The 144,179-nt window shown below is 37.7% G+C and overlaps 5 protein-coding genes across 10 annotated transcripts; 4 read left to right on the top strand and 1 right to left on the bottom strand.

Annotated features, from left to right (window-relative positions):
* The first annotated feature begins 12,161 nt into the window (after positions 1-12,161).
* On the top strand, positions 12,162-17,849 carry LOC124170211. Of its 2 annotated transcripts, none has more exons than XM_046548920.1 (5): positions 12,162-13,123; positions 13,209-13,398; positions 14,952-15,076; positions 15,164-17,063; positions 17,148-17,849. In XM_046548920.1, exons 1-4 carry the CDS (start codon positions 12,754-12,756, stop codon positions 17,056-17,058), a joined length of 2,580 nt encoding a protein of 859 aa, XP_046404876.1. In that variant the 5' UTR covers positions 12,162-12,753; the 3' UTR covers positions 17,059-17,063; positions 17,148-17,849. The 2 variants fall into 2 exon arrangements, with proteins under 2 accessions (XP_046404876.1, XP_046404869.1); XM_046548913.1 differs by having other exon boundaries at positions 12,163-13,123; positions 17,171-17,849.
* A 30,807-nt stretch (positions 17,850-48,656) lies between these two features.
* On the bottom strand, positions 48,657-63,075 carry LOC124170181 (guanine deaminase). Of its 5 annotated transcripts, none has more exons than XM_046548880.1 (11): positions 62,847-63,075; positions 62,323-62,436; positions 62,141-62,229; positions 59,783-59,954; positions 59,229-59,447; positions 55,597-55,704; positions 55,373-55,480; positions 54,046-54,211; positions 52,353-52,511; positions 49,946-50,168; positions 48,657-48,986 (listed from the first exon to the last, which is right to left on the bottom strand). In XM_046548880.1, the coding sequence occupies exons 1-10, from the start codon at positions 62,889-62,891 to the stop codon at positions 49,963-49,965; spliced, it is 1,386 nt and encodes a 461-aa protein (XP_046404836.1). In that variant the 5' UTR covers positions 62,892-63,075; the 3' UTR covers positions 48,657-48,986; positions 49,946-49,962. The 5 variants fall into 5 exon arrangements, with proteins under 5 accessions (XP_046404836.1, XP_046404857.1, XP_046404850.1 ...); XM_046548901.1 differs by lacking the exon at positions 48,657-48,986 and adding an exon at positions 62,522-62,614 and having other exon boundaries at positions 49,952-50,168; positions 62,781-62,865; XM_046548894.1 differs by lacking the exon at positions 48,657-48,986 and adding an exon at positions 62,522-62,614 and having other exon boundaries at positions 49,952-50,168; positions 62,847-62,865.
* A 15,546-nt stretch (positions 63,076-78,621) lies between these two features.
* On the top strand, positions 78,622-91,232 carry LOC124170170 (synaptic vesicle glycoprotein 2B-like). The gene is made up of 11 exons (XM_046548873.1): positions 78,622-78,724; positions 78,891-78,929; positions 81,939-82,100; positions 83,198-83,360; positions 83,875-83,996; positions 85,670-85,914; positions 86,361-86,533; positions 87,483-87,772; positions 87,906-88,065; positions 88,854-88,981; positions 90,891-91,232. The coding sequence occupies exons 1-11, from the start codon at positions 78,682-78,684 to the stop codon at positions 90,944-90,946; spliced, it is 1,581 nt and encodes a 526-aa protein (XP_046404829.1). The 5' UTR covers positions 78,622-78,681; the 3' UTR covers positions 90,947-91,232.
* A 2,328-nt stretch (positions 91,233-93,560) lies between these two features.
* On the top strand, positions 93,561-113,491 carry LOC124153570 (synaptic vesicle glycoprotein 2C-like). The gene is made up of 11 exons (XM_046526836.1): positions 93,561-93,630; positions 93,939-93,977; positions 94,430-94,591; positions 95,252-95,414; positions 97,092-97,213; positions 97,565-97,809; positions 98,222-98,391; positions 99,542-99,831; positions 102,509-102,668; positions 103,335-103,462; positions 113,192-113,491. Exons 1-11 carry the CDS (start codon positions 93,588-93,590, stop codon positions 113,245-113,247), a joined length of 1,578 nt encoding a protein of 525 aa, XP_046382792.1. The 5' UTR covers positions 93,561-93,587; the 3' UTR covers positions 113,248-113,491.
* An 11,221-nt stretch (positions 113,492-124,712) lies between these two features.
* On the top strand, positions 124,713-142,956 carry LOC124170134 (synaptic vesicle glycoprotein 2C-like). Its single transcript, XM_046548832.1, has 11 exons — positions 124,713-124,842; positions 125,059-125,097; positions 127,466-127,627; positions 129,526-129,688; positions 131,077-131,198; positions 131,854-132,098; positions 133,366-133,556; positions 137,790-138,085; positions 138,504-138,663; positions 139,003-139,130; positions 141,960-142,956. The coding sequence occupies exons 1-11, from the start codon at positions 124,755-124,757 to the stop codon at positions 142,013-142,015; spliced, it is 1,650 nt and encodes a 549-aa protein (XP_046404788.1). The 5' UTR covers positions 124,713-124,754; the 3' UTR covers positions 142,016-142,956.
* Positions 142,957-144,179: the final 1,223 nt, after the last annotated feature.

Here is a 144,179-nt window from a genome sequence, read left to right as displayed (position 1 = left end):
CACAGGCGGTGAAGGCATTAACAGATAACTATTTAACTATAATTAGAGGAGCTAAAGAGACCATTTGAACCAAGCCTATTATATGCGCGGCATCCCATCCTCTGCAACCGGTCATATTAAAAAAGGATACTGCAACAGGAGATTTCAATCGCTTCGCTGCCGCAGGTTTGGTTTCATAAGAGTAGATTGCCTTTTTTTAGTACCATATAGCTTAAAGTTTCATGAAGAAGGATCACCATAAACCATTTAATAAATGAGCTACCCCTACAGTAGTCTGGATATTCCACCGGGGCGAATGAAAATAAATAACTTGTTGAAACAAATGGGTAGAAAAAACAGCAACAGCAAGAGAACTTTAACCAAAAGTCATTGAGGTGCTATTAGTTGAGAAGCAACGGCGTCATCATCACGCAAAATTTCAAGATAAGGGGTGGTGGGGATTAATGTTAGAGCAAAGATAGGAGTGTGATACATTTTTTGGCTCTTAAGTAAGAGAGTTTATACCTTTTCCACGACAGAAACTAAATTTAACAGAGAACACCCTGCTTCATTCACCTTGAAATTCATTTTAACACACAAACCTACATACAATATTGATTCCTTTCGTAAAAATGGAACCCTTACAACAGGACCAATTATGTTTCGTTCACGTGCATACGGCAGAACTCCACTTTTTTGGAATATACCTATTCAGCCCACAAACTTCACTAATACTGGCCAAAAGTAAAAAGACCTTTAAATTGGACAATGTACACTAAAAAATCATATATTATACAAAACAAGGCTTTAAAAAAATGGAATGTATATGTTTACCACACACTTCAAGTGAACTCAAGAGCTTTTGCGAAACGTAGAAGTATGAACACCAAATTAGAAAATAATAGTGGGTTAGTAAAAAATAATTGATATTCAATTTAGTTGATATTTTAACTTGGAATCTCCAATAGTATTTGATAAGTCAGGTCATAGGTGTCAGAATTATTACCCAGGGATCCATTCTCACTTCATTAGAAGTTTTCAACAAGAAGCCGAAATGCCCTTGATGCAAAACTATAGATTTTATTATTTGATACATGTATGAAATATAAAAAAAATTGAATCATTCATGCAAAACCCGATAAGTAAATATTTGATTTCTACTAGGCCATTGCTAATTCTCAGAAAGATAAGACTAGCGAATCGGCTCAATGAAAGCCGACGTAACATCGCCGCAAACATATTTCTAACCTAGAAAGAAGAGATCTTTCGCTTTCGATTACCGACAAAATATACGACAACGCGCGAAACGACCGTAAACGCACGCTTTAGAAAGACAAAAGCAGGTTCGGCTTCACACGTGACGGGATATTTCGAGCGACACGAAGCAATGACGAGGAAAGAGACAACCGCAGAGGGAGAGGAGAAACGGGAAGGGAGGGGGGAAGAAGGGTAGGGAGGCAGACGGAGCGAGAGCGGAGGATAGCACTAAAGGGACGAAGTCATCGGCGAGGCCCTTCCGCCACAAACCATCCTCGGAGAGAGACGAAAGGGAGCAGCACATTGGAAAAAAACCTTTCCGGGGGAACGTTCCCCGACGATACGATGCATCCATTCACACGGTCGGAGCGTAAATCGCCCACCCGATTCCCATCCAGGCCCCGTAATACAACCTTGCCTCTCCCGCCGCCACCATCTTCCCCCTCCATACCTCTCCACCCTCTCCCTCCCTCTCTCCCCACTTCCCCCCAAACCCATTCCTAATGCGGCTCCGAATGCAACGATATGTATGGGTTCTGTTACCAATCCCTCCGCCCATCCCCCCTCCCGTGTGCACGCCGCCAGGACACCCCCCCTTTACCCCGCACCCGATCCTAGTGCCAACCGGGCCGAAACAAAAAGAATGAGAGAGAGAGAGAGAAAAGGGATTCATTGGGGAGGCCGTGGGTCGCTATCCCTTTCGAGGTAGGGCGATCAAACGACACGGGAGCGATCACTGACCAGCCCTCATCTCTCCAGCACCCCAACGGTGCAACCCCCCCGGAGGTGGTGGTACCAACCCACCCAGAAGGAGGCCCCAAACCCCCCCACGGGAGCGGCCGACCCGCACCTCGACACCGACATCATCGCCCGTGCGTTCCTCCTTATTCCTCACTCGAGCCAAAACCCACTCCTCCCCCGCCAACCTCCTCCCTCGACACCCAACGCGCCCCGTCCCGCCCCTTACCCCTCCAACCCTGATATTGATTTCCTAGCCTTGGCTGATTAAGATGGAACTTCCTTCCCCTCTCCCTCCCCGTCTTGGGCGCCTTCGGTTCCGCGCACCCACCCAACCGCCCACCCCCACACCACGCAACCCCCCTCCTCGAGGGAGACTCCAAAAACCTCCTCCCTCCGCGCTCTCATTCAAAACCGACCATTTCGTAATGCGAACTTAAATGCGCGCGGTGGAAACGTCAGTATTTTTCCGCCGTGCTTTTTCCTCGCGGAAGAGAGAAATGTAATGCGAGGAGAGGTCGGAAGGGGAGGCTCTTGAGTTGTAAGCGACGAGGGAGCGATGGGGCGAAAAATATACGAGAGAGAGGAGAGAATTGTGATCCGTAAGCCACAAGCATGGAGCCAGATTTGTCTCGCATCCATATACGTGGATATTTCGGCTCCGCCGAGTCATCCGCCGAAACCCATATTCGCGCGAGCATCTCTTCTCGCGGAGTTCCATCTCTTAGTGATAGTCAATGGATTTTTAGAAGTGAATACTTTAGGATGAGAATGGGAGATGTAATGCTTAACTCACGACACGGATGACACCATATTTTTCTCCATCGCATCGACGGATATGCGGATCTTTAAAGAGTTCCGCAGAAGAATTTATTTCCGTGAAGTTCCCCTTCTGAGCATCACTATTTATTTCAAGGAAGACAAAGAAGAAGAAATTTGAGGATCACAATAAGGATGATGGTAGCTTTGCTTCGCACGCGACGACGGATATTCGCATATTCACACATATCCGCGGGGCTTACAGCGAAGTTCTCCATCTTGGAGCACTGGTAGATATTTGTTCCGAAAGTTCACACGCACGCACACACATACATATTTCTCTCGAACTCTCTCTTCTCCCATCGCCAAGCATGTCTTTATTCGACTCCCAAGAAAAGTCCACCCCTCAAATACACAACCTGCCATTTCCTCGACTCGAACATCCTCTAGAAGATGCGGCGAACTCTCCCCCCCGCGCTCCTCGGCCGCCACTGCGCGGGGAGCCCCTCTTCTTCTCAAACGACCTCCCCCTCCCCTGTTCCACGTGGGGCCCACGAAGAGAGACAGAGAGAGAGAGAGAGGGTGTTTCTGAATAACTCCTCTCTCCTCCTTCCATCTCATTCCAACCTTTTTAGTCGCCCTCCCCGCATGCCTACTCTCCTTAATCCTCCTCCACCCACCAACCCAATCCTACGTCCAACCCCTCCTATTCACCAACACTCTCCCCACCAACCCCGCAACCCACCCCCTCTCGTGTCCCACCGTTAAGCCTACGTTCATAACACTTAACTTGGCACAACTCACTCATTCAGTTGAAAGAAATTAACAAAGTACTCTTTGCTGGGCCAAAAAGGGGAGAAAGTCAGTGGGGTGAAATACAGCAATTTAAACTGAAAACTCAATAGAACAAACACTCACGCAAGCTCACTCACTCACTCACCGAGCAGATTTGCAAAGTAACAAATTTCCGAGTTGGTCTCAATCACTCAGGTTTACAAAGTTTTCCCCAATTTTTAGCCCAGTAAAGAAAACGGCCATGGGGAATTTATTTCGTTCAACTCTGATACGGCCGTAGAACGTTCATTCACTTACGCTCACTCGGTGATTCAGTCTTCACGTTGGTTTGGTGAGGGTAGATCTCACCCCTCACTGAGCCACGGCCATGTGAGTCACAAATTCTCTCCCAAAATGTTCTCGCAATTTCGAAGATTATTGTTTGGATGTTTCAAAACCGAATTCGAAACCGATCCTTCGATCAGTAGCCCAACGCTCACCCCACTGAGCCACCACACTCTCTAAGTAAAAATTGAGCAGTTGAAAAATTGAGGGGGGCGTCTGCATGTACACAATAGCTGTAAGCAGCACAACTTCACTTGACATAGCCTTAAGTGAGGAAACCCCGAATAAATTTGGCATCAGTAACCAAGGTGGTAATACCTAGCGACAGTTATATAAATATCAGTGTTCGTCGTAATCGATATCATGACTGATAGGGGATTTCAGAGGTCGAACATTTAATCTCCATGACTTGGCCATGAACAAGTTAAATTACGCAATGTGCTATACCAGACTTAGCAAGGCTTGAGAAAATAGCCAATGAAATTTAATATGTGCCGAGAGCAATGAAGGTGGCGAAAAATATCGGCAGTATGATAAACTATTGGAGTCTTATAAAATTTATTTCAAGATTGACAGGCGATTGTTAGTAAAATATATAACTTACTGGGATGGGCCAAAATAAATAAAGTTACGCCACCTTAAGTTACACCAAGGGCTTCACTTCCACAACCCAACCCCCCCTCCGACCCCCACTTCCCGCATTTCAACCCCAGAGTGCTGCTCTCCCTCACTCACACGCTCTCATCGCCCATTCAGTCCTACTTTCCGCGCAGGAGAAGAAGGAGGCCGCCGCTGCCTTCGCCACTTCCCTCTCGCCCGCTATCCCCCCCGAGTTTTCCCCCAAAAGATCCTCCGCCTCCCCCCATCCCTCACCCGCGGACGAAGGGAACGGCGCATTCTTCAGTTTTCCTCGGGAGGAAGATACATCCGCGGCGATCCACGTCGAGGGGCAGGAGTGCTGGGGAGAGCGGGCCGCCGCTCAACCGCCTCCTCCCACCAAACGGGCAGGAGGACACTAATGGGGACGCCGATGGTGGCGGCCGAACCGCAAAAGAGGGGCCCGGCCCGAAAGGAAGGAGCGGGGAGCTGGCACTTAAATATTCGGGGTACACACATGATCCCTTCAACGTACTACTAGCTTCATTTCATGTCGTGAAAATTATGTGACAAACCACTGGGGAAATAGAAATAAAAAAGAGCCACTAAAAATGACACTAAACGACCTAAAAACAGAATCATATTATTACTTAATTACCCTTAAAAATTATAATAGAACTCCTTACGGTTTTCCTCTTCATCCATCCCAAATTAAACGATACAACCGGTCATATAAGAGGTACAAATGATCCCTGGGGTGGCCCACTAGCTTCATGTCACATAAAACAGTGTGTTTCAAAGACCAAGGCGGCAATAAGTTGAAATTGCGCATTTAAAAAAAATAATGCATATTAACAGAGGCAAAAAAAACCACGCAAACTTAGATACTAGATAAGATACCTTTCCTCCTGACCACAATGGAAGCACAAGGTACACATAACCACGAGTACTTACTACAAACTTAGTCTTACTGAAACATAGGGTGGAAAACCTGGCTGAGGTTTTAAAGTATTGCCTCTGAACCGAGGGATGGTAACTGATCCATTGAAAATGTGAATAAAATTAAATTTGATTTGATTTTACAACGCCATTAAAATTGCAGTATATACCTAATATATTAATGGGGCACATGGTCCCTTGAGCGTACTACTAGCTCTATCTAACGAATAAAATTTTGTTTCGATCAAATATAAAAATATAAATTGCCAACTGATAAAAAATAGTGACTCAACTACACGTAAACCGAAAATATATAATACCTAAATATACTTCAACGTTACATAAGATCTACTCCTTAAGGATAAAGCCTCTTCATCCAACTTCCTCAAAGTACTTCCCCGCTTCATCCAGTCAAGTTCGAGTCATTAACCATTCACCATTCGAAACCTAAGAGGTACAAATGACCCCAATAGTAAACATGTAATACAAAAAAACTGCATGAAAAACGCATGGGAAATATGAATTGAAAACGGATATGAAAAAATTAATACACTAGTTTGAAACCGAAGAAGAATAATACTTATGCGCACACGCACACAAAATTAGATCTTTCCTCTTGATATACGCCCTAATTTAAATCTTTCACCCGAGCACATTAGGAACTCACAATACAGATTATCAATGGTGCGTACTGCAAGTATAATCTCAGGAAAAATACAAGGCCAACCGCTTAGAAAATACTCGTTAAGAGGGACACAAAACCTACTGCAATTTTCTGTTTGTATTCTTATATCATCATGGCTGAAAAAATCCACCAAATTAAACTTGAATATTTTTCTTATCGAAAAAATACTGATTGGAAGCGTAAACTTTAAAAATTACTCGACTAATTTTCAACCGAAGGTGATTAATAGTATATTCCAATATTAAATGCAAATTCAATTTCATTTTTTAGCAGCCTTAATCCGCTATAACGAGTAGTGTTTTCTTCTATCTCTTTGACTGAGATATCCTGGGACTAATGACCTCTAGAGCTTACAGCTAGCTCCCCCTCCAGACAAAAATCCAGAAAACCGCTAGAAAATAGGAATTGTAAATAGATATTAAAAAGACCCTATCACCAGTCAACTGAGGTAGACTAATGCCACCGAAAACTTCAACATGAAACAAGATCTCCTCCTTCTTGATGAACCAATCACCTGGTTACAACAATAAAAATTACCTCTGAGGCATCGCAAAAGTATTGCGTGAAAAACCGCTAAGAAAATATTGAATGAAAGCGAAATTTTAACTAAATTACCATGGGAGAATACATTACAATACAAACATTAAACGCGTAAAAATTCACTCACTCTTGATCCCTCTTCAAATCTATAAGTTCCTTTTTGAGTCAAAGGTCATGTTAAATATGACCGCTAGGGCCACCTATCTCCATCTTACGACAAAATTGTACGAAAACTTTGCGCCAATTATCCATTGGATATTTCATGTTTATAATGGAATTATCCATTGAATAAACTTTAAATGGTAAGCGACGTTTAAACTAAAGAAAAAACTATATGAGAACCGAGGGAGAATAAAAATTACACATCAATTCATTTATTTATTTCACACACCACCGAAAACAGCACTGTTCGGCCTTTACATCGGGGTTGATAACATTTAACAATCACAAACATCCATGCCCTAGATAGGGGTAACTTACCCAGGCGGGACTCGAACCCGCGACATTCGGTTTGGCAGGCGAGACTTTACCCCGCCGCCACCAGGGCCGGCATTAAATACGACTCTCTTTGAACTTCTGAAAAACTCGATCCTCTTCAACAATAAGCTAGGAATTGTTATCCTGCGCTCCGCTGGGCTGAAAATAACGATCGACTGAATAGTGCAGTCCAATTGCATTATTTGATGCCTTCATATAAATTAAAGGATTTCATTGGATCTATTTCTTGCAACGCAGAAATTAAAGTTACGCTCACTTTAACGGATAACTTTAGGGGATAGCCCTTTAAACCTCAAAATAATTTTTTCTTCCGTAAATATAGCACAAGCTATTCATCAAGAAACTCTAGAATGTACTTCAAAGCTCCCTTTTACAGAGCTACAAGGCTACCTTTACACGAAAATAGCTGGAAAAAAGAACAAAAAATCGACTGAAGAGATGGATTATTTGTAACACAGGCAAAAGTAAAAAAAAACTGAAAACATGACTTTATAATTACTAAAGTGAAATATTTATACCGTTCAATGCTCTAAAACCCTAACATAAGAACGAAAAATGAATTCTAAATCCCTCGCCAAACAGTGGCTCGATTTATACGGCGCAGATTTTGGAAAAGGCACAAAAGGCCTGCTATCCCTGAGAATGCCATAATTCTAGGGTGTTCCAACGAAAACATTACTTAAAACCCCTGCATTCTTTCGGTAAATTACCTATTTCCTGAATAAAAAACCTAATGGTAACAAAATAATTTATACCTTAATTAAGCGTGGATTAAAAAGCAATTACTGGCGACCGTTCTCAGCATCAACTTGAAATATAGCGGGGAAATAACGACGTTCAATACATTCCTCTGACGTTACTTATACAATATTCGAAGGGAATTTCGTTTCGGGGACGAAGTGTAGGATAGTATCAGGTGCTCGCGCGTCTGACACTAGAATCGGACCCAGCTGGTATTGTTTACAGCCAATAATGGTAGTGTTTTTCCTGATCCTCAACTTTCTGCGACTGACAAATAATTCCATAGTGCCAACTTTATTTTGAGTTTAAATATTATTATTAATAAATTGTGTTATTAATGAATGACGAATTCAATTTTCGCGACTAACAGATAGCCAGGTAATTTAACATTGAATTATTTACAGTAATCGCAAAACGAGCATAGTCTAACCGGTTAACCATTCACGTAAGAAGGACCAAGCCTAACAAACGGAGGCTCGGTAGTTCTAGTGCAGTCAAATCTACGTGATAAGACGATGACCATTAAATCAACAAAGACCTGTTTACCAATTAATCTTCTAAGCTCAGCCAGAATCGCATCTCTTTCAGCTGTGTTCTAAAGTTTGATAGGCATGACTCAAAGGGAGTCATTTTCGGTACGCGTGGAATGTCGAATTTAAGGCCAGCATTCCACCACCCACCCTCAATCCCTCTGAGTGAGTCACAATGGCGACGATTGATCTAAGAAATACAGACATTCTTATCCGCATTTAGCTCGTGCGTTACCCATCCACGCCTTCACTGGAGGATACGATGTTCCGCATTTGAACTGAGCGAAAATTGAACACTCTTAGCCACATGTTGTGAAATTAGCTTTTACGGCTGCAAGTGGGTTACTATGGTATAATTGTGTAAATCAAAAGTCGTATTTAGGGTAGTGAGAAAGCCTGCATGGGGCAAGATTCCTTTCCCGAAATATTTCTCTAAACGCCGTGGTAATGGCACTTGTAATCAATCAGTTTCATTTACGTGACTGAATGTATCAGAGGGGTGCTTTCAGTGGAAGACAACGAACGATAGAACGAGAGTTTTTCTTATTTTTCATTTTTACGCGACTTTTATCTAAATTGTACGACCACGTAATTTTTATCTGCGTTTTAGGCGCTTATTAAACTACTGTGTGAGTCTAGCTAGCCTTTATATGCATTCTTTGCCTCGAAAATTCATGCAGTTAGCAAGTTTGTAGCTCACCATGTGGTTGCGTATTAGATGTAGCAAGTGCCGTTGGGGCACGAGTCCGTATGAGGACTCTTGCCCCACGGGCGCTGACTCCTGCCCCACTTTATGCCATTGCTTTATATATAACCCGATAGTTTCTGTAATAAATATCACGTGCATTTTGTCAACAAATGTATTTTTTTAAATATGGAACTTTAGAAGAGAAACCGATCGGAAAGAATTTGGACAACAAATTTAGGAGAAAGCCACACTGAGGAGGAACTATTGAGAATCCGTAAGTTCTATTGCAGGTGGTATAGAAATTGATGAACTGTCTCTGCGTAAATATTGCTTAATTTTAGAATTTTAGGCGCGTTTCATTCATAGATATGCATAATACAGCCACGTGTCTCTCCTGAGAACATTGGACCACATCCAAAAGCATTGCATGCGCATGAGAGGAGTATAAACTCAATGCTTAACTCTGAAATTCTTACGAGTTTCCCCTACACCCAGAAACTATACAAGAAGATATCAACAAATAAAGGTTAAGGGTTGCGATGCTAAGCGGCGGTTGGTGGACGGCAAAATGGGCATTACTTTCACCGGAAAAACTGATTATCACTGTGGGCTTTGTAGAAATTGCGCTCAGATCTACCAATTGTTGATTAGATAGTGTGTAATGAATGTAAAACATGGAGGAAAGAACCTTGCACCACATATTCTGAGAATGGAAAGTACATATGCGAAAACTGTGATTAGGACTCTTGCTCCATAAGAGGAGGACACTTGCCCCACACAAGAGGCACGTCTCCTATTTGTTTTTCTCTTACATTTTGATGAATAACGGCAGTTCTTAATTTTTTCTACAGAATTGGAAGATTAACATTGTAGTAAATTTAACTGCGAAAAAATTGTGTAAAAATAAAAACTATTGTTGAAACCTTAATGCATAATTTTTATAATTGTTTTTTAGATGCGTACTCTTGCCCCTCATTCCCCTACAAATATTAATTGACTTAAGGCTCACAGTTACCGCGAAATATATATTAAAAATTTTCACGATGATAAGTACAAGCACATATGAATACACCCGATTATTAAAAAATATTGAATTGACATGAAACGGAGGAAGCAACTAAGAGAAAAAATTTCGTATTCGCTATTCAGTGCCCAGTTTTAATTCCCTATTTTCAAATACTGCAAAAGCATAAATTAGATATGGAAAAAATAGACTTCACCGGATCTCCTAATTATGTGCCAGTTTTCGTGGCGCAAAATTCATAATATTTACCCAAGTTACAAATTAAACACGTAAATTTAGTTTTTTTTTATAATTCAACCTTTGCAGCCTTAGATTCACTTCTGTTAACTCACACTATCCAATTGCTTGGTCACCGAGATCACAATGCCAGAAAACAAATCACGGCATAAAATCCACGACACGCAAGGCATATCCATTTCTATTATCATGGCGAGCTTCTTATACTATGAGGGGTAAATTAATCGCTTATTAGTTGAATAAAAATATTTCGACGAATCAATATTGAATGCTGCCAGATATTCAATGTTCTTGAAAGGGAGGGACGGTCCACGGAGAGAAAAAAACACTAATGCAAGATTTTACACTTTCCCGGCGAACAAAATATATTTAAACTTTTCTCGGGTTTCCGCGAGGCGCTCTTCGCTTTTGACAATTTTCTTGGCGCTCTTCGAATATGTTACCTGCGCGGAAACGTAATAAAAGTTTAAATGAAGAACGCTAATATTTTCTGCGTTCTTCTTATCTGCTCTTCCCACTCGTTTCTCAAGTATTGCAATAAAGCGCACTTAGTGAGTCGAAAATGAATGAGAAACCTAAAAAGGCATATGTTGCAGCTCAATTGGCCGAAAAGAATAAAACTAAAACAAAACTGAAAAAAAAAGAATGTCCCTAACCACTAGCAGTTCCACATCACGTTAATGGGATTAAACGGCTCAAGTTATATCCGGATCAACCGCATACTGAACAGCTCGCTAAAAATAGGTTAATGATGCTTACAAAATCTGGAGTTCCTTTACTTCCGGGATAAAGGATTATTCTAAGCCGTGAGAAAATGTAATCTCAAAGCTAAGAATAGTATATAAAACGAATAATAAAATATAAATGAAACAAGAAATTACGACGAGAAGGACTGTTGGTTTCTTAAATTACATTACATTTACATATAAAATACATTATAAACTAGGCCAATTTCTCTAGTTAGTTCAGAAAAAATTAGGACAGAGGGGAAGTTTCCACGATTTTTCTAAAACTGCGCTATTAAAAAAATCCCCGAAGTTTGCTCCGAGTGCATTAAAATGAGTATAATGTTGATTTCCAAAACGGTAAGGGTTACGTGATAAATTCTTCTACATTCTCAAGTTCACAACCTTATCTCTAAAGGAATGTTGAGACACTAACGGAGTAACACACCACCAGGAAATAATAAATATGTGAGAGAAAATCTTTAAAAAGCTATTAGGTACCGAATAAATGAAATTATTACGAAAGAATTGCATGCATACAGAGAAAAATGCAACTCTCTTCCACGTGAGCCGGTAATAAATGTTATACTATCAATTCCAATATGTTCAAGTGCAATCACTATGCAGATATTAGTCTTCAATGCTTAAATAGGACCTAAAAAAGAACAATCTTTTGCCGTCCTTTTGGCCGCAGACGGTTGTTGGGGAAATGACTAAACAATGAACATGAGCAGCTCATTTAATTCTATTACGTTTGGGAAATAAAACCCGATAAAAAACAAAGCGAGCGGTGAAAGAAGGAATAAGTATTCTCAACGTGAATGCGGAAGAACTTGATACAATCTCGGTCCTATAGACTCCTAACAATCCATACCACTGATGAACATTGACGCATCAATCACGCACCAGCAACATTCGCGAACACAAATTTTAGTAAAAAGCAAAAACACCCATTAAAATAAAGGAGAGTGGGAAATATAATTTCACTTCAAATCAACACATTTTACTTAAATCGAATGAAGCTTCAGAAAAAATCGACATTTAAATAACTGCCTATCATACTCATTAATTTTAATTGACAGGAAATAACCTTAAGGTGGTTTGAGCGAGATAGTTCCGAAGTCAAAAAAGCGATTAAATTTTAATAAAATTTACAATTATAAACAGTTATTAAGGCGTTTGACACAATTTCACAATATTTTATGCGGAAAATCTTCGTTTGCGTTACTTATTTTTCTCAGTTATGAACGAACTTTACGTAATTTAAACTTAATCTTGACTTATTTTCAAAGGTACCAACGGTAAATTTAGTAATATCTTACTAAGTTTTCCTAGTATAGTTTTGCCTTAACTCCGACTTGGGGTACGGATTACTGGAATTTTAAATGTTAAAACATAAAGATGTAATGATTACTCATATTAGAAAACAATTTCGAAGCATTTTATCGAAAGAAATTACATATGCCCAAGAGACGCTCGACTTGGCAACAACGTGAAATTTCTTAGGTTGGTGACACCAGTGACACTTTCAACTAGCCTGGGAACCCGGGAATTCAGAAAAACACGTGACTAGCTGGAAGTAGCTTGAATCGTAGGAAGGGTGCAGAGATTTCGGTGTTGAAATATTTTTGAGAGTCGAGTATTTCTCTAATTTTTTAGTGAGATACGCAAGTATTTCAGCCTTCTCTGCTTTTACGATGAAGCCATCCAGGAGTAAAGACGGAAGGTTTGTGCGGAAGAAGGAGTTTGAGAAGAGGCAGAAAGCTTCTTCCCGGGCGAAGGTGAAGAGGGAATCGTCGCCCAAAATTGAAGCGAATCCACGTTTCACGTTGGAGGGTCGGCGAATCGTGGACGTAAATCTGTTGGCTAAGCAGATGAACTGCGATTCCTGCCTAAAACCTCTTTCCTTTGCAAATATTGAAGGCGAGTTGCGGCGTGGATTAGCTTCCATTTGGACGGTGCGCTGCTCTTTTTGTGAGCAATTGAAAAAAGTTGCTACATCTACGGCAGTGCATTGTGCAAAGTCCTCGTACGCTCAGTACGCAGTGAATTGTAAGGCCGCCATAGGTAAGTGCTCGAATAAATACCTTAATTCATATTTGGGAATAGAAGAAGTTGATTAGCTGAAAATATATTTTTGTTCCATTTTCAGCTTGCGTCGTGTCAGGTGTTGGGCACGAGCAAATGAATAGGGTTTTGGCAACCCTAAATATTCCGCCTGTCGCCAATTCCACTTGGAAAAGGTACGAGCGATCTGTGGGGCCTGCGGTTGAAGAGACGGCGCGAGAGTCGTGCCAGAAGGCTGTGGAGGAGGAGAAGCTTCTCACTTTGACCTCAACACCGTAAGTTTCATCGTATCAGTTTATTTATGATTATGCTGTTCATATTAGTGTTTTTAGTCCAGCGAAACCAAAATAGAATGTTCATTTTTCAAAAATGTGCCTCTTGTGGTCGCATTTGGTTCTGTCATAGTACTTGGGAATATTTCGGCGGTGTGATTTTTATTTCAATGTACATTACCTTCCAAGAACATTACCAGTAGTGGTCACGTCCAATATATGAACTACAATTGAGGAACTTCAGTGGCTTCTTTTATGATTACTATGTTCAAGTGTAATTTTACCTTTGCTTCACATTATTATTATTATCACTGTCCTTCGGTATTACTTGTTATCGGTTACTAAGGATGAGGCCATAGTTGAATAAGTGGCTGTTGACTGGAGGGGCTTTTCATCTCAAATCAGGCAGATAGTGCAAAAATCATGTCAGGTGACCATCACTGATTTTCCTAAAAGTTATGTGTGTGAAAGCAGTATCCTTATGATGAAAAATGATCACTTTCTAAGATCTGAACTGAACCATTATAAAGTTATTAACCTTTGAACAATGCAGGGTCAGGCCTCAGGGTAATAAATAAAGAAATACATACCTGCTGAATACAAAGGAACCATGGTTAATGAAATCGTGGTAAATCTTTAATTTTAAATAAAATGCATTCATGCACATTCTGGCATAACTTACAAGTGCCACTGCTTGATTGATCATGGTGATATGCTATCAGGTGATTTGGTTAGAAGTCTATATAACATACATTTTCAATTATAGTATCCATGTCTTAAGCATTTCAGCAATTAAAGACAAACTAATTTCTTCCTGCTTATTATTCCTTAGTCATTGTTCGTTAAAGAAGTCAAAGTAATCAGCACAGCCAATTTACTGGTATGGAACATTGGGTACTTTCAACTGGAAACCTAGGTTAGTTTCCTCTAATGCTCATGCTCAGTGTCTCAACTATTGTTCTATGTAATACTTATTCATTCAAGACTTTCAATGCTTTTAGCGGATCAAAAACTTTCTTGATTACTTAAAGGCATTAACTGACTCCTCCAACAGCTGGGATGGAAAACAGCAGAAAAGGAATGTTTTTCCTATTGTCAATTTTTTTAAAGTCAAGGCTGGATATCCCAAGCACAAACCCTTCTTCATTTCAAATTCCTTATTAAACATTATTGCAAGAAAATGTTCCTATTTGTCGGCATCATCTCCCTGTTGTTCTTGATGCTGCAGTCCTGATTGTGATTGCTTTCTTGAATTTATTATAATTACAACCTGTTTCACTATGGTGATTAATGCTTTTGTTAGACTAACGAGTTCCAAAGTAGCAGAATGTATTTTGGTGTTATATTAACCAATGATAGAGTATAAAAGTCTTACACATAACCAATATTCCTTTCTAATGTTGAATCAGTAACATCATAAGTGAAGTGGTAGATTACCTTCATTGTCATTATACTATTTCCATTCCTTAGTAACAATTCTACCCAGTCACAGAATTCTGAATGTAGTTCTTTGGCTAATATGTGGCATCTCATTCAGTCTACATAATTTATTTCAGTGCCACGACTCTGAGTGAAGAGTCTCCTATGCATGGCAGTGATGGGGCTGAGGTAGATATCATTGCCTCTTATGACTATGGGTGGCAGAAGAGAGGCAATGGGCGGTCATATGACAGTAAATCTGGTTGGTTTCATTATATTTTCTGAGAAATAAATTATGTATTATTTGTCCCTCTATATTAACGATTAAAATTTCTTTTTGCATTTGCAGGGCATGGATCTGTCATTGGATACCGCTCCAAAAAAGTTCTTGCATTTGACGTGTGTACCACTACCTGTGCAATGTGTAGTCAGGGGCATGACAAGAACGATCACGACTGCCGAAAAAATTGGAGTGGCAGCTCCAAAGCTATGGAGCCATATACTGCAGCAAAATTAATATCCTGCAATGAAGATTTTTTGACTGCTGGTGTTCGAGTGACAACTCTCATAGGAGATGGTGACTCCTCAACGCTGGCAGCTGTACAAAGGGAGTCGCAGCACTCTGTACAGAAATGGGCTGATATCAACCATACTAAGAAGCGTTTCTCTTCTTGGCTATATCGAGCTTCTGCAAGTCATCGGCAGCTCTTGGGCAGAAATGTTATACCATATTTGAAGAGATGTTTCTCATATGCTGTGGACCAAAACAGGGGAGATGAAGAGGGAACAAGAAGGGCAATCATTAATATTGCCAATCATGCTTTTGGGGATCACCAAGGGTGTGGAGAGTGGTGTAAAGGGGACACTGACAATTACTCTCACAAAAGTTTGCCCCGTGGGAAACCACTTGAAGGGCGTGCCCTTAAATCAGCCCTAGAAAAGATATTGGAAAGCTTTGCAGCAGAATCTAGTAAAATTGCTCCTGGTGGTTCTTCACAGGCAAATGAGTCTTTCAACCAAATGGTAGCAATAAGGGCTCCTAAGAACCGCCACTATGGTTCATCTGCTGCCTTGAATATAAGAGTGGCTGCTGCTGCCTGCCAGAAGAATTTAGGCCCCAAACATGTTATTGGCATAAACAGGAAGCTGGACCTCTCCCCTGGTAGTCTCACTAAGTCCTATTCCAGCAGAATGGAAGAGAAAATAAAGGCCAAAGTAAGGAGGCAAGTAACAGTCCCTGTGAAGCGACGTAGGTTGTTTCTGAAATCATTGCAGAAGCAAAAGATATCATCACATGAAAGTAGAGAGGGAATATGTTACCAATCTGCTATGGAAGCTGATCTAGGCTGTGCTTTATTAGAGGAGACGACAAGAGAATTGCCACCACCTCTAAATGAGGTGACATTTGTAATTGTGGACATTGAGACCACTGGATTTGCCTCCACTGCAGATATTGTGCAGCTTGCATGTAAAAGTGGGCAATGTGAATTTAATTATTACATGATGCCCAGCAAAACATTTCATCCAATTGCAGCAGAGAAGACAGGGTTAAGGGTTGTTAATGGAGAACTTTTCCTATACAACCAGAGAGTTGAAACAACCCCTCCAAGGGTTGTTGGTGAGAAATTCATCAGTTTCTTATCCAGTTTTGAGTCAAGGGTGGTGTTAGTTGGGCACAACATTGTCCGATTTGATGCTCCTCGCATTTTATCATGGCTGCAGAAGTTGGACCTGAACGACGATCTTTTGAAAAGTGTGTATGGGGTTACTGACTCATTGAAGCTCATTAGTCAGGGTAGTTGCAGAAAACTTGAAGAGCTTGCATCAGTATACCTGCAAGGGGAGGAATGGCAACGAATAAAGAGTGGAACCCATAATGCAATGATTGATTGCCAATTACTAGATGGACTCATAAGACATTTTGAGATAAGTAATGAAGTACTCCTTACTAATTCTTTATCTTTACAGGAACTGAATAACAGGAAATTGCAAGCTGTAAGGAAGGCGCAGAAGGTGGCAACATTACAAACCCTAGGGAGAGTTATTTCAAGCTCAATGATTTCCAAAATGGCCACAGCTGGTATTGATTTGGAGAAGCTGGTGGAAATATTCAATATATCTGGTACTGAGGGAATTAGATTACTCTTAGGTGAGAGTATCAATGGGAAGCCACGAGTTACGACCAGAAGGAGAATAATTCAGGCTATTAGTGAACACCTAGAGGAGTTGAGAAAGCTTGAATAAAAAGGGTAAGACTGGCATTATCTTATGCTTAATGTGTAGCATAATTTAAATGTATATGGTAGAAATGGTTGTAACATAAAGTCTAATAGAGATTTTTAAAAACTTTTTTCAGATTCCCCCCACATCGTCTGGTTTGTGATGACAGATGTCTCCCCAGTGTTTAAACCAGTATCTTCAGGTTTACTGTATGGGTATTAAGGTTTGCCTGATATAACATTGGGCAATCTATCCATGTATTTCTTTTGGGTGATTCTCTTTTATTCTGGTTAATGCATCAACGCCTTTGGGTAAGATTGACTCTAGATATTTCCTCCTGAATTGTTAGTGGGATTTTGTCCATAGGTCTGATCAATGTCTTTGCACACTTTGATGGGCAAGAAAATTATGCTATTCCATTGTTACAAGGGTAGCAAGGATTTCATTGGTAATTCATGGTACCCTGACATTACCATTGCTCAATTTTGAGCATTTCTCCCGGAGTTTAGCCCACGGAGTAAGTTTTGTGAGTGATTGTGTTTGAGTGATTGTGTGGGTGAGTGATGTGTGTTGTTATTACTATGAGTGATTGTGTGTTGTTATTACAATGAGTGGTTGTGTGTTTGTTTACTCAACGGAAGCAGCCTTAGGTAGGCCCCCAAACCCTTACAAAGGTTCCTTCAGAGTTGAGCGAGTGATTGTGAAGGGTTTCCGGTGGAGAGGCTGGGGTTTGGTCACTGCTGAGAATCTTCCCATTCCAGCATACCAACACAGTATTTTGTTTGTACCTGCGATGAGGTCCCCTCCTGTGAGAGCTGTCACTCAAAAAATCTTCATCGCAGGATATTAATTTTGCTGCAGTATGTGGCTCCATAGCTTTTGAGCTGCCACTCCAATGTTTTTGACAGCCAGGATGGCCCTTTTTTGCTTCTGTCTACACATGGCATAGGTAGGGCTGAATACTAACAAAGAAATTATTCTTTGTCTTATTAACCTCTTCCCATTTCTGCAGAATGTACTGTGTCACCCTGAACAGAATTTTTGTAACTGAATTAATGGACAAAATCCCACTAGGCTGGAATTCTGAGGAAACAGTCATCACAAACTAGATTGAAACTTGGAGCACATACGTGGTGGAGGACTCCATATTAATAATGAAAGACACTTAGTTTCTTCCACAGGTTAAATTTTTTTCTATTTTATTACCAGTTTCATCTATAATATCATTATCAAATACTAATGGTGTAGTAGCTGAAACCGGTAATAAAATAGAAAAAAGATTTTTATTAGCCTGTTGAAGAAACAAAGTATCTTTCATTATTAAATATTATTTTTTTCTGTTTCTTGACCTTATTTAATATATAATATGGTTTTTCCTGGAGTATAGGTCATATATACAAAAGTTAGCAGCCAACGTTTCGATTTATTTTCTTAAATCATCTTCAGGGCTATGTTAGAAAAATTGTGAAACAGTATAAAATACAGAGAGTAAGACTAATAAGACTTATTCTCTGTATTTTATACTGTTTCACAATTTTTCTAACATAGCCCTGAAGATGATTTAAGAAAATAAATCGAAACGTTGTTGGCTGCTAACTTTTGTATAAATGACCTATACTCCAGGAAAAATCATATTTCATTATTAATCACATGCTAGCTTGAATAATAAAATTGTTGAAAAATATCTCATGGAGAGAAGCAAAGTATGTAGTAGCCAATTTAATGTATCTTGTGAGCCCTGGCTATCCTATCTTATGTTCTTGGCCAACACTTTGTGAAAATGAAATGTATATTGCTAAATTTATGTGACATTGTATGTAGAGTGGTTTTCTAAAAAATATTTTGTAATTTTTGTTATGTAATAATAATGAATATGTATACCAAGAGTGTAGTCATATTTCACTTTCTGTCTACTTCCTTCCTACGCACCCAAAATTGGTAACTAAGTGCATACATTTCCAAAATAGGGCCTTGAGATGAAAAGCAGAACGTTGAAATCGTATCCAGTTTAACTAAAGGTAAGGGGGCACTACAATAGGCATAGAGATGAATGGCAAGCTTAATTTAGAATAGTTTTATGATCATGGTGGATATTTTAGCTTTGACTTAGTATTTTTGTAATGATGTAAGCAAAAGTATATTTGGTGTGAAGTTCTTGTTCCTAAGGGATTGTTGTAAGGAAATTGCAAGATGAACATCCTTTGAGACCCCATAATACTATTAATGGTAGATTAATTTATACGTCGGTTATGCGTTATCTAAAGATTGGATTCATTGAATTGTTGGTAGTGAATTCAGCATTCATGACGTGAAAGTCTACAGTTATTGGAGCAAGAACTTCCCATCGGGGCAAGTCTTGTAATTTTGCACTACGTGGAAGGAAAGTTATTTAAAGTCGATGCCAAGCAATGCTAATATTTCGGAGGGCTGGTTATACATTAATTTTTTAGAAAGGTTCCTCAATTTCGGTTAAGGCAACAAGTTTAATAGGTTTTATGCATTGTAAGATGAATTCTGATTTCCCTGGGGGAGATGATTCAAAAACATTTTTCCGTATACGTAATGTGCTGTTGTTTAACTTGCGTGTAAACGCATGACTACATTCGTATCTCGCTAATAATTATGTCCGTTCATTTTCATGTAAGGTTCGGACTGCGTTGGCTTAAATATATGAAAATTACCTGAAGATAACAACCTGCTCACGGTGTTCAATAGGTTTCCCGCACGGCTCATACCTGTAAGATGGTTTGAACCACTCGCTTTCGTCACAGATGGCAAGTTCATTAATGCGGATGGAGAATCTTACTTTGACAATTAAATACGCAGAAAACTGAAGTGTGCGTCAAATCGGTTACATCCTTCCACCAAATCATATTTATATACACATAAGAAATCTCTTCACTCGAAGTTTACAGCAACCCAAATAGTATCAGGAATCGCGAATCTCATGATTCACTTCCAAATGTCCACCACGAAGTAGTTTTTGTACATGGAATTTACTGCGACAATATGGAAAATCAGTAAACTAAACTCGTACGCAATCAATTATCTCCATTTATGTTTATTTCTGGTATGCTGTCGTCTGCGATCATGTTTGCTTACATTTAATCTTATGCGGCGTTGCCAAACCGAATCTTTCGGCATCCGGTCGTCTGCAGGAAATGCCTGTTCGACGAAAAGTTTTTTTCAAATATTTTAATTATACTACCGGTGACCTATGAATTTAATGTGACCAAAAATTCATAAATGAAGTTAACTACACTCAGTTAGTTTTTTGTCGATTTCTATGTACGAGAAATAATTCTATTTAAATAAATTCTGCCGTCGAAGCGCATGCCTCCCATCTATGCCATGTAAATCAGCTTCTCTTTACTCACAAATATCTCTGAATTTAGCCCGGTAAGGGGTGTATATTATGATATCATTGGAAAGAGCAAGACTTTTTCTTTGCATTGAGATAGAAATCTCAGAATTCTATAATGATTGATTTTTCGCTCAAACTACCTTAAAACTATATTTTTTAGTGAATGACGAATCATACGATGGCGCAATATTTAATTATTTCCCTCCAATACCCGGCAATACTGATGGTAGAATTGATAATAGTTGTATTTATACAATGAACATTGTTTGTGAATTGAAAAAGTTTGTTATTTTTACGGGTCTGAAGGTATCGGCATAGCCAAAAGAAGTTATACGATTGATAAAGAAATAAATACTCGAATTTTGTACTCCATATTCGCAAAGTATCACCTAACCAGTATGGCTCCATGTACATCACATATGTAAAATCTTTTCTCAAATCTCAAAATGCTCAAATATTTTTGTACCTGATGATAGCGAAGTAAGGTCGCTGAAACGCGTCGTACCAAATAAAATTACTGTGGACATGCACTAAGTTTGCTCTTCATTTACCATTGTATCATTATGTTCCACAATATCTCGCCGAACACCGTTGAATACATCTTTTCTCAAATCGTTGAGCTCATGGGAGGGCCCGCAGTCAATCACAACCAAATGAATTCATGACTGAATGGTACATGAGAAATCACTTAGGTTAGCACAGATCAGGCGGTCTTTTAATTTTTTTCCCATACACATCCCAAGTGTGACCTATATTCAGAGAATTCACTAAACACGTGGATGTCGAGAGTATTTTTAAATCCATAAACCTGTGCCTTCATGTTTAGCATCCGCAGAATTAGGACAAAAACATTCATATTTTAATGACAAATACAATAATACTGTTATTTGTAGCAATTTTGAAGTATCGCAAACAAAATAGCGAAAATTGTTCTATAAATTTATTAGGAAAACATTGATGGAAATCAAACTCTACATTTCAAGCGATTTGACAAATTAACACGGAATTCGAAGTAAAAACACTGACAACTCAATCCATGGTAAATAAGAATGAATTCATTTCGAAAATTAATCTACAATAATGTACACACACGTTTCATTTAAGGAGGCTCTACCTATTGTTTCACCAAGATGTATTGATTAATTTAATTTATTAATAATATTAAAAAAAAATTTAAACTGCATAGTCTTGTTGTTTAAGATTACATCTAAGCTCCATTGGCAATTACTCAGGGTTTTAAGTTCCAAGAGAAATATCCTTAAAAGTTTACTAAATTTGGAAACATATTCCGACAAAGATACAAACGGTTCAATTAATTCACACTAAAAACAATGGCTGGATTACGAACTAATTACTGCTATAATTACGAATGTCTCATTTACTTCAAATCAAATAATATAAGGTTACAATTAATTTCAACGTTAGGATTTATATTTCAAGGTAGGATGACAGGAATGCCGGAGTTCCACATAATTTCAATGTTGAATTCAAATCGGTGCCATCACATGAAGTAAAAAATAAAAAAGGCCTAGAGCTAACATCGTAATATTTTGCTCATCTCCACTTCAACTATCACGAATGTGATGAAACTTAAGAGTCCAGTTGGAGGAGCGAAAAGGAATACCATAGTTGACAATTACTAAAAGACAAAAAATAGAAAATTACTGTGCTTCTAAGGTATTTTCCACTAAATAGAGACCCTAAGGCGGAGAATGGTTCCCTCGGCAAGACATGCCAAGATACTTCTCGCAAGAGCTGTTGGGCTGATGTGCGGAGAAAATGCGAAGATCACGGTTAGAGCAGAGATTTTCGTTAACACCTAGCCGACGACAGCTTTTATGCTGATCATCGTTAAGGGGGCGAGCAAACCTTGAAATCGATTCAAAGATGGGTCGATAAAGAGGTTTGCGTAGGGCAGGGCATGTGAGTGCAGCCCTTCCTACGTGCTTTCATCTCCTGTGCCGCATTGGGCGTGGGCGGATTTGATGAGTGGGGCCATGCAAAAGGGGTCGACGAGTGTGCGGGACGGCAAAGGAGCGAGACACGTCAGAAAAAAGTGATGGATTGATAGAAAAACATCACTTTTTTGCGACAAGTTCAAAGCTCCGCATGGCGCGTTACATCTTGCCCATAGATCAGCAGAATCTGTTGATTACCAACGTTACAGGAAAATGTTAAGCTGGTTTCACCACGAAGGAAAATGAATGTCTATTGCGTGAAAATTTATGTAAATGCAACCCCTTGTTATTCTTAACATAATGAAGATTAAAAATTGGGATTGAAATTCAATATCTTTTAAAATTAAATTTTAAAAAATCTCAAATAAATGTCAGCACCCATGGTGACCTTTATCTATAGGTGTAGAATATGTGTATCCGTAATAAGATGCGTTCTAGCACAAGAATAATGGCAAAACTACGACGTTATACAATTTTTTAAAATATTTTAAAAGGCTATGGTATCAAATAACGGGGATTTGTAAGCGAAATTTCAAACTGAAGATGAAGTATATGTGGTAAGCTGAAAAAAGACTTCAGGGTAAAAGATGCGCAAGCCCAAAAGCCGTCGCAAAATAATCCTGAAGTGCCAAACGAACTATTTTCTGAATAGGGTTACTGAACTGAAAATATGTTAGTTGAACGAAAGTGAGCTGCGCCTAACAAAAACTGTCTCTTTCAATGACAACTGACAAAACAAAAAAAAATATCCGCACAAAAGACAGCTTTACTTTGATTTATTAAACATAAATGGACGAGGAAAGTTAAAGGAGCATTTTTATAATACAGAAGAATAATTCAAATATTTATTTTGAAATTTGCGGCCATAGCGGAGAATAAGAAAAAAATTTTCTACCTTCAAGTTAAAGGACACATTGGGTGCGACACCTATTAACTCCCAGACAGGTCAAATAATGTTCACGATACATTACAGAGCACGTAATTACGCCGGCAAAGAAACGCTGTGGCGTAAATGCGTAATAGCCGATCGGTTTTGGTTTCGATCGATCGAAGCTTTGGGGGCCTCCTCACACGAAATCCGCAAAATAAAAAAACATTCCCTTCAATCGACTACAACTATATGAATGACGCTTAAATGGTGAATAAATACATGTTAGATTTAAATTGTAAGATTAACCCTATTATCCTTGCTGCACAGTACCCGCGGTGTTATTTCATTATTTCTACCGTTTTCTGCGAGACTTTTCAGTCCAGCATAGTCCCATGTGATTTTCAAAGCCTCCAAAAACATGTTTTAAAGTACGGAATAGGAAAAAATCCTTAGAAAACAGAACGCATGCTCAAAAGAGAATAATCAAGTCAACGTGATGCATCATTCAGCCATTTTTATTTAAGTTTTGAAACCGAACATGTCTGGACTCCCTACTCAAATAAAAAAAAAATAATACATACAGATTAAAAACATTTCATTTTGAACTAAAAAAAATGTTTGCATCCAAGGGCCATAAAATGTTCATCAAATTTTGCAGAAGACGGACGCAAATAAACTGTGCGAGGGTATTCGAGAAAATAGTCATCATTGCCATCAGGGAAGTTAAGCAAGAGATGTGACCTGAGGAGGCCTGGGCGTTATTCCCATAATTACGAAAGTTTTACAACGCTGTTGACGAAAATAATTAAGTGCTCGCATATTACAGATGAAGAAAATCCCGCAATATTAGTCATAACGCCAACAAAAGTCATCCCTACTCCTATGAAAGTCATTTCCAAGCTAAGCTGTAGGCAAAAAACACCTCCATTACGACATGAAAAGATTAGGACGCCAGAACTCGTTAAATTTATTGTCAGCCGATGGATATTAACAAATTCTTCGCCCCTTGATAAAGTGCATGAGTATACCAGTACGGTTGAATGAGTAGAGACCATTAATGCTCACTACTCACTAGTAAATTGACTACAAATCCTTAATTGGCAGTGCATAAAATATGAAGGGATAAGAAACCGATTTAGGCTTCCGTGACGTGCATGCTGAATGTACACCGATTAAGGGGTGTAGGCATTGAAAATTATATTTGAAATATTACAGAAAGTCATTAATAAAATCAGTTTTATTATGGATGAAGTATTGCATGTAAAATAGAGAGGGATTCCCATGTGCATACCGGATGATTACACAGGCCAACAAAAAAAAACTTTTTTTTTGGTGCCGGGAGTTTTTGAGCTGATATTAACAATATGAGTGGTGCTGAATCCGAATATGATATCCGTTTTTATGTAACAGCTCTACTTTTTTAGATACGGCGCATTTTATGATTAGATTCTTTGAAATATTTGATACATTTCAGAAAATATTTTTTAAATTTAAATCAATCTATAAATAAACTAATTCATAACCACTCTGCCGTATTTACTTTGAAAATCACCTTTATACCTTTGAGAAAGGGGTTGGGGAGGATTTGGCGTGTTTGAAGGGGGAGACAGGCGTACAGAGTGGAGGCAGTGGGAAAAGATACAACTAAGGGATGTGGGAAACCCACGGTGGAAAAGGACCCTAGTCATAACTGTAGAATAACGACACGTGGGAATAATCACAGATAAGTGGAGAAGATTAAAAAAGGGGGGATAGGGTAAAGAGAGAGTGTGTCTTTGAACATGGAGAGGCGGGAGTAAGTAAGCAGTAAGGGGATTTCCGAAAACAAATGGTCAAATTCTCAAAGTTTTTGTAAAGCAGCCTCTAAAAATGAGCTCAATTCGAAGAAGCTGTGTAAATCACTGTGATGTGTTTTGTTACATTTGTGGGGAATATACTTTAAAAGAAAATAGGAAAAAACATTACAGACTTTGTGAAACGTGCATACCTAGGATATTTTGGTGTTCAGCTTGGTGACCAAGGTAAAAAGTAGGCACCGCATGTTGTGTGTAAAACATGTACAGAACATCAGCGGTATAGAACTACAGGAAAAAGGAAAAGTTTAAAGTTTGGTGTGACAATGGTTTGGAGAGAACCTACAAACCATATTGACGACTGTTATTTTTGCATGGTAAATGTTTCGGGATTTAATCGAAACAATCGCCACAAATGGGAATATACAGATTTGCTTTCAGCTAGACACCCGGTACCCCATTCAGAAGAAATCCCAATCCTATTATTTCAGGCATTACGAGATGTGTGTGAGGATAAATATGAGCCATGTGAACACATTCCTGATTCTATTGACGATAGTGACAGTGACTACGAGGCAGTATCAACAAATCCTGAACTATTTTATCAAGATGAACTAAGTGACCTTGTTAGAGAATTGAGCTTACCGAAGGAAGCATCTGAACTACTATCTTCAAGGATGTATGAAAAGAATTTAATGGAACAAGGTACAAAAATTAATTTTTATCCCACAGTTGAAAAGGATTTGCTACCCCTCTTTACTCATGAAGACAATCTTACATTTTGTTTAGACGTTAGAGGTCTTCTGAAAGGAATGGGACTACCGCAATATGAAGCTAGTGATTAGCGTTTGTTCATTGATAGCTCCAAGCGTAGTTTAAAATGTGTTCTTCACAATGTTGATAAGTTTGGCTCAATACCAATCGCACATTCAACTGAAATGAAAGAAGAATATGATACAATAGTATTGGCCTTACAGAAGATAAAATACTAGGGACATCGCTAGGTGATTTGTGTAGATTTAAAATTGGTGAACTTTCTTCTTGGGCAGCAATTTAGCAACACAAAATATCCTTGTTTCTGGTGCCTCTGTGCTAGCAGGGACAGACAAACCACTGGATTAAGAAGGAGTGGTCAAAGAGAGAAAACTTAATTATTGGGTAAAAATATTATTGCTGAGTCTTTAGTCGATCGGAAGAAAATCACCTTTCCGCCCCTTCATGTTAAACTAGGCTTAATGAAGCAATTTGTAAAGGTTCTTGACAAGGATGAACCATGCTTCGGCTACATAAGAATAAAAATGCCGCAGATAAGTATAGAAAAAACTTAAAGCTGGTAGTTTTCATGGGCCACAAATAAGACAACTTACAAAGGATCCTGCTTTCGTCAAGCAATTGAATGAGATAAAAAAAACAGTTGGCTTTCATTTGTTTAGGTAATAAAATATTTTCTGGGAAATCACAAGCGAGATAAATTATATTGAGCTGGTAAACAATACGCTCACTAACTTTAAACCACTTGGATGTAATATTAGCATAAACGTTCAGTATACACTGTCACTTAGACTGTTTTCCTGAAAATTTAGGCGACACAAGTGAAAAACAAGGCGAATGATTTCACCAGGAAATCAAAACAATGTAAGATCGCTACCAAGGAAGATGGGATAAACATATGATGGCAGATTACTGCTGGTGCTTAAAACGAGACTGTTTTAACAAAGTGCACGCAAGAAAATCGCGCAAAAGGAGCTTCCGTAGTCTTGAGTGACGTTTTTACGTCTTTTTTTCTTTAAATTGTTTTATTTCAGTAAAAAATGTTACTATTTGTATTCAATTGTATTGTAAAACTATGGTAAATGTAGGTGATTTAACATTCCTATAAATAAATCAAGTCTTTATATTTTGTGGGTTTTATCATTTATGTAATATCATCACATTGAACATTTTTTCACGTAAGTAACAACACATCTGTATCTTGAAAACTAGAGCTGATGGGAAAAAACTAATATCATATTTGGATTCAGCACCCCAATTATACTTGGAATCAGCTTTAAAACCTCCGGCACCAAAACCACTGTTGACCTGTGTTATTCAGCGACCCTCTCGATCTGTGTATCAAGCGGAATGCTTGTTTCAATAACATAGTGGCGTAACTATGGGGGGATGAGGTGATAGATCCCCACCCTAAGCCTCAGAGAAATAAAAACATTATTAAAAACTGTTGTTCAGTTTAGACGCATAATAACTGCATCTGCTTAAAGTTAAACGTTTTGTGCCAAAATGATGTAAAATGTATTTTCAGGCATGTCATACGTCAAAATTTACCCGGACCCCTGCCTGCCATTGCCTGGGGGGAGGGGTCACCACCGTTGGCCATCCCATCCCCCCAAAGCATAATCCTAGCTATGCCACTGCAATAACACATAGGTTACTGACCACTTAAACAATGCACTAAATCTTTATTTAATCCTCGACGATATAAAATGTAACACAAGATTCTTCTCCAACCTTTAAAATATCTCAGGAAAAAATGGAGAAAAAAATGTATACACTAAATTCCAAGCCACATTGAAAATAAGAATCGTAAAAAAGTAAACATATTTTTAACATTGAATTTTAGAGGAACAGAAAAGGAAGTGAATGACCAATGCTACAACAGCATTATTTCTGTTCAAGTGGCCGATAGAACATATGACTGTTGCCGCCAATATTTCATTTGTGAAATCAAAATGACGAACTAACGCTGTAGCAAACATAATAAACAACACACGTCCAGCACTATTTATTGAAATAAAAAAAATAAAAATACCGAATAGCATGAATGCCTAATGCTGCAAACAGCACACATTCATACCATTTTGTGCACGAGGCAAGCTTTCGGAATTTTGCTACGAGCCGGGGAAACAAGACGGGTTGGTTCTTCTTCACCAACCTGTGTCGTACTAAGTCAAAAAAGTCTGTGAAAACCACCAAATAGTGATGCGTAGGAGAAAATATTCAGAAGACTTATTGAAGAATTCATAGAATCACCACATATGTTCAGTTCCATACCAATTATCGATTGGTCTGATACTAAACTTAGGGGCTCTGGCAGGACAATCCAAAGGGTAGCTTTTGAAAGACGCCCGGGAAACATAGTACTAAATGAAAGACCCAAATCCATATAGAATAAAAATAATACGTGAAAATATAAACCTACTGTAAATAAAATATGAAACGATTAATGTCCAAAGATCTATCTAATAAAGTCGCAATGAGGCGCAAGTAGAAGGCAAGAAGAGAATGGTATGCAATGGCAACATATTTATTTCACCTTGCAAGACCACTCCTTCGGCTGTCGTAAGATTGCGGCCTTGAGAATAACTCTTCTCATTTCACTAATTCAACGGAACCCACACCCGTCGTATACTCTACATGTAATGCACTTTTCTGTGTCAAGGAATGCTTTTCAACGGAATTATTTTTGAACCGGTGACATAGTATGAAACACGAACAGCAGGAAATGAAAAGTAGGTCACATTTCTAATATTAGGAAACTCATCAAACCATCGTGGAGAGAAAAACTATACACGACTTTTCAGAGGATTTTTGCCACAATTTAATCTACAAACCCATGAAAACGTGCAATAGAATACCTACGTTCTACCTCAATGCACAATGCAATTAAATAGTTTTTCGTGATGCGATAAGGAAAACCTAATGCTGCTCTGGTCATTCTCGGTGACGTAACCCATAAATAAAATCTAAGAATTCACAGTATACTTAAATTATATGACGATGTATTCCGTGGCATGAAAGACGACTAGATTTAATATATGCAGTTTTATTAAAGGACAAATACAACAAAAAGATATTTGAAACAATTGGAAAATATTTAGTTTGGCGCCGAATGCATGAATTGGTACTATTATTTGGGTGGGTATCTGGAAGAACATTTGCATTTGAAAATTACTCTTAATCAAAAAACACAGAGGAAACCTTGAAAAAAAATGTACATTGAGAATTTGAAAAGATGCTTATTCAGAAATGTTACATTCCTATTCAACTTCATTAAGAAATACGTTTCGTCAGATCGAATATTGAGGAGTTCACTTAGTGGAAATTCATCGATAGCAATAAAATACAAACAGCCATGGTAATTTTCCACACCGTTTCATTCACTCAAATCGGTTTCAAAGTTTACATGTCATTATCAAGAGCTCATGATCCGACGATGTAATGGAAATAACAAAAAGAAACTAGAGTCAGAGAATCGTCAAAGACTTCAAATATTTCGGGCAGCGTTTTAAGAGCGTAATGCGACTGCATTCAAGGAAAAATGGAAATTAAATGACCTTACTCGAATTTAGATTTTGGGATAAATTCTGGGACTCAAAAATAAGACATACGAAAATTTAGAAGGTAAGGGAAATATGAAAGAAATAATATACCTCAAACAGTAAATCGCCCATTCACGAAGTATAATAATGCTTTAATAATAGTCACTATAAGATAACGAAGAGCTGAGAATACTTGTAGACTGAAATTAAAAATTGATTTCTCAACAAAAAACATCATCGCCCGTTACATATTTCCCAAAATAGCCTTTTTCATACTGCTTTATCACTTATATCTCAGACTAATGCAACTCAATCGCATCATTACTACGTCTAAATGGAAATGACAATAAATAATTAAAAATCATTTATAGTGCATGGACCATTAACCATCCGAAACCTTACCATAGCCATTTTCACGTTAAAAATGCAAGAATTTTCATTCCGTAATGATTAAACAATAAGTCCTCCAGGAATCTCGCAAGTAATAATATTTTTTACGCAAGCATGAAAATAAACTTATGGTAAAATAAGTTACAGACTGGATTCAATGTAAAAAGGAATAATATCCACGCCTTGGGCATTAAACAGCATTTAACGGAGAAAAAAGTTTAGTACCTAAGTGCGATGTAATTTTTTTCATCATTTAGGCAAAGGGAAGCCGTTTCTTTCTACATCTACTGGCATAAATGTTTCTAAATTTTAATGAGAATGCAAATAAAATTTCCACGACTGCTACTTGTTCACAAAAAAATTGCAGGAGTTTCGTGGAAATCCCACTTAAAAGAAAGGGAGAAAAATATATAAGTGAAAATTTTCCAATAAAAAACTTAATTAAACTCACATAACGATAGAAAAACTAAGAGATCTGTGAATGAAAACAGAGTGATGTATTTCTTCGTAGGAGTTTCAAATTTGAAAATTCCAAAACTCAACAGGTGATTTAGCTGATCCTAATGTAAAGTCTTTATCCAAACAAAATGGAACACAAACAAGGAAACATGGCTTTATTTATCAGTGACGGATGTAAAAGAAAAAAATTATAAGGCATTATAAGATACTACGAGATAAATATGAATATGGAATTATAAAATAATCCTATTATCAAGCGGTGCAATAAGATAAATAAATATGGAAATTTTAAAGATGAAGAACAATATGAGAAAAATTATAAGGAAACTATTCAAAATATACCTTTTTTTATAATACCCTAAGGTATACAACTGTGGACGACTTATGAAAGCAATGTAACCCCTCTCCTTAGACACGCGATTAAATCTATTAGTAGGCCTTAATCAGTATATCACCAAGGTTGTCCACATGGCTGCCTAGTTGATAGTTAATTGATTCTGAATTGAAGAACGCTTAACGTAAGATAAAATAAGTAGACTTTAAAGAAGTTAGTAGAACATATCATAATGAATGCCACGTTTCCGTTAAGATACGACGAGAATTGTAGACAGTTTCTATTGCAATAAGGATTATCAGGTTGAGTTCTCACGCACACTACATGCTTGAGGCCGGGATATATTTGTGAACACATAACTGCAAAGCACTTCCGGCTTAACACGATGCAAAAATACGGCAAAACAAGCAAGAGATGGACTGATCCCAATTAAGCAAGCTAAAATAAATTTAAGTACAGGGAACAACAAAGACGCGAGCGTCGGTTTTCTGGCCACAAAGGAAAATGCTCATGCACTGCGGCGAATCCAGTTACTGCTTTCGAAGCAAATGACAAATATTGCATATGCATACCAATCAAAAGGTCCAAAGTCGGCCAACTAATGGCTTGGCTGGATGGAATACCCACGCAGGACTAATTGCAAGACGGCCCTCGCACGAAATATATTCATGAATAACCAAATGCGCGCTATGTGAGATCAAGGAGAGGGGCTGGCTGCCAGGCGCGAAGCCTATTACTCTCTAGAGGGTTGGACCTTCATTACGGAGGCGGAGAGGGTGCAGTAAATCAAGCGGGGCGAGGGAAACGTCCTAGGAAAGGTGCGAAAGGGAAGCGGCCCCCAGCCAGACCCCCCTTTGTGCCCCTATTCCCCCACGCTCCCGTCCCCCCATCTTAATACTCCCGTGGTAGTGCAAAATGCCTTGGGGGAGTCAGGGAGGAGGAGGTGACTCTGGGGGACCCGACGCCTTCCGGCCTCGCTGAATTAATTTGCCAATATGAACTTCGGGAGATATCCATATTTTACATCGGGGAGATCTTGGAGGCGACGACTCAAAGCGGTGAAATGCGTGCATTTGGCAAACCAGAGGAAGAGAGGGAGATCAACAAGAGGAATGAAGAGCAAAGATGGACATAATTAAGCGAGCGCGGAGATTTGGCGAAAAGAAGATATTAAAAATCGAAATGAAATTAGCTAACGCAGTTAATAAAGGATATGTAAAAGACAAAATATGTAAATGAAACTGATTTAGTTTGATATGGGAAAATATTAATGAAAATTTTCTTGAAGAAAAAAATTAACTCGTCAAAAGGATATGAAATAAGAAATAAATTAAAACTAAATGATTTCTCGCCTCTCGGACACATAAATGCGAAACATTAACACAACGAAGAATTAAATGGCGAAATGAGAATGATTACTTGGCTAAACCTAGAAAAGAAGTCATGATGACGGGATACGAGAATAGGGTGGTTTCTATTTTATTTTATATTGCCTAAATCAAAAGATTATTACTCCTGGAGTACGTATTTCACGGATATAATTTTTAAATGACATCTATTTTTCGCGATTAAATGAAAAGTGAAAAATTTCAAGCGCGCGAAAATGCGACGGCTAAGTATGAATGCTGGGAAAAGCCCATGTGACGTCTGGCTGCTCCTGTGTGAGACCACCTGGGTGCGAGGCTATGAACGCCGCTACGATGCAGGCTGCTTGCTGCAAAGCATGGCGGTAGCGTAGAGTACCCTGCTAGTAGGTAGCGCTTGGCTTAAATAAGGATTATTAATACCCTATCAAACGAAGGAAACTTTCCGACCGTAGGCAATTTTAATAGGTGATTATGAAGACATGTTTCCCTGAGCTCTGTGCCTCATGCGTGCATTGGTAATCTCAGGCGATGTAAAACTCCTATGTACTCGTATGGAGTCTAGGTCCCTGTGACGTCAGGTGGAGTGGCATCTCGTGGGCGCCAATCTGGCCTTTTTCAAATGAGGTTAAAATTGACCATTTACATTAATCTAAACTGGGATTTCTAAAACCAAATAATTTTTATAGTATGAATACACTAATGGAAGGTAACGAATCGCAATCAATGCCTTTCGTTTTCTTTGATGGAAGAAACTACCCTATTACTAAATAAATGAACTACGAAAGAATGGATACAGCTACAACCTACGATACCTATTAGCAATCATCAAAGATATAAGTATTACATAGAGAGAGCAAAAATAAAGATTGAGAATTATCAATGAAAATGCAAACAAAACATGAGATGGCCTGACTGAGTAGATGCAAAAATCAGGTGAAGCAATATTTTTTTCGATGAAAAGTAATATTGAAATAAAAAATGTATGATTAAAATAAAAAATAGCTTATATCAAATTAGGATAACCGCTAAAATTCGAAAGGGAATAATGAACAAATACTTTTGAGAAATTATAATTACTCGCTAACGAGTAAAGATAACATCACAAATCAAATAGTTACATATGAACAGAAGTAAAACGAGGAGCATTAATTTAGTTAAATGATTGAATAACTAAGGTTAGCAATGAGAGATAAAACGTGCTTAGAAAGGCAATAATTAAGGGAAGTAGGTACTGGTAAATATAGAGACTAAGAGCCAGCGAAACCAGAAAAAAATCAAAATGTTTGGTAACATCTTAAAACTTACGAATTTACCTTAAATACTGCAGAAAGAAATACATATTAACTATTTCCAAGTAGGCTTCCGCGGAGATTATGATGAATTCTGCTGGTTTTTCCGGGTATTCTTCCGCGTTTATCCATTATGTAGGACGATATTTCGCCAACGTTCCAGTTGGCTTCCTCAGGTCCACTGAAGATTCACTTCAGTGGACCTGAGGAAGCCAACTGGAACGTTGGCGAAATATCGTCCTACATAATGGATAAACGCGGAAGAATACCCGGAAAAACCAGCAGAATTCACATATTAACTATTTTTTGATTAAATTATTCCAGTTGAAAATGCTGCAAATCCGTCAATTCAAATCCTAACATTTAATTTTATTTCAAATTATTTGAACAATCACACTCTAACTGAAGAAAAAAAATGACGTATCGTGGCTGTACTGCAATTGAAAAAGGAGAACCCAAACAATATTTCAAATTGAAAAGATAAAAAAGATAGACAGTACACGTTAGATTTTCTTTGAGACGGCATGTTCGCCGTTGGCAGATATCCATCACATGAGTGCAGACAACTACAACACGGTAATTGAAACGCTTGAAAGGGAACATGAAAACAAAGACCCGTAAATCAAAACTCAATCAGAACTAGAGGCATACTTAAGGACGGAAAGAGCAATGGGAGGAGGGGACTTCGATAAATAAAGAAAACAGAGGTATTCAATGGGCAATTGGTTTCGGTCCAAAAATCCGAGAGAGATAGCGAAGGCGAAAAAGGATAAAAATGAGACAGCAGATGTTTCCACTGGGGATCGGGGGAAAAGCATGGAGCAATCAAAGACACGGGGCAGGGTGCCAGCAGATGACGACGCTACATTAGACGTTATGATGGAATTCCAGGATGAAACGAGGAACTAGCTTTCTCACCCCAATCCCGAATGTAGGTGAAACTCGGTTTGACCCGACTCAAAGAGCAATTCCAGTTGTGGAATTGGTGTCAGCAAGATAGAGAAAAACGAATGAGACAGACCATCCACGCCAAGTATTCGAGATCGATTCGCGGACAGAATTACGGCGACAAGAAGTAAATACTCCCTCCGATTGAAAATTTTAAGGACTCTTCGGCAATTTCACTCCCATTCGAACCCGAAATAATAAGAAATACGTGACTGAAGATAAAGGCTGCAAGCAACTCCAAATACGCGACTCTGTAGCCCGAACTGGGTAAAAGGATTGACGACAGAGCTGAAATGGAGGGCTGGAATCACTAAAATTAAATATTTACAAGAAATATTTAGCTCTCACAATGCAGGACGACTTTTATACGATGGCTCAAAGCGCGAATTACAAGATTTCATTCAATAAACGTAGTCTCTTGCCTATTCCAAAGATGGAGAGAAAGCATTCAGCAAACAATTTTATTTTACTTCAGTTAAGGTGAAACGAGAATAGATGACAATACACAGAGAGATATTTTGCAGAAAAAAGGAGATATTATTTTTGGAAGACAAATTTGGCATTTAAAACAAAAGAAAAATAAGCAGGACCCAGAATCAAATGACAAGTGATTTGAAAAAATACTAAAGCGATTGTAACACAATCAATTACGACTATGATCTAAGACTAATGAGAAATTATGTAACTAAAATGGGAAAAAGCGAAAAATAAATGGTGGAACACGAAAAAGGCAAAATACCTAGAAATTCAGGTTTAGGGAGTTCTACACCTATATTGACCTTTTTATGTATTATTCTCGGGGTTTAAGTACAGTTCAATAATTTTATGTTCTGTGTTGAATACAAATATATTGAAAAATTAGCAAAAAAACCTAAACGCTTAACGCAGGCGAAAACCAACACAGCCACTAAAAAAGACATCCTAAGGTATCCGATACACGCACTACACAGTTTGATGCGTGTAGGCTATGTTTCAAGGCTCCAAGCGGCCGGGCTTCTGAGGATAACCAGGCCAACGGGGTGCATGAATAACTTTTGGCAAAAACACATTGCACTTCCACATTTTTAACAAAAAAAAAAGGTTTAAAAACGATATTACACGCAAAAAGGTAAAATCGTGATGGTGCGTTACAATAAAGAAAATAATTCAAAATTTAGGGAACAAATCATTTGAAATCCTCATTCATAAATAACGCAATAATTATCCGTCAACATCGATTAGAATAAAAATTATGGGAAATAATTAAATGAAAAAGTAAATCAGCACATTAATCTAAAGAAATTTCTTTTAAAGAACACATATTACAGTAAGAGAAAGAGTTTCGCCGACCATAAAATCGGATAATATTAAAAAAAAGAAAATATCAATTAAGGAGTTACTTCGAACTCAAGTTATAATACACGAAATGATTTTGAAAATATAACCTGACCGATACGACGAAATACATATTTTTTATACACATAAATCTTTCAGAGCATAAGGCGCCATTTCCAATACCCGATATATAATCCAAGGATGAACAGTGCTACATAATTAGCTTTTTATTTATAAACAAAAACAGTTCAGGATTAGTTAAAGAAGAAAGAAAACATAAGGTAAGATATTTCCTAACTAGGAGTTACATTAGTATTGTAAGTTCAATAGCCATAAAATTAGGCCAACTTCGTGGGAACTAAGGTGTTCTATTCAAGATCATAAAAAAGAGGGTAGCAGAAATATTGAGTGCGTAAGATTTCACGTTACGGCCATACCACTATGGTGAGGATTTGGATACATAAAATGTATTTAATGTTTTCGCTAGAATCACTTGCGCAACGTAACTTCAATGACAAATCTTCAGTATTATGACAAAGATAACATAGGTCAGAGGTATAATAAATTCACCGCCCATAAAACCGTGATTGAAATCGAAATTTTATGCGTAGAAAGATACATACCAAGAAGTGCACATTAACCGTCATCATAGCTGTATCGATCACAGAGGGAAATATATCTACGCACAATCAATTTAAGACACAAAATATCATCAGTAAATTACAAGATGTAAGGCGAAAGGATACTTGGATCGCAGAGCACAAATTCACGTCGAAGTGCGGGATGGTATTCGCATACGGCGCATGAAATGAACTCAAAGAGAAACAAGAGATTCCGAAAATGCTAACAAAAATTACAAACGCACTACGACCGAAAGGAAAAAAGCAACATTTTCGGCTCTCCATCAAAAAGAGGAGAAGTACACTCTAGTGGATCGGCTGGTGGTTTCACCAGCGAGAACACGCGAAACATTCGGGCTATTAATTCGTCCTTAGGCTCGCACGGCCCTCTCACGGAGGTTGGGGGAACGGATGAACAATCGGACAACATTTAATCTAGACCATTAAAACACCGAGCGCTGTTGTTGCGACTTGTGCAAGTACTCGGGAGGAGAGAATTTCAGCTTGCTCGGGCAGAACAGGCAACAAATAAAATCCACTCGCTCATAAGTAGGTCACCGGCTGCGGGGAGAGAAAGAGAGGGACGAGGGAAGGGGGAAAGAGAGGGAGGCGGCGTTGGGGCAAGAGACGGAGGGGGTTGGGGGCGCGGGAGTCGGTGGCGGAGAGAGAGGACGGAAAGCCACGACTCTGCTTTTAAAGCGATAAATGAAACGTCCTCGATTGGTGAAAGAGAGGGAGAGAAAGAAAGACAATATCGAGGAGAGGAGACACTTTTCGGGAAACAGCGCGATAATCAGCCAATCAATCCGACTCTTTTTTTACCGCACGGGAGAGGGAAGGCAGGGCGCACTCTTCGCTTCCGCACAACATGGGCGAAAGTCCCGCCGCCGTCTGCAGAGCAACAATCCCCTTGCATTCCACCTTTTTTCTGCACTGCTCTCCCACTTCCCACCAGACAGACAAAAAGGAGGCCTCTCCGCTCCCTTCAACGGCCGTGCCACCACACAAGACCACCTCAAGGGACGACAAGAGGGCCGTTTAGTGCAGAGATTTCGGGGTTGAGTGTCCTTTCACGGCTGCGCTCGGAATAAGTACTCAAAAAGGCTCTCCTTGGGCGGCCTTCCACACGGGCGGCGACTGCCACACCTTCCCCAATCAGCCAGCCGCCGCCGCCGAGGTAGCACTCCACGGCACACACATACGGCGGGGCCAACATCCCATGGGGACCCTTAACCCCTTGAGGAAGCTTCCCTCGACCTTCACAAGAACCTTCTTACATTTGGATTGCTTCTTTTTCTGCCCTATGCCCGTTTCCTGGGTCCCGTTTGGTGGGAGAGAGGGAAGCAGGAGCCGTGAACCCCCAACCCTTCACCCGAGAGAGCACGGGCAGGATGGGGGAGGGAGAAAAGGACCCCCGGCCAAAATCATCCCCCGCCAGGGGGGAGAGGGTGGTGGGGTGGGTGGGTTGGTTGGATGGGAATTTGGCGCGTAGCGTCGAGGACTGGAGCACTGGGATCGAGAGAACCCTTAGCGCCCCGGCGAAAAAGAGGAGTCAAGAGATTGAAGGAGATAGAGGAGAAGAGTGTGCGGGCGGACGAAATGTGGAGAGAAGCAACGGAGAGTAAGTAACGATGAGATATAAGGGACGGTCAAAAGGTATGGCCATGAGGGAGACTCAATCGCTGCAAGTATGGCCGAAACTTAGACCCTGGAATCGGGTTGGTGCGATGGATTTAGTTTTGGCTTCACATCCAGGGAGCCCAGTTTAACCTAACGAAACAGGAGACTTTTCAAAGGAATTCAGACCCCACCTTGGATATTGAGGTAAAATCAGTACAAGTACAGCATTTCTTTTTTCCAAGGGTTCGATAACTTAGGGTCCGTCCATTAAGGGAACCTTTAGTTAAGGATCAGCCTAAAGCCAATCCCATTGACCTCTACACTTTTCCTTCCCTTAATTGCGCTTCCTTTTAGATGTTTCGTATGGAATAAACGGACATGTATCATCGCTGAAAAATCTTAAGATTGGTATGCTGGAGAGAAGGATGCTGGATTTCCGGGCTGCTACTAAGACTGAGGCGGACCTCAGGGCCGCAAGTACAGCGACTTCGCTTGCGACTTGGGAGCCAAAAGAGAATATTCCGTAAGAGAAAGGTTTAATCCTCCCACAGGAGGAGAAGCATTGTTCCGGTGGAAATTTCTACGTCAAGCCATATCTTCACACGAACCCTAGGGAGAGAAAGAGACGTAACCTATGAAGTGAGGGCAATTTATAACCCACGGCGAAAATATGTGATTCAGATAATCGAACTAGTATGCCTATGAGGCAAGGTCGTCGTCTTCGCCGCAAGCCGTTAAATATCCGACAGAAGAAAAAAAGGGATGGAAAAAACGGTCACGCGGGACCATCTATAGGACTTTGGTTGTATTAAACGCGAAAAAAGTTTACACGGAAGTAAAAGAACACGAATAATTTTCAGAAAAGGCCTCGGTCTCTAAGAAATTTTCTTCTCCACGACGGATCAATGGACTCGTTACTCTAATTACATCGAAAACATGTGGCCGATGAAGACCTTATATACATCGGTGAAAAAAGAAAACAGTATCAACAATGCCGGGCGTGAACAATAAAACTATTTAGACGATAATGTAGAGGTAAGTAACGAAGTGAGGCGTCGATGAGAACCCCATGTTTGACCAGCTGTGGACTTGAGAGAGAACGTGACCTGATGAATGGTTGATGAAAGAAGCAAGGCCATGGAGATCGTGGAGGAGGAAAAAATCTCACCTATCAGCGACCCTAAAAACACGAGAGATTTCCCCTTATTCTGCCCAATCTTAAAGATTACAAATTTATCAAATTGTTACATAAGGCACCCCCGCACACCATTATGCAACATTCACTGTGACCCTATCAAGGCTTGAAACCCCTAATCAGGCATCTATCTTCGTGATAATGGATAGTTAATTCATGAACGAGGGCACTAAACAAAAAAGAAAACTTTTAAGGCAAGGTAAAGATTTTTTTGGCGTTTCACCACACTATAAATTCCAGTAAGCGGAAGGGAAGAAGAGAGGCACCAAAATCATTTTAAGCTTCCTAATAAAAACAATATTTGATATTCGCAGTAGACAAAGCGATACCCACGAAACACAGCAAGTATTAGTTACAATAATGGTGAAACAGCAGATTGGAAAACTGAAGTGATTAATATTCATGAATAGGTGAACGCTTTTCTCCAAAGATATTAAGATAGTTATCGCGATGTTGTTTAAAACCTGACCTTTACACGGGGTAATCAAACATTAACATGCGAAATGATTTCATTTTATCGGTGGAGGAAAATCGTAGATGGTTACACTACGGATATGAAACACCTCCTAGAACCACCACAGAACCAGTGATGGAATGAATGAAAATTTTGCCAATTGCTTAATATGCATGTAAGATGAAAAGTTTGAGAGGAACAACCAACGTCGAACAACAAATTCAGAAAAAAGCACAGCAAGACGATCAAAATTTATTGAGCCGCAGGAAACCATTCTCTGATGATGAAGAATGTCAATAACCGGATGATAAAAAATGTTAATAACAAGTTGAGAAAGAATTTACCAAAAAGTAACGTAAGATACATAATATTTTCTTCGCAAAACTTCCACATATCGAGCAATGCCATAACGAGGATTTGAAAAGCACTTTAATGATCATGAACAAACCCATCCACCCCGAATTCTATCGGACAGATGTTGACGTATAAATAAAAAAACGTATGGAGAGTGAGAAACCGATATACCCACGATGAAAAAGGCATCCGTTTCCAGTCATCACAACGTATCACAAATTCTAATAGACGATCCATGACAAAGAAAACATGGGTCGCAAATGTGCTTGAAACGTATAAACATCCAGAATGCGATCAAATTTTGCGCAAATAACGCACACGTGAATCCGAACGCCCACGTGTTTTCGGAAACTACAATAAGTTCATAGAGTGCAAGCGCCCCGGACCCATATCGGAAGAATCGGTCACGCGATGGTATTGCAGGAAGAGGCAGAAGAGAAAAAGGACAGAGGGAGAGGATTGTATTAGGGTTGAGCAGTGGCTTGGGAATCAGGGCTGCACAGAGAAGGCTTAGGGGGAGAGTGAATGGTGAGCGGGAGAAAGCGGCAGGATGGCGAGGGAAGAGAAGAGGGTCGGTATTCCCCCACTCCACATGAATGGATCGATATGCGTTTTGTCCCGTCTGAGCCTTCATATGTCCTTCTCCTCCCAATCACCCTTATCGGGCTATTCTTTTCAATATTTTAATCAAGTACATGTCACGATGCGGAAATTCTGTGATGAAGGCGGGAAGAAATTAATTCATTCCGACGGTCCAATTATTGCCATATCCACAGAGTAACATACTACCTTAAAATTAGGTTAATAATTCCACAATAGTCACATGTTTAGAGCAATACGAACACAAGTTGTCGCGGATGTAAAAAGGGCTATTTGAATTCATAAAAATTATGTCATGTGAACAACATGAAAAATGGAACAGCGACCAGCAATGGATAATTTCAGAACAAAGCATTAGTAGAGATCATTTAAAATTTTCACATTGATATAGATAAGCTAAAAAGAAGAGAGGAACCAAATGCGGTGAATTACATGTTCCAGGATTACAACACCAAATCCTTCGATCGATACACATAACGCAGCAATCATACTATTCAGAAGAAGATATGAATAATCCACAGATCTATAATTAATATTGGCCAATATATATGTGAAATAAACGAAAATAAACTATGAATAATAACGATTAACAAGCTTACGAAAGTTCAGAGAATGCAAAATATCAATTCAACACCTTTAAATTTATTGTCCATTTAAAAAATAAAAAAAAAAGTTTCCAATTACAACAGAGTGATCCGCGCTGCCGTTATGTCATGAAATATAGACGAAATATTCCAGCTCAGGTTCTGCATGGGTATGCCGAAAGGATTAAAAGAAAACTGTCACATACCTAATTTCCAAATGGTCCGCAGTTCTCCCGATAAATAAATCAGATCATCTTCTGTAAATCTTCCGCTGATTTTTCTATTTATCTGGATCCACTAGAGTTATTCATAGCATACCCATAGAAACAAATCTGCAGCCGTGACATTTCAAGAATATTCCCTCAAGATCTTCACGTACTCACAGGCCATGATGAACTGCAGACTGACTTGAAAACTAGCGCCGCGAGGTGGCCAGAAACAACACCAACCGCAACTAAACGAGGTATTCATTTGTCAAAATGGCCGATAACAAAGCTAAGGTGGATCTTGGTGTTCTCGAGGAGGACGACGAATTCGAGGAATTTCCCGCTGAAGGTATTACTGATGTCTTTTTAACATCTTTATAAAACATCATTAATGTTTCTTTTGAAATTTAGTTTGCCAACATTTGCGTAAATGAGTACATTACAACTCAAGTTGGTTGGCGCGTTTGCCTTACTTTGACATATTTTCTGTTATACTTTAGATTGGACTGGAAAAGACGAAGATGAGGAAGATATTAGTGTTTGGGAAGATGATTGGGATGACGACAACGTAGAAGATGATTTCAGCGTACAGTTAAGGTATGCTGGTATATATTCTTCGCGAAATGTGCCTAGTCATTGCGACCGATGTTTACCCGGCTTTTTTCTTATTTTCCAGGGCTGAACTTGAAAAGCAAGGGATCAAGTTTGATTAATATATGTTAATTCATCACCGTGCTTGGAGAAACGAGAATCTTCAGTGGATAGAGTGGTGTTATAAGCGTGATGGACTCAAGTCTACTGTTGGCCCCTTATTTCGTGTATATTTGTATTAATAAATGAACGCTAAGTGATTAAATTATAGATGTATATTTGTTTTTAAATACTAAATATTGCAGCGGAGGATCAATATGAAGTTAATTTCATCAGGGAATCGAGTTTTAGTTCTGTCAACTTCGAATATGGAGCATAGTGTGTAAATGGCATTGAGTTCATGGCTTGTTTGAAAATTTCAATGGAGTCCTAATCATGGGTAAACAAGGTAAGTGGTGTTTAGTCAGTAACTCTCTCAAAAAATACTGTATTCCAATGGCTAGCTTATGTCAGTTTAATCTAACCTTCGTGAGAAAAGGGACTGATAAAGGGCCTTGTTCACTACGTCTTTGAAAGGCATTAATAACTTGAAATAAGTCTGATATCAGCCTCATTATCTCAGGTTCTTCATAACTTCATTATTATCATCTCTAAGGTAAATCCACTTACTATTAGTAATTCAATAAACTTGGTTATGATACTGAACGCACTGTGTAAAAAAAATCATGCATTGTGTACTACCTATGATTCTTCTTAACAGAGAGTGTAAGTTACACTGTGCATTAACCCGTACGAGTTAATGTTTGCGTGAATGATTTCTTGGATCGGAACATGTATAAATGCGTGCACCAAATTTGAACAGGTTCCATATCCTGTTTGTTCATTCGCACCAAGTTACATGGAAGGTACATTTTTTGTGTGCATAGATATAGACTTAAACTCATGAAGGATAATGCGTCGTCTAACCAGGGCTTCAGATGGACAGTTAGGAGTGAGATATTGTTTTAGATAAGGTTGTCTGTTGTACTTCATCTTTAAATTCAAACTCTTTGATTCATTTATGCAATGGACGTAAAAGAATTTACTATGCTAACCAAGTAAGAATGGAAGTTATCAATATCACTTAATATTCCATGCTTGCCAATGAAGATTTCAATAGTCATAGTGCTCCATCAATGCAATCCATATTTTTGGAGCCTTCTCCATTTAGGGAGACTAACTGCTTAGCACAGAGAAGGAGTGATAACCTCTCATCATTGCTATCACATTATTTTCGACTGGTAGTGGATTCTCGTGCCTTATTGTCATTAATGGAAGTTATTGCATTTTTTTACGTGGCACCTCTGCATGGACCTTTGTCTATAGCCAAAAGCTCTGACCACTGGGCCTCTGGTACTCCATTATCCATTCAATTAGAGGCTATGCATAGAATCTCCATAGCTGCTCCAGCTATAATTTCCAACAGTAATAATTTGCCCCACTAGTGCGAAAATTCCACAGAGAAAAAATCATTCGCCTTGACCGGGATTCGAACCCGGATCCCTCGATTTCCAGCCAGTTAAGCTACCGAGGCGTCATTCTTCCCTGTGGAAATTTTTGCACTATTGTGCATTGCGGGTGACTCCCGTAAAGTTATCACCGTGGCCAGTCCCGGTATACTTAAATTTGCCCCACTATTTTATTTGCTCAACCAGTTTCAGCATTTACTCATCACTATCAAGAGTAACTACAGCCGTTTGTATCTTATTACAATGAATTTCCTCAAAGTGACTTCTCCATGCCTACATCTCGAATGCCTCGAGGATATTCTCATTTTATTTCTACTTCCTTGTAGTCCACTTATCCACCCCACTATGCACTGAACTCCATATTACTAAATTGGCCCCTTTTTGAATCGAGTTTTCAAAAATACTGTCACCCCATTATATCATCAAAACTGTTAATTTTGAGAGGACTGTTTGATATTCTTGATGCTACATTGACCTAAACCTCATGAAATACAAATGCTTACAGTTAATAATAGGTTATAATTGAGAACAAATTTGGTAATGATTGTTTATGATCACATGTGTAATAGAAGTAGCATTGTTTTGCATGAAATGCAAAATTTTATGAACATGAAAGTAAAATCAACCCACAGTAACAGTTGAAATGAAAAACACAGTTTTCTAAAAATTGCCAACAAAAAGAGATTCCAACTAATAAGCTTAGAAGTAGGAAATATGCCCTAATACAGTAAAACCTCTATGTAGTGAACCTCTTTACATCATAAACCTCCATACTTCATACCACCCCTACGGTCCCGTCAGATTTACATGTAAATTTAAAGGCAAACCTCTTTGTAGTGAACCTCTTTATATCGTAAAACCTCTTATCATACCAAGGAGATACCCCCGAGACGGCCTAACTACCTCTTCAAATCAAACCGAGACAACTAGACACCATTAATGCAGCCGCGATTATGTACATGGAATGGCATTTTAAGTGATAAATGTTTCACCCTTATAATTTTTTTCTTGTATACCTTTAATATGCTGTAATTTTCACGTTAATCATTAGTTGTGGCCATTTTGTTCCATATGAGAGCATACCTAACAGTAAATAAGAACAAAGGTATCTAACTATCCTAATCATTTTAAATAACTGTTGAATTAAGAGAGATCTCATAATTTTCTCTCAAATCGTAGTAAAAATCATGTGATAGCACACGCTTTCTGTAATTATTATGTACATATTTAGGTAATAAATATATGTTCACTAATCCATGCTTGTTTGTTTAAACACATACATATAATGGTTTTATAGACAGTAGTGCCTTTCATTTCTGAATGATATGAAAAAATGGTGCCTATCACTAAAACCTCTCCATAGTGAACCTCCATACATCAAAATGACCAAATTTTGGCCCCCACCGTTACGATATAAAGAGGTTTTACTATAATTGGATTCCTGTGTTTCAGATTCAAATTCAGCTGTAGAAGATTTTTCTATTATGTATTCCTTTTTTAAAAACTTAAGGCAGCAGTCTTCAGGGTTGACACAGTAGCAGCATGATACATAACTAGAAAGAATAGTATTCCATGAGTAAATGGGAAGAACTTAAGGCAAACAAAATTACATATGTCTGAAGATTTTCACAGCTTCTTTTATCTATGTTGGTGGTGGTTCTCTGGTATTGCTGTGTTGAAAACATTTTCACTCAACTGAATTCCATACATCTCCGGGGTCACCGATTGAATCGCCAGAATCCTCCATAAAGGCAACATTAAGACTCGCTTCTGCACCGTGAAGAAGATTCAAAATATCCTACCTTCACCGAAGGATAGCCATCCTCCCCTTCAATCTATGGGAGTGTATGAGGTTCCCTGCTGCTGTGGCAGAAGCTACGTGGGACAAAGCAAGCGTTCAATCTCCCAAAGGCTTAAGGAGCACGAAAGGGCGTTAAAATTACGTCAGTGGGACTCATCAGCTGTCGCTGAACATTTTGCCTCCAGCCCTGGGCATAGAATAATGTTTGACACTACACGGGTATTGGCGAAGACGGAAGAATATCATCCGCATCTTTTTCGTGAATCCATCGAGATAGCGAAAAGGCCTAATAACTTTAATAGGGAGGATGGGTATAACCTCAGCCGTACATGGAGAGGGTTCCTAGCACAATATAATGACCAACGGCTATCCCCTAAAATTCAAATCCGGCACAACAATGGGTAGCGAAAAACATAAGCTCGGGACGAGAATAAATTCTTTCCATTCTCTTGATAACACTCCCAGTAGGAGGAGTGAAACGTTGAGTGAAAATGTTTTCTACACAGCAATACCCGAGAACCACCACCAACAAAAAATAACATAAGTACATATTTGGAACAGACATACATGTGTATGCATAGTACCATTGCTCTAAAAATGTAGTTGTGTACTTAAAAAGTTTGAGCCACTTTACCTTGGTGATCATAAGACAACTCTCCCATGGCAAAGCTGCAAACAGTTTATTTCTAATACGCACAAATATGATCAACGATTCAAAATTGATTTTCAAGGTGCTTGGATCTACACAATATGGTTTTCATAGTAATGTAAACAGTAACATCACCTACAACATCGATTTATTTTTCCAAAATATATTTCTACTATCAATTGTCAGCAGCAGAAATATTTATCATTCTTTTGTGCTGAAATAAGTAGTACACTATCATTTTGTATGATTGTGAGAATGAATCATTTTGTAAGATTTTGATTTGGGATAAATACCTAGCTTTAGGGGACCATGTAAATGAAAGCTCGACCTTTTGTATTGTCACATGGCCTTTTACATTTTCCGTAATTTTGTATGCAGCTTCCCAAGTTTACAGTGCTCATATCTTAGCAAGCTGATTAGGCATCCACTTTCAGGGACAAGGAGAAGAGTTTTCTAATTATGGCTAAATAGAAATGGGTTCACTTCACAGCCGCCTTCCATGATAACATACATCAGGGCATCATTTTGATGCCATTGTTAATCCTGTCATTGGGAATGTACTAGAATTTTTAAATTAAATATAACCATTCTTAAATATCGGAGGAAAAATATACATCATTTTAGATTCAGCATTTTTGGATTGATTCCTAGGAGCAGCCCTGAGTCTTTCCAATTGAGTGCCCAAAACATGTACACAACACCAAAAAAATTATTTTTGAATCACTGATGCTATTTTCACAACATAGAAATGAACAACTACCTGACACATTCCAATAATGATCATGGAAATTAATAGTAATGGATACCAAAACAGTATTTAAAATTGGAATCTTACCTTTCTTTTATGATACACTTCAGTGCCTTTCCCCATGGAAAAAATGTGTAAATAAAAATACTACTGTGATTCCTAGGTTTCTTATTTCATAAGAGCAATTTTATTTGAATGAAAACAATTCCCATAGGATAGAATTTTTGCCAATAAGTATATAAGGGTCATTCTCCCATAATCGTGCAAAATTATGTACATGGGCTGCCATAAAAAACCAAAGCTGTTAAAACAAAACTAAACTAGCTTATTATTTTATGTACCCTTTTACTACTTGTAGTGATGAATTAATAGGGAAAAAAAATTATATTCTCCAAATTTAAAGTCCACAGACTATGATTCGTCATGTATGTGGACAGTCCCACGTAGAATTTCGAAGAGGTATTTATTGTATTAATAACTTTTACTAAATAATTTATTATAAAAGCTATTATTAAACAAGTTACAACAATATAAATTTTCCAAAATAGTCTTTTTGGGTTGCATTTACTTAATAAAATTTTTTATAAAATAAAAAAAAACATTTGTCCAACCCAAAAAAGCAAATTAATTGGACACACAGGAAAAAGGGGGAATTATTCATAAATGAAGGCAGCGCTGAACAACCAGTGTGTAGAGATGGAGATTGTCAGCTATGCATATTGGGTTGCTTGAGTTTATACTTGGTTAAGTGAATGTATTAATATTGGAAGAAAAAGTTTAGTTCAGTTTGTTGGAAGAGCCAAGACCATCAGTCATGTCCGTGGACAAGTAAAAAGAAGTATCTCTGCATCTTTCACTAATTACAATTGAGATGTCTTTTACAGGTACCTATAAGATACAAGTTCAATGTTGTAAGGACAGTCTCCTAACCATGGGCATGACAGATGATAACGGACATGATGATACACTATGACTCGTTACAGAATCACCGATTGCAAATAAAACAAACTTTTTCTCATGAGTAAACAGAATATTCCTCTTCTAACCACCTCTGTGGAGATACAATTATGTATCATGTCCATAGACAACACAAAAGCAAAAATTAAAAAAAAACATTGTAAGTATTACTAACGACCTCTGCCATTTACATCATTAGCTTGTATGAATGACAAACTTATATTACACAATTTTGGTTCTTAAATAAAACAAAAGTTAAATTTTGCCTGTAGAAAGTGTACGTTTTTGGGAGAATTACCCATAACAATTGCTCATGATAAAATTAATTAATTTCCAGAATACAATATACATAATTAAAATGTTTGCCCACATATGTAGTTTACTATAGATAATAAGGCCCTTTTCACAATTTCAAAGGAAATAACAGTATGGCTATTAAGAAGTAATAAGGCAGAAATAAAAACAGGCCCAGGCAGAACATAACAGAAATCAAATACATACGTATATGTATGAAGATGTAGATCTAACACCTGGATCAAATATTCACCTCAAATGGAATGCTTAAAATGGGTTAGAAATATTTCCAATGGAATTAAGGGAATGGTGAAGTCAGATTAATGATTCTTTATGGAATTTTATGACACCATATATCAGTGATGATTAAGCACTCTTAGGTTTAAATTCTACCCTGATGATGGAATTCATGGAATTCCAAATGAAGACGATAAACGTTTTTTTTTATTAACCTACCTTTTAATACTGTTCATTTTAAGGCAATTAAAATGAATTCAAGGCCTGCTGCTGCTTTCTCCACCACGCTGCATGAGTATTGGAATATTTTCTTTGTGGGCATGCCCTCAAAATTAGCATTTTGTATCTTTGCGGTGGCAGAATTTTGAGTGCATGCTCACAAAGACAATATACAAAACTCACACAGTGTGGCAGGAAAAGGAGCAGCAGGCAGGCAGTGAATGCACAAAACTTCTGTCCTCTGCCTGCCATGCTGCCTGGGCATGGGAATATTTTCTTTGCAGAAGCATACTCAAAATTGGCATTTTGTGGCTAAACAGTGGCAGATACGTGTAAATGTAAACTTTTTTTTGCCTAAAACAACAGTAATTTGGCAAAATCTATAGGATATGAGCATGAAATGTTAAATAAGGCACAGAGGAGGTGGTAATGGTGGGAAGGGGAAGAGATAACTAGGAAATGGATTCCTCAACCCACTGACCTAACCCCCACCCCTCCCTGGCTCGCAAATCTATGTATATTCACCGTTAAAAATGATGCAGTGTACTTTCGAAACCTGGGTCAGTTATTAAAACTTCTGTGGAACATACAACAGTGTATCTTCATTATGTTTCTTGAGTTTCAAGCATCAAAGGAACAGCTAAGTAATGGAAAAAGGGACCGTAAAAATTATTGTGTGATGTAAAAAGTGATATTGCTAAATATCATTTTCATGGACACTGAGAAGCTGTTGCTGAAGCAATGCCTCAAGATAGATTAAAAGGTATTTTACAGTATTTAATCAAATCTGAGGAATAAGGAGTTTTCATTAGATAGGTGATTGTGTGTCACCATTTTGTATTGTTTGAGAATTAATGTTGACACGCCTAATAAAAGGCAATGGCTATACCGCCTTCATAGTCACAATACTTGCTGAAAAGAAAAAATTAGCCTGAATTAATATTTCGGAGAACCATGACCTTAAGCAGACTCAATTCAGTTTTTGCCATTTTTAGCTAACAAAGCAATTGACACCCAGAGAGTGTGAATAAGCATTCTTATTTCTGCTTGTAAATTTGCTGTCATTTTAATAGACATCATTGCTTCAATGTATAATGAACCTACCTAACTGAGCATTATGGCAGATTAGAAAAAAAGATTTTTTCAAGGAAACCTGGCCCAATAAAAAAAAAGTTGTGGAACAGATAAAAAATAAAGCCGAAAATGTTTGAAACCACTGGGTGAATTCTGACCCTCACTCATCAGTCATTTATGGGGGAAAGGGCACAAATAATAAGCTCGCAAATTTTTGTATACATTCACCTTTGAAAAGGACATTGTAAATTTGTATTCTCATTGTGTATTGTCAAAACCTGGGTCGGTTAAAAAAACTTCTGTGGAACATACAAGAGTGTACATATCTTTATTATATTTCCTGTCACCAAGTTCCACAATGTATCGCCATCCAGCCTTAAGTTGACTTGAAACTCAAATTACATTTAAAGCTGAGACATATTTTTTTCGTTGCTATCTTTGGGTCCTGATGGAAAAAAATGGGATTTTTGGGGCCAGAAAAAGGAATATGTATTCCATGGGAGCATTCAGAGGAGTGAGTGCTCAGAAATAACACAACAGTAATGGGATTTCTCTCACAAGCCTACTGCTACACAGCAGCTCAGTATAAGCACTCACTCATTTCTTGGCACAGCAAAGCCCACAAATTTTAAAATAATTGGTCCCATCAGATGTCTTTCAATAAAAAACTTAAGAATACATAGTTCTACATTTGGAGGGAATTATTCATGCATTAACACAATAGACATAATAAAGAATTTAACATGCTAAAAAAATTTAAAGTGACAATTTGTATAAACATTGAATATTTTACTCACCATTCTCCAAAATAAGCTTATATTTGTTTTACAATTTTTCCAGATACATAGACTTTTTTCACATTTCTATCATCGCCCAAGTATACAAATTTCTGGAGCAGTTCCAGAGTATTTAATGGTGTTAAAACATCTACTCCTCCAGGTTCTCCTCTTAAGCTGACCACCAAGGCATCAAATTCTTTCCCAATTTCAAAGTTCCCTATTTTATTATCCAAGCGGAGGGCTGAAAATATAAGTTTTCTTCACATGTATTTTATGGCTTATTTATTATATTAAAATAAATTTCTGCATGTTGTAAAAAAAATATAACTCAGAATGTACTAAATAATAAGACACATTCAAAATAGGAACACTTCATCATCCGAAAGGAAATACTAGAGAAGCTGAGATCTAATAAAATTGCAGTACGAATCACTCAATAACACAATTAATGGTTTTCCTGATATCAAGTCAAATGGAATATTTAGGTATGAGCCCACTCCAGGCTAGGTCACTTAATACATCAACTTCACTCATTTAGGATACAAGGGCTTGTTCGTTTCTCTGGACAACCTCGCACTAAAAGCGATTTTTTGGGGATTTAATAATGGGCTCAACCCTTTGGCCAACAATGAAATGCAAACCAATAAGCCACCATACACTCCTAACTTGCCAGAAAGTAATATTATTCTACTTGCTTGTTACTTAGATACCTACCTCTCCAGGAGATATTTAATTAAGTATACTGGGACTAGCCACGGTAATAACTTTTACGGAGTCACCCGCAATGCACAGATTGTGCGAAAAATCCACAGAAGAAAAATCATTCACCTGATATGAGAAGCAAAAGTAATAGCTAAAAGGTTGAAAATTTCAATAGAGAGGATGGCTGAAACCTAAGCTATGTTTTGAAAGATATCCTGACCCCTTATAATGCACAATGGCTGACATCTTCCACCGAAACTTCATATCAGTCCAACAGAACCATATGCTCCTGAGTAAGACTGAGACAAATCCAATTTACTCAGTTTCTTAATAACGCTCCCAGTAAGAGGAGTGAAATTTGAGCGTGAAAAATGAATTGGATGCAGCATTTTCAGGTAAAAATAGTTTCAAGTAAAAAAGGCTGCAAAACCTTCCAATAAAAACATTCAGTATAACTTTGACAGTCAATGCTTGCATTGAAAATTTTAAATTTAGAGCGAATAATTTTTGCACTAGAGTCACTTTAGTACAATCATAATAGAATGCTCACATATTACAGTCAAGGTATAGGTAACCAAAGAGTTACAAATGCAAAGTAAATCCTTAAAATGATGAGAGTCAAACTTGTGCCATCACCTTTCCCCGGCAATTACATGAGAAAAGACAAACAAATTTCAAACCTAAAGTTTTGAGAAGAAAGAATAAACAGAGTACAACAGAAAATATTGTATACAAATGTATGAAGGAATTTATCCAAAACCATAATCAATGTCTTGTATACCTATCGATGGGGAGTGTGGGAGCACAGTGGGCTGAGTGCTTTGGGTCTGAGGTTTAAATCCTGGAGGAAGCCTTTGGACACCCCCTAAAAATAATCTGACAAGTGTGAGGTGGCCAAGGGAAGGAACTGGCCCACCTACCCTGAATGCGTGATAGTCACATGCCTGTGTATAAGTCTGGAGTGAGCTCTACCCTCACCTATCCAATCCAACCTGTGGGTTGAATCGCAGGTAGCATGATCCCTATCAGAAGTGAAAATGGATAGTATGGGACATTTTTTTCATGGGATGGTTGGGCACCAGCACAGAACTTAATATTATTTCATAGTCCTTAGTTTGCTTTGGTGTCCTCAAGTATCATATCACGAAGTTCAGTTACATGGCTGTTCCATATTTGACCTCACTAATTTCTAATCTGATAATAAAAGGGAGGTACATAGCTGGAACTCTTTCATAAGGAATATACTGAACATCAACATATTTTATTTATGAACAACAACGATTCCTTGCTGCATCAACCCTTTCGCTGTGGTAAGCTCTACGGAAACCTTACCATCATATGTGGTGTAAGTGTTAAGCGCATGGCAGGGAAGATGAAAAGATACGTTCACAGCAGCGAAAGGGTTAAGAATGCAGTTGTCTTTTGCTTTCATTAGCGTTTTCCTTTAAAGTAGATTTTGAGACCACATGAATTAATATGTACTTATGCATCCAAAAATCATAATTATTACAGCAAAAAATTTGCTTCAAAATTTTAAATTGAACTAGAAAAAAACAATTCATTCTAAAAATTCATGCTTCCAAGTTTGCAACAGTAAATCTTACCAAAATCGGCATATCTTTCACATGTTTCATCTCCTTTTTTCGCAGAAGTTTAGATAGCTAATATTTGATTGAAGTAGAGATACCAATAACCAGTATGCTTTTAAAAGAGAGAAACTCACCTCTGGCGCCACCAAGGGTGGCTAGGTAAAACACTTCTTTCAGTTCCAAAGCACAAGTCTGTTGATTACTTTTATCTTTTTCAAAGGAAAGATCTATTGATACTGCAAGGGCTGCTTTCATCACTTCTATAATGGAGGGACTATAACCACCGGATATATCTGCAAAAATTTCATCAATAACTTTTAATCGCTTATACCATAATATGTACTTTGTACACACCTACTTAACACCTTTACAACTTTGGAAAGACATCAATTTTTCCCCTAGCACTGTCACTACCAGTGACTCAGAAATTCTCACTCAAGTGCCAGCATAGCCCATTGAGACTCTGAATATAAGGATTTAAAGCAATATATGTAGTTTCATAAATTAAATATTTTTTTCACAACCTATAGTAGACAAATGGCCAAAAATAAAAGACATTTAAAGTGAAAAGGTACCCCTAATGCATCTTCATACATTGAATATTGAATTGAAGATTCAAATGTCATTCAAATAAGGTTCAACAATTTTTCTTGAAATTCTACATAAAGAAATGACTTTGGATGGCAGGGGCGGATTCAGGATTTTTGTCTGAGGGGGCATAAGAGTCTGACAGACAAACGGTCTTCTTATACTTGATATTAAAAGCAACGTATCACAACTACTTCATGAAATATTCTATCTATTTTAATATGAAAGTTATTAATATGAAAGTAAATTATTGATGCTCCATAATGTACAAAACAAAATGAGCGTAATGATAACTGTATAAAAATTTTATCTAATTTTTAAGCATCTGGGGGGTGGGGGGGGGGCATGTGCCCCTGTGCCCCCGCCTAAATCTGCCTATGTTGGATGACAACTCAAAGAATTGCAAGGAAAAATTGCTGTATTTTTAACATGTATACTGATTTTTCCTGAGTCAATCATAAGCCTTACCCAAAAAATAACTAATCTCATGATTAAGTAAAAGGTGGTTATAATTCTTCAAAAGTTAAAACTTGATCCCTTCATTGATAGGTTGTTACCAATAGATGGCTAACATCTTAAGGTAGAAAAAGATAATTTCACAATTTGATCAGTGGTCAACTTCTGAGGGTTTGGCGTTTTCATGAACTTCCTTACAAGTTTGTGGGCATGTTATTTCTATGCATCTCACACATCAAAACTTGATTACTTGGTCTATTAAGGATCAAAAAAATCATTTTAAGCTCCAATCTTCCATGAATCCCAAATTTCTCCAAAATTCAACTTTGAGAAAAAAATTATAAGAGCATTTTTACATAATTTATCCAGCATACATTCTTGCTAGGTGGCTCATTGAAAATGAACTAGATGAATGACCAATTAAATAACTAAAAGTTAAATTATCATTTGAATTACATACATTAAAATGAAAGAGAAATGCCAGGGAAACTTCTTTCACATACTTTAAATCTTTTTATTTAAAAAATTTCAAATTATGAGAGAATGGGAGAAATAGGCAGGTTTTCTTTTGCGGCAAATTATCCTTCTCTTCCATCATCCAAATTGAGGAACTGTGATTTGGGGTCTGAGTGAGCCACTTCATTTAGCAATGAAAATATTGATTCTGGATCATTGATTTGATCTCCTTCATGTTTACATGCATTGCTTGACCTCTGGAGTAAAACTAGGATATTGAAAGCTATTATTCATTTAAAATATTAGTGAATAAAAACAAAAACGTACCAGTTCCTAGGCCAACTTGAACTCCATTTTGCAGAAGCTTCCTGACATGACAAATACCACTTCTCAAACATGAATTTGAAGTGGGGCAGTGGGAAACAGAAGATGAGCGTTTCACAATTGTTTTTATTTCATCATCTGTTAAATACACACCGTGCGCCAAAATAGTCTGTTAGAATAAAGAATTTGGCATTAAAAATTGGTAAACGAGCTAATTGCCAAAGATAACTCAAATAGAACTATTTTCACCTCAATGAGTAAATAAATTCCAAAATTAAGATGGGCAAACATTGGTTTGAAGCGGAAAGGTAAGACACAAATAGTTAATAATATTATTGGCACATATGATGTTCACTTCTGTTCCAACACAAAGCTAACACCCCAGAGACTAGAGTGGACAACACAACTGAGCCCCAATCCTGTTCCAGGCCCATTAGCGCTTGTGCACCTGCTGCCTAAAGCCCTCAGCAAGAAAGGATTCAAGAGGGCATTGAGGTTTTTGCCACAGTGGAATTATTTCCGAGTAAAGGCGACAGCATTTTTCCAGATTGGCCGCAAAAATAGGATGGCAAAACCACAAGAAACCTGAATAAAAGTTGAAGTGCTCCATCGGAAAATAAAATATCTATGTATTGTGGTGAGCATTTCTGGATGCATGGACTGTGTGGAATGGGACCGAAATATAGTAAATTATAATTTACAAGGTGTATTGTGGGCTTCAGTTGGTGGCTGGTTAGTGTCTGAACAACACAACAATGCAGGCTATGGTCAGTGATGTTTTCATGAATAGTTGAAAGAAAATCCATGAATAGAAAGACTCCCAGCAAAAAAGAAGAAGAATATGACTTAATTAAAAAATTACCAGCATTGAGGTGGAGTCTATGACGTTAGGTTAGCACATTGTTAAGTGAAAATTTATTTGGAATCCCTCAGTGGAAAAATCCTAAGAAGAAGAATGAGCAGGAGGATTACTGCCTGTAATTACAAAAAATCATATTGCAACGGATTATGACATTCTGCCTTACAAGGATGTGACACCAGAAGTGTTGTGTGAGAAACTGATGCCTGGTTACAGTTACAGCAGCAGCGATGATGAAGATGAGAGTGAAGAAATACTTTCACCAAATAAAAATTACATCCCATTAGACCACATAACAAAATTAGTCGACATAGTTGGGGCACTACTCTAGGTATGAGAATATTAAGAGCACTATCCCATTCAGTCATGTTCATCCTGAGTCCAATGACAGTCGTTCTGAGTAATATATTTTTTGAGTGCCATTGAGTTCTTGAGTTGAAAGTAAAGTCAGCAATTCTAACCACAAAATACCTTATCAGTCAGCAATCCAGCAGAATCATACACATCAGCATAGCTCTTGCATTCAGGAAAGAGTTCAGCAACATATTTCACTTCATCTCTATTTTCAGAGATGTGTGTCTGAAATTGAAAGAAGATATTACAAATAATCATTAAAACATTAAACCAGCAGTTAATATGAATGGATATGAATGTGTGCATATTTAATGCAGAAGGAAAAGGAATCAGTGTCATACCTGGATGTGAACATCATGTTTCTTTGCAATATCACTGAGCTTCTTCATGAGTTCCATGTCACAGGAGATGGCAAACCTTGGAGTAATTATGGGCTTGATTAAATCATTCTGCAAAAAAAATAGAAAATTGAATGAATAACTCATCCACCATGCTAAAGTTGATAGTAAGAACCAAACAAATTCCATAGTTATTACAAGTGATGGATCAAAACTGATATGATTATCTGCCAGTTTTATAGAAGGTCTCATGGGGTAAACTTAAAAAAAAAGTTGGGAGGATCATTGTTAGTCCGGTTGCTAGAGGTGGAAAAAGAGGTCCAACCCTTCAATAAATCAGGTAGTTATGATTTTTTTAATATGTTGTTTTGAATGGTTTGAGGTAATCTATGTAATCGATGTAGATTACTCTGCATGCATCTCAAAATGTCATTGCCAAGACCTGTCTGGCCCATTTCATCACCTCCACCTGATTTGGAGCCTAGTCACCTTCAAAATTCCATTTTGTACACTGTAATTTTGTTTCTAATTGTATAGATGAATCAATTTTTTATCAACAGTTATGTATTCATGAGAAATATCCTCATGATTGAGACAAAGAAGCATCAAAACAACCTTGGAGTTGACCACTCAATTTTGTGTATTCCCCACTGCGAACAAACACGGCAGCCATGTTACTGATGCAGACTTTGATTCGTATATCACTTAAAATACATATATTGTGGATTTTGTTGATCATTTTGGGGATAGACACTTCCACAAGGCACAGGAATGCTTCTCTGGTTTTCCACCAGTTGATGTTCTCCTTGTCTCCTGATGTTTCGAACGGCATTCAGAAGATCCTCTGAGGATGAACAGCAAGTCGCTGCCCGAAACCTCGGAGACATGGGGAACATCAACTGGTGGAAAACCCGAGAAACTATTCTGCACCTAATATGCCGGGAAAACCTAAGATCATACTTCCACAAGGCGTCCAAAACCATGTTAATTTTTTTGCATGTACGTCCACGTTTAAATTAATTTACTCAAATGTAAGTAATTACAAACGCAGCAGTAGAACTTCAATGAGCTTCATTCAAATTAGCTTTGATTTCTTTTGGCATAAACCCTCTCGAAAATAAGTGTTTGATCACCGCATAAAACTTTTATCCATTTTTAAAAACAAATGAAAATTGTTCACCGCAATCAGCCACAACAATAAAACTATGAGATAGATACAGCTGAAACTATAAGCTGACTAGTCAAGAGTGCAGCATGCTGGAAAAAATAAATTTTTGATACTAAGTGTGTAATCTCTCGGAAATTCTATCGACATATTGAACGACCCATGTATCATCATTCTTGTCAGAAAAGACTGTACAGCCCACAGGTGGTGGGGCTGAAGGGAGGATTCCACAGCAGTAACCAGCTCTATCAATCCAGGCAGGATTTTTAGAGCTGGGTACTACTGTGAAAACAGACCTTAAATTTTGCTCACCCAGGATCATGACTACAATGATGATTTTACAGTACATATGAACCAGAATGATGAAGGTAGTGTCAATGAATGCCCTCAGCTTTTTCAGCAAGAATGAACCTAAACTGTAAAATTGAGTTCCACAATTTTACAATAGTCATGACTGTTCTTTTTATTGCATCATAAAAAAAACAATTTATTTTTTATAAATAACTCAGATTGTGACTTTTTAATTCCTACATGACTTTCTCTTATTTAAATATGGTTAATGACATTATTTCTCGGATCTTTCCCAAAATATAGCGCAAGTATTTTTTCCGTTTTTCAGACAGGAGTCATAGTGAGGTAGTTGGAAAGTAATAAAAATTGATAAACAGTATGACAAAAAAATTTATAGAATGCAAAAAATATCTTAATCCTTTAATATTACCTATTATATTATTGGTGATAAAAAATTATTAATACATGAAATTGGAAGGTAATTAACATAGGTACTTAAAAATTAACTGATAGTTTTTATTATAAATTAGCTTAATATATAAAATATAAATTACTGATAGCTTTTCAAAAAAGAAAGGAAAATGACAATTTCGCCTCTTTTTTTGGTGCTCTGTGTCTCCTTCGTAATTGGTTGTAGAAAAACTACAGAATGACCATAGCAGTAAATTTTGTAATCTCCTATGGTTAAGATAACTCAAATTTGGCTAAGATTCACTGATAATGAGTTTTTATAAAAAAAGAGCAATTCCTTTCAGTTGCCAGAAAAAGCACAGGAGTGAGGATGACAATAACTTAAGCTTATTATCCTCAAACCATTCCAAACAATATACATTCATTAAATCAGAATTGTCTGGCTTTTACATAGGGTTCTAAGCAACTGCACTATGTCACCATTCCACCATATGAAGTAGATGCTCTCACACAAAATCCTATCAATACCTATTTTGTAGGCTCCTCTCTGATTAAACCTATTTCGCTCAACCCTCTAAAGAAGAGTCATAAAGAGACTTAAATATGAGTTTGTCTGGAGAAATAACATTCCTATGAGTTATATCATTCCTATTTCGCTTCCCTACCAATTTTCTTCCTCGAATCATACACTCCTAAAGAGAGCAAGATGATCATATACCAGTTCAGAAACCAGTTTTAGCATAATGAGAATGGAACAGAGATCAAATACTGTTTTTTTTATATTAAAATAGACTTTTGAGAGGAGGTAGCAAAAACTGGTTGCTGTAATATCAAGAACCTTCCACGGATTTTAGGGAGGGTGTTGGCCTTTCATACTCCCGCCGTCGTGGTTCGTCGGGGAGACGAGGCGCGGCGCTGTCGGCGGTTCGCGATGGGAGTGAGCGAGGCCTGGTGCGGACGACGAGACGAGCAGTCGTGAAGCGAGTCGTGAAAGGGAGCAGAACCGACTCACTTGTTCATTGTATTAGCAACCAAATTTGTTCTTAAATTGTAATAAACCATCTCAAGGCAAAAACGACTTCGCGGCGTCATAATTATTATCCAGCTGCAGGCGTTGAGACCTGCGTCAACATTTTGGTGACCCCGACGTAATTTGAACACGCAACCTTCTGATCAAAATGTTGACGCAGGTCTCAACGCCTGCAGCTGGATAATAATTATGACGCCGCGAAGTCGTTTTTGCCTTGAGATGGTTTATTACAATTTAAGAACAAATTTGGTTGCTAATACAATGAACAAGTGAGTCGGTTCTGCTCTCTTTCACGACTCGCTTCACGACTGCTCGTCTCGTCGTCCGCACCAGGCCTCGCTCACTCCCATCGCGAACCGCCGACAGCGCCGCGCCTCGTCTCCCCGACGAACCACGACGGCAGGAGTATGAAAGGCCAACATAGGGCGAAAATATGTATCACCACCAGTATCACTGCAGGCATAGCTTTTAAAATAAAAACTTAGTTTTAGTACCTGAATTTCCAGTACAATTCATTTCCAATACAAATAAGATAATATTCATGAAAAAAGAGATACTTAAAAAAAGGAAATCTCATTTCATGCTGTCAGTGAGGCGTGGTGCTTAATGGAGCTACTATTGCTATGAAGGAATACCATCCTTTCACATGTCAAACTACAAAAATACTTCCATACATATGAAGTATGCCTAAATTAAGAAGAAAATAGTACTATATCATGAGTAAAAATCAGAACATACCTTTTTAGAAAGAATAGCATTGACAAAGGTTTCAGTATCTTTCAATGAATTTTCCGAACTTTCACCATAGTAACTTGGATGGTTGACATTCATGTTCACCTTTCCCACAAATGCTCTCTGACCATGTTTCAGGACGATGTCAGCCAAAACAATGGCAGTTGCTACATGGATGGTGGCAAAATAGCATGCTGTTGTCGTCCCATAAGACAAGGTTCTTTTCTAAAGAAATGGCAAAGACAAAATGATAATAAAAAACTAATTCATTCTCTATAAACCTTTAGCGTTTCTAAAGATGCAATACAAAGATATATGGAGTCAGAGATCAACAAGAAGAAAAAATATAGGTACGAATAAAGATAACCAGGAGGATTTTAAAAGCTTATGATATTGCCATAATTAATACTGAAGCACAAGCTGCAGTTTCAACTCACTGGATTACTATTGCAAAATTTAATAACTCAAGTTTTTGCATTAATTTGGTTCATAAATACATAAGTATGTTTTTGCCAATCATAAGAAAATATTTATGAACATCGATAAGTAAAAATACAAACCACAACTGCATTGTATATAGTCTCAGCAAATTGCTCATCTGAATACTTGGCTTCCATTGGAAAAGTATAATGATCTAGCCATCCCAATAATGGCTTATCATAACCAAGCCCAGCATTAGGATACTGGGGTGCATGAATATGGGTGTCCACAAAACCAGGAATGAGAAATTCCCTGAAATAATAAAAACATGACTGTGCCTTAGCTTATGCATTCTGTCAAATACAACTAAATAGTAGCTATGTACATGAAATCTACTTAAGGTACAAAAACTGTCAATGGTACCAACACCTTTCAATGTGCCCATTTGAAATTTCATTTCTCATGTGTTACTATTTTTTTGGGACATAACATTTCAAAACTTTTACTCAAAAAATTAGCAACTTAAATATGAAACTCATCATCATCACTGATTGCCTTATTTAACACCTAAGTTATTACAGACATTGGATATGAGAAGGGTGGATGGGTAGCATTAACTTTGATAGGGTGTTGACACCCCCAATTATCTTTCAACTTCAACGTGATTTTAGAATACGACTTGAAAAAGTGCACATACTCGACAATTCACTTCCACCTCATCAGTTCTTGGTGGGCTTTTCAAATAATTAGAGCTTCATATGCAAGAGGAGGTAGACTGAAATTATCGCACCCCACCCCTCACACCCTCTTCCTGCTCACGACCATAAATACAGTAAAACCTCAGTAAATCCAAATGGAAGGATCTCGAAATTTGGCACTTCAACACAGAGAGGATCAAATTCAAGAGGTTACAAAAACTGCCATTTTTAAAAGAAAATTTGAATAAGTTTGGCAAATCAAAAGTCATTATACATCCTGCAATGACACCACACAATTACCAACCAAAAAAAGAAGTAATCTGAATGCTTGTATAATTAGTATGAAGACCTTATAGGGCTTTAAAGTATTGCTCGTAGCTGATTGTGTTTATTAGGCGCACATATAGGAATTAGGCTGGGAGGAGGAGGGTGCAACTAACACCGGGGTGTGTGGGGTATAATGAAATACCCACCAGGATAAGCAGTAGGTGCGAGAATAATGAATTGCAGAATTTTAAGATGAATGGTTCAAAATGGTGAGTTTTACAGCTTTCTGGGGGATACTTCATTAATCCTTACACTATTCTATAATTAATATCAATCGAATTAAGTAAAATGGATTAAACTTTAAATTTCTTTGAGGTCTGGGGGGGTTTTATCCCCCAAACCCCACCCCTCACTGTGCCACAGGTTTTTATTACATACACTTCTACTAATACTGGTCATACCTATGCAAAACCTGAAAGCATGAAAATTATATGACACAATTACTATAAATATTCAAGATATAGAACCAAACATAAATATTAACTTGGTCAAAAGGAACATGGGAACACTGTCTTCCTCCCCATTTCTCATTGTTGCAGCTAATCTAGCAAAATTTTGTGTAAGCTCACACACGCATATTTCTAACTCACGCGCAAGCTCTGCAACTATGAAACACATCACATTCTGTGTAGCAAGTTTTGAAATCGCTGCGAAAAAGATCATAATTTTGAACACACAAGGTAATGATCTGCCATGAGGTCAGGTCACCCAACCTGTATATGAAGGATTACGAAGAAAACAAGGTAGAGAAAACAATTAAGTAGAGAGGGGTCTCCTATTTAAATACATTGTGCATGGCCTGGTCAAGGCAAAAATTTCCTCCACAAGAGGCTAATTATTACTTGGATTCCTTTTAAGTCAGCAATTTGTTCACCATCATTCCATATCAAGTGGAATCATATTTTCATGGAAGCCCTTCAAACCACAAAAGAAATGGCTGCTCCATCATTGTCAGCAATATACGACCATGCAGTAGATATCTAGGGGAGAGTAACTCAAAACTAATTTCATAGGTGCAAGGTTTAACAACAGCTTTAAGGGCTAGCCATAAGTCCACCACTATCACCACAACTGGCTAATGCTTACACGGAATAATTGTTATTTAAAAATCAACACGAGCAGGAGTTTGGTGCTACACCTTATCTTCTAAAATTAAATGATAACTTCTGCATGATCTTAGACAATTTCTGTGCACACCAAAGTCCCAGATAAAAATGGGAACAAGGCATTGATAGAAGAAAATGTGTAGGTATAAACCAAATTACATCCATGCGAACTCCAGACATAACACATACCAAATATTAGCTATACTTCGCTCATAAATGGTTTAGAGGGAACTTAAATCGTACGATCTGAGTTTTGTTTCCGTGTATTTCATGAATCGACTCGGTCATATGAATATCAGGATGAAATAATGAAGATATACAATGTACATAACATTTTCAAAATAATGAAAAGCAAGAAAATAATTACCCATTATCGAGGAAATGGAAATTCTGTTCAGATATGCCAAATTTCTCAGCAACCCGATTTAAATTATCCTTGGAATCAACCGCACAAATCTGTAACAGCACAACTGGATGTTAGCAGCATTTGGATAGCTTACATACTACAGCCGTAAGCACAAGCAAATCGACACAGATGAATACACAAACCTTTCCATTTGTAACAGCTATCACTCCTTCCTCAATAACCTGAAGATCATTGAGTCCGATGGAATGCACATAGGGTCCGACATACAAAAAACCATCAGTTCCTCCTGCAGATACCTAGAGACGTAAATCATAAACTCATAACCCACAAACGAATTAGGTTATTATTATAATTTGACTATTATTATTTTTATACTTTTACCTCCATTCACAAACACGGTGCAAGGTAGGACAAGTTCAAGGGAGAGTGTTTTTGGGAAGTTCGTATAAAAACAAATCGCTAAAATATTTCACACTGCAGAAACCAGAACCAACAGAGAAATAAATACACCACACTAAAAAGTCGCATTACAAAGGACAAGAAAACTATGTTCAATGAGGTTAGAGTTTAAATTTAATATACAAGAGACGCTAGCACGGAAAACACGATTTATTTGATATCAATTAACATAGGTCAATACCTCTAATGAGTAACTTCGGCATTTATTTACAAACACGATCTAACCAACTTTCAAAACAAAACTTACGCTTCGAGCCGGTGCGATTACCTTGCTTCCCTTCACTGAAGCCATGGCATGCAACTGACAAGATTCTAAAGGGACAACTTCTTCTGCCGGTGTCTGTCGCCGAAGTGGACGGCCAGCTGATATCTACGCTAATACCCAATGTCCCGAGAAAAATCTTGATACTCAAGTTTTATTCAGTCACATAGCGTAGGCGGACCTCCCTATCTCGCTCTACCCGAAAATTACAAGGTCAACTTGATATTACTTTTGTCGTGTTGTTATACATGCTCTTTTCTTCGAGCAGAAGGGGGAGGGCCATGATTCAAATATTTTGGCGGTCATTCTCAAAACGGGGTTGGTGGATATCGGGGAAAAGGAATGTGAGAATGGTAACTAAAAGGGCCATTTTCTCTTAAATTAATTTAAAAAACAGAATGATAATAGCGGTATTAATGGGAGGGCTTCAGTAATGAGTCTCATACATGCATATTCACAAAAAAGTTTTGCTACGTACAAGTTACCAGTTTAAATTATTTCCTAAGTGAAATTCAATTATTTATTGCGCAGAAAGATATTGAATATGATATACACAAAATGGCTCACTTAAAATGTATACCAATAGAATTCTCGTTAACGGGGATGCCGAAGAGTAAAAAGACGAGTCTAGCAGACCCCCTTCAAGCCTGATGTCAGCTTAAATTATGGTACATCTACTGAAATTTGCCTGAATTGTGGTCTCAAAAATATTCATGGCACTCAATTTGGGCTGAAGTAAGCATAAGTAACCGTACTTTTCAAGTTGCAGCTGCACTTTCTTCCAAGGTAGGAGCAAGAAACATTTGTAATACTTAGGTATTTAATAGCCATTTCATTACTAAAATATTTATTCGTATTTTTACTGCTAAAATATTAATTTTTTACTATTACTCTTACTGAGGAAATTAAAAAAAGGATCATTTAAAAGTGTTCTAAATGTTCTTCCTGCGGATGCTTTTCCCAACTTTACTTTTTGCCGTTGATGTTTTTAAATAATGAAAATAGTTTACGCGCCGAATCGTACAAACTGACATTTAAAAGATACGTGCAGCCGAATGGACGAAAAATTAATTCCCCTCAAGCGGTCCGGAGAATCTTCGGAGAAATAGGTTCGTATGAGGCGATGAACGCAGGGGTCAAATCAATCTGAAATGGTCCGTAGTTGTGACGATGTAACTGCTCGGAAACTGGTTAGTGAGACAGGTCGGTAAAGGAACTTAGTGATTCGAATCAACCATGCCCAAAATGGAGAGAGCTTAGTGATTACGTAATATGGAAGTTCAAATGAGAATAGGCAACTTCCACAAATGAGGACTATACTGCAACTGGTATGATCCACGAATGGAAAAGTAGCCTTATGGTACGGTATAACACGGCAATTGCAGATCAGCTTAAATTATGCTATGAATAAAATAGCAATTCGAAAAAAACGAACGTCATTATTGGACATACAATGTTTTCACCACCAAAATACTGGTATAATTTGATGGGAGAAGGTTGAAAATGGAAGCTATATATGTTAGGTCAGAAAAAAACATAAACCCTTGGAATAGAAACCGTTTGTACACGCCACAAAACCATGTGACGCCGGTTGCAAGGAGGAAATATCTTGCCTGAGGGGAGATGCTAGGATCATGACGCGACCCGAAGATGCAATCCTCAACAAGAACGTTCGACCGCCCGAAAAAGACAGCATCGACTTTCATATTACTTAAGGAGTTGAAAAAGTACTTAGCACCAGCGATAAAGCTCAAATAGATCAAACCGCGCTGTCCGCAGCGTGCCGTATCAGAGATACGCAGAAAAGCTCTTCTGAGAAATACATAGAGAAATCCCCGCATCGCTCCGTTTGTACGAGGGTTGCTATTTATATATTCGAATTGGATACAATGGTGTTGCTAGGTGCCATCTAACATAATGTATATAATAAATTTTGACATTTTTGACAGTATACGTACTCAGAACGTCTTGAAGTGGGGCACTCGACTTTCGACGTGGATTATCTCAACTGCAGTGCATCGGTCAACTCGCTTTGGCTTTTGGCGATTTTGTACCATCTAAAACCATTGTATATCACTGGTTTAGTGACTTCAGTCGTTGTCTTTGTTACTCAAGGACGAAGTTAAAGAAGGCAGTCCAAAATCGATTGTAGTGCCGGAAAACATCGAGGCTGTGCACGAGGTGATAAAGCAAGATCTTAAGATCCACATAATTTGAAAATGACCCAAAAAAATCTCGTGCGGATTGGTGCAAAGAAATGATCAAAAATACAGTCTTGGTCCGTCAAAAGCCGTGTATGACATTAACACAGGTGGCGAATCAGCTATGCATATGAGCCCGAAAGTAAACAGCAATCGACTGTATAGGTCTTCCTAGATGAGCCAAACCCAACAAAAGTAGTTCGCGCCAAAGGTACTTCGAAGCAAATGGTCGCCTGATTTTTTTGGGATAAACGGGTACGTGACTACGGTGCCGCTAGAGAATCGTAGAACGGTCAATACTGATTGGTACACAACAATTTGTTTACCAGAAGTCTTTGAAAAAATAAGAAAAAAACAACAGCGACATAAGACCATACTTCAACATGACAAAGCTAGCTCTCACACATCGGCTTACACAACTGAATATTTAAACGGACAAAATATCGAATTCATGCGTCATCCGCCATTCAGTCCTGATTTGGCATCCAATGATTCCTTTTTATTTCCGTCCGTGAAGAATTAAAAACGTGGACAACGATTTTCGACGCTAGAAGAAGCTGTTAATGCGTTCAAAATGCATGTTTTGGAGATACCTCAATCGGAATGACGAAAATGCTATAATATTGGTTCAAAGGTATAAAAAGTGTATCAATCGTCGGGGAGAATATTTTGAAAAACAATAAAACTAGTCTCAATGACATATATTCCGGATACATAAATAGTAACCCCCGTGTGCCTATTTTTAGGCGCCGCTTCGGAGTACAAAATTTTAATAAAAGAACATAAGTTATAAATAATAGAAGTTTTGCATGTTCCACAAAATTTCATGTACTGACTCGACGCTTTCACGTCATTTTCGTGTGTGTCCATGCTCTTTTCTCTCCGTCCAAATATACCGATGGTAATTGGAGGAGGCTTTAGGATTAGACTCGGGGTTAGGGGAAGAATTGAATGGGGAACTTGCATGAATTTTTTTTATTTCACAGGCGGATAGAAAATTATTTTCTGAATACAACAAAGAAAACCGCATGTTTATCTGAGTTTTCCTTCGCGAGATATTTAATGATAAATATTACGAATTTTAAAGCGCGGGAAAAACTACCTCACCCCCAAGCCACTGCCGACGAAGCCTCGATGACGTCAAAGGTGCCTAAACACCACGCGAAGCTATTGTTGTGATTGTTTGTAATAGTTGCCAGCAGTTGTGAGAGCTTCGTTTGTTAGACGTGTTGATTATTTTATATTTAAAGATAAATATCCGACGATAGAGGCTTGGAAGCCCTCATATTTTGCATTATTTATAATATTAATATCTGAGTACGGGCATAAAATATAAAACTGGAGCAGTTAAACCAAAAATTCTATAATACCTAAATAACATCGTTGTAGGAGTCTGAGCCACGGCCATTGGAAGGGAGATACGTTAATTGTAAGTTGATGTTATCGACGGCATATAATTCATTTAAGTATGCAATTAGAAGGATTTTGATGTTTACTGATGTCCGCTTAGCTTTTATATACAATAACTTCATCCGTTTATTCGTAGGTACCGGAGAATTCGTCGTTCAGGACTGTCTGTGCTTGTATTATGGGGTGAATTCCATTCAATGCAACTTTTGCTCGCTGATTGGAGGCATCTAGAAACATTTTTGTGCCAAAATAGTGTTATTTTCAACGTGACATCTCCCGTTAAGCTACTGCTAATAATCACAGTGCCAGTGGTTGTAATGCACAAAGTTTGACAAGGCTGAAAAATATCGGCCAAGAGTTATCAGTGTTCCATCGTGATTGAATTGTAAAAAGTGCTATTACGCTATCGATAAATGTCTAACAGTAGTGTAAAAATTGTCAGTGGCGTGCTAATCTCCGTTGTTCACCGTAGATATGATATTTCACGATCACGCTATTGAAATGAAAACTGTGTGTGAAGTTTGTTATTCCATTATTTCAACGAATAGTAGTGAGAAATGTCACCTGTGTCACTTGTGTGGGTTAATTTAAGGGTTTAAATCAGTGAATAAATAGTTGTATTCATCATAACGAGTTCTGTTATTGTAAGTTGTACGTGATGAATATAAGAATGTGACAGTGACATCCAGTTTTTGATAAGAGTATTTGCCTATTTCCCGCTATATTTTTTATTGTATATGGTAGTATATTGTTTATGGATTTACCTATATTATTGAAATAGGTTGTAGTTTGTGTGTGTGTTGGCAGCGGAACCGATCGCGATCTCACATGTGGATTGTGTGCAGACTGTTTTGCTGTGAATTCGTACCGTAGGACGGATAGGAATACCTTCTCCGCTAATCCGGCGTTGCCAAATTCAACAGCACAGCTTACTCTAATGTCAACAGCACAGCTTACGATCGTTATCCTGCTGTATTACAAGTTTCTTTCACAACTCGATTTGCCGCCAACGTATAGCAATAATTTGTCTTAACAAATTCCATGAGGGTCATGGCATCAATTTTTGGTGTCCTAAAAAAAGGCTGGTGTCCTAACATCCCATGCCACACGCCTTATAGGCGGCTTGCGGGGTATTATGTAGACGTAGATGAATTTCAGGTGTACTATTCGAACGAGTGGCAACGTTATCATCCATTTTTCTGATAACTAAAACACACGAAGTGAAACGCTTGTACTTCATCATCCCGATGCCGCATTATTAATATCCCAAGTAATAATCTAGGCACAATAGCAATAGGAAAACTTGCCCAAGAATAACAGAACAAAATAAAGTGACGATTAGCGGCTAAATACTCCCTCAAAACAAATTTTACTCCAAGCGCTCAGCGTATTTCCCTACTCCCCACGGTTGTTTAGGCACCTATGACGTCACGCCTGGCCTCGGCAACGCTCGGGTGTCTTCGCGCAGTGGTCGGCTCAGAGAAATTTTTCTCGATTTTAAATGCAATTTTTTTATTTCTTTTGATGTTGAATGGAGAAACTGAAGGTATTTTTGCGAGCTAATGTATTCATTTGACTTATTCAAAATAGTTTTTAGAGCAATCTACGACCCATGCAAGTTCCTCATTATTTCTTGGCCTCACTGTAGTATATTTCTGAGTAATGAACTACAAGTTAAATTGGTAGAAAATCAAGCTTTAGCCCAAGAAATATTTCATGAGAAGCTACTGCACGAGTTCCTAGGTATTGTATTTGGAGGCATGGGCGTACCCAGCGAGGGGCAGGAGGGGGCAGCTGCCCCCCCCCCCTCAGAAGCAAAAATCGCAAATGTCTTTAAGGAAAATAATATTTTTAAAAGCAAACTATTATAAAAAACTAATAAAGAGCTGTTACAGTTTCCTTAAAATTTTGATACCTAAAACTTGAACAACCATAGCTTGCCCCCCCCCCAGTTTTTATCCTGGGTACCCCCTTGATTGGAGGTGAGGACCGACACCTGAGCAGTGGCGGATAAGTATGGGGGGCTCAGGGGGCGCCCTTGCGGAGCTGCCCGCATAGCCGAACATTGCAGAACTGCAATTGTAATTTTTTTTATCATAAGATAGGATTGCCTTATATACGTGTATAAACGGATTAAATAAAACTATCTTAAACTTCGCATTTAACTTGATTATTTTTCACTGCGGTAAAAGTATAGGTAGCTCAAAATATCTTTTGCGACCCCCACCTCCTTGAGATTTTTCTGTATCCGCTATTGCAGCTGAGGTTATTCGCGCCATATGGAAAGGGTAGAGAGAAACCCGGTGTCGGCGTTTGGCCAAGGGGGCCATGGCTTGACGTCCCATCCGGCGGACGGTCTGCTGTGCTTTTAAGTGCCCTACGCACTACATTAAAGCAGGGATTGGGCATTCTATAAAAAATCTTTGCCACCGCCAGGATTTGAACCCGGACTCACTGGGTGGGAAGCTAACACTCTATAACCACCCCACCAACCCCACCCCCGCGAAGTCCTAGTAACTGAAGCATTTACACTTAATATAACCCTGACGACGGGCTAAACTCAGCTGGCCAAGAATTCTGGTCGCAATAAATCCACAAGGCGATGAAACAAAAAGAGTGGTGGTGCTGACCCTGGAGATGGAAAGAATCTGCTAACCCCCCTTCAAGGGCAATGCGGATGGAACGGGCATCGAGGTCTTACTCTCCCCTCCCTCCTTAAAGCTAAAGCAGGAAGAGAAAGAAGCAAAAATAATATGTGAACTTTACACGCCCGTGGTTTACTCCAGGCTGAGCTTTACCCTCACTTATTGTAACCAACCATTGGGTTGAGTTACGACGTGAGTGAGGGAAAACGCGCTCCGGAGTTCACGTGCAAGCTTGGAGCATGAAGAGTCGCGCAACGCGGAAAAATCCGAAAGCCACCATCAGGAACGTGAAAAGCCATTATCCAAAAATATTTTACGCTTAACTGAAGAAACACTCAGAAAAGGATAGAGATGGTAATAATTTTAAATGAATAAGTTAGCTCTAAATCAGGTCAAATATGTCGTCGAGAGAAGACTTGCATGATGTCAAACCATCTGAACTCGTTCAATGTAAGATTATCAACGCTATAAATCATAGTATTTCCATTGAAAAATATTTTCCGAGAGAGTGATGCTTGAAGGTATTGGAACCGTGTGGGAAACTGAATTTGAAGAGATATCCTCTTAAAATTAACCTACTTCGTTACTTCATGATAACCGAACACAAATGGTTATTTCCACACTTCAATTCAAAACTCAACAACCGATCATAGTTTCAACTCATGTCATAATATGGTATGGGTATGGTATTTGGAGGAGGCGACCGACAATTGAGTTCATTTGCGCCATCTGGGAAGGGTAGGGAAGGAAGGGTGGAGAGAAACCCGGCGTCGGCATCAGCCTGCTCTTAACGAATGGCGCCAAGGGGACCACGGCTTAACGTCCCATCCGACGGACGGAGTGTTGCGCTTGAAATTTCCTCCACACAACACTCAAGCAGGGATCGGATAGTCTCTGACAATGCTCTGCCACTATCGAGATTTGAACCCGAGCCCGTCAGATGGGAAGCCAAAACTCTAGCCGCCACACCAACCCTATCCCATATCATAATATGTTGAAGCCATGGTGGTTTATTGAGTTTTGAATTGAAGTGTGAAAGTTCTGTTATCATGAACTCCCACAAAATCAAGCCTGAAACGATTTTATACTTCGTTACTATTCAGAGACACTTTTTCAAACAGGATAGTGCCTACCTGACGAATCATCCCCTTTCCTTCTGAGCTTAATTACTGCTGGAGCGAGAAGACACAAAGGTAGCGGGCAGCGCTGGGTAAGGGTGCGGGTGAACCGAGGGCTAAGGTAAGTCGGTGAAGATTATTAGAAAAAAGTGCACGTATAGATATGTGCGAAGAAAGCGCACAAGAGCCAATGCGACAGTTTGGGGTAGAGGTTACGTTACCGGGTAAAGTAAACTTGAAGCTGCTTAGAGGTTAGTCATCATTAGCAATACAATAGCTCAAGTCCATCTGTCGCAGTGGCTCTCGTGCGCTTTCTTCGCATATATCTTTAAGTGTGCCTTTTTCGCATAATCTTCACCGACTGCCCTTAGCCCTCGGTTCTGACCATCCACCACCGATCACCTCACCCTTCAGGATTGTCATCACTTAAAACAATAAATTATATACATAATAATTAGGTCAATAAGCCAATTAATAAAATAATAATAAATGGCTCAGGTATACTCCTCACGAGAATCCGCAGCATCTCACCCACCCCTTTTTTGTCATAACTGTTCTGGTGGTCCTCCAACTCGTATGTAAGTAGCCATCGTCTGTTTCAGCGTTTTACACTTACTAGTGTTAAATAAATACTTAATAGTTTACTTCGTGTTTCGAACATTTTAATTTTTTTGAGTATATTGAGTAATATTTTCACATGGTTACTGACATGGTTAACATGGTTAGTCATTACTACTAACAAAGGTAAGCCTGAAGCACATTATAACGGATACGTATATAGGGAGTTTAGGAAGAAGATGGATGGGTTAATAGTTTAGCGCTCCTTATTTATAAGAAGATTGGGGTTAGATTCCTTTTGTAACTCCAAAGGCGAAATTTTGCGCTTTTTCGCGACACCTCGTTGAAGCGGCGGGAGTGAGGCCGTGCGAAAAGAAAAAGAACAAAGGGAGAAGAACAGTGCCTGGGGGTCTAGTGGCTGAGTTTTCCCATTAATTTGGCTATTAAAATTAGACTGTAAATGTTAGGCCTAGATCAGCGGTTCCCAAACTTTTTCTTTCCGCGACCCATTTTAGCTCATTCTTTTTAGCCGCAACCCCCTAAAAATGGTCGTCCAAGTTTAAGTACGTTGTTCACCATATTATTAGTATCTCGCGACCCCTTTCCGAACGGCCTACGACCCCCTTGGGGGTCGCGACCCCCACTTTGGGAACCGCTGGCCTAGATCAACATAACCTACAGACCTACCCTACGTCAGAGTTTATGATCAGATTATCCTCTAACGGAATTTACAAGAATAAAAATGGAATGGAATAAAATAAAAATTTCAGTGAACCTTACAATTCCAAATTCAGCATGGTTTCACACTCTTAAGCCTGAAGTTATCTGTAATGCAAAGCGATAACTCCCCTGAATCTCACAATTAGCCTCTTTCGCGCTCTTATGCACAATGCTGTTTCAGCTTTATCAATGCAATGTGCTGCTTTGATAACGTTATCTAGTACTTCACCTCTGCGATTATTCTCCTGCAAAGCATTACCCAGATAGCGATATTTACCTAAATATAATGCACACAATTCTGTGCTTTACTTTTCCCATTTAAAATTGCAATATTGCAATAACCTTCGACGTTATGAATTTTGAAATGATCTTAAGGTTATGAATCTTAGAAATATGTGGAATATCAAAGGAAAAGCAACTTCAAAGATTATTATCTTTGATATATACCTCCCTATCTTTCATATCTCCCCATGTTGCGAGGAATTTCAGCATCCTCACGACCATTTTATAGTCATATACACTATTCTATTTATATCATATACACTACTCGTCTGGACACCTCTCCACGTTTCATCCATTTTAATACGTTCACTATTTAGGAAAAGTAGAATAAATGTCGTGTATTCTTTGGGGCGTACTCTAGGCTTCTTCTTAAAAACTCTAATATTTGGGCCTAGGGGGCACAGTAGTGGCCAAAATTCAATTATTTTATTGCCTTAAGTTTTTACAAACGATAAATTTGGATGAAATCGTTTGAGGCGTTACTTGTTGCAGCATATTCATGAAATATAAATTATTACTTTTCTGCGATCATTTAATTCTAGAAGAACTTTTAACAGGATATTATCGCTAATATGAGAATCATTTAGTTTGGAAATACTCCATACTAAACTTCAAGGTGAAAATGGAAAATTAAAAAGAGCAGACAATGTGCTTAACCTATAATTTTGCCTGATATAATTTATCTATTGCCGAACAATTTTCACGTACGATTAGAAAAAATATTTAAATGATTGAACATAAAGAAAAACAGTGAAAACACGTCTAAGTGATATCAGTAAAAGAAAATAAGTTTAAGTTATGATAAGGAAGAATCTTAATACACTTGAAACCTATCAGAATTTAGGCGGCTCATCACCACTGAGCATCTAAAAGTATCTACTTCAAATATGATCTTCACTCGGTACCCGCTGCATATCGTTCGGTTCATTTAAATAACCGCTCTTAACGTTATCTCATTACATTCAAAGAGTGCGATAGAGTGAGTTGTACACGATAACCTTCGGACTTACGCTGCGAAATAGTCTTAAAAAAAAAGCATTGCCAACGATAGACAATTTCATGCAATTGTTAATGTGTGCAAGAATGGATGGAGAGAGAAGAAAAACGGAAACACGAGCGCGTTCTTGTATAAAGGCATCTAGAGCAACGAAATAACTACAGTGAGATAACTTCAAATAAATACCGATGGAAATAGATGATACAAGGAACCATGCAAATAGACAATGAATAATCTTGGTGTGTCTTAGATACATAACTGATCTAATAAGCGTTTTAGGTGAAGGTTAAAATTTTCTAAATACACGATAAGATTAAATTAAGAAATGGAATCCTTTTACTCCCTCCAGACCCGCTCAATAAAATTCCACACGTTCGCTTGGTTTTAGGCACTCACTCAACAAAATTCTATTGCTATCTGATTTCGCACGTAGTTTACGATATCATCATCATCATAATCATCGTTGGTAAACAATTCTAAGATTGGTTTTTGCAGCCATCCACTCATCTCTCCTATCAGCTAATCTCTTCAATACAACGCAGTTCCACCATTTCACATTTCATCACAAATTCCAAATATTTTCCTTGAGTCTTTGCTTTGCCGGTCCCGCAGTCGCCTAGTCCGTCGACGACTTTCATCATTAGACTGTCGTATCTCATGATATACTAGATTAAGTTCTTCCCTCTTCTTCCTACGGTTTCCACGAGCCTTATCCTCTCTCCCGCTCTCCTTATAAATTCCTCATTGCTTATTCGGTGAATCAATTTGATTTTTACCACTATTACTAATGTATATTATTATATTATTATTTTGTTAAATTAAGCTCTTTCCTCTTCGTCTTATGGTTTCCATAAACCTTATCTTCTCTTCCACTCTACTTATGAATTCCTCCATGTAAACTCGATGATTTGATTCCATATTTATCATTCTTCTCGAGTAAAAAATTTAGAATGCTTTCTTTCTCGACTTACCTTCAACTTCCATCGTATATGCTTGACTGCTGCGAAGTAAATTATTTAAATGTAATTTTTGATCAATTACTTTTTCCAGTGAATGCTTATATTCCTTTTGGTCAGTAAAACCTTGTTTTTCTAGAATTCTTCTCGGCTATTCTTGTCACGATTTATACCTTGATCCGTCCATCGCTGGATATTTAGCCACCCAAATAACAGATTTATTCAACGAGATGTCGATTTGAAGCAATTCGATCGCTGACATTCGTCTCTTCTCCTTTGCCGGCCTAAAAGTAAGACACTTTCTAAGACGATATGATAACACATCAAAATAAACATTCTTGGTATTTTTCACAAGCATTAATGGTACAGTGAATATTACTCAGCATTACCAGCGTTAAGTAAGCAGATTTCTAAGTAATTCTGGTTTGAGCTCCGAAAGTCAATAAAGATCATCTCATAGTTTTACTATAGCTAGTTAAGTCACAAATCATAACCACATAAGCCGCGATGGAAATAGAAAAAAATCGTGAAACGACTATTACAACTTATAGTACAGCATTCCAACCTATACTTTAACAATGACGGCTCGCTGATGACTACATTTCGTTTGAAAGAAATACCTATCGCTGGCTACGTTCTAACAACACGAATCTCAAAATTTGGCCGGTCTGAGTTAATATTGCTAATACTGTTTGTTAATAAAAAATAAAATTCAAGCAGAAAACAACTCTTTGTTCGAAATTGTATGATTCTTTTTCAGTTTTATGTATCCTTAGTTTTTAATTTCATTTAAAATTATATACAGTTAAAAAACAAATCGTTTTTTTTTGATCTCCTGAAAAGTAGCTATTTTTGAGACACGTGTAGTTAGAACTTAGCCATCGCTATGCCTTCGAAGATGAGATTCAGTGCGAAGTTTACGGAATATGATATTTTGTGGCTGAAACCTACATAAAAGGAAATCACAATTGTGAAGATGGATCAATGATCCAAAATAGTCACCTATCTACGCACATAGAAAAGTGCCACCCCAAATTGAAAAGTTATTTTTAGCAGCCCTATCCTTAATTAAATGCCCACTGTGAGTCAAGCGTGACGAAGACACTACTGTATCACTGACGCAACACTAAGGTACTATATGGAAGATTGTTTGCCACGCGTCGTTGTCAGGGGAAATAAGCCCACACAATTAGGTAAGCTTAAAGAGATGCATGGGCCATAAAAAGAGGACGATGGAGCTCAAACAAGGGGAAAAACAGTTTCCCTTTACAACGGAACCTTGAGGCTGGAAAGGAGGGGCGGTGTATAAAAACGCCTTTATCTCTAACTTATTTTTTACCTCATGTTCATATCGTCTTTTCCTAAACTCGATAAAATATTTATCAGTAAAATTAAGATAGTAAAATTATAACTTTCACAATTCCATTTCTGATCCATTTATTCTACCTTTTGATCAAACATGGTTTTTTTTCTGCTGTGAACCTGATAATTCTATTTCTCTTAGTAAATTATTTATGTCTTATGACAAAAAAATCGGAGAATTTTTAAAACATATTCTATCATTCAATTTTTATCATATTTTGTCTTCCATTCTGTTACATTCATATAATTTTTCAACTTTTTATGTATAAATTTATTGGATATTCCATGGATATTCGATGCTCATAATGTTTTACGATTTTTCATAAATTTGCCATTTTTTTCAACTTTTAAGGTTAAATATGTTCCCTAGAGGCAATAAGTTTACTAAACAATAAAAATAGTCCAAATTTATTGTCAGGAAAGAAAAAGGCTGGGATTGTTCCACATAATTTATTCACTTGCGACCGCTGCCAATACAGTGTATCATCTTTTGGCCACCCTTGTTCTTTCCTGACAGTCATGAAAGAGTTCCATCAAGCAATGCATCAAACCATCGCATCCAAATTTATTGTTTTTATAAAAAGTTTTACCAACAAGTTGAAAACCTAAAGGTAAAAAATAATTGGATTTGGGCCACCAGTGTGGCCCGCGCGCCCACTGAAAGGGTTAACTGCACCCGTTGAAATGAAAGAGCAATCTGGCCCACAATCGAAAAGAAGCTCTCACTTTACCAATAATTTCTAACCTCTTATTCCACTTTGCTCACCATCATAGTTTGCTTGAGAAATGAGCAAGAATGCAGAGAGAGTTTACGGGCAAGCTTATCAATTATTCACGTGAAAAATAGTCGCAAAAAATTAAGCGGGAAATGTACTTCCTTGGCATTGTCATCCGCTTATCATCCACGAAGCGAAAGCTTTCATGGAAAGTGATTTTCATAATCTATGATTGGATTTGCGCTCCCATTGAGCTGCAATATATTGAGAATATTCGGAAACGCTCTGTAGTTCAAACAGTATTTGAAATTTTCGGGCTAAAACTGTCATAAAATATTTCCCATACCACACTGACTTTACTCGTCTATAAGATAGGCGATAAAAAACTGATGATAAACTGCCCAATATTTTCATGATATAGAATATGACACAATATAATTACACATGACGTCATGGCTTCATAGGCACGAGCCCCCCAAACGCTTAAAAAATAATAAAATTTTTTAATAGGATTATCATTTCGTTTGTTTTGTGTCACGGAGCCTCAATATTATCACTTTCATTTTAAAATAAAGATAATATTTTGTACAATTATTGTTCTACGCTTTTTTATATCAAATATGAGATGACCGTTTGCCTGTCAATCCCATGTGCCCCTCCGGGAAAATTTTTCTGAATCCGCCCTTGCATGGCTTGAGTGCATACAAGAATGATTTTCGAACATATTCTTTTTATCAATCTCGTGATTTATCACATGGAGCAATTTTAATTTTTTAATGCCTGATATCTTCTGATTTGTATGCTATTTAATTTTAACTTCATACAATGGAACAACAGCACTTATGGATAAACAAATGGAGGGAACTCATCCGTTGATTGTCGAAGGAGCAGACGGCCGTAAGAGGACGGTTGCGAGCCTAAAATTGACAGGACCGGATTACGAAAAGTAAGTTTAGAGATAGCTCAAATTTCACTATAATTCTTGCACCGAGAGAAAAATAGTATCAGGAATGCAAGATTAAAAGTGAACTGAATTGGGAAAGTAAGGCTTAAACAAATAAATTACTTGGCAAATATTGAAAAGTTCTTCAAGTAAACTCGTGAATTAATTGTTACTCTATCAGCATCCCATTACTCTCCGACAAAAGACATGTATCCAACACTGCCACTTTCAGGGATAGAGAATGCATTTGAAACGATACGGATACTTTTTTTTGCCACAATGAGCCAGCTTGTCAATTATTCAGGTAACAACGAAGTTAATAGTTGAAGGTTTCCAATTGTTCAGTAATTTCAGCAATTACAAGTGTTTGTACTGCATAAGTATATCCGATGGTAAGACTGGAAGATCATTATTAATATGTCATAAATACATAAATCTCATAAATACAACGGTGCCTCATATTGCATTTAATATCGCGAATTGACACATGGAGGATTCGATTGCAAGCCCCACAAAATGGCACAAACAATTTAAAAATCAATTAAAAATCCTACAAATGAAATCATTGCAATCCTTACGCATTAAATAAAAATGCAAAAAAGGAATATTTTATATTTGAGGTTAAAATCCAATGTTAAATCACAAAAATTTCCTGATTTCCTACTTTATGCTTCGAAGTCGACATCTGCTGCAATTCAGAACTAGGAAATTTTGAACGAGTTATCATAATTTAGTCTTCTTAGTTTATTTGACAAAAAAAAAGAGTAGAAGCCAATACACCAAGGAAGTTTCAATCGTGATAAAATCGCTTTAAATAAAAATAATAAGTGCAAACTGCATTAAAATCGTACATAATATTTTCCGTTATGCAGCACATCCCAAAATAATATATAGCGTTATCTGGTCCGTGGATCCGAGATCCAGAATAGTTTTCGTCCCCATCTTACCGAAGAACCGACTGAATTTTCCAAGTCTTTTATTCCATCTAAATTACCATCACCGAGTGAACGAGATCTCTACACCTCGGTATTTATTTTTCAGAAAGGATTGAGCAATGAAAACAATACACATATTCAACGTATCTCTTAGTAATATGTTCATAATTTTTAAAATGGAAGTATTCATTATTTGGCTGGATCAGTATCTGAAATCGTATGCAAATGCTATGTGAAGAGTGTAACCTTCTGGAAGTGTCACCTCCGATCCAATGTATCTTTACTGCCACGTAGCGGCGTGCCGTGCCATTTGAATATGAAAACATTTTACGACGAATCATGAGGTATTACCTGTTGGCAGTGGATATAAAAATGAAAACTCATGGTACTCAATCACCATTTCCCTTACAAATTAGCTAGTATGGCAAGCTCTCGATCATTTGGCCACCGAATATCGGGTTTGAGAATTTTTCGTACTATCTCCTTCTCTTTTCCACATTTAGGCGTTAACATTGAACAATATAAGAAGTAAGATGCATTTTAGCCAGCGCTAAGTTTTGCACAGAAAATTACATCCATAAGCTTCACTGCTTTTTAACTTTCATAACTTTTCAACGAGTTAAATATTTTCCAATCATACACGATGAATTTCTACTTCATCAATGGCTTTTCTATACTTTCTGATAATCAGTTATCTCGGATAATCCGTTCATTATCATGAATAAATTACAGCGGATAATTTAATGTAAACTTTAAGCAATGTGCTAGGAGCTGGTGCAGTGGTCCATACATCAATGACATAATCTCAACAGCAGAAGGTTTAAACTTCGGCGTTCTAAGGAGCTCCAAACGATTTCGTAAGGAACCATAATTCATATGAGATAATAGAATCGGAGGCATCAGACAATCATACACTCGGTGGCAGTCAACGTAGGTCTAGTGAAGAACTTGGTAATTCGGTCGGAACTTTTGGAAAAATGACGGCGAATACACTTCTTGGGCGTGGGAACCATGAACCAGGTGATGTAAAAAAAATCATTTTAGCTAGTGCTGTAAAACAGAAAATATATAAGCGAGTAATTAATCAGATGCTTTTCTTTCACCCAAAGGATAATTATCGGTTCCCAAGTAATTAACACATTTGGGATAGATATTTTACTAAAATTCGTTGCAAACTTTTTTCTAGTGAACATTGCCGATTATGAAACAGCCATCAACAATGCAGGTGAGTAAGAAATTTTTTTATACACCTACTTATTGTTACTGAATGATCAAGCCTGATATTAATGTAAATGCACGTAATTTTTATACTGGTTCAAGAATAGTGATCACATAAAAATTTTTTCATGCTCATAAATTATATTTTGCCGATACAAAACATGCTTTCGGGAATGCCCTTTACTGGAATTGGCTCCGCATCTCCGTCATATAGAATAGCATGATATGCTCCTAGGCTTAAATTCCATCATTTTAAAGCAACTCATTTTCGTCCATCAACTTAAAATTATGACATGCCAGCCCCCGAAATACCTACGTTTTAATCATTGGCGCCGCTGCTTAATAGGGTAGTTTCCTTCATAGATTTCCTTCATAGTTGCAGAAAACGAAAGGCATTGATTGCGATTCGTTACCCACCATTAGTGCATTCATAATATAAATATTATTTGGTTTTAGAAATACCGGTTTAGACGAACGGCAAGGGTCAATTTTATCCTCATTTGAAAAAGGCCAGATTGGCGCCCATGCAACGCCGCTCCACGTGACGTCATAGGGACCTAGTTTCTGTACGAGTAGATAGGAGTTTTACATCGTCTGAGGTTACCAATGCATGCATGAGGCACAGAGCTCAGGGAAACATGTCTTAAGAATCACCTATTAAAACTGCCTAAGGTCGGACAGTTTTCTTCGTTTGATAAGGTATTAATAATCCTTATTTAAGCCAAGCGCTACCAGCTAGCATGGTACTCTGCTACCTGCTAGCATCCTGCGTCGTATCAGCGCTCAGAGCCTCGCCCCAAGGTCACCTCAGTTGCGGCAGCGGGAACCAGAACGACGTCACACGGACTTTTTCCCGGCATTCATACTTACCCGTCGGGTTTTCGCGCGCTTGAAAGTTTTCACTTTTCATTTTATCGCGAAAAATAAATATCGTCATTTAAAAATCTATAAGCGTGAAATACATACTCCAGAAGTAATAATCTTTCAACTTAGGCAATAAAAAAATGATAGGAAACCACTCTATTCCGTTTAAAAAGTCCTGTCCCTATCGAATGCGAAAAACATAGTAATAATAAGAAGTGAAACTGGTTTTCTGCACTTCCATCGTTGAGGAATAAAATATAATACATTGTAAGAGGTGACAAGATTTAAATAGCGCGGAGATCGACTAAATTTCACCATACATTTTCCAAACCTACATTTTCACGCATAGAGTAAAATTTTGAAAATTGGTGAACTAGCGGCTGTTAGGTGTCAAGGTCTACAATAACGAGATAATAAGACTTTACCCCGGCGTGGTGGAGCAGCAAGCGTGCAATCTAGTAAACAGGAGTAATTAGACACTTACGAATGCGGAGTTGATCGACAAATTGTGTCACTTGCTTGACACATTTCCGTAATTGCGAGCGTGCGAGTCATTAATAGTCAGCTATCTTGTCTTTAAGCCAATTAAGATTGGACAAGAATCGCCGGACCATTTTGTGAATGACGGGAAATCCTTGAAAGGAAGGAAAATGAATCGCTTGCGCAATCTCTCAGACGGCGTTGCATCAATGCTGTCACTATTTTGCAGTTCAAAAACTCAGTTGCAAGAAAAAAATCGATAATGATTCAATTTATTGGACTAAACTCAAAATTTTGATAATAATTATCATCTCATAATTAACAATGGACCCCAGTATAGGGGAAGAATTCATAGCTTTTGACCCTAGATCATAAACGATTCCCTGCGGCCAAAATGTCGGATAGCAAAAAAATTCTTAAATCTTATGTCTCAGGACGGGAAAAACCCCTCTTCATGATCTTTGTTTGCATAAGAATGGGATGGGATTCATGTCCTTTGCATAAGAATAGCAGCAAATGAACCATCAAAGTTACGTTATGCCTTAAAACAGGTCACTCAGCATGAAATAGTCCATTAGGGAAAACCTCTTTTCAAATATTTGAGACTATAAAGTAGTGAACGGACCATTTACATTGAAATAACTCTGAGGAGGGATAAACTCTAGAAAACTATAAGAAAGCCTCTCTCAGGATAGCGAGTTTAGCGGCTCGCAGCATAGTGCACCGTAGTTTTCGTACGTTAAACACGGATAGACGGAGATGCATGTTGTAAGTAGACGGATCACATGTTAAAATTTACTTAGAAATTAAAAGATAATGATCGCAAATTGTACTTTGGATGAATTTGTTTCCGCGATATATTTCGAAATATTTATTTAAATGTATGTTGATACTTACTCCATTTCAGGTGAAAAGTTTACTATTCACTGACGAACTTATAAAAAATAAATCCTTAATTCGGGGGAATTAGTTATAAATCCTCTAGTTAAATAGAATGGCTGCATTCCATCTTTGAAGATAAGTAATAGAGGAGAAAATACTTTCATGCATTTCCCGTTTGAAATCGATACTTATATAAAACGTCGTATGCTATGGTAAATTCAACAGCAGCAAAAATACATAATTAGTTATTGAAAGATTTTCAATGGGTTCTTCTATAAAATTTTTTCACCAAAATTTCTAATAGTTTTTTTCATTACAAAGAAAGATTTTCGATTACACAGTGCTAAGCGAAAATGGGCGAATTAGGTACCAATTAAATAAAAACAGTGAAGATTCCTCGGCTAAAACACAAGGACAGAAAAATGTGCCTACAACGAATCATAGTTATTTATCGTGCAAAGGTGTCTGCCTTGACACTGAGTTTGATATTTTAAAACGAGAAAAGATTATTCTGTTGTAGCAGCAGCAGCAGCAGATGTACTACATCGTTGAAAATTTCTTTCCTTTTCCACTCATGGGTTTCAAATGCACCGAATATTTTCACAATGGCAAATTACACATGAAATTAAAAAATAAATGAAATTAAATGAAAAATTAGCAGCTTAATTTACATAATGAATGAATTAAATGACCACTATAATCTGGCTTCCACTTCTCTCATTTTATATATATATATCCTAGGTGTCAGTGAAATTATTGCATACCATATACAAGCATTTTCCCCTCTCAGGTCAAGGGAGATTCCAACTTCAAATCCTGTTCCTGGCTGGCCTGATTGATATAGCTACCATTTTTGAAGCATTCAGCATCACCTACTTGCTTCCATCCGCAGAATGTGACCTCCGGATGAGTTCGTATGGCAAAACTATTCTCAATGCAGCGCCTTTCATCGGTGAGTACCTTATTTAGAATGAAAATTTCTAGAATACCTGGCGACTAATAATTTATGCACGATATGCCTGAAGTGCATGATCATGGAGGGAATTGAATCAAGAAGAATTTCCGTGTTCAAGCACGAATTAAATATTTATGTTTGAATATCAACCCTTCATGTAAGCTGGCTGAGAAACCTTTGTGTCACTCGATTGCGGCTTAATTGTTCTAACCTAGGTGGAGATAACTCTGCATAGGTAAGGAATACTTCTAGTTCATTAGAAAGTTAAAAATCATTCAGATTTATCACATTAGAATAATTTATGAGAGAACTTGAAAACTAGCGATTTGAACTTTAAATTCGGGCGATTCGCTGTATTTTTTCTGAGAAGGAGAAGTTTACAAATGAAATTAACCATAAAGAAATTGTGAAAATTTATAAATACGCAAAATGAGGAAGATAATTCAAATTACTCGTCGTAAGAAGGAACTTTTCTTCTTACGACCACATTCCGTCCTCTAGATCCTATAAAAACATGGATTATATTATTGAATTAATGCTGATTTCACAGCCGTTAAAATGGCTCCAAATATTTATAAATACTCTCTGAAGATACACAAACTCATTACGGTTCTTATCGTGAGACGCTTTTTCTGAGATAACTTAAATACATTACATAATATGAACAATAAAGCTGGAATATTAGTCTATTACTCCAAGTTAGAAAAAAGAGACGCGGGTGAAAGTAGATAACAGCTTGAATCATTCCAGGCTAGTTTTATTTTAATGGCTTAGCACTTAAGAAGAAATATTTCGAGTTCATTATCTTAGTAAGTGAAATTTCTATAAAATATCTAACTTGGAACTTCTGTTCATTTATCTTAATTTATTTCAAGCCTATAGTCTGCAAATTTTAACTGCTCTTTCAATGCATATTTATTAATCAATGCTCGTAACAATAAGAGGTTGCGTTCTTGGTTGTTTTCAGGAAATGAAATCAACGCGGTCTAATCCCAAATGATGTCTAGTATGGTTGAGAGAATTGCCGTGGTTTCATGGAAATATGTGAAATAATTTATTACCATGCATTAAATTCATCGAATCCTTCATTCTAGGTACTCTTCTTGGAGCGTGTTTCTGGGGAAAAATGGCTGATTCGTGGGGCCGTAGATCGGCCATTCTTATTGCTAACTCAGTCGATGTAATAGCGGCCATTCTTTCAAGTCTGATGCAAACTTTCTGGCCATTTGTTTTCTTCCGATTTATCACTGGATTGACGTAAGCATGCCAACATAATCATAATTAATATAATATGTGTGAAAAATAAATTAAATTTCAATAACTTGGAGAGTTAGATGGAGGTTTATTTTCTAGTGCTACCTTCCTCACGCTGGCATATAGCCATATGAAACCATGCTTATAGTAACCAATATGTAAATCATAAAATGTAAAATCATAAAATTTCCACTTTCAGAATCACACTGTACACTAATGAAACTAAATCCAAATATAGTACCTTCCAAGCAAAGAAAAACTTGAACATGTGATGAATAAGTCCAGGCTATCCCGGAGGATGCCGTATATGGTTTTATGCAAAGAAGCAGGTTCCATTTGTAGTTTCCATCCTCATTTGTCTCTTGCTAGTTCAACATAATTCATAAAAAAATGTATTTCTTTCAAGAGAATCCCAATAGTTAATTTTACTGGAAACCATGTTAACCACATCCAATTAATTCGTTTCTTGTCTTCTCATTAAGCATTTGACGTCTTTTATCGGATGTTTGGCGGACAGAATCATGGCAGCGCATCCACTCTGTTTCCCGTACCTGACGGAATTCCACTCGCCGATCTATCGAAGTAGAGCAGTCCTTTGGCTGGAGATATTTGCAGCCCTCGGGGGCATATTAGTCCCTTGTGAGTACAAACCTTCATTAGAGTTAACTTAGATTTTCTTTAATTAGTCTGAGAGTTGTCCCTGAGATAGATAGATGAAAGTCTGAAGCTACTTCGCACTAATTGTACCACTCTCTAGTCACAATGAGATGATTCGAGCCCCTGTGAAAAGTTCAGCAGTTCAGGACTGGCATGAATAAGTGCGGTAGGTGACTTTATTTTTTATCCCTTAAACAGGCTAGGAAACACAAGCATTTGCAACTGAATGGCATGGACTAAAAATACAAAAGCAATGTAATTGTTCACTACTCTTAAACTAGAACATTGAAAACACTACTTTTAGTCAATTAGAAAGCGCTAAATTTGCTCAAAAGCAATATGATGCAATATGTGATGCAATATTTTGCATGATAGAGGAAACATGATTTCGTTCGTTGATATTAAGTCCAAATTCATCACAGAAAAGAAATTTCAATAAGGGGGAAAAAGTGAATGCAGCCAAAAAAGGTAAAGGCATGAGTAATAATTATAATGGGTAAAGATGTGAAAATGGTTGCCCGTTCGCTACAAACAGGGTTCTGACATTATACGCAACCACGTTTGGTGAAAATGAAATGATTATCAATTAATTAACTCATGAGTAACAAAGTATAATAAGCCATCGCCATTCCTAACCCAACCGCAGAACAAGAAAACCCTGAAGTGATTTCGTTAAAAACTTTTTTCCAAGCCACTGGGAAGCATAAAAATTTTCAGGATTTTTCTTCAAATAGACCAGTTTCACGATGCTCATTCAAGGGACCAATTTTAATTAATACCCCGATGCGAAGTGCAACTCAATCAACCAGACGAGGTAACGGTGTCATCATGGGCGTACCCAGCGAGGGGTAGGGGGGGGGGGGCAGCTGCCCCCCCTGGAGGCAAAAATTGCTAAAGTCTTTGAGAAAAATCAGCACTGAATTGAGTATTCAACAAATTTTCTTTACACCCACGAAAAATGATATGTATTAGCATAGAGTAAGTATATTCTATTATTCTGTAAGTATATTATATTATATACTTTATGGTATTAGTATAAGATATGTAACTAAAATACAATTATTTTTTCAAGGATATGATCTCATAAACTAATGTCACAACTTGGCTTGACCCCTCCCCTAGTTATGATCCTGGGTACGCCCATGGGTGCCATTACATCAACGAAATTTCATTTCTTGTTGGCAATGAAATATGAAAATTAAATGAATGCAGGCATAAAATGGAATGCAAACAAGAAATATTTTTCTATCTAAAGACTATTTAAAGTGCTTTAAATACACATATTGATATTATGTCCTCCTACAAACAAAATCAGCGAGCTTTCACTAAAATTCATGACTATCGTTAATTGAATCTTTTGAATATTTGAAGTCCTCTGCAGTTATCTACCCAGCCATGCAGTGGCTAATATAAATATAGAGTGCCTAATAAATAATAATGCAAAAATACATTAATTTTATTCTAATTATATAATAAGTTTAGTCCTTTCCCACGCTACACAGCAAATTTGCTGCATATGATTCAGAGGTTCATATAAAATAACTGCATGATAGTAATAAAATGAAGTATTATGTTGCTCAATGCCATGATATGTCGCAGGGAAACAGACAGCCTGTGGGACTAAATGGTAACGCTGATGCATGTATGATTTGCAGTGGTGGCTTGGGCGATCATCCCTCGTCCTTGGCTCCTCGGATCCGCCGAGATCGGCTTTCGCTACAACTCCTGGAGAATGTTCATGGCGGCCGCGGCAATACCTGCCTTGATATGTGCGATTGCCACCTATTTTTCCCCGGAATCTCCTGCTTACCTCATGTCCAAAGGAAAACACGATGAAGCCTTGGCGGTTTTCAGGAGTATATACAGCAGGAACACTGGAAATTCTCCTGATTCATATCCGGTGAGTCATGGTGGTTATTCAAAGAACCTATTTTCAACGCTTATTGGCATTTATCATTCTCAGTAAAACTAAACCATATAATCTAAACATCAACTTTTGCTTCAAAACGTCGCATCAAGTTGAATCTATGCTTTAAAAACTGAAAAGACAACAATTAATTAGCATTTGAAATTTTCACACACTTACAAACTAAGAGCGCTCCCACTAGAAAAGCTAGAGGTGGAGTCAGTCACACGGATATCATCGGATAATTAAAATATTCATGAACTCATTTGATACATGTTTAATGTCAGGAGTACAATGCTATCTAGTCTCGTGAGGTCAAATACGAAAGAAACGCAAATAAGCTAGCAACTTTTGAAAGGGAGCAGAGAAAGGACTATAAATAAAACATAAAAAATATATGGTTATTAGTAATGTCTCTCAACAATGCCATTTTCCCGTAGGTCAATCGGTTGGAAATGAACTTCACGCTAGAGGAGAAAGATGAAAAGGAGGAAAAAGCCTCTACGAGATCGAGTGTCATATTGATGATAAAGCAAATAAGCCATTTATTCCGGCCTCCTCTTCTGAAGAATACAATCATTGGCCTGACTAGTTTATTTTCACTTCAACTCGGGTAAGTCCAGCAAAACAGAATTATAGTTGTAAAAGCAAGCTAGGAAATATTACTCGTCAACTTAGGCTAAATAAAATTATATCAGAACATCAATATATAGAAGGCAGAGTTATTATCCATTTTTAAACTACTCTTTAGAGTATTTTAATCATTCAATCTCATCATATTCCTCTTATTAACAATTTGATAAAATAGTTTTTTCTAAGCATAATGATGTATTAAGTTGCGAACATAGAAAAACCTTCAAAAAATCAAAGACTTAGCATGGGAGTGTTTCATTAGTACCTAGATATCCATAATATTATAAAGGAATTAGTTTTAACGTAGATATTTTATCAAAATCCATTTTAGACATCTCTAGATTAGAAGCTATTAAAACATATGCAACGCGCGCTCAGGTTTACGTTCATATTCATCTGGTCACTGGTCTGGAATTTCTTTAGGAGGACATATTTCATGAAGCACACCTTAAATTACCTTTTTTCCTTCCTTTTCAAAATGTAACCTCCATCCACTGAACAGCTATCACATTAATATATAAGCTAAGTTAAGGGCAAAGTTAACCTTATCAAGCTAGGCCAGTGTTATTTAATAATCAGTCATTCTCCTGTGTTTACACAAATCCAATGAAATGTTTATTTTAATCAGTCTATGACTTGTTTATTCACTCCTTCACGGCTCGATCGCTTCAGTCTAGTCAAGACATTGATGGAAAATTTATGACCGCGAAGGAATTCGTTCGATGAGCTAACGAGATGCAGATATTAAAATTTATCAATTTGTGATCTCACTGGGCTGTTTCGCGATTCATTGGGAAACATTTCTTCCGTCATATAATTTCTTTTTTTAATTAGACCCCGATAAAATAATGGTAATAAAATATCGCACCGATATTCCAAATAGGAACTTAACAGTGTAGCTACTTGTTGAATACTCGTCTTATTCGCAGGTTTTTTGGGTTCGGTATGTGGTTTCCTGAGCTGTTCAACCGTTTCGAGGAGTTTCAGGAGAAGTATCCGAATTTGACGGCTTCCGTGTGCGAGGTTTCCAACATGATGGACGAGAAACCACAGTGGATGGTCGACTGGGAGAGTGGCACCAACGCCACCATTGACTGCTCGGAGGATACGATTCAACCGCAAGTGTTCGTCAAGACCCTTTCCATTGGAATCACGTGCATGATCGTTACCTTCATCACGGGCACATTCGTGGAGAGAATTGGGCGCAAAAGAGTTATCAGTAAGAAATCATCCTCAGTTGAACAACATTACAACTTGTTTTTCCCAACTGAATGGAGTCAATTAACAAGTTTTTTTTATTGTTACTTAGTATTCATTTATACTCATAGGTTAAATATTATCTTATTTCACAGTTATGGCGATGCTACTCACTGCTCTCTGTGGCGCAGGGAGCTTTTTCACAAAATCAGCGGCTCAAAATTTAGCACTATCCTGCTTCCTGCAGGCTTTCAATGCAGCCTCCTATGCCACTCTCATGTCCGTCATCGTTGATTTTTATCCCGCTTCGTTAAGGTAATTATTACAGGAGAAAGTATATGCTAGTAATATCATAATTTATTTTTAAAATTTACTTTAAATTCTAATTCACAGTTAGTATTCAAAACATTACGTATTTACTTTTAAAAATTTCCTAACATTTAGGTTAGATAACATAATGTTTTTGGAAAATTTCAAAGATTTACCAATTGCCTTAGATGAACTAACTGAACTAGATGAAGCAACTGCCCAAAATTTACGCAAAAGAAATAATAATTAGAATCGCGCTCCATGATTCTAAGAAAAACTCGAATCATTAGTAATCATACTATTTTGTAATCCTCCAAGCCCTTCTAATGGTACACATATATGTATAAAAGATCTAAAGCTCACTAAACAACCATTTTTCCTCCCAATTTTTAATATAAGTATTATTAAAATCGATTATCAGCATATAATCATCCCACGCCGTTTATACCATTGCAAAGCACAATATCACAGATTCCATTAGAAAATAACAATTCAAAAGAGTTTAGGTAAGGCGTGGATAAATAGAATTTTTCGGAAATGTTAATGGATTCAACGGTCCGCAAACAGGATTGCTTCGATAGCAAATGATTCATTTTTTTACGAATTTATAAGTGGTGAGATTCGTGAATAATACGTGATTATAATAAGTAGAAAAATTCTACATTTAATCCGTATACACAGAATTGTTGTCATGTCGTGCTAAGATACACCTTTGCGTCGTTCTCGGTACTGCTGTGTCCACATAATTGAAAATTTATCGGTATTTAATGAACTTGTTTCTTTTCTTGACGCAGAGGTCTCGCCTCAACACTGATACTCAGCATCAGCAACATTGGTTCTATAGTGGGGAACCTACTTTTTGGCTTGCTGCTCGACGTCGACTGTGCATACCCGGTCTTCATTTCTGCTGGAGTCATGGGAGGTAAGGTGTTTGTATATTTACTATTTTGTCCTCTACTAATACATAAAAAGGCCAGCATTAACCATTTATAAACTGAACAATGTTAAATAAAATCTTTGCTGCATACACGGAATAATAAGATATCTTCTAATTGAACTTTAGAGTGAGAGAGGTATTCAAATCAGGGAAATGTCGTGAAATTTCAGGCTCAGTCATAAAATATTTGAGCAAAATATTTGGTATATGTAATAAAAATAATGTGCAGTTTCCAAGAAGTAAAATAGTTTTTGTTGGCTTTTCTAGGATATTTCACTACACTTATACCACTACTTTTTTACATAACGCGACCCGGATTTCGATGAGTTATCTTCAGGCGTAAATAGATCGTAATTTACGCCTGAAGATGATGGTAACTCATCGAAACTCGGGCCACGTTATGTAAAAAAGTAGTGGTATAAGTATAGTGAAATATCCAAGAAACCTTATAATGGAATACCACAAAGCTAATAATGAAAAAAGTTAGTGAATTTTTTGTTGGCTACGTAAGTAATATTTCAAACATCTCCTAACTAAATTTTCCCGAAAACAAATTATTGTTGAGCCGAGAAAATTCGTTTTCATCTTAGTAGTGCGGTAGTGGACGCATTTCGAATCATTAGGTGCAATATAATTTTATTTTTTAATAAGGAAAAAAATGAGCTTAAAATATATCCGCGAAACAATGCTAGACCAAACGTAAAAAAATACTGTCTCACATGAATAAACTCCGAGACTCGACGAACCATCTTCTTACATTCACAATTGGAGGCTTTGAACGGAAAGTGTTCCACACCGCCTCCACCGAATTTTATTTTCGGGTGCTAAGGGAGGGAGGCTTAGTGGAGATTATATAAGCAGAAGGCAGTCCGGTTTTGGTCGTGTTATTTTTTTGGCCCGTAGAGGACGGACCGTTCACGCATTCCTCAAATACCCGCTATTGAGCATGATCTGTGATTTACTTTGAGATTAGAATCGGGTGACGCTGGTTGTCAGTGGGCTAAAATCGAGAAAAGTTGGCCGAAAACTATTTTAAAACTACATTTATAACCAATGAGGAATTCTTCCGAAATCGTTGCCCATTCCTACCTTCCAACGTCCACAGCCTCTAGATGATTGCCGCGGAAGCATGGTGGCTCGAATAAAATTGAGGGAACAAATCCGATCGACCTTACTGGCGACAGCGAAGCCGGAATGTGGGTGTATAGGAAGGACTTGGTGGGCATGCACTCGGTACAAAACGTTGCTCTGACTGTTGTCTGTACCGACTGTGCCTAATAATTCAACGGACTCTCCGCTCTTTCGTCGTCCCAGCCTCAGGAGTATATCAGGATCCCGATCCACTCACCGCTTAACAAAACCAAAAAAAGCACAAATGAAGGAGAGGAATTTTTACTACACCATTCCAGCAATGTGTAGCTTCCATCTGATATTTCAATTAATACCCTTTTATCTGTGACTTTTTTTGATGTGACACGTAAGGTGCAAAAATGTATACACTTCATGATGAAATGTGGCTAGAAGAAAACTGTTTCCGGAGATTAACTGTTCGATGAATCTCCTAAAAAGCATGCCTAAGTACGAGATGACTTCAATATTTGATGGGAAGGGGCAAACGCTGCAAACATTTGATGAATTTGACAGCATAGATAAAAAGAAACAAATTGATGTTATGCTATAAAAATTTTTGTAATTAAATTCGTTTTAAGTAGTAAAAATCAGGAGGAAGTGCAACATTAGCAGCTTAGCATAATGACAGAAAATAACTATCGTACAAGACTCAAGTGCATTTTCATTGTGATTTTCGCGAGCTTGCTACAGTATCTCTCATTTTTTTATCATTAGTAATTGATGTATTCTGTTTACCAAAAATTACCTCTTCTTTATTTTCTAGGATGCGCTCTTCTTTGCTTCTTCCTGCCCAACAACAAGATCGCAGCGATGTCTTGATGAGCTTGAGCCCCAAATGATGGTGCCAATGGCCTCAGAAAAGAACAAATGAGACGCACTACTCGTTCTGAATCAAATAGACACTAAAATATAGAATGAGATATTTTAAGAGTAATTTTGCATGTGTCTTTTAAAATATATTGCTTTGAAGCGTAATTTTGTGTGCTCACACACCATTCTTCGGTGGAAATTTATGTGAGATACAAATGGAAGGAAATAATGCATCTGAAATATAAATTTTATCCCTTGCTAAAATGTGCGTGGAATAAATATAAAATTTTCAATATCCGTGAGAATTTTTTGGGCTCCTAGCTATTCCTAGAAATAAATTTTAAGCCTCCAGGAAACACTAACAATGAGATATTTTTGCGGAGATCGATTACAAGAATAAGTATTTTCTGTGAAATAGGTGTGCATAATATGCTGAGTTTGAAGAATGTGTAAATATGGCGTTCATGTGCTTTGAGAAATTGTTGTATATGCCCAGCTGCATGGGGATAATCCATTAAATTAAATTTTTGTGAAAGGACATTAATATTTCAATAAAATTATGTATGTCTGTACATCTATGACGAGATATCAAAAATACATACTACTATCCCATTCCTGTCAGTAGGTTAACACCTATAGATATCCATATGGATATCCAGAAATGCATATACCTAATTCAAAATGAAATGAAAAAAATTCGAATGAAATACATAATTCTAATATACCAGAAATTTGTCCATAGACTGGAGAGATAGTATATGTTGTGAATATTACTTGCATGTCTAATTGGTACTTTGTGCTGAGTGCAAAAACTGCAGTAGAGCTGTTTGTGTCACAGAAGCAAAATATAAGATTCTATTAATTATCAGATAATCATTAACAGATATTCATTCATCGCACATGAAAATACGAGTATTATTTACGCACAGCCTATATGCAATGGAAAACTAAAAAAGTATCACAACCCAGTCTCTCAGACAGAAATGTGGTCAGCTGGCAAAGAAATGTGTAAAGACATGAAATTCAGCAAGTTAAAAATTATCGGTCAAAAATACTGACGCATATTTGGATATAGTGTTGGTATTACCTACTTCGCAGTCCCGTAAAACAATATCCATTAGTAACCTCGACACACGAAATTAACTCTATTAGAGGATAAACCATCCCCAGGTAAAGAGTAATACACCATTATGAAGAAATCCTCTAATAAAATAAATGTCATGTGTTCTCAAAGATGCGTAAATCTACGTAAGTGGGAAATCACTTGGAATTTTGGTTTAATTGTGACCGATGTAAATACTTAGGGGTGTATTTAATGAAAGATTTAGGGTGGGAGGCAAATGTCGAACAATTAACAAAAAAGGCGTTCAAAATGTTACATTGGGTGATGAGGAATCTTAAGGAAAGTGATCGAACTACAAAGGAGAAGGCGTATAAGACATTAATCCGGCCGATTTTAGAGTACGCGTCACTAGTGTGGGACCCGTATGAAAAGGGACAAACAGAATCCATAGAGAAGGTGCAAAGAAAGGCAGCAAGGTACGTCATGGGGAAACACAAAAAGACCGAAAGTGTCGGTAAAATGCTGAAAGGCCTGGGATGGGATACACTAGAACGGAGAAGAAAAATAAATAGGCTTCGCGCACTCTTCCGCACACTGAAAGGGGAAAAGGCATGGGGGGAACTTCGGAGGAAGATTGAATACCCCAGCTATATTGGTAGGCATGATCACCAATTCAAGATGAAATGCCGGCCGCAAAGGACTAACGTAAAGAAATTCTCGTACCTTAACAGGACGATTACGGAATGGAATAGACTCCCTGCAGAACTGTTTAAGCCCTACCCTAACAACGTAAGGATTTTCAAAAAGAGGTGTAGAGGATTAATATTGGAAAATTAATATCACTGAATTTTAATACTTTCTAGTTTCATTTTGGTAATGTATTTCTCATTTGCTATATTTTTGTTTTTCTTTTTATTTTGTATAACCTGTTACCACCTGGCAAATAGCCAACTTGTAACTTGTACTATATAATAATAATAATAATTGGAATAACTTGGAGTAATGAAGAAGTAACAATGAAATGAAGATTATCATAAGGATATCCATTTCCATACGAAGAATTTTATTCCTATTTTTAAATTTGTAAGACCATATGTAAGGTTTTCTGCAACTTTTTCTTTAACCGGAAACCGCTTTTCCCAAATGTAAGTATAAAAAAATGAATAAATAATTGATACATACGTTCCTGAAGTATGCTCGATTATTATGTACTTCACCAAGAATACTTCGCCTCCGCATTGCCCTGTTATTAAATTTTAGCGATAGCTTTAGCGGATAATGAGCGACATATTTCAAAGAGACGATTAAGACACCAATTACAAAAATTAGGGATTGAAGGTAATTGAGAATCATGAGTCGTTGCCCTATTAGTAAGCTACTGAACGAGCTTCCAAGAGCAGACCCATATGTCAATGACACACTGCATGCAGCACTGGGTTTAACTTCCAGCAAACTAAGGAACTTCAAACAATTTCGTCAGTGGCCGTATTTCTCGATGAGATAATAGGTGTAAAGACATAAAACAATCGTACACTGGGTGAGGGGTCTAGGTGTGAAGATTCAAGTCTAATTTGTAGTTTTGGTACGATGAAGACAAAAACTCTTCTGGAACACGGGAGCTTTGAATCAGGTGATTAAAATTCACAAGATTTGGAACTAGAAACAAAAAAACATATGTAATCGTTTCCCTCATTCTTCCTAATGGAAACAGAAATTAGTGACAATGGCGAAACAGCGTAATCGAAATGTGATTCCCGGTATAGCTGTATTTAACAGTTATTATAAAACATATAATTATTGCTTCTCAATAATTCATTTATTTATGAAAGGAATTTAAAAACTGTTTTTATAATGAAAGAAGTTTACTTTACTCCATAATACTATACACATTCTTTATGAGTATTTCATCTAACGCTCTATAAAAAATATTTTTTATAGATAATATGGCCGATTATGAGACAGCTATCAACATTGCAGGTAAGTGAGAAAAAGAGCAATTCATTTAGTTACCTACATGACAGCAAAATATTTTCATTATAGAGACTGAAGTTCGTAGACATGGAACTAAAAGAGTATTGCCCGAACAAAAATTTCTCATCCAAGAACTTGGAATTTATTTTAAAAATTTCCCCTCCCTTTCCATATATCGCTCATTACTCGCATCGTCAGGAATTGGGTAAAATCTACGCAATAATGGTAAATGAATAAATAGTTATTATTTTGAAATATTTTAGCTAAATTTACATGTGTCATTAATATTTTTTTAAAACACCTCTCACCAAAGTGACCGGTTTCCAATGCACTTGGTACAAAGATGAGGTAAATGCTGCACTCCAAGCACCATAAGCTGTGTAGATACGGTTTTTCTGAACCAATTTTTGTGGCGAGCAGTTTAGTAATAATAGCTTTAATATATTTCTCTCTTCCAGGTCAAGGTAGATTCCAACTTCAAATGCTGCTCCTGGTTGGCCTGATCGACATAGCAACCGTTTTTGAAGCATTCAGCATCACCTATTTGCTTCCATCTGCAGAATGCGATCTCCGGATGAGTTCTTACGATAAGACTATCCTTAATTCAGCGCCTTTCATTGGTGGGTATCGCTGAAAATTATTACTAACACTATCTTGTGATGGCCATAGTAAATTGATGCAGAACATTTATATTGTCTAGTATCAAGTAGGACCAAGCACATAATTGGTAAAGCGATCCTGTATTCAAGCATAGAATAGAATATTCTTACGCCATGTTTACAATTGCTTATTACATGCTTACAATACAAAATGTCAGGCTTAAGTTCCTTAAACCTTCAGGATTTGTTTGTCATTTACATTTGGAAGACTTCTTCTCCTCGGAACAGAGGTTTCGTTATAACGTAAGCAACGCAATCAAGATTAAATTTCATTGTTATTGCTCTAAAGAATAAAATAAAAATGATTCCATCTAAACATGCATTTATTTCAATATTAATTATTTACAATCCGGTCAACCTATTGAGAAAGGACGAATAAATTATTTAATCACCCTATTTGAATCGGTTGAACACCATTAATAATGAAATATATACACATCAGATATGCTAATGAGAGATTTTAAGTTCCTATATACTTAGTGCAAGACATGAGCTGGTACAAACACTATTTTCATTATTTTTATCAAGTAATATTTTTTTACTTTTCGGTTTCGCAAGGAAATTTTCTAATGCAGTTTTCAGGCCTATCATACTTCTTATTTATTGCATCTGTCATGCCAGGTACTCTCTTTGGAGCCTGCATCTGGGGGAAAATGGCTGATTCATGGGGTCGCAGGTCGGCCATCTTGTTTGCCATCACTACAGATGCAGTTGCTGCTATTCTTTCAAGCTTAATGCAAACATTCTGGCCATTTATTTTCTTCCGATTTATCACCGGATTGACGTAAGTATCTATTGCAGCCACAAATATTTTTTCACAGAAAAAATATCATACGAGCAAGGGAAAATTGCAGAACAATAATGACAATTTTTAAACGACCCTCAACTTCAAACAATGGCTTCCAAAACTGAAATAAATCTTTGCATCAGAGGATGCATTCGAACTGCTCTAAAAATAGTATGGATCATAATGGCAGCAATTGCTACCACATACCGTTGAAACCAAGTGATCTGAGATCATTAATATCAGAGGTATTTTGCAATATTCGCTTCAAACAATATGCTTAAATGCCAAAGTATGAATAAAGAAAGAACCTTTAATGTTGCCCCTCAATCAATGGAAAATAGCAAAAATTTCTCCTCGACTTTATTCCAAATAGGTATCCATCGAAATGGCCGAGTGTAATGGGCAATCGTCAAACGGGTCATTTTACATTATTTCCTGAAAATTGAAAGCCATCGTTTAGCGGGATCCTAAAATGTTTATTTTCCACGTAAATCAACTGCATTTATAATAACTGGCTGAGACATTGAAGCCGACAGTACAGGCGGAAGCAGAATCTCTCGAAAAAACCTGGCGTCGGGATTCGAGTGCTGTGACGTCATTACATACCAGATAGCTTCATGCGAAACCGCGGTACGGAAAAAGATGTGCCTGAATATTATCTAATTCTATGTCGTAACCAGTTCGAGATAAAAAATTACAGCGTTATGAGATAAAAGTTGCCTTTTTAGCGCATTTTCTCATTGATGGAAAAAAAGCGCTATTGCATTCGGTTTGTCTGTATAATTATACATTTGTCCTCACTTTCACGTCAATTTACAGAACACCATGCAATGCAACATGATTTCGATGGTAGTTCTAGGTTCGGTATGGAATGCCATTTCCAAAAACGTATGATTATGCCCAGATGTTGAATCTACGACCTTAGTCTGAAGCTTTGTTTGATTAAGGCCGCTATACACGGTGAATGTGCATGCGTATGACCATGCCATCATTCACGGGATCATGCGAGCAAAAATAGAGCATGTTCCAATTTTCATTGCATGGTCATGCGCATGACGGTTCATTCGCTTTTTTTTACATTATGCACGGCGAATGATTCGCATGATCATTCGCCTTGTATAGCGGACTTCAGACGCGATGAATTTTTTTTGCGATTTTTCGAATTTTGAAAAATAACTTCAATAAGTTTGATTTTGGTGTTAGGCATAAGTTTTTTTTAGTTAATTTTAGCACTATAACTGAGTATAATTTTAGCGTGGTGAACTAATCGCAGTTTGATATACAAATCGCAGTAAAACCTGATCTATACATGAGAAAATACGCTGTATGTCAGTCACTGAAGTGATTACTGATCTATCCTCTATCTCATCCTGTAATGTAAATTTAATTTGGATTTCCTTCCTTAGAATAAGACAATCTAAGGAGTTAACTTTCCCCGTTCCTCCGAAACTCCCCCTCCAGCATCTTCATTAGAGTCGCCATTGTGTGAAATAGTTGCAGTACTTTATCGGTGGTAACATGTACTTAAATGACCTTTCTAGTAGTACTGACCACTTATGTCATCAAGATTTCAATTTCGCAAAGGTACAACTTTAGGCACATTAAAATAACTCTTTTCTCGTTTCCTCACGAAGCATTTGACATCTTTTATTGGACCATCATGTTCGGTGACAGAATAATAGCGGCCCAGCCAGTCGGCTTCCCTTACCTGGCGGAATTCCACTCCTCAATGTATCGAAGCAGGGCGGTCGTCTGGTTGGAGATTTTTGCATCCTTTGGAAGCATATGTGTCCCTGGTGAGTACAAAGATCCACGGGAATGCACGGTGATACATACATACCTTGCACAATTGTACCGATCAGTGAAATATTTAATTGAAAAAATCCCGGATTGTATTCCAAACGCACTCAATTGAATTATACGCCAAGCTGAGTTACGCCACACCAACTTGTGGACACCTTACTCTTGGTTTCAACACTGACGTAGTGCAAAATTTGTCCAAGTTACGCTGATACACTATGCACAGGGCCAAGTAATTCATCAATTAATGTCCTGGGATGTTGAAAGCTTTAGGTAGCCGTAAGACTTAGGCGTGGCCTTAGAAAGAGGAAGGGGTTAAATGGAAATGGTGCATTTATTATTTGCAGTGGTGGCCTGGGCCATCATCCCTCGACCCTGGTTCCTCGGATCCACCGAGATCGGATTTCGTTACAACTCCTGGAGAATGTTCATCGCGTTCTCGGCACTGCCTTCCATGATATGTGCCATTGCCACTTATTTCTCTCCGGAATCCCCGGCATACCTCATGTCCAAAGGAAAACATGACGAGGCCTTAGAAGTTTTTAAGAGTATATACAGCACGAACACTGGAAAATCTCCAGATTCATACCCGGTGAGTGTACGAAATGATGGAAGGTATTTTAAGAGAACTCATGCTCCATCCCTTAGAAATAAATCTTTATAAAAAGTTTCATCTAACAATAATGACCCATATTGCAAACCCACGATGCCACAATCTCTGTCATAATTTACTACCAGGCCAAGGAAAGTATCAGTGAAACAAGCAAGGTATAAGTAATAACATGTTAATCGTTACTAAAAATTCCAATGGATATTTTAAACTATCCTTAAACCATAATGCTTTCACATTTCACTGAATGGTTTGAAGTAATATTTACCCAAATGAAATTGAAAGTAATGCAGTCGTATTAAAAATAGGCCTGAAGTCTTATTAAAAACCCCATTAATGTAAAATATTTACCAATGCAATCCAAGGGTATCTATTTCATACTGTTTTTCCATAGGTAAATCGGCTGGAAATGAATATCTCATTGGAGGAGAAAGTTAACGAGGATGAAGATAATGGGAAATCGAGCGTGAGGACGATGATTTTGCAAATAATTCACTTATTCCGACCTCCTCTTCTAAAGAATACAATCATTGGCCTCACAAGTTTATTCTCCCTTCAACTCGGGTAAGTTACAACCTAGTAGAGGATTACGGATATGGGAGGAAACTGCATCTCTGAAACTAGCATCAGCTACCGTTTTTATGTGGTATTCCCACACCTTTAAATGTCATTACATCACTGACGCCATCGTTATTTTTTTGTCTAAAAACTTTTGAACTTCTAAGCTTCACAGGATGAAATTGTGGACATCATAAAAAACATGGGGATTGAGCCTAAAGATGAAGAGGGGCTCAAGAGCACCTTAATGGCAGCAGCCAGTACGTTCTTAACTTATATACTGCATCTCATTCCTACATTTTCAGCTTGTTATTTGAATAATTGGTTGATAGCAAAAACGACTTAGATATTCTCAACATCAGTTCACAGGCTCAGGAATTTTCTTCGACAAAATTAGCGCAAAGATATAAATATTTACTATTTTCTTTGTAAGGGTTACATTTCTCTCAGTAGTTGAACTGAGGGCTGATCAAAATTGCGCAAAAATAACTTAATTCGATTATTATTATTGCTATGAAAAGCCACACAGGGATTGGCGTCCAAAAATTGGCGAATTCCCGGGATGAATTTTTTTGTGAGGAGCAACGGCGTAGATTGGCGTGGTCAAGGGAGGCTTTTTTTTAGAGGCGGCACTAGGGGATTGGGGGCGCCAAACTCTAGGGCCGGCCCAATCCTAATTTTTAAAATAAAAATAATCGAAGGGCAGACTGAACGGAGAAGAAAATTAAGACATGCTTGTTATAAATTGTGCGATAGATACTAGCATTAAACTTTTAGAGTTATATATTCCTTCCAGTTATGAAATAATAGAATGGTAAATTCATCATTTTGAAAATTTTTACTTAACGGAATGAATACATATTACGATATCAAATTATTGAAGTGCATTAATATCAGTTATTGGAGTCGACACAATACCTACTAGATTTTACTGTGGGCCTCTACTTTCCTTCCATGGTAAATTGTGCTTGTATTTTGTTTTTAATCACTTTTCAGCTTTTACGCACAGAGATGCTTCAAACTTTCCATGAATGTCGCAATATTTACTTCCTGATTTACGACACTTATGGGCGCGGCTGTGATCTCATTGTATTATATTACCATGCAAGAACAGCTAAGAACATGCCTATGCAGGGGTAACTCATTTTATTCGCAGGTACTTCGGATTTGGGATGTGGTTTCCTGAGTTGTTCAACAGATTCGAGGAGTTTCAGGAGAAACATCCGAATTTGACGGCGTCCGTGTGCGAGGTTTCCAACATGATGGTGGATAAACCACAGTGGATGATCGACTGGGAGAGTGGCACCAACGCCACCATTGACTGCTCGGAGGACACGATTCAACCAAAGGTTTTCGTCAACACCTTTTCCATTGGAATCACATGTATCCTTTTTGCCTTCTTCACGGGAACATTTGTGGAGAGAATCGGGCGCAAAAGAGTTATCGGTAAGCGCATATGCTTAGCTAATTATCGTACGAGAAATGTAATACCCTTTGACTGCGCAGAGTAAATTAATAAATCTGAGTAAACAGTTTGTCAGGGCTCTTTCCCTAAATGACCATTTTGTATCCTGAAAACAATTTCATGGGGCAGACAGAAGTTTTTGCGTTTAGTACTAGAATTGTTTTTAATGAAGAGTTCATGATCACTTATTAAATATAAGGGACGCTATGTTCGACCCACGGCTTGAAAAAACACGCATATTCATTTTATTGGGTAGGCAGCAGAAAATATTTCGCACCTTCAGATGTTTAATTAATACTAGCATTTTGTCAAAAAGTTTTAAATTGTCTTGATAAAATTTTAAATTGGATAGCCCTAGCCTATCGATATCAGGAACAGGTGAGAGCCGACCAGACTGTTGATACAAGCGGCAGAGGCACCGAAGTGAAAGAGATACTGGAGCGTTACCTCCCACATAAAACAATAAAGAGCGCCCACACTACAAAAAAACACTTGGCCAACTCTTTTCATAAAAAGGAGATGAAAATAAATGCCCCGAATTCCATAAAATAGTTGTGAATCACTCATCATCATCATTAGTCAACAATCCTAAGATTGGTTTGACGCAGCTCTCCATTTCTCTCTCCTATCCGCTAATCTTTTCATTGCTACATATTTATTCTCTTTTACATCCTTTATAACCTGTCCGATATAACTCATTCGGGGCCGTCCCTTGCCCTTTTTTCCTTCCACTTGTCCTTCAACGATTGTCTTCATCAGACCATCGTGCCTCAAAATGTGGCCAACTAAGTTGTCCCTTCTTCTGCTTAATGTTTTTAGGAGGCTTCTCTTTTCTCCTACTCTCCTTAGCACTTCATGGTTACTCACACGGTCAATCCATTTTATCTTCATCATTCTTCGGTAGCACCACATTTCGAATGCTTCCACTCTTGACTTCTCTGCTGCTGTCAACGTCCAAGCCTCGCTTCCATAGAGAAACATACTCCATATGTAGCATCTGATGAATTGTTTCCTTACTTCTATGCTGGTATTTTCAGCTGTAAGAAGATTCTTCTTTTTGTAGAAAGCCCTCTTCGCCTATTCTACTGTGTATTTCTTTCTTGCTCCGTCCATCGCTGGTAATTCGGCTTCCCAGGTAAGAGAACTCGTTCACCTCTTCAAGCTTATGCTTTCCTAGGTTGATGTTTGTTTTAGCCTCCTCTCTTTTACTGCAAACTAATATCTTAGTCTTCTTTTTGTTAATTTCCAGCTGATATCTGGCCATTGTCATTTCCATGTTTGTCAACGTACAATTTTTAAAATCGTAAAATATTTCGACACTGGTTTTTAACGACTGCTTTTTAACGAGAGAATTCATCGAAGGAGATATCCTTCGATGAATTAATTCTTGATTCTTCGATGAATTCTTCGATGATCCTTTCCTTCGAAGAGAGAAAGAGAAGCAAGTTTTCTCGTTGTGATTCGACAGCTCGAATTACAACTAGAAAATTTGCTTCTTTTTGGCTCTCTTCTTCAATCCGCTAAAGTCATTTAGAAGCCTGCAAGGATATTTGAAACGCGTAAAGATGGTGAGATACAAATTATGGTATCAAATTTCGTTAATTAATGTTAAGGATGAAGAGAAAACCTAAAAGATCCTGATACAGGGCAAAAAGGATTTAATTCCGCCATTTAGATAGGAATTTATTTTAATAAAGCGAAATAAATTAAAAGATAGGTTTGATGTTAGGGAATTCCTTAAGTCTGTACGCTGGCGATTGATAGGTGATGCATGTCAAATAATCAACACTTATAGCACGATGCATGAAATATATAAATCTTATTTTCGATGGTATTAATATAAAAGCAACAGACGACGTGAAGTACCTGAGAGTTACGATAACCTCGAAGCTCTCTTGGGGAGCATATATAACGAATATTTGCGGCATAGCCTTGAATAAATTAGGATTCGTCAAGCGTATTGTGGGAAGGTTATCGGATGAGAAAGTAAAAGAAAGGTGCTATTTCGCACTCGTCCGACCGCACCTTGAATATTCAGCGAGCGTATGTAATCCAGTGCAGAAAGACTTAATCAACGAAATGAATAAAATGCAAAGGAAGGCTGCGCCTTTCGTCAAAAACTGCTACGGGCGTACATACAGCATTACCCAGATGTTAAGCGAATTAGGCTGGGAGCCGCTGGAGACTCGCAGGCTACGCGCTAGGCTTAGATTGCTTGAACAATTGTGAATGAATACCTTTAAGAGCGACATGGAGAACATAATATTAGAGCCACACTATATTTCCAGGCCCGATAGAAGCGATTAATTAAGGGAGATGTTTTGCCGTACGGATAGAAATGGGAATTCGTTTTTTCCCCCGAGCCATAAAGAACTTTAATAAACGCTAGTCCCATCTTCGTTAGAGCACTTCATATTTATATGTAAACGGCTGGTGTGCCAACACCTTCTGCCGCAGTCTTTTAGGCAGCTTGCGTGGTAATATGTAGATGTAGATGTAACCAGGAAAATTTGCATGGAACTGACGATTTCAGCTTCATAGAGAGGCTTAAAATATGGATATTTGGAGAAGAAATAACATTTCAGAAATATATCCATTCTGTTAATATTTATCAACGAACCAGACATATGCCTAACTAATTGAAATCTTCCTTTACAGTAATGGCGATGGCACTCACCGCCAGCTGTGGCGCTGGGAGCTATTTCACAAAATCAGCGGCTCAGAATCTTGCACTATCCTGCTTCCTTCAAGCTTCTAATGGAGCCTCATACGCCACTCTAATGTCCGTCATTATCGAGCTATATCCCGCATCGTTGAGGTAATTTTTGAAAATAGAAGTTATTTCGCAATATTTATAAGGCGTTCAATTATTAAATCAAGGCAGAGGACTTTATGGCAACTAATTCAAAGTAAGGCCTCATTATAATGAAATAATTCAACAGTTTAAATAAGTGAGAAGAAATTTTTTTAGTAGAAACATTTTCCAGTGAAAATAATACAACAAAAATATAGTTTGAATAATCCCACGACGATTTTCAGAAGCATAATAATATTAGAATCCTCATTGAAGGAATTTCAATATCTATTAAATCAATACAAGTGGTGAACTTAATTTGCATTAAGTTCTTGAATCTGTTGCATGAATTTACCTGGTTACCTCTTTTTCTTCCAATTTGTGTTAACTTCGCGTTAATCAATCATCTATTGGCCACCTTGGTGATACAAAAATCGTGAGTTTCTGAAATTATGGGAAGGGCAAATTTTTTTCATTGGACTATCTTTCTTGCTTGCCGTACTCAGCTGTGGCGAGATGGATGAAAAACCTGTGATTTTTCCCAGCGGAAAAATGGCTTTCGATGCGATTTCACGCGAAAAACAGCAATTGCCGGGAAAAAGATAGGTTACATGGCTCTCGCAACTGCTGTCTCGGAAACATGAACTTGATTTGGATTTAAGTTTGCTAATTTATATTTTCGTGGTACAGGGGTCTGGCCTCCACGATTATAATGAGCATCAGCAACATTGGATCCGTAGTTGGGAGTCTACTGTTTGGATTGCTTTTGGATGTTGACTGCGCATACCCTGTCTTCATTACCGCTGGAGTCATAGGAGGTGAGAAGTTTTTAGCATTTCTTCCTTATTTTTACAGGAAATAATTTGAATTCAGAGCAGTGCGAAATTGACAACTCATGCACCATAGCGAATGAAAATTCAACGTGTTTTTATACTGAAGACAAAATGTATCTCTAGAAAGAAGTACATCATGAAAACTGGAGTGGCAAACCCTCAATGTAAGATTTCCCTAGCCTTGTTTTTTTGTTTAATAGAATAAGTACAAGCATTAGGGAAATATATAGCCTATCGTAAACACTGCGTCATGCTATTGCCAAACAAAGTGTAAAAAGGATAAAATAAAAGATAATATTGGGTATGGAGCAGTAGATAGAGATAAGACGAAATAGAAGACAAATAAAGGTAAGGTAGGTACATGAAATATATACATTTGAAAGGCGCTCGAAAATATTTCGAATACAGATAACGTAATCAGGGCGAGCAAACTAGGCACGTATTGACAGTCTTAAAATTGGCAAGGCGATTCGACGAGAAGGAATTAATCCAGCAAAGTGACGAGGATCTTTATCAATGACCAATACTTAGTGCTTAGGAGCATCCAATGCTTCATCATAATGGCTCTGAAGTAGATGCATTTTCCTTAATGGGTTCTTAAGCGAGGAAGAGGCTCCCAGCAGTTATTCACGGCTTCACTGATTTTATCCTCACAAAATCCAATTTCTGAGGGGAAAAATATTTAAATTATTCTTCCGTTAAAATATGGCCATAAAGTGCTATACTTGTAATATTCTTGCCCTAAAACACGTAACATACAAGGTGACGACTAAAATCTTCGTTTGACATATTTTTATGCAATGATTAGAGCAGGTTATATAATAGTCATAGGTCTTACGTTCAAATCTCACCCATTTAGTTTTTCCTTAATTCATTTTTAAAATTTTTATTCTTAAGTATGGCTTAATTTTTTTTACAAACTTAGAATATAATTTTTAATAAACGTACAATTGAAAAATTATGTTAAGGAATTCCTGCAGAACGCTCAATGGAATTCTGAAGAATTCTCCAGACTCTGCAAGGAATTCTGTAGAAATGCCTTAAAAGCGTTTCAATGTTTTTAAGACCTTCCGAACAAAATATAATGGAATCCTTTAGAAAAACTTTTAAGGAATTTCAACGTTATTTTCTCTTAGGGCTGTAACGACTTTTTACGCATTATTTCCCACTTATAAGTTCATTCAATTGTTTAAAAATGAACTACGCAGTAATTTATATTCTGCCCTGTAAGCTTATGTGTTAGAGTAGCATGGCAATGTTTTTTCAACCGAATTGTGATTTTTTTTGCTTCAATCCATGAATATCACAAAATAAAACGCGCGCGCGAAGTGTCGCATAAATTTGTACGTTTTCAGTAGAAAAACTCCAACTACCTCAACGTGATAAAACTTCACCTAGGATCCGGCGAAACTCGTAGCCTCGACGATCGGTCGTCTTATATATATCCTCCAAGGTTGTGAACGTGATGTGTTCCACGGCGGGATCGCCAAATATCCTTTCCAGACCATAATGTAGGAAGGCTTGTCGGAGATCTCTAGCGACGGGCTGTCCGGTTATGGTTATGTAACTGTTTTTTTTTTTTGCCCCTAAGCGGACGGGCAGCTCGGCAGGCGCTCCAAGTCGTCCGCGACGACGGCGACGACCCTGAATCCACAGCTGGGCATGATCCAGCCCGCTTGGGTTAGGTTAGAGGGTAGGGGAAGGTCCGCTTGCTTCTTCGCTTCGATCAGAGACGGCTCTCGTCCATTCCGGCGATGTGTTGTATTGCACAGGTCAGTCTCCACCACTCCCGCCCTTCCTCCGAACACATGAGCCATCCCGACCATCAAGGTCGAGCGTCCAAGGCATGTCGGAGCTTGTGTACCGCAATAGCGCTAGAAGGACGGAGGCTGTACTAGAAGGACCTTTGACGAATAGTAATTGTTTTACATATATCGTTGTTTATGTTAAATATATGATAACTTCATTAAACATAACCTTTTTCTCAACTTATCTATAAAACTGAGTATATTTTTACAGATCATTTTACAATAAGAAATTAAAATGAACAGTTCGGTGTGGCAGATATATGCTGCTTAATTTTCATTCTAAATGTAATAAGGAATATTAAATGCATAAATGTGCTAACTAAAACATCAAAATGGCCAGACGTAATGTAGTTTGGTGATTTGATGAATAAAACACGCGATAACGTTACAAATAAAATAGAAACGCTTAACCAGTCATTTTGACGAGTGTCTTTTAAGATAGATGCGGTATAACTCCATTTCTATGCGAAAAAAAAACAAAATTATATTTTAGTAGAATGCGAGGCATAAAAAATAAATAAAAGTCAGAAAAATTAAGACGACAGAAAAAAATTCTAGGCAATAAAATAAGGTAAGTGGAGGTTACTCGTCAAAATGACGGGAATTACGAGTCTGGTCCTTCCAGCGTTTAAGTTCTTCATCCGGTCCATACTCGCCAAGAGAGCCAGGCCGGCGATCTCGCTCCGCTCACGAGGAGTTGCACAACCTGATGCGCGTGCGAGCTTGAATTTAAAAATCCATCGCGAAAAGCCGCGTAATGGATGAACGCCCCTATGAAAAAATTGTATAAACCTGTTTCAAAATTTTATACAATTTATACAATTGCCATGGTAATTGTATAAATTGTATAAAATTTTGAAACAGGTTTATACAATTTTTTCATTGGGGCGCGTACGAAAATGCATTGCCTGAAGGTGACAAAATAGCCCCTCGTCTAATTAAAGAATGTCTACACGCCCAATTTATAAAAAAAAACCCGGCAGTTTGAAGAGATGCCATTTCGTGCCCCGAATACAGCTAAAAGACTTGCGTTGAGGGTTAATTACAAAGTATTAATAATATCAAATGTCTTTTATTTATACTGAAAATTCAACTTTAATTTTGTATTTTTCTTTACCAAAATGTTTTCGATGTCACTGCGTCAGCCCCAGAGTAGAGACTGAGCAATGAAAACACTAAATTAAAAATACATCCGGAGGAAATGCACGACAAAATCGGTTTTTTTCCCGAAACTCGAGAGAAAGTGCACAGCAAGTGGGGTTTTATCTAATTCAAGAAGTAAAATGGGCCTAAGTGATGAAAGATAAGTTGAAATAACCAGTGTTGGATCATCAAGAAGTCAAAGTAAGCAGTTGCCGATGTGGCCTGAAGGTTTGGAGGAGCCCAAAGAGTTCTAACCTTTCTTTCATGATGGTAAATATAGTCATGTTTAAGAACTTACCCTCGTAACGCGGCATGCGGGAAGTCGACCCTGTGCATGTTCGAGCGCATGTTCCTGCAGCCTGTCTAGGTTTTAAAACATGTTGAAAGAAAAATAAATTGTAATCAAAATATGTACTCTGAAAGTTCATGTGCGATAAATTGGAAGCCTTAAATGGTGCGCTTATAAATTAAGCTTGAATTTACACCAAAATATGGAGAAATTTTCAAAAACAATTTAACCAAACGTCAAAATCAGTAAATTATTACGGAGGCGAAACTGTCGTCCACAAAATAAGAATCGACGCGGAATGAACCCGGAAAACTATTACCGTCAAAATTAGTGTTGGCAAAACACTGTAAATTGATTTCGATGTAGCGAAATTGCAATGGTGGAACTACAGACTCAGTGGCGCCGACTCCATTGGGCTTGAGGGGGCCCGAGCCCCCTCAAAAATCCGTTATGGGTGTGAGGAAAAATGTGTCAGGCTTGTCGATTTTCCCCGGAGTGTCCGAATATTGAGATTCGATTAATCAAGGTCCTAATGTTGATCATATGACTCTTCTAAAATGCTTAAAAAACTTAAAACTCACTACTTATAAAATTTCCCGGGGCAAGATCCCCGGTTTGAGCCCCCCCAATATTTTTTGTAAGTTGGCGTCCCTGACTTCAGTGGTTGGATTTCATCAAAATATCTAAATCCCAAGGCAAACACAACGCCCCAAGTATTGCTTAAGACGGTAATCTTCGGGCGGCTATAGGAATCGACTCGTCAACAATCCACCGATCACATCCCCATTTGCCGCACCTCCACGCCCCCCACCCTCATCCTCCGCTCGGAAAAAATTTGGGCGGCAGTAGTTCTCCTTGGTAACTCTTCCTTTTCGTCGGCTGGTAAGAGTTTAATTCCACGGTTATCCAGTAGGTGGCACCCAACCACACGACTGCTAGGTCTGCGCTCTTCCAGCTAATTACACCATGTCACGCATTTTTCATGCGATGTTTCAACACTTCTTGATGCCCCTCTCCCTTACAAAACAATCTCAGACACAACCCCAAGAGGTCGCAACGTTGGACGACATGTACTTTAGCAAGACACAATACGATTATTATCCTCATCGGCCTTCCAGCTATCCTTCGCTAACTCAGTAATTCATCCCGTAACCAAGGTTTGTTTGGACACTGCCCAATGGTCAGGTGAGAGTAGAGCCTATAAGCTAAGCCGCAGGCGTGAGATTCGCTAAATTACTTAGCTGAATTAGCATATTAAACAGGATAAAATCGGTCACCAAAAGCGATGAATTTTTGGTAATCATCGGATGTGATATATTTTTGTATGAGGATCTATTTTGTAAATAAATCAAGAGATCAGTTGATTCGCGGTTGCTCCAGGAGCTCGACAGAGTCACATTAGGGTAATTTCCTTCATCGAAGAAAACGAAAGGCAATGATTGCGATTCGTTACCCAACATTAGTGTAGTCATAATATACAAATTATTTGGTTTTAGAAATTACAGTTCAGACGAATGGCAATGGTCAATTTTAACCTCATTTGAAAAAGGCCAGATTGGCGGGCAAGCGATGCCACTCCACGCGACGTCTCAGGGACCTAGATTCTATACGAGTAGATAGGAGTTTTACATCGCCTGAGCTTACCAATGCACGCATGAGGCACAGAACTCAGGGAAAAATTTCTTAATAATCACCTATTAAAACTGCCTACGGTCGGAAAGTTTCCCTCGTTTGATAAGGTATTAATAATCCTTATTTAAGCCAAGCGCTACCTGCTAGCTGGGTACTCTACGCTACCGCAATGCTCGGCAGTAAGCAGCCTGCATCGTAGCGGCGTTCATAGCATCGCACCCAGGTGGTCTCACACAGCAACAGCCAGACGTCACTCGGGCTTTTCCCAGCATTCATACTTAGCCGTCGCGATTTCGCGCGCTTTAAAATTTTCATTTGTCATCATTTGTCCTTTTCTATTGTTGTGTGTGGGTCACTGTCGGTAGCGTGTTTTTCACAAACCTGAGTAAGTGAGTGCTTGTGCGTGTGTTAGTTTCTAGTTTGTATTTCCGTTAGTGTCTTATTTTGTCCATCACTCCCCGTGTTAACATTATTACCTCTCCCATCCGCCCATCAAAGAGTACGGTCTTGGGAAATTAATTTTCTTTCAACTGTTTAACGGCCGTAGTTCGTTCAATCCCTTATACTTTTTTCATAGTGTCCTCACTAATTTCACGACAAATATATCAACACCTTTACCTCGACTTACTATACTTCCAATCCTTTCAAAATATTGGAACACATTATTTTCCATTCGATAATGGGTCATCTAAACACCAAATATCTGTTATTAAAAGAAAATCACGTATTTGGAATTGGGAGGTCTTGTGAAACTAACCCCATTCTCTACGGGAGCGTAGAAGTGTATGCAAAATTTTATTAGTAAATTCGGAGAAAATGTTTTCTCAGACGACGTGTAAAAAATCTTACGTTTACCGACGTACTATGACGTGATCACGAGAAGAAAGTAAAAGAAATAGACTGCAAAGCAGAGAGATTTAGAACGCCATTCTTCCTTCGTACTATTAAGGATAGCAACGGTGTTTCAATCAACAGAATTATTGGCGTCACTCGCTAGGACGACTCACTGCATGTTTTTTTCTATTTAGTTGAAACTTGCATGGATTCGCCATAGGAATTACTAACCTTTGGCAAGTTATGTCTTTACATGAATGTGTAGAATATTTCTATGAAATTGCGACGTGAAATGCGGCGGTCATCTTGCATGCTGCATGTTGAAGATTGGTCACCCCCTGCCAAACACCCTAGAGGTGGCTCGCATGGTATTTCCAATTCCCAGGTCAGAACAGGGTTTGTCATTCTCGGGCGTCAAGCGCTTTGGGTCCGAGAGGACCTTCACTACCCAGCCCACAGTTGATGGCTGCAGCGTTGCCAAGTCAGAAGGGGATTTTTATCGCAAATTGGACAAAATTCTTAAAAATCATCGTAGAAAGACGATGAGAGTCGTCGTCATCGTCTTTCTACGATGAACATCGACATCGTAGAACGCCCATATTTCTAGAGTTACCAAGAAGACGATAAAGCCAATAAATTGTTGATAGCACTAAAAGAATTGTAAAATGTACTACACGTGGCCCAGATGGGTGGGGGCCCTCCCGGTGTTTTGGGTTCGTCCCTCGCGAGCTCGGACCCTCGGAAAAGGGTCGGATTAGGCTCGGAGTCGAGGTTGAACCCTCATTAGCGGGACTGACCATCGGTCGTCCCCACGAGAGCGACATTGACCTTCATTTTTTATTCAATTGCGAAATATAGATATCGCCATTTAAAAATCTAAAAGCGAGAAATGCGTACTCCAGGAGTAATAATCGATATTTCGATTTAGTCAATAAAAAATAATAGGAAACCACCCTAATAATAAAATTAAATCGAAACTTGAAGCACGTACGCGGTGAAAGGGCTCCATATTGATAATGAAAGAAATTTCGTTTCTTCCACAAGTTTATAAAAATTTCTATTTTATTACCGGTTTCGGCTGTTACACCATTATCAAATACTATCAATTTTTGATAATGGTGTAACAGCCTAAACCGGTAATAAAATAGAAATTTTTATAAACTTGTGGAAGAAACGAAGTTTCTTTCATTATTAACCCTAATAGTCGTCATACTGAAGTAAAAGTAAGGTTTTCCGCCAAACTGAAAAAGATGCGACTAGGAAATGAAGAGCTGCTTCCTTCTCCTCCTGTGTGTTTTTCAGATGCTACGGGTGCCACATTTTCCTCAAGATTTGCAAAAAAATGACATAAGACCCCAAAAGTGCTTTGACCGCACTAACAAACTCCTCAATGCCATTTCACTGGGAGGCTAAATAGTGGCGTTCCATCATGACTATCTCCCATTCGTCCCCGATCTGCACCGCACATTTGAGATTCTGACTCAGCTTACAAGCATTATGATCAGTAACGGATTCAGAAAAAAACGCAAGGGGGGCGCAAAAGATATTTGAGCTGTCCATACTTTTATCGTAATGAAAAAAATCAAGTTACATGCAAAATTTAAGAGTTTTATTTAGACTGATTATAAACCCTAAAAGAGTGTTTCTGAAATATTTAGTGGGCACGGGTTTTTCAAAACTATAAATTTTTTTAGCAATAGTTAATGTGAATCCACCTGATAATAATCCGAGATATTTAGTTCCGAGATTATTGGCTGAAACAATTTATTAAATGCATTTCAAAGTTCCTATCTGTAATATAATTTCCTTACAAGACAATGCTATCTTATGATATAAAAAAGTTACAAGTGGGGTTCTGTAATGTTCGGCAATGCGGGATTCATCGGAGAGGTTCACGGGTTTTACACCGCGTGTGTCCATCTGTGTGGACGGCAGGTGAATCGAGTTCCCAGGGCGGGCTCGCGGGGTTACACCGGGCGAATAAGCCTTCGCTTTTCACTCTTGCACCTCGGGAGGGGAAGGATTGAGGAAGGAAGAAGGATAGGAGGTGCCGCCGCGATGGGAGCCCGACGACGCCTCCAGGGAAAGGATAGGAATGGAAGGTAGGGGATAGGGACTAACCCGCGCCGCCATACAGACGACGCACAGTGGGGCCAAACCCCACTTTAGACGGACAAAAGTCAAAAACTTTTTCTAACAACCCTAAAATATTCATGTATATGTTTTAGAGACCGCTTTAATGAAATCCAATATTAAGTTTTCAATGTTTTCGATTTTTTGATTTTTTTTCAATTTTATTTCTTTCAGAATTTGAAAAGTAACTTGATTAGTTGTAAAAATATATTATATAGAAAAGTTTTAAATGATAAAAATAAAAAAGGTCACGTCAATAATCCTGGTGGTCAGAAAAAATCTGATATAAAATTTGCAAAATTATTTTTGCAATATCTTTGAAAAAACCTTCATGCTAAATAGAAAAATAAAGATTTGCTCTTAAGTTTGCATGTACCATTTTACAATACACAAAGAAAGAAAATACTGCATTGAAGAGGTAGTTTTAACTTTAAAAAATAAAATACAATAGAACATGGTTTATTGTGCGTAGAGAGTGAAAAAGTACTAAATTGCTATTCCGGAATCGAATAAGTACACCTCAGTTGAACGGAAATAACCTTTTCGAGCACTTCATTCACAACAGGGTGGGAGCCTCGGGAATGGCCTCTCTACATTTCAAAAATCTCAGCTCATGAGTAGAAAACTTCACCGCTTGTATCTATGAGTAGAAAAAATAGATAATGTATGCAAATTTCATTTATTACAAAATAATAATATCTTAATGGACACTGTTTATATTATAGTTTACCCGTTGCTATGCGGCCATTACGGCCAGATGGATTCCCTTTCAGCTTGTCATGCATAGCTAATCTTTTATCATAAAACTCTTTTTGCAGCTCGATGGCAGTTGATTTCTTTTGTATTATTTAGCTCATTCTTCAATTAATAATATATCTAAAAATCACGTTACGATTCCGTCCGATTATATAACTTTTCTCTAATTAAATAAAACTTTTCATTGTGAAAAATCAACGACGTTCCATTCATGATAATTAATTTCTCGAGGGCTATTTTCTCCAAAATATAAATAGTAAAAGCAAATTTATATTTTTAATACTTATTCCAACTGATTGAAAGTTAAAAAAATAAAATCAAAGGGACCAGTGTACTGTAATCATAGTTTAAAGTCGACCGTCCATTTAGGCGTCTGCGACTCCAAGACCAGTGCTTCGCTTTTCTCTCACTTTGACTCTTATTTCTACGCGAAGGTGCACACAGACCAACCCGTGAAATACACTGTCATGCAGTTCATACATCCTATTACCCAGCCTTATATTTAAAAAACCCCATTTCAAACTTTCATTTTTGGACTTTTGTCCACTTAAAGTGGGGTTTGGCCCCACTGTGCAACGGGGCCCACTACTGGTGAAACCATGATGCCAAAAAAATTGAAAGTTTATTCTATAATGAGAAAAATCGATCATTCCGTTGGATTGTGTGGACGACAGTTTCGCCTGCATGCAGATGGCTTCTTCAGATCACTGCTTGCCATATGCCTATGATGGAGTGACCTAGAGAAGCCACCCAGTGGCGTAACTATGGGGGGGATGAGGGGATAGATCCCCCCCCAAATCCTCATAGAAATAAATTAATTATTAATGCTATTGTTTAGTTTTGACATGTAATAACTACATCTGCTAAAAGATGAATACATTGTGCCAAAATGATTTAAAATATATTTCCACGCATGTCAATTTTCAAAACTTTTCCCAGACCCCGATGCCCGGTCTGGCCATCCCATTCCCCCCCAGAGCATATTCCCAGTTAGTTAGTGTAAATCCTGTAAACTTCTCCGCTGAAGAATAATAAAGATTCCAGCACTATTAACTTACATCGTACTCTTTGTAAGTTTATGTGTGTTCTTAAAACTAATTCTTTTTCATGTCTCCATAGGATGCGCCATTCTTGTCTTTTTCCTGCCCAACAACAAGAATGCAACGATGTCTTGATGGATCAAAATAAGGTGCTGGCACCTGCTGCAGATGAAAAACGTCTATCGTGTAGAAAATATGAGGACACGACTCCCATCCCATGGGAAATAGGATAACTATTTGTACACAACTACTTAAATTTTCCAACCTCCGAGATTAAGGAAAATGTTGAAATGAATTTCGTACGTGACTGTATGTATCTGTTTATTTGAAAATTTAAAATTTATTTTCCTCCGAATAAAGTTTTTCCATAAAATCTAAATTCCATAAGTATTTACTTTTTTGCATGATTCTTCATAAAATGAATGCATGACTTAATGCATCTTGCAAGATACATTAAGTATCAAGGGAGGATTGTTTGTAAGTAATATACTGTCATTGTAAACATGCTTTTAACAGTTCTTGCAAAGATCTATTCTTTAACAGATATACATATATTCCTCATTATAGCAAAATAGAAGGTAGAGGTTTATCATAAAAATTTATAATTAAGATTTACTGTTGAAAATTTTGGAATACTTGTACGAGACTTTAACAAAGAAATAAAAATCTATACGTCGTCATTCCTGTAGCTAATTATTTCTCATGGCACAATACACGACAAAATTTAACTTGCCTGGAAATTGAAATGTGGGATGTTGAATTTCCCAGGCCCAAGGCCAGACTATTGCAGATGTGCGAGGATACAAGTTGCAAAAATTCATTGACTGAATTCTCTTACGATCAATCACTGATAGCCATGAAGGTGAATTAGGGAACCTTATCCTTTCTAGATTGGTGAGGAAGTTTTTAATCTGCGGAATGTAGCCAACCATTGAAAAAAATTATTACTCAACTTGCCTGTCATATTATTAAGAAGAGTGCCGCTATGCAAGTCATAGAAAAAACCCTAAAAGAGTGTTTCTGAAATATTTTATGGACACTGGTTTTTCAAGCCTGCAAATTTTTTGAACATCAGCTTGTGTGAGTCCGCCAAGCCATGGTCCTGATTGCTCATATAACAACAGTCTTGAGTTATCATTGCATTTATAGGTGTGTTCTGTATTCCTGCTGTTTGTATTCCTATTGAGGGGACCAATGTGCAGGAAAATGTTAGTACAAAAAAATGTCCGTGGTAAAAGTAAAGGGGGGACTATATTCAAACGCGTTTTTTTCCTGAAATTGAAAATTATTTCCTGAAATTGAAGTCTCAAAATTAGGGGGGGGGGGGTATATTCAGAGGGGGACTATATTCGGAGAAATACGGTAATTGCTCCACAACATTCAAGAGCAAAAAATAATAAATAATTTGATTCAAGACAAGGATTTTAAGCAAAGTGAAATACTTTAAATGTGCAAAGATAGATTTTTGCAGAGCACTCACAGGCTTTGTAGTCTGAGGTGATTATATATCCTTATGGAATTTTTGTCAGCACCTAAGTGAGACTATTAATGGGCCATCAGTTGCTCAATTTATTCATAGTGAATCAAATAATAAATATTTCATTACAATTACTTTTTCAGTAGCTACGCTTATACATTGCCTTAAGCAGAATAATTTGCTTTATTATATTGTTCATTTATTATCACTGTAGTGTCAGTTTGTCATAGATCTGAGAGATGCCTCGTCATTATCCTGAGTCATAAAATTAATTAAGCCCAAAATGATCACAATAATTGCAAATCAAACTGTACAGTTTCACGGATAAAATCTTCCTTGAAATCACAATGCACTCTTTTGATACACCCTTGTAGCTTTCTTGGCAAATTGTATCCATGCTTTTGTCACACCTTATATCAAAGACTTATGCATCAGTGGGTTCAAGCTGAATTTTTTTCCTTCTTTTTGACCATGAATTTGATGTGAGTTTCCATTATGCATGTTTATGTTTTAATATTTCTTGTCTTACATGGTATTGAAGAGTGAATTCATGTTAATACTGGTTGATATGCTCATGATAGGCACTTGATGAGCATGCTCAGGCCTCTATGTACGTGAATGAGGTGTTACATGACTTTATATCACAGATGTATCCAAATCCCTCTCTCAGTGCTTAAACATGAAGGTCGGTTTTGATAGGTGATGTCAGCACCTATAGCCCATGCTAAGCTGCAGGTGTGTGAGTTTTAGACATTCAGTGGAGAGAGCCAGGTTTTTTCCCTGGGTCACTTTGCATCTTAAGGATTTTTGTCAGGGAGTATTCACAGGCTTCAGCCGGCTCTTCAGTCAGCAGCCAAGGGGTCTGCCCGCTCAGTTGCATGCTTCCACACAGCAATTGGAAAGTGACCAGAGTATCTCGTCATTATATACTCATTTGCACCTAAGGGGATATTATTCCCAATTATACTGACAGTACAGTCAGTATGGCAAGGATGCATAATTATTATCTCTGAAGAAGAAAAATATTATGTACTGTGCAGGGGTGCAGCTAGGAATTAAGGCTAGGGGGGTTTTTAGGCACAACTAGACCTGAGGTGTGTGGTATACTCACCAGGATAAGAGGGAGGTGTGGGGGCCCTCCCCCAGAAAAGTTTTAAGATAAATGGTTCAAAATACTGATTTTTATGACTTTCTGAGGGATATTTTATTAATCCTAACACTCTTCTATAAGTACATTAATCAAATTAAGTAAAATGTACTAAACTTAAAAGTTTCTCTCAGCTGTGGGGGGGTTTTATCCCCTTAAACCTCCCTCGCTGCGCCACTGAAACTGTGTGCATTTATGAGTATGCATGTATGCATATATGCAGTAGAACCTTGCTTTACAATTTTAATCTGTTCCTGAGGACTAATGGTAGAGCAAATTGCATCGCATGTTGAATCAGAATTATTTCCAGGTGATGGATCATTTTAAAAAGTGCATTTAAATTGTTGCTACATAACAATGTCTTTCATTAGAAAATAAGGCATAGAATCACACATTTTGATGTCCAAGATTCAATTATTTTTAAATCAGAACATTTTAAAAGCATGGGCAAAATCAGTTCGGATTACCTATCAAATCCATCACAAGTCGAACCCATCTTACCTAGGAGTCTACTGTATTTTCAAAGGAAGAATGGGTTTTGGTTCAAACAATAAGTAAAATCTCACAAAGAATGACTGGCAGAAGAATGAAAATCTTATTTATACACTTAAGCCACAGAAGCTGAAATATTCATTGCTATATCCAAAAGACCCATCAGCTCCATGATGAGTGGAGGTAATTAGTTTGTTCATGAGTGACTCAATAGAATATGCCCATCATGGAAATATCAGGGATAAGTATATTTTTTGGAGTCATATGTGTAATAAAGTATAGTAGACCCCCTTTTCTGATGGTTTTCAATTGCAATATATTTGACATATGTATAATATTAAGCTTGAATAACACAGTCATTTTTTCCATCCCTTCTAAGGGACAGCTCCAGCAATCATTCCAATGATGAAAGAACAAAATGACCCTTTCATGTGGTTATTTTCTGCATTGGCTCAAGGGATGGAAATCTCACCCCTTTTTCCATCACTTGGTGCGAAACCATTGCTGGATTTGTCCTTCAGCCAATCAGAATGCTTAGCTACTTGCAGCATTTGTAATGCTTCTCTTGGCTCTTAATTGAAGGACAGTTTTAAAAATGGAAAGTGACGGAAAAAGCAGCGGAAAAAGGGACGGTGGGAATGACCCTGTGATTCAGAAAACGACGGGTCGAGTAATTGATCATTCTTTTGGTGCACTGAATAGTTGAGGCCTTAACTTTTTAGAAATCCATTATAAGGTTAGGAAAAAATAACAACTTTGCTTTTCTACAAACGCACTTATATTGTTGTCAACTAGTTTCATTACACTGTATCATTCACAAGGCTAGTGGTACAGGAGACTTTCTTACTTGGTTTTATGCCCAGTTCGGTGGTGGTAGTCGAAGAGGGGTGGGGGGGTACAGTCAGTGTTGAAATGGGGAAGTTTGCTAAGGAGGGGTGTCTTGTGGGAAAGGGGTTAGTACCGAGGCGTGGGTTGACGTCATTGGAATTTTACAGGGTGTAGTAGCGCCATGTCTAGGAGCAGTGGCGGATACAGATAGGGGTGCAGGGTGCACGTGCCCCCCCCTTGTGGGACCGCCCGTATTGCCTAACATTGCAGAACCACAATTTTAACTCTTCTTTATCATAAGATGGCATTGTCTTGTATTTTTACATAATTACTTTAATTAAAAACTTCTTAAACTTTGAATGTGACTGGATTATTTTTATTACGATAAAAGATAAAAGTAAAGGTAACTCAAGGTATTTTTGCACCCCACCTTGAGTTTTTTCTGTATGCTACTGCCTAGGAGGGGGGAGTTGAAAGGGATAAGGTGTTTGTTGGCAATCTGTCCTTTCTTCTTTACAATCTTTAAAATTTCTAACTGTTCTCTAAAATCCAGCTGTGTCCCTTTCTTCACTCTGTGCAGCAGCTCCAGGGTGAAATCTGCTTGGTGACCTTCCTCAAGGAGATGAGTTGCAAAATGGGACATCCCTGTTTTATTTCTGTAATTCTGTCAGTGTTCTTTGGCTAGCATCACTAGGCTCCTCCCCGTTTGTCTGACGTATTTGGTGTCACAGTCACCCCATTGCAATTGGTAAACTCCACTTTGAAGGGCTAATTTTATGGGGTATTGGACTGCAGGTAGCATGCTCTTGAGGTTTCTATTATTAAAATACGCTGGTTCAATATTAATTGCTTTGAGAAAATTGCCTATTTTAATGGACGGTTGTCCTAAATTAATGAGTTGCCATGAAACTTGGTCACAGGGGAGGAAGAGTAAATTTCTCTAAATAAACCCTTTTTCTTTTTGCTTGGGAGCAAATCATCATCATAAATTGTCAATCATATATTGTTCAGTGTAACTGTTGGCCACAGCAATTTTTTTATTATTGAAGGTTTCTACAATGAAGGCTGGGCGCTCTAATGGGATGGATAATGCTCTGTGTAGCATATGTACAATGAAAAGATGCTAATTTTTGGTTAATTACATGTTTGAAGGATGCATGGATGACCTGGCCCGAGGAAGTAGGTTTGCGGAAAATAGAAAATTTGTGTTTCCCATCTTTGATTGGAATCTTTAGATCAAGAAAATTCAAGGCATAACCCTCTTATGGCTCCATGGTGAATTTGATGTTGGAGTTTAAAGAATTGATGAGTTAATGAAAATTTCCCAATTGCATTTTCGTTCCTGTCTTCAAGCATAATATATTATCCACATAAAAGAAATAATAGTGCACATTTTTAGGAGGGGGTTAAAAGTTTCTTTTCTAGGTCATGCACAAATATTTCGACTAGTAGAGGTGACAAGGGGGAACCCATTGCTAAACCTTCCAATTGTTTATAGAGATTATCATTAAACATGAAATAATTCTGATTGATGCACATTGCTAATAAAAATTAGTTGGCCATGCAGCAGGAATAAGTATTGTAATGCAAGGCTTTACTGTATGTCATTTCTTATTTATTGTGCCCTTTACTTTGTCCCTTCTTGCCCTTTTTTACTTACTCTTCCCAATTCTCTTAAACACAATATTTTCCTTAGGTGTAGTTCAAATCAAAGGGTTGAGGTCTATAAGCAGAAAAATGGTTTAGTGGGAAGGTTTACTTGGATAGGGAGGAGGATTTTACAGAGTGCTGTGTATGTTTACGTTCAAACTTGTTTAGTGAATGTTTTGTTGTTGGGCTGAGAGCCAGTAAGTGACGTGGTTGGCTGGGGGGACTCGGATGTGAGCGCAGATGGAAAAAGGATGCTAAGTGGAATAAGCTCTAATTTATCCTGGAGAAATATAAGCATCATTATTCTTATGCATGTTTTAATCATTTTCTGGTGGCGAACCCAACACAAAGGGGTGGAGTTTTTTTTTGGAGGGGTTGCACACATGACTGGACCCACTTGATCACCATCAACCCTTCCAAAATATTTTCTCATGATTTTTCCTTCCCCTTCCTCATAGAATCTCAAGCCTCATAGAATGATATAGTATACATACTAATTTGTTCCCTGTTGTGATGATTTCCCGCAGAATTGCGAGTGAAACCCAAATTTTAAGTGCCAAAATGATTTAAAATGTATTTCTAGGCATGTCATTTTTCAAAAATTTTTCCGTTGCCCCAGGGGGGGTGTCGCCCCCACCAGCCCCGCTATCCCTCTCCAAAGCATATTCCTAGTTATGCCACTTGGCAAGTTAATGGATCATTTGCTCTTGCCAGGGCCTTGACGAAGCATTCTCTTCTCTACTTCCCTTGGTATTCCTTTGGCTGGCATCACAGCCTCAGAGAGCATGTGCTGATTACAAGTGAGAAGTATGGGTGATGACCATGCATTTCCCAGCTAGCCATATTGAATTAATGCCACGATTTCAAGATGAAATTTTAAAAAATTAATCACTGAAGCAGAGCTTTAGTTGCTTCATCTGAGAGCATGCCGCTGGTGGGTACATTCTATGCTCCTACATTGAAATGCATCAATATTGTATTCAGTACTACTGTAACCAGATAAGCAGATACAGCCTTGGCTTTTATAGTTATTAGGAGGGGTTTATTGGTTTATTATGACACATTGACAGTATTTTTTTAGTATCAGATACATATTTTTTTCATTTAAAACGGTAGAATTTAATAATATTGTAAAATACACGTATATGGAGGAGGCCAAAAATGATCCTAATTTTTTACAGATTTATATATAATAAAATAATGCTAAGGCACTCATACTCTCTGCAAAATAGCACCAATGCCACAGCTAGAAAACATTTTTGAGCGGGTATTGATTAGTTACATATCAAAAATTCAGCTGTCCCTCATCATCTTACAATGAGTATATTAGAATTTGGTGAGAAATTTCAGCAAAAAAGGAATTATATTTTTTATCTTCACCAATTTGTGCTTGCATAATAGAGAACTGGTTATAATTTGCCCACTAAAATGTAGTATTTTTAATTACTTTTATAAAATACAATTGTAGTTAAATACCAAAATGACCAAAAATACATTCTATGTGGGAGTCATTAGGTTGACCCATTTAAGAGGGGGAGGATGGGATTTGAGTGTAGGGCCAGAAAGAAAGATTGTCACTTCATTTCTTCATGAAAGATAGTAAGCTTCTACTGGATGATGTCATTGTATAGAGTCTAAAATTGCCTCTTTTCATAGTTTACTAATTGTTAATTGATCGTTAACCACTTTACATTGGGTAAAATACATTTAAATAATGATTTTAAGTTTAATAAATGTATAGATTAGAATTACATATATGTAAGTCTAAATGCCTGTCAAATTTCCTTTTTTTGCTTTGGTAGGTATGCATAACTTTTTCCTTGATCAAGGTAACATACAAAACCGTAATTTTAATGTTTGCTATTTTATTCATTCTTTTATGAGAAAACAAACAATGCAAGGTAAAAGAGAATGAAAGTACCTCCTGTGTACTCGTGAATTCTGGAATTAAATGAGGCATTTCTGCCCCGGAAAACAGGCAACACGCAACGCAACTAGAGTTATTTACAAGGTAGATTAGCCACGACTAAAATAATACGAGTTATATTCGATGTGGACCAATGTAAAAACAGGTAATCCGGGGTAACTGGAATCAGCTGTTTTTTTCCAAGGAATATGATCATTTCCTATCACAATCGCGGTCGGCATCCGACTAATTGCTGAGTGTTTGGCTTCAAGAAGCATTGGATGGAAAATATTAGAAGACAATGTTACACAGAGATAACGCGTCACTGGTAAAAGAAGTTGCCAGTAAATGTAAGTGTACGTGATATCTGCGCAGAAAATTGCTCTTTAAAGCAAATCTGCTTGGTGGGTTAGTGACCGTATGTTTTTGACAGTGAAATTATAATTTTTGTAGTTCTTCATGCAACAATACTGCTCTAGATCCCTTCTCCTAATTTTAGCCCGCTAAAGAGTGCGGCCTTGGGAAGAGAGAAAATGGTCCCTCCTTGTAGAAGTGATTTTTTTCGTGTCACACTGGATGACTAGCAGTGTCCATTCAGATCAATTGACGCCATTAGGCAAATTTCGATGTTGGCGATTACAATATCGTAAGCACAACTCCACGTGAGCTTACCGACCACCCGTGACAAGCGGTTCTAAGAGAACGCTTCCACCCCAAAAATAGTGCACTGCGCACTGTCGTAAGCTTTCGCGGTGACTGTCGCTATTATACCCGGTAAGCCACTTCAGTAAAGGTAAAGCATTGAATGAGGGTCCAAGGGGGGCCCTTCGAAGGATACAACACCCTGGGGCTGGGACCTAATAATAAATTTAATTGATACGCTCAGTCACCCGGGGAGGGGTTGGAGTGGGAAGGAAAAGGAAGGGGGTGCCGCCGCGATAGGAGCCCGTCGACTCTTCCAGGCGAGGATAGGGATGGTAGGGTGGGATGGGGAATACCCGCGTTGCCATTGTGACTACTAGCGAAACCATTTCTTGATTTACCTACGAAACTGGCAGATTTTTCTATGAGGAGAAAAATCCATCGATCATTTCGTGGGATATTCAAGTAAAGTAGAGTATGAGGACCTAAGGGGGGTCCTTAGAAGGTTACAACGCACCGGGGCCGGGACCCAGTACTACAACTGATACGACCGCGCACCCGGGGAGGGGAGTGGAATGGGAAGGAAAAAGGATGGAGGCGCCGCCGCAATAAGGAGCCCGACGACGCCTCCAGGGTAGAGATAGGAGTGGCAGGGTAGGATAGGGAATACCCTTGCCACTATAAAAATGACCAGGGCCCACTACTAGCGAAACCATATTTTTTTTGTCAACGATTTTGGAAGATTTTTCCATAAAAGAGAAAGATCCAAAGATCAAATCGCTGGATATTCAAGTGAAGCAGTGCGTACGTCGGACGGTGCAGGTGACTTCCCTTGCTACCCCAAAATCACGACAATCGATACCTCCACTGCATTAACCCTCAACAATCGCCCGCCGAATCAAATCCTCTCATCTAGTACTGCTAGGGCTATCAAGATGAGCGGATTTGATTCGGTGGGCGATTGTTGAGCGTATGCAGTGGAGGTATCGCAATGGCCATGGTTGTTCAAGGCATTTCCTCATTGAGCACTCAAGTTCAGCGCTTTTAACTCCGTAGAACTATTTTCACATGCTTTCACTTGACTTGCTTCGTCCGTTTGTCTGTTTAACCGATGAAATCTTGTGATTGATTTCTAAACCCTTTTTGCAATCTCAGATAGGCTTTAAATTTTCAGTACAGATCAGAACCAGATGACAATGTTTTCTTACACTATCCTAGGTCTTCAGAGGCAGTATGAGCCAACATTTTTGACAATTATCATTCGATCAGCTACCGTGTTAGTAATACTAATTTCATTCTCCGTCAGTTCAGCAAGTGTCATCTGGTTAACGTTTTACCGCGTCTGCCTAACGAACAGAGAAGTAGAGAAGAAGAAGAAGAAGCCAACGGGTTTGAATACTGGAATAGGCGATTGTTTTCTTTAAATTTTGAAATTTAGTATATAGTTTGACTTTACGTGACTTGCATCGTTTTAGGCTTTGATGCTTCCCACTTTATATGAGGAGGTTTTTGGTAGCCTCAATTTTATAAAATTATGGAAATAATATTAAAATGGATTAAAGAATTGCTTAAAAATTCACATTTATATTCTCACTTAAAACAAGAAAATGAAAAAGAAAGAAAACACGCTCTTTCCAAAATTTGCATATTTTTATTTCAACTTGCATCGTTTTAGGCTTTGATAAATCCCACTTAATATGAGGTAGTTTTTGGTAGCCTAATATAAAGCCTAAATTTTATAAAAGTATGAAAATAATATTAGAACTGATTAAAAAATTTACTAAAACTTCACATTAACATTCTTACTGAAAATAAGAAAACGAAAAAAGAGAAAAATAACGCTTTTTCCAAATACAGTATAAAATTCGCCAATGAGCAAAGAAAAAGCTTTTCATCACTCGGGGAATAAAGCTTGGGTACATATCCTTACTCACCTGTCAGACTCTTCTATTCTCATTTCTAATAAAATAATCTGCAGTTTTTGGAAAAAGATTTCTTTTTTTATATCATTTTATCCATGTATTTGGATTCAACTCATGCATGCTTAAATGACTAAAAAATGTAATGTTAGGGAGTAGTATGATTAATGAATACGATGGAGAACCTTACTCTAAGTTACTCGTATCGATTATGTTAGATTATCGCCTTTCGTTGATCTCAAGCTAATTCCGACGCCAGGTTTCCCTCCAACATCCATTCCCAACCCCTCCCTAACGGCGTAGTACATCACCTTGATTGTTGACCGGCACTTCCAAATACCATACTCGTGGCTAAGTCGGCAACCAACCAAGAGCGCAGACGAGCCGTATTTGATCACTTTCTCATCTTTTTCCGGATTAGTGGAGTTATCTGCCGATTTTAATTATCGATAATAAAAAAGTGTAGATAGCACTTCACCTTGCGTTTACTGATGATGAGCTATCACTCATGCTATCGATATGATATAAAGATTGCCACGCTTCTCAGCTAACATTTAGCGCTCGATTTCAGCGCCTAATCTCCGTCGAGCTATGTATAAACTCTTCTCGGGATTCCGCGTAAGATAAGATTATGCAAGAGCGCCGACGTTTCGGGTACCGACTCGTTACCCATTCTCACGGCTAACCGAAACGTCAGCGCTCTTACATAATATTACCCGCGCGGAATCCCGAGGAGAGTTTATACATATTGTTCGCCGGGAAAGTGTTAAATCTTCCGTAGAGATAATTTCGGCAGTCAGCTTACGCATCATTAAATGAATAAAAAAATGTGCTCGTAGGGAATTGACTCATTTAATACGATAGATAATGTTACTTTAGGTAACTCGTATCTTAATAGATACATTCGCTTTAATCTTTAAATTAGCGCCAATCAAAACAGCTAATCGCGGGAGTAGGCTCACTGGTTATACTGCTCGAATTTATACGCAAACTCTGGTTCACTCAGTCGCCGCAGAGATTTGTCACACGTGCGACCAACGTACGCTGTAAACGAGATAGATTAACCTAGGGATGCACCCCTACGCTAGAGAGCCGTTCCTTCCTCCTCCCAAAAGTGACCTCGGAGGTCAAGTGTGCGAGTGACTTGAAGAGGCTAGCCTGTTCGTTGCGTCAACGGTGGATCGGAGGACAATCTTCATAGACCTTCAATAAAACCATTACTGATATAGGCCAATCCCTGGCCCCTTACCCTATCAAAGTATACGCGTCGACATCACAGCGTCACAAACATCGGGGGCTTAGCGGGAGGTAGACCTCGGCGCTCCACGCAGGAGCACAAGCAAACACATTGCGCGGCGGGAAGATGGATTGTGAGGCAATAAACTGTCATACGCACAGTGAAAAGAAACCAAAGCACAAGTGGGGTACATCCGGTTGGCTGTGAAGGGTGTTTGTTCTCACGATGAAGTCAAAAGCTCTCCTGGAACATGGGAATTCTATATCAGGTAGGTGATATCAAGAGACATAGTTTTTCGGTACCTATACGCTCACGACACTCGTGAACAAAGGGAGAAGTTTTCAATGGCGCCCAACACGAATTTGAATTCGGTGGTGTGCCCTCCAAATGAAGAAAAGAAGAAGGAAGACGATCGATCGGAGAAAGCTGCTTGTTAGCTTAGTTTTTCGTGCCCAACTTATTTTTTGATTGATTGATTTATTACAACCATATGGATCCGCTGGAACGAAAAATCTTTATAATACACGCGATTTCAACACTTCTGCAAAGAAAAATTTATCGCTCAAAAATGTTGGCGGTGGCATTTGCTTGCCCTAACTATTTTGACGATATGGAGGATAAACTTAAATCTTTCATTTCTATTTTCAGCGACTGCAGTGGATTACGAGACCGCCATTCAAACGGCAGGTTAGTGTAAATATATCAAGGGTTATTAATAGCTTATAAAAAACCTATCTCACATTTGAAATATCTATCATTCAAAAGGGCATTGTGGATTTAATACCTGTGATGTATGAGATCACTGATGCAGCGAATAAAAAAACTTCTGAAATAATTAAGGTAATGATTAATGAATAGTATGTTGATTGCCAGGGTATTACTCTATACGATAGTGTGTTCATCGTAAATATAAAGGAACACATTGGAAAATACTTAAATTAAACAGCTTATTAAGAATACGTTTGTTACACTGAAATCGTTCGTCACATGCTCAAATCCACGGATCTATATTATTTTATTATTACGTTATTATTTCATTTCTTATCATTTGTTTCTTATTATTTTATTTCTTATAAATTATGCCAGAAACTACGAAAATTCCTACTTAATGATGTAGCACCAAAATAAGAAAATGGATGTGAAAGAATCAATTCCCTTGTCCGAGATTCGATGTGTGGTCCCCTGATATCCTGTCATGTATTCTCGTAATTACGGAGTCATCGCCAAACTGAAAATGATGATCCGATGGTGAAACTGGTACTTGCAAATCATACCTCCCCGGCCTTAGGAATATCCGTATTAGAATTCCGATCAGGCCGTGTAATTATTTCATGGCAAGTTTATCCGAACAGTTTTCATATATTTACGCGATGATCAAGATATGCGAAGACTCTTGATTATGAAGACACACACTGAATCCTGTCACGCAATGGTGAAAGTGATTTCAAGCACAACAATCCCTACGGTCCATCTATAATACTAACTCTGCCAGCCAGACCGAAAGGTCGACGTATCTCTCGTAAGATTGTCAATGGTGATGCAGCGAAAGCGGGTGCCGTGCCAAGGCCAGTCAGCTGATCGGTGCGCGACTTGGACGGGATCGCCCGGAAAATGGCACACCCCCAGATTAGCCGGCGCAAGCCGCGCGAATGCAGCGAAACTATAGAGCGCGCTCCTGTGTGCCGCGCGATTGGCGTGTACCCCTAGTGTACGAGGTGTGTTCAGAAAATAACGGGAATTTTAGCACTTGAAAATATGTTTATTTACTATCTACATTAATGTTATCGCCTTCAAAATAACCCTCATTAGATATTATACAATTCTGCTAGCGCTTCTTCCAATCCTGGAAACACTTCTCAAAACTCGATCTTTGGGATAACCTGTAGCCCTATCAGCGATTCCTTTTAATGCCATCTTTGCTTGTAAAACGACGGCCTTTTAAGGTTGTCTTTACTTTTGGAAACGGCGAAAAGTCACTCGGAGCCATGCCTGGCGATTATGGAGGCTGGGGAATTGTTACGATATTGTCTTTGGCCAAATATTCACGAGCAAGCAATGAAGTGTGAACCGAAAATCGCCAAGCTCCTAAAAACACGTCGTGCCTTGTGTCGGGACGAGGCATGGAGAACCTCTTTATCGGAATATTCACCTGAAAAACGATCATCGAGAACATTTGTAGGAAGTTGTTTTCGTTGTGGCGTTTCGGTTTCTTTCCCCCAAAGCGAGAAAATGGTAGGCCACATACACGATCACCGCGTCGAGTTTTACGTGCTAAGTTAAAAATTCACCAAGCAATCAATTAATTTTTATCTCATTAGGGCATTTAAGTATTTGATCCTGATAAATTAAAATCAATAACGTGTACCGATTTAGCTGAAAATGATGAAAACCCACTATGGAAAGTGCAGGAAAATTTTCAGAAGGACTATGAATCAATCAATGGAAATTGCTTTTTTGACAACTAACTGCTTCACAATTCACTACGTTTTGCAATCAGCTCCGTGAAAACGGGAACAGGCAAAATATTTATTACTATCCACCGAGGTAAAAGAATAGTTGCTAATTAGATCGCGAGAATGCGTAGAAATACCTCCACGGCATCCGACCACAAGTTTTACCACTCCGGATACTTATAAAGGTTATTTTTATGATAAGGTCCATGGATAAATAAATAGCTATCGGGGCTAGGAAATCTGCCATCGAAAATGGGCCATTTTCATGGAAATCTTGGAAATTCACTGAAGAAATGCACATAAATAAATGGGTAAATGTGTTAGAAACCAGAAAGACAAGGTGACTATAGAATAATTAGGTGATGAGTGTCATTTCTAGGGATACAAAAAACTATTTTCCGCCATTATGAGGGTATTTATTAACAATCAAACTCTTGGAAGACAGTTAAAGGCGTAAGAAGTATTTTTTCTTAAAATATTGTCTCCATTTTTACTTTTATGTGAAAATAGATTTAAAATAACTGTAGAGCATAAATTACTCTGTACAGATATCTAATTTTAAGCCCAAAATGGCTTCTAATGAAAGAATTTATTTTCTCCAGGTCAAGGAAAATTCCAGATTGGTGTTATGACTGCCATCGGTGTATATTACATTGCTTGTGCTTTCCAGACATTTTGCATAAGCTACCTTCTACCCTCGGCGGAATGTGACCTTCGGATGACTTCGTACGACAAGGGTCTCCTCAATTCATCAACTTTCATCGGTAAAAGTCTTCCATAGCAAGCTAATACTTAATTTAGTACTGAAGAATTTCAAGTTCTTTTCAACGTAGAAATAAATCTTTAATTATCAACCTGGAAAAAATATGGAACAAAAATATCAAGATTGGAACCTGTAGAAAAGACAAATGAAAACGAAGTGACATCCTTTAGGTCTAGTAATGACACAACAGAGAAGAAATTTAGGAATACGACGAGTGAGAATCTGCTATGAAAAACAGTACTTCGCCGGGAAAAATGCCTGAGGCCAAGCTACGTTTTGCAATCAGTTTATACGCTATAAAAATACATTTTTGATCATATATTAAAGTTTTAGTTGGCTATTTCTTGAGAAAATTCAACTTTTAACAAAATATTTAGCTGCAGCCTTAGTCATGATCGTGTGAAAATTTGTAATTATCAAATTATAATGCCCTCATCATACATTTTTATCAGGATAAGGAAGCAACTTAATATCGAATTGCTGTCTGACTTTAGAATATATGCAGCAATGGAAGGTAAACATTATGTTTCCCATGTATTCCGAGGTCAAGATATGAAAATAATGTTAGTTCAGAGAATTGATATTAATAAGTTATTAGATTGACCTGTTACCATGGTTTACGGCCAGGATATGACAGTAGGTATTATTTTAGACCCTCTTCTGCCGTAGCAGTGTGATTTATTTCGCCAAGGATTATTCCGATTTTGATCGATCAAGCTCCAAAGGAGGGTCTTGCTGAGATGAAAAGGCTGTTGGGCGCAAATTTCAATCCCATTTGGAAGTTTTTTCTCCTCCCACTGTAATTAGCTCCACCAGTACCTTCCATCCCACCGCTATTTTTTATTGAATTTCGAGGACTCAAGTTATCGCTTTTTCCCCACAATAAAGGATGCAATGTATCATAATAATTAATAATGCTGGGTGTAGATGCAGCTCATAGGACATATCAAATTAAAGCCCGTTGTCAAAGCAGTGGTATAGCAGTATAGAAACAATGACCAGTGTTCATAAATATACACTATACGTTTAGAGAGAATTATCAGATCTTATTTCTATTGAGGTTCCTTACGCTTAAGCCGGAAACCTTAGGCAGTGTTTTATGGAGGGCTACTTATGAAGTTGATCTGTCTGAATAAGTGCCCGAAAAGGTTTGCTTTTCTAATTTTCACATTTTAAAACAGCTCTTCTTCTGCATGGACTTGGTTAAATTCTAACTCATTAGTTTTTTCCATCGGTCCATTTTGTTCTTTTAACTCTCTTACAAAACCATATTTCTGCAGCTTCAGGTGTAGTCATTTCCCTCTTCTATAGTGCCCATATCTGGGATCCATATGTCAGCCAACGCCACGCAAATATTTCAGGATTCCGTGTCTCAATAATAATGCAATCATATACTTGGAGAATAAAAAAAAAAAAAATTGGAAAGCTTTCTAGGCTAATGCGATTCTTCTTTTGAACTCAGAGGAACAGATGTTATCATACTCTAAATTGCTAAGAAGTTAGCAGAACTCTTTATGAATTCGTAATCTCTCCACTTTTATTCCATACTACCAATGTGATTTTTGTTTTCTTGGTGTCTATTTAAAGTTTCAGTAAAAAAAATATAATTTATAATTTCAAGTATTCGACTTAATTCCTTCCCCCTGATTCACCTACTAGAGTCTTGTCATCTGTTAGTTGACTGCAAAGAATTTTTTAAGACCTCCTATAATGATTGATTCTAATCATAGTATTCGAAGTGAGAGACAAATTCTTACGTGCTTTATTTAGCTCACAGGCTTTGGAGCTAGGAACATCTTCCCAGCAGCACATTGAAATAGTTTTTAACAGAATCATCAGTTCATGAATCACGAATATTTAATATGAATTGATATTTGATGTCATTGTATTTTTCCTCAGGGTCCCTGGCTGGTGCCTGCATATGGGGAAAGTTGGCGGATTCCTGGGGTCGAAGATCGGTCATCTTAACGGCTCTCGCCATCGATGCCGTCGCAGCCATACTGTCCAGCTTCATGCAGTCATTCTGGCCATTTTTTATCCTTAGATTAATAACAGGATTTACGTAAGCTTCAATCATACATATACACTTAGAATAACCTAACGCGCCCGGTAATAAAAAGTAACCTCAAAAGGTGGTAGATCAACTACATGTGTGCACACCATTTAGGTTCATCTCAAGTCTATACTTAAAGCAAAAATCTCTGCTGAAGGGGGTAAGAATGGGGATGGAGGCATTGAGTATAAGTTGGGATACAGATCCATTCATAAATTCTCATCTTCATTACCTCTTACGTGAAAGTTATCCGTTATCCTTTCAACGAGTGGGTTGTTAGCACATTAATTTCAGTTTGTAAGGATTAATTAATTCCTTTAAGGCAAGACAAAATTCTAAAATTAGAAGGGAATCCTGTGATAATGTACAAAGAAAAATCCTCCCTCTACACTATAGAATCACCTTGATTTTTGGTGTGACCTATGCGTATACCATAAAGCTATTCAGTCAATTCAAACACTTCGTACTTATTCCTTAGCACAAAAAATTTAGTTAATTTTATATGTTCCCGAAATTATTTTATGTGGAGTTGCAGCACTTTTATTTCTAGCTGCATGATGGATAACTCCATTTTGTTAAAAGCACTCGATGGTAATTTTGAAGATTCAATCGCCAGGAAATAAATGATAATCAAATGGTTGATTCGCAATATTTACCATAATATTATCTCAATTTTTTTCTTCTTAATTTACCATAACGATATATATGTAAGAGTAACCATATGCAGTAGCTGCAGTTCAATAACGACCACTGAATGAAAAGTCAATATCCCTCCTTTCTCGTCTTTCTTCCAACTCCTTCCGCACCTTCCTCACCCAATATAACTGGTTACCATAATCGCACATTATCCAAAGAAGAGGAATTTTTTCCCGAAAAATACCATTGAAGTACAGAATAGATTTCACACAAGCAAAGAGAAGAATAACTTCATAATATTTAAGACTGTCTAAAAAAACGCATACCTACCATCCATCTGCATACCTTTTTACCGATGTTACATAGTGACACCATAAAAATGAAAATAATTGTGACGGGCAATTTTCAAGTGGTCAAAGTTTTGGAATTTTGCTTCAGGGATGAAGCCACGACATTTTTATACCTTCCAGACAATTTGAAATCACAGTACCTATGTGAACGCCCTAAGTTTTCTTTCCTCTTAGCCAAAGACAAATGAATTCAAAATGAGTGATTATTGCCCTCAATGGTGCTCCTTTCGACATTTTGTCACCCAAGTTTCATCTAGGACCTCGGTCTTTTTTTTTATGAATAATGATTTATTTAGAGATATCTAACATTTACGGATTATGATGATGATTTACAGAATTAATTTTATTACTTTAACATTATACATAATTTCCTCTTATAATGATGCTCTTTTTTATTTCTTGATCTATCAGAAATTTGGCAGCCATTCCAATATGCTATCCATACTTAGGGGAACTTCACTCATCCAAATACCGGAGCCGAGCCCTTTGCTGGACGGAAGTTTTTTGGGCCCTTGGGACTGTTTTAGTTCCCTGTAAGTACATACAGGTGTTATTCAATCAAAACTTTATTAAATCATTCGAAAACTTATTAAAACTATGTTGCGCAAAGGGTAGTTCTCGGGGATGCCTCCTGTCGGTATATGTTTTCAACGATTATTTGCATTTCTTTTGCAAAAAATTACATTGTGCCCCTAATTTTATGATTCTCAATCAGAACAATGTTTTTCTGTGTGGATAATTTTTCACATGTCTATTTTTGCGTCGGATTTACAATTATCCGTTTGATCTGAATAGTTTTTATCGAAAAGCATTTATAAAACTTGTTTATTAAGAGTTACCGAAATACTTCATGTTCCATATTAACTCAAAAGCTCGATGGATTCAATTAGAAACTAGATTTTCTTTTTCCTCTTATCTTAACCTCATTTAATTAATGATAAAATAATTCTTGGAGTATAGGTCATGTATATTACCCATTTATATGACCTATACTCCAAGAATTGTTTTATCATTAATCAGAAACTAGTATATCTAACTTAACTTTTGTTCAGCGGTAAAAAAACTGATGGTAATAAATGGTTTAAAATGAAAAAATAAGCGTACGCCATAATGATGGTTTGAAATAAAGACGAAATGAGATGTTCCGGTGATGACAGAGCAAAAAGGATGCAATTCAAAATGTTTCAGTGGTAGCCTGGGCTATCATCCCGCGTCCATGGCTCCTGGGATCCAGAGATATTGGCTTCCGGTATAATTCATGGAGGATATTCATCGCAGTGTCGGCCCTCCCTTCCATACTGTCCATCTTAGCCATCTACTACTTCCCAGAATCCCCGGCGTTTCTCCTAGGCAAGGGGAGGCATGACGAAGCTCTCGAAGTATTCAAGCAAATTTACCACTTCAACACGGGGAGGCCGACCCACACCTATCCGGTAAGACCTAATATTGAGGGATGGGTGACCTTTGATGGATTTCGATAAAAATTCCCTAGTAACACAGTCTGTTGGCCCAACGTTGTTTTTTGGAAGGCATCGTTGGGAAAGGGGACGTTTTGGGCCAACAGACTGTGTAACTAGGGTTTGGATAGTTGAAACAATTTAGAGTAAACTTTTTACCATGTGGAAATAGCATATTTACCAAAATGGCTTAAAATGTTAATGATTTGCTTATAATCTTGAATTTCGCTTACGTTTTTACTTATTAATAAAGTTAATTAATTTTTTCATAATTTATTTAGTAATTTTTTGGTCAAATTTATACTTTGAAGAAGCTTCCATTAAATTGAACAACGGGGAATCGTGTGTTCTGTGTGTAGCTAAGAGAGATTTAGGGAACTGACCAATATTTCATTTTCAGCAAAGCCAATCCATCTATCTCTGCAGCAATTATCGTAAGAAAAGTCCAACACCAACGCAGTATTTTAGAACTAGAGGCATATTGGCTTTCCAAATACCAAAGGGAATGAATGACTAACTAGCGATGATTCATTTCTATGGCGAAAAGCACGATATCATGAAATATAAAGTGATAGACATACAGCCGGTGAGGAGAAAATCTTTCTTCATCAGTAGAACCCTTTTTCAGTTCAAAGCAATCAACTTACACCAAACTGTTTCAGTGAATTTGGAATTCGGTGTTAAATTTGGTGCCAGCCCACGAACTTTTAAACATTTTTTATTAGTTAACGGAGTTAATTTATAAATCCTTGAAGGTATTTCACAGCTTATTCAAGAATCTTTCACAGATTTAACCATTACTTTTTTCTTTTTTAGTCCGTTGTCCTTAGCTCCAAATGTTATGAATTATGTTTATACAATAGCATGCACATTCGCTATCCTCCAGTCCTTTTCATTGGTGACTGAATTTACTCCCCTCATTTTCTGTAGGTACTTAAAAGCGAATAAATATATCAAGACTGCCGGAAAAGTTGGTAGATTTTTAACCTTTCAAAAGAAGTTTAACAGCTACATGTCATGCTTCCATTCCTTACTCCAACAACATCTCCAGGTAGAATAATTATTTCCCATTTTGACAGAAATATAATATATTTCATTTGTCTTCTCCTCACTCACTGGCAGATTATCGTAATTATATTCCCAATATTATATACAATTTTTCATTCACATCTTTCTCTACAATTACCACCGCAGTTATGCCTGAATTCTTCACAAATTAAAATTTATTTCCGGCAATTTTCAGGTTAAGCGGCTGGAGATGGATAGTTCATTTGAGAGCGACGGTGGCTGGAATGCAGAAAATGTTGAGCAGAAGACGGAGAGCGTAATGTCAAGGATAATGGCAATGTTGAACCAAATGGCTGATCTGTTCCGGCCTCCTCTTCTAAAAAATACAATGATAGGCCTACTCGGCCTCTTCTCTCTTCAGCTCGGGTGAGCCAGCAGTAATCACAAATTTGCTCATTAAAGATAAGTATTCATGCAGCATTACTCATTCGTAAGTTAATTTATCATAACATTATTCCCTTCAAGTTTACAAGACCTGTTTTTCCCAACGCAAGCATATCATAAGGAAAGCTTACGCAAGTATGACATCTTGCAGCTTATATTTTCGTCCTTATTGCTGAAAATAAACCAACCAAAAAAATTAAAATTTAATATCTCGATTAAATTTTAAAAGCCTCTTAAATATTATGCACAATTCTATGCATCCAATGCTAAACAGAATCCCTTCTCAAGCACTGTGGAAACCTTCCCCGTCTGCTATACCTGGCAAAGAGAAACGTAATCAACAATATTTTATTAAAATAATAGGGTAAAATACCAAGATAAATGTGTGAATAATTATCGCGAGCATATCATGTTAAGACAACTAATTTCGTGAAATGATTTGTTTAGATAATGTATATTCAAGCGCGCCAGTTTAGGGCTGCTTCAAGGTTACCTCGACGGTAAAAATGGCACTATATTATCCATTTCTGCCGAAAAAAAGCTGCCAGTCAAAATCTGGGTGAACTCCTAAACGACGACTAAAAATGCAGCGCTTTTAAATCCCATGGCGACGTAAAAGACCTGCTACAGGCGGGATATCCCTTGGACAACGTTATGCGCTCGGCTGTAAGAGATGCTATGGAATAAACCGCGTCCTGATGAGTGGGTCTAGGTTTGTTTACAACAGCAAAGAAATATGCTTCAAGGCCTTTCGATGAAGACGTCCTGAGGGTGTCATCTTGGGCACTCGCTGCGGGGGACGGAAGGCGAATACTCTTTCGCAATGACGATCCAGCGGTTGAGGATCTTGATGAATGACGATTGATCGTGCATGAGACTCATGCCAAAGACGATATACGCGATCGCCTCAGAGAATTCTCCGAACGCCATGCGAGAGGAAACATAGTGCGCGTAGTGAGCCGATAGGTAGTACAAAAAGCTCGATAAGCGAGTAAAGAGTCAAGTGGTGTGTTTTTTCGTTATTTCGGAAAAGAAGGGGGTCCTAGGTCTGAGGGAAATATCAGCTTCTGGCACAAATCCAAGAAATTCACTAAGACATTGTTCTTCTATTCACTCTCTCATGATGATCTACACATAAAAACAAATATGAGTGACAAAATTACTCATGGGAAAAATTATTTTCCCTGAATAGAGATAGGCATAGGAGAATAATAGGTTCGTGCTAAATTTATGTATTTATACTCAATAAAAACAGCCAAATGAAGGATGAATTAATTATTTACCTTTATATTTCCATTTTAGAGCACATTCGAAAAAAAATATTCTAGTACTAACCAGCAAAATATTCAACCGTAAATGACCTCATAGGTAGTACGAAGGTGAAAAACCACACTGCAAAAGCTCACGTCATGATGTAAAGTAATTTTACGGCAAAAAATGAAGGCGATATTATGTTTTTTAACTATCAACAAATATCGTTAAAGGAATAACAGCGGATTAGCCAGAAATATAGGCACTTACCTACCTCCGCGGAATCACCCGAAAGAGCACTTTTCCACGGAACTGAAATCATTTACCCTTAACCCTTTATAACCCAATGTTGCTTCTAAGCGACATCAAAAATGTTTAAACTTTCAGCTCTATCCAGGAGATACCTAAACTAAATATTATTTTCTAGTGTAAATTTTAATGACGAAATATTTAGCTGCCAGGATAATTATCATTGAGTGTAAAATTTTCAAGTTTTCAAAATAAAAAATATTGAAATTTGATTTCTCCCAGAAACGGCACTAGGTAAGAAAGGGATAATTCGCAAATTCAGGTTTGAATCCCGGACAAGGAAAATGATTTTTCCTGAGAATACTTTTCGTGATTAATTTAAACAAAGAAAATTTTGAACTATAGACCAATTTAGATGATGCGCGTAAATACTTATCAAGAGAAAATAGACGTTGCCGAGTGATAATGAAGGTAAAGCATTATTCTATTGGCACGCAGTCATGTGATATCTCCAAGTATAAATACTGCGGGAAAGTTGCCCTTTGTTAGGGACAGGAGCATGATAAGGGGAAGGTCTGAAGAACATGGAAGGAAATGGATGGTAGGATAAGCGGATTTAGGGGGCGGGGGGCATGGCTCAAGAGGTAGACGAGATTTTTAATACAAAAATTAATAAATTAATACATTTCATATATAAATAAATTTTATATTAAATTTAATAGTATATTTCGTAGAGTAATTGTTGCATATTGTGTTCACTGTTCAATCCCAAATACGAGAAAACAGTTTGCTTGTCAGACCCTACCCCACAGAAAAAATCCTGGATCCGCCTTTGGTAGCAAATACAATTCATTTCGGATGAGCATTATACGTTATATTTTGTACAAAGTCATGAAAGATATGTCAATTGACAAATTGTTTCGAAAATCATGAATTTCAGTGGAATTATATGAGGCGTTTCGAAGAAGCCTTACGCTTCAGCATGCTGCGTTGCAACGTTGTTGGCTGTTAAAGAGAGTTGAAGAAAATCTGAGCGTAACAAAATGCTTTAATGATAGTTCGCATCTCATAGCATTGTTTAGAACTGATTTTAACTTGGAAGGACTTAAAACATGAAGGTTTGAATGTTTTTTGCGTGGTAGGTAAGTGTTACATGAAGGTCTTCAGGTTCATGCAGCATAAAATCTATTTCATTTTTTAAAAATAAACCACAGATACTCCTGATGGCTACATCAGCGAGATCGTTGGAAGAATTGACCTTTTTAGAATCTTCTGGAACAATGAGTGCTAGATGGTCGTCAATCTAGCCGACCTCAGTTGTTCCTTGATTGTTCGGACTGTGATTTATCTGTCGCACACAGATCATTGTATTTCACAACTCCACCACCAAGCCAAATAACATTTTCTTTTACCAATACATAAACTGTAATCGTATCTCTGGTCTTGCGGAGTGACTTGCTTTTAAAATGGAAGTGAGTATTTATGAGGTTGTTTCGTGGTCGACCATCACGCGAATCACTTTTAGCGAGTACTTAATGGTCAAGGCACAAGGAAGTTAATTCCACTGCCGTTGAACATTGCTCACGTGAAGTTGGAAGTCAGAAAAATACGGAGACTGTCGCACCTTTAGTAGAACTGACTTTAAAAATGACAACACATAATTGATTTACGCAAATATTCCCACACATAAAATTTTTCTTAAATCTTTCTCCACTCTACGCTTTCTTTATGTGAGGCGACTTTAATTTCTTTTTGGTTCACTCTAAGACGCTCATTACCACGTCAAGATATCCTTTGCAATTTTAGGAAACAAGCAATACTTTCTCAGAGTGAAAACCACTAAATCGGAAGATCTTGCATAACATTTACAACGATCTCCTACGCGGTAAGTCGGAGTGAGTAGCCCTGCATTACAAGAGGGTGGGAAAAGGCCGTACGAAGGACAGAGGGCGGGCCTTCGCGAGAAGATATTAAGTGAGAAATATAAAGGCTTCTAGTCGTCGATGGATATGTAATACTAGAAGCTATACCTCAACTGAGAACGTTATTTTCAACACTCACGGTGTGGACCGAGTTTAGAAATTGGCGGTCAATGTAAACATTAGCCCAATACACCTATGGTCCTCGATTATTAGGTCACCATGCATATATGGTATACCAGGTACACCATACATACTGACTGATGAAATCCGCAGTCTCACATTGAATAATGTTAAGAAAATTTTTCGTTTATAGATGGCATCCAGCTAAAATTAGGGTTCAAAGAATGTGACGATAAAATGCTTGTATTTTTAAATTAATGATAATAATCTACATGTGAAGTTGACTTTGGGCCATTTTCTTTCTACTAACGTATTTTGACTAAGTATTCCAAAATTGCTAATTAGCCAAAATTTTATATCGCGAATATTGTTTCATCATTATCATGATTTTTATCAGTTTTTTAAGACAAAATAGCATGAGGTGTAGGTACTATAGTTGCAGTATACGTTTTTTCGACGCCCAGAAAAGCCTTTATAGGCCGATTAATTTTTAATTTTTTTTAATATTGTAAAATGTTTGACAAAAAACCCAATTTCAATAGTTAATGGTGAGAGTAAATTAAGAAAGACGTATATTTTAAGTTTTGCAAAAATAACATTTACTTCGTTTCACTGTGGAATCACTTAAATATAATCCGGGCTAGTGTTTGAAGCTAGTGTCCTCACTTTCCAGATACTTTGGTTTCGGGATGTGGTTTCCTGAGCTCTTCAATCGGTTCGAGGAGTTCCAAACCGCCCACCCGAATCAGACCGCGTCTGTTTGCGAAGTGGTCGCCATGGAAATGAAGACACCGCAGTGGATGCTGGACTGGCAGAACGAGAACATTAGCAACGCCGACATCGAATGCTTGGACGACACCATTCAGCCGCAGGTGTTTATAAATACATTTTCCATCGGATCGGCGTGTATAATCTGCGCCATATTTACTGGGGCATTCGTGGAGAAGATTGGGAGGAAAAGAGTGATTGGTAAGTCGACTAAAATTGGCTAATGTGAAAAAAAACTCACCAACCACTGCTCCCAAGAAAAGGAAAACTAATTTCCTGTATCATTGGATAACGCCTTTTAAAGGAGGACACATATTCCTCGTTATGTTTAGGGATCACTTTCACGATCGTTATGCCTAAACAGAAAGCAAGGCTATTATTTCCGCCCAGATTAAGACATTTCCAGTTCTATAATTCTAAGCCTTGTGAGCTCTTTTTTGAAAAAATACTGAAATTTAAGAAACATGTTCCGTGAATTGAAAAAATGTTCACTACAAGATAGGTAGCGATGAAAAAATAGAAATAGAACTTCTCTCAGGGGTTGTGAGACTATGTGATCTATTAAAAATCTTTCCAAGAAGGTAGCTCATGCACCTAACATTATACATATTCTTTCCAGTCACCTCAATGCTGTCTGCTGCTTGCTGCGGAGCAGGAAGCTATTTCGTCACATCAGCAACGCAGAATTTAGTGTTATCATGCTTATTACAAGCTTTCAATGCAGCTTCTTTTTCAACTCTAATGTCTGTGATCATTGAGCTTTTCCCGGCAACTCTAAGGTAAAAAAATATATTCTTGTTCTGACCAATATTATTTTCCCAAATTGAAATTAAATCGAGTAACACCCGGATAAAAAATCTGCTGATAAGTCATGCAAATATTTAATACACTTTTAAATTCCTACTGCAAATATACATCGCCATTTAGTTCAAATAATCGCATATCACATAGACCAAAATATAATACTGAACCTTCCAAAAAAGTTTGTAAATAGCGATAATCTGTGATACATTTAGAATAAAAATAGAATAATCCGAGAATGATGCCTGCTCATTCTAAAGTAAACTCATAAAATACTGCATGTTTAAGTATTAATGCTGAGTATTTATCCGAAACAGGGGACTTGCAACGACAATTTTAATGAACATCAGCTATATAGGCTCTATTTGTGGTAATATAATATTTGGTGTCCTGCTGGATGTGAACTGCGCCATTCCGGTTTTCCTCTCTGCTGGAGTCGTTGGAGGTGAGAGACACCATCTATATACATTGGATTCTATCATTTATCCATGTTGAACTTATCATTAACATATCGCATTTTAAGTATAAAAGTAGAAAAGCGAAAAAAACTTACACCGTACACCTTTTATTTTCTTTAATTTAATATTTTGATAATTTCAATATTTATTTTTCCCAATAAGATTCCCATCAAAATATCACTAAAGCATATCAGAATTCTTAAATTGAATATAAATTTTTGATAGAAGCACCTTCAATCTATAGAGTAAATATTCACCAAAATAGGTGCTTGAAAAGCAGTCGCTTAAATATAATCTAGGGGTTAGATTTATTAGTTATTTAACTTATCTTGGGGTTAGTTTTAGCATGATCTTCAGAAATTATTCCAGAAAAATTTTATTTAATTAAGAATGAACAAGTGGTGTAGAAAAATTGAGGTTTGGAGCCTGTAATGAGAATTGTTGATGGGAAAAGAATCGGGTAATTCCTTAAGAAAATCCGTCAATAATAATTAAAGACGTGCTTTGAGCTCGCCTTCCGTCAAAATACCTGGGTATAAACCTTTAAGGGCTCTTTCATTAGCTAAAGCCAATCTCACGATTTTACCTCACTTAAAATGGTTTTCAATATTGCAATATTTAATTATTTTCGACATCAAACGCAGATTAGTGGGAAAAATGAACTAAAAGCGGAATTTTTATTTCTTTCGCCTGCAACTGAACTACATGATGGAAGTTTAGATTTTGTAGCCATAGGTACATAAGGAAGCGTGTGCAGCAATGATAGAATGAGGAGATGAGAGGATGGATATGCTTTCCTGGCATCCTCTCGGCTTATTTCAATGCGGAAACTCGGCCAGGCGAGAGGTCTTGCAGCGTCCGTCTCCGCATCTGAACCCAGAATCTGACCCCTGAGAGCCGACCATTTAAGCAGGCATTATGAGAGGGAAAACAAGCGTGAAACTAAATAATTGGTATCTATTAATTTAACTTCCAAAATAGCCTCGATGGTTAGCGCCAATTGAGGTCTTCAATATCGTTTTTCTACCATCTGTTAGGGCGAGTTAAGCCGCACTCGTTATGGTGTTTGAGATACTTGTCGATGGTTTTTTTTACGTTCTCTTTGTGACATTATCTGGCGTTATTCGTTTGGTACGTGATATAGTAAATTTTCCCCAAGCTGTCTAATTTTACCTTCAAAGACCAAATTCCAGCAGGAACTATTTCATTCCCACAGTATTCCTCTTTTTCAAAGGTCAACCAAACACGTTCATACAGATCAAATAGGCTTTCATCAAAATCAAGATCCACTATTCATTTTATCATCCATAAATTTTTGTTTAGGGTTAAATTACTCAAATATTTTTAATTTAATGGAATGCATGAATGATAGGAATTATTTCAGAGATATAGGCATAAGGTGGATATGATCTTAGAGTGCTTTCCTGAGGAAAAATTTGCAATATTTATTTGTATGATGACTTTATAATTATATTTGCAATTTTTATAGTGACTTTACCTTTAATTAAGTTTCAACGCTGGGTTAGGTAACCTGATTACAAGCCGTTGATAAACAAAAACTCTTCTCTTCTCGGTTTAAAGAAATATCACCTGTCTCAAGAAAAACAAGAAAGACTTACGGCACGACCAAAATAGGGACGTAAAATCAATAAGGTATTCCTTCATTCATGATAGTCCCGGTCACATAGTTTAGTCCAGAAGATTCAATATAGAATAAAATAGAGTATGGTTTCGCAAAAAAAATATGTCTGCAAGAGGCTCTCAGGCTTTCCCTGATAAACAAGTGGAAGGAAAAAAGAGATTGTTACTGGTACACGGTGCATCGTTACCGATCGGTGAAGGTTGAATGCTGGAGCAAATTGGTGGAGGGGACAACGACTTCGGCAGAGCATCACCCAGGCTCCTTGTGTGGCTGATTTAAAAGAAGCCGGTAAGAGGTGGAATGGGAACGCGACGGACTCGACAGGAGATTATTGCGTCAGAATGAGGAAAACAAAGAAATGTGAGTTAGTGCTGAAGAAGAGAGAAATATGCCAGGCCACTAAAAATTATAAGGTTGATGCAAGGCAATAGGGAAATGATTTAAACCACTTGGAGAAGAGATTGCGGCATTATAATACTTTATGGCGATAATGAATAAAAAATACACGCATAAGTGGTACGAGACCTATTTATTTATACTTTACACCGTTTTTTATGGATAGAAAGAGTACGGAGGATAAAGTGCGAGCGAACCGATTGTAAGCTTAACACTTTACAAAAGGTTCACTCGCAAGATATAATCACAAGAAAATAAATAATCAGTAGCGCCCTGGGCGTACCCAGCGAGGGGCAGAATTTTTGGATTTTACCTAGGCTAATTTCCTGAAAGTCTTAAAGGAAAATCAAGACTGGATTGAAACGAAAATTTTCAACAAAATTTATTTAAACCCACGAAAAATGATATTAATATAAGACATGTAACTAAAATAATTTTTTAAATGAAATAATTTAAAAAATTAATATCATTTATATTAATATAAGTAAATAATTAAAAAAAATGGCATAGGCAACTAGGGTTATTCTATAAGATCTAATATGGAAAGCGGTAAGTAAATAATTACGGTTGAGGAAAATTCATTCGTTTTCGTCTGAGTATAAATCTGGATCATGAAAACTGTAATTATATGCAAAAGATGACCCGTTAAAAACCGGTTTAAAACAGATCATGTCTGTTTTATTGCATTTATGTTATTGTATGCAATGGTTTTTAGAATGTACGAACGCTTTTATCTGATGATGATTGTCACATTAATTAGTATTTTTTGGCCTTTCAGCATGTGGAGTACTTTGTTTCTTCCTGCCAAACACCAAAAACGCAGTCATTTCATGAAAAGGTTGGACATGGGGAGAAGCCGTGGATGAAGTGAACTGTGATCCGTCCAACTACGACGTCGATTGAAGCCTATCTCCGTAAAATGGACATATAAAGTCAACGCATAAGTGGAATGAGGAGACACTTTTTCATCTTACTATTTTGCATAACATGTTTTGTGATCGAGAGACGTGACACATTGAATTCAACTTTTGAGTTGGCGATTTATTCCAGTATTTTTGTTATTTCTTTGATACTTTAGTACTAGACAAACCTTTCTGATTTTAATATATTGCATTTAAGTCATATGAAAAAAAACTTAAAATAAATCTGCCCGGTACGTGGCACTTAAATTTGAAAAAAATAAAGATCCGCTGACATATTTTTTATTAGATGAGGGCCATTTCTCATCACAAGAACGTGGAAAACTAACACCTTACTAAACAAATATGAGCTTCATCCCTATCGTATCTTTTACGGCGTCAAACCTCAAATCCGGAATCCCGAAATCCATTACATTAGAATCACGAGGTTAAGATTTTTTTCACTGATTTTGTCTTTCAAATTTCTTAGTAATGATGACATCCTGATATCATGCGAAAAATTTTCAATCGCTCTGAGATGTGCTGACAGATTTTATTGTAAAATATTAAACAACGTTAAAATAACGATTTAGCCGTTTTCTTCTCCAGAAAAACAATTCATCCATTGCCGCCGATGTATTTATTGACGACCCAGTCAATGATATTACAGTAATACCGATTTTGATGCATTTATTGGTTTGTACGGGCTAGAAAAAGTAAGCAACATATCGGTGAAGTGTGTTTCAGTATGACGAGATTAACTTTCGTCGAGAAATATATGAATAGGCAGGATTATTGACAAAAAATAATGAATGCAGTCAAAAACCCCGATAGCTGCAAGAATATATCGCATATCTGAAAAGGGCAAACGAAAATTTTGAAAAAAAATTCACGGGGAATACCCAAGAGAATGGTATAAAGAATTGGGCCTGAATGTGGAGTATGCAACGGGTATGTTCTATAGCAGAGGGGTTGAGATGAACCAATACGATCTAATGATACAATAAACATGTTATTTCAAATTTTAAGACAAAAAAACGTCACTGAGTGGCGTGCAACATCGCCAAATTTTTCATTTTCAGCAGGACCCAACACTGACGGTGAAAGATGCTCATTTTCAAGGTGACTTTTTCAAGGTAATAATTGTCATCATGTAAATGTCTGCATCCGATGATACCGCTTAGTGGTGAAATATATTGTGCAACTATTTAAGTTTAGTGGAAAAGTAAGAATATAATTATGAATGTAAATTACTTCGACGAAGTGAAGCCTGACGTTGATGAAACATTTGCTAAAGAATTATTGGAACAACTTATTCGTACAAATGCATGGGTATGCGGGAACAGGGGCGCAACCAGGAATTGAGGCTGTGAGTTAAGTTGCAACTAATACCGGTGTGTGTGGGGGCATGGAATACCCACCAGGATAAGCAATAGGTGCGAGATTAATGAATTGCGGAATTTTAAGATAAATGGTGAGTTTTATGGCTTTCTGAGGGATAATTCATCAATCATTTCACTATTTTTACAATTTTATCAGTAATATCAATCCAATTAAGTAAAATGGATTAAACTTTAAAAATTTTCTGGGCTCTAGGGGGGGTTTTATCCCCCAAAACCCCCCCTCGCTGCGCCACTGTGCGGGAAGGCACCAATTGCGGGCATATGAGAAAAATGAGGGGTGACAAACAGCTACGTGGATGACGATAGAAAGTTTTAAAGGCTTTCTCGACGTATTTAAAGTTCTCTTGACATTTTCTCGGGATTCCGTCGCGTGTGTTGTTCTTGTTATCACTACAGTCTCCCTAGCGTAGGGCTGGCCATGAAGATAGGACTGCGATATAGACGGAGATGGTAGTGTGACGGGGACACCGAAAGTAGTGACGATAAAAATGTCGGTCAAAATAGTTTTTTCGAGCAATAGCTTTTAAATTAAAACGAAAACCTCGAATTTTAATCGAAACAACTTTTCAACTAGCTAAAACAAAATATGAACCAAAACATTGAGTTATTGAAAAAAACCGACGGTTCTTTTTTGAGAAAAAAAATACAGTTCGTAAAAGACATTTACTATTTACTCGAAAAACACTCAAAATACAC

The sequence above is a fragment of the Ischnura elegans genome, chromosome 1 (assembly GCF_921293095.1).
Source record: "Ischnura elegans chromosome 1, ioIscEleg1.1, whole genome shotgun sequence".
Lineage (NCBI taxonomy): Eukaryota > Metazoa > Arthropoda > Insecta > Odonata > Coenagrionidae > Ischnura > Ischnura elegans.
The sequence above is the reverse complement of the archived record's forward strand: the minus strand, read 5'-3'. Positions and strand labels throughout refer to the sequence as shown.

What these genes read in the sequence shown, in the direction of transcription:
- LOC124170211 (XM_046548920.1), top strand. Translation starts at nt 12,754, where the DNA reads ATGAAGCCATCCAGGAGTAAAGACGGAAGGTTTGTGCGGAAGAAGGAG. An exon ending in GAATTGTAAGGCCGCCATAG is followed by an intron (nt 13,124 to 13,208) that starts GTAAGTGCTCGA and finishes TTCCATTTTCAG; the next exon opens with CTTGCGTCGTGTCAGGTGTT. An exon ending in CTCACTTTGACCTCAACACC is followed by an intron (nt 13,399 to 14,951) that starts GTAAGTTTCATC and finishes AATTTATTTCAG; the next exon opens with TGCCACGACTCTGAGTGAAG.
- LOC124170181 (XM_046548880.1), bottom strand. Translation starts at nt 62,891, where the DNA reads ATGGCTTCAGTGAAGGGAAGCAAGGTAATCGCACCGGCTCGAAGC. An exon ending in TTCCATTTCCTCGATAATGG is followed by an intron (nt 59,955 to 62,140) that starts GTAATTATTTTC and finishes TTATTATTTCAG; the next exon opens with GGAATTTCTCATTCCTGGTT. An exon ending in AACATGATGTTCACATCCAG is followed by an intron (nt 55,481 to 55,596) that starts GTATGACACTGA and finishes TTTCAATTTCAG; the next exon opens with ACACACATCTCTGAAAATAG.
- LOC124170170 (XM_046548873.1), top strand. Translation starts at nt 78,682, where the DNA reads ATGACGGCGAATACACTTCTTGGGCGTGGGAACCATGAACCAG. An exon ending in ATTCTCCTGATTCATATCCG is followed by an intron (nt 85,915 to 86,360) that starts GTGAGTCATGGT and finishes ATTTTCCCGTAG; the next exon opens with GTCAATCGGTTGGAAATGAA. An exon ending in TGGGCGCAAAAGAGTTATCA is followed by an intron (nt 87,773 to 87,905) that starts GTAAGAAATCAT and finishes CTTATTTCACAG; the next exon opens with TTATGGCGATGCTACTCACT.
- LOC124153570 (XM_046526836.1), top strand. Translation starts at nt 93,588, where the DNA reads ATGAAGACAAAAACTCTTCTGGAACACGGGAGCTTTGAATCAG. An exon ending in ACACGGGAGCTTTGAATCAG is followed by an intron (nt 93,631 to 93,938) that starts GTGATTAAAATT and finishes TATTTTTTATAG; the next exon opens with ATAATATGGCCGATTATGAG. An exon ending in TGGAAGCATATGTGTCCCTG is followed by an intron (nt 97,214 to 97,564) that starts GTGAGTACAAAG and finishes TATTATTTGCAG; the next exon opens with TGGTGGCCTGGGCCATCATC.
- LOC124170134 (XM_046548832.1), top strand. Translation starts at nt 124,755, where the DNA reads ATGGCGCCCAACACGAATTTGAATTCGGTGGTGTGCCCTCCAAATGAA. An exon ending in GACCGCCATTCAAACGGCAG is followed by an intron (nt 125,098 to 127,465) that starts GTTAGTGTAAAT and finishes TATTTTCTCCAG; the next exon opens with GTCAAGGAAAATTCCAGATT. An exon ending in GGCCGACCCACACCTATCCG is followed by an intron (nt 132,099 to 133,365) that starts GTAAGACCTAAT and finishes GGCAATTTTCAG; the next exon opens with GTTAAGCGGCTGGAGATGGA.